At 34.4% G+C, this 142719-nt stretch overlaps 15 protein-coding genes, 1 non-coding gene and 1 pseudogene across 19 annotated transcripts in view; 6 read left to right on the plus strand and 11 right to left on the minus strand.

The window, feature by feature from the left end:
• Positions 1-2115: 2115 nt before the first annotated feature.
• On the minus strand, positions 2116-5523 carry LOC122603596 (F-box/kelch-repeat protein At3g18720-like). The gene is made up of 5 exons (XM_043776345.1): positions 4911-5523; positions 4371-4801; positions 2944-4262; positions 2593-2647; positions 2116-2450 (listed from the first exon to the last, which is right to left on the minus strand). The coding sequence occupies exons 2-3, from the start codon at positions 4475-4477 to the stop codon at positions 3083-3085; spliced, it is 1287 nt and encodes a 428-aa protein (XP_043632280.1). The 5' UTR covers positions 4478-4801; positions 4911-5523; the 3' UTR covers positions 2116-2450; positions 2593-2647; positions 2944-3082.
• A 745-nt stretch (positions 5524-6268) lies between these two features.
• On the minus strand, positions 6269-6340 carry TRNAE-UUC. The gene has a single exon. It is a non-coding gene; the product is annotated as a tRNA-Glu (tRNA).
• A 763-nt stretch (positions 6341-7103) lies between these two features.
• On the minus strand, positions 7104-11488 carry LOC122603595 (beta-glucosidase BoGH3B-like). The gene is made up of 9 exons (XM_043776344.1): positions 11226-11488; positions 10909-11113; positions 10510-10600; positions 10289-10434; positions 8629-8872; positions 8434-8538; positions 8168-8350; positions 7832-8033; positions 7104-7714 (listed from the first exon to the last, which is right to left on the minus strand). The coding sequence occupies exons 1-9, from the start codon at positions 11452-11454 to the stop codon at positions 7227-7229; spliced, it is 1893 nt and encodes a 630-aa protein (XP_043632279.1). The 5' UTR covers positions 11455-11488; the 3' UTR covers positions 7104-7226.
• Positions 11489-15306: 3818 nt separating this feature from the next.
• On the minus strand, positions 15307-21438 carry LOC122603603. Of its 2 annotated transcripts, none has more exons than XM_043776354.1 (11): positions 21285-21438; positions 20053-20526; positions 19549-19726; positions 19250-19475; positions 18766-18905; positions 18347-18636; positions 18052-18264; positions 17470-17952; positions 16383-17030; positions 15791-16306; positions 15307-15707 (listed from the first exon to the last, which is right to left on the minus strand). In XM_043776354.1, the coding sequence occupies exons 2-11, from the start codon at positions 20311-20313 to the stop codon at positions 15483-15485; spliced, it is 3180 nt and encodes a 1059-aa protein (XP_043632289.1). In that variant the 5' UTR covers positions 20314-20526; positions 21285-21438; the 3' UTR covers positions 15307-15482. The 2 variants fall into 2 exon arrangements, with proteins under 2 accessions (XP_043632289.1, XP_043632288.1); XM_043776353.1 differs by having other exon boundaries at positions 19250-19478.
• A 2669-nt stretch (positions 21439-24107) lies between these two features.
• On the minus strand, positions 24108-29236 carry LOC122603425 (binding partner of ACD11 1). The gene is made up of 8 exons (XM_043776122.1): positions 29096-29236; positions 28908-29011; positions 28741-28816; positions 26755-26826; positions 26613-26675; positions 25973-26310; positions 25567-25690; positions 24108-24428 (listed from the first exon to the last, which is right to left on the minus strand). The coding sequence occupies exons 1-8, from the start codon at positions 29099-29101 to the stop codon at positions 24408-24410; spliced, it is 804 nt and encodes a 267-aa protein (XP_043632057.1). The 5' UTR covers positions 29102-29236; the 3' UTR covers positions 24108-24407.
• A 7089-nt stretch (positions 29237-36325) lies between these two features.
• On the minus strand, positions 36326-41962 carry LOC122606330 (5-methyltetrahydropteroyltriglutamate--homocysteine methyltransferase). The gene is made up of 11 exons (XM_043779282.1): positions 41856-41962; positions 39256-39609; positions 39074-39161; positions 38861-38988; positions 38392-38783; positions 38133-38296; positions 37967-38047; positions 37700-37866; positions 37502-37607; positions 37158-37408; positions 36326-37058 (listed from the first exon to the last, which is right to left on the minus strand). Exons 2-11 carry the CDS (start codon positions 39603-39605, stop codon positions 36488-36490), a joined length of 2298 nt encoding a protein of 765 aa, XP_043635217.1. The 5' UTR covers positions 39606-39609; positions 41856-41962; the 3' UTR covers positions 36326-36487.
• A 6884-nt stretch (positions 41963-48846) lies between these two features.
• On the minus strand, positions 48847-50686 carry LOC122606262 (protein VAPYRIN-like). Its single transcript, XM_043779224.1, has one exon. It carries the CDS (start codon positions 50600-50602, stop codon positions 48998-49000), a length of 1605 nt encoding a protein of 534 aa, XP_043635159.1. The 5' UTR covers positions 50603-50686; the 3' UTR covers positions 48847-48997.
• Positions 50687-55208: 4522 nt separating this feature from the next.
• Positions 55209-60118, plus strand: LOC122603936 (protein RRP6-like 2). The gene is made up of 14 exons (XM_043776795.1): positions 55209-56086; positions 56632-56787; positions 56992-57150; positions 57221-57304; positions 57417-57496; positions 57575-57625; positions 57719-57827; positions 57897-57979; positions 58110-58155; positions 58245-58332; positions 58427-58596; positions 58775-58933; positions 59022-59123; positions 59239-60118. The coding sequence occupies exons 1-14, from the start codon at positions 55349-55351 to the stop codon at positions 59971-59973; spliced, it is 2760 nt and encodes a 919-aa protein (XP_043632730.1). The 5' UTR covers positions 55209-55348; the 3' UTR covers positions 59974-60118.
• An 841-nt stretch (positions 60119-60959) lies between these two features.
• On the plus strand, positions 60960-63034 carry LOC122605010 (membrin-11). Its single transcript, XM_043777872.1, has 4 exons — positions 60960-61216; positions 61663-61783; positions 61897-62046; positions 62672-63034. Exons 1-4 carry the CDS (start codon positions 60978-60980, stop codon positions 62831-62833), a joined length of 672 nt encoding a protein of 223 aa, XP_043633807.1. The 5' UTR covers positions 60960-60977; the 3' UTR covers positions 62834-63034.
• A 430-nt stretch (positions 63035-63464) lies between these two features.
• On the minus strand, positions 63465-67919 carry LOC122605502 (annotated as a pseudogene).
• Positions 67920-74667: 6748 nt separating this feature from the next.
• Positions 74668-80519, plus strand: LOC122602819. Of its 3 annotated transcripts, none has more exons than XM_043775418.1 (7): positions 74668-74846; positions 75422-75632; positions 77756-77848; positions 78079-78240; positions 78552-78643; positions 79270-79436; positions 79550-80519. In XM_043775418.1, exons 3-7 carry the CDS (start codon positions 77819-77821, stop codon positions 79558-79560), a joined length of 462 nt encoding a protein of 153 aa, XP_043631353.1. In that variant the 5' UTR covers positions 74668-74846; positions 75422-75632; positions 77756-77818; the 3' UTR covers positions 79561-80519. The 3 variants fall into 3 exon arrangements, with proteins under 3 accessions (XP_043631353.1, XP_043631354.1, XP_043631351.1); XM_043775419.1 differs by having other exon boundaries at positions 79270-79399; positions 79465-80519; XM_043775416.1 differs by having other exon boundaries at positions 79270-80519.
• A 5948-nt stretch (positions 80520-86467) lies between these two features.
• LOC122602818 (cationic amino acid transporter 2, vacuolar-like) lies at positions 86468-90975 on the plus strand. Its single transcript, XM_043775415.1, has 13 exons — positions 86468-86956; positions 87406-87607; positions 87691-87775; positions 87902-88042; positions 88140-88258; positions 88337-88606; positions 88811-88877; positions 89019-89177; positions 89322-89586; positions 89664-89772; positions 89892-90004; positions 90135-90210; positions 90482-90975. The coding sequence occupies exons 1-13, from the start codon at positions 86779-86781 to the stop codon at positions 90642-90644; spliced, it is 1947 nt and encodes a 648-aa protein (XP_043631350.1). The 5' UTR covers positions 86468-86778; the 3' UTR covers positions 90645-90975.
• A 2196-nt stretch (positions 90976-93171) lies between these two features.
• LOC122604049 (replication factor C subunit 3) lies at positions 93172-97197 on the minus strand. Its single transcript, XM_043776943.1, has 11 exons — positions 97015-97197; positions 96781-96891; positions 96617-96649; positions 96119-96287; positions 95602-95783; positions 95309-95445; positions 95128-95226; positions 94971-95040; positions 94813-94887; positions 94031-94076; positions 93172-93497 (listed from the first exon to the last, which is right to left on the minus strand). The coding sequence occupies exons 1-11, from the start codon at positions 97096-97098 to the stop codon at positions 93439-93441; spliced, it is 1065 nt and encodes a 354-aa protein (XP_043632878.1). The 5' UTR covers positions 97099-97197; the 3' UTR covers positions 93172-93438.
• Positions 97198-99286: 2089 nt separating this feature from the next.
• Positions 99287-109511, minus strand: LOC122603169 (polyribonucleotide nucleotidyltransferase 1, chloroplastic). The gene is made up of 25 exons (XM_043775802.1): positions 109164-109511; positions 107854-107922; positions 107572-107678; positions 107392-107434; positions 106564-106647; positions 106103-106167; positions 105849-106005; positions 105631-105687; positions 105412-105525; positions 105031-105294; positions 104725-104799; positions 104169-104282; positions 103792-103884; positions 103188-103366; positions 102880-103063; positions 102428-102475; positions 102242-102314; positions 102057-102130; positions 101863-101970; positions 101691-101785; positions 101430-101493; positions 101058-101111; positions 100944-100985; positions 100249-100640; positions 99287-99802 (listed from the first exon to the last, which is right to left on the minus strand). Exons 1-24 carry the CDS (start codon positions 109425-109427, stop codon positions 100332-100334), a joined length of 2736 nt encoding a protein of 911 aa, XP_043631737.1. The 5' UTR covers positions 109428-109511; the 3' UTR covers positions 99287-99802; positions 100249-100331.
• A 3204-nt stretch (positions 109512-112715) lies between these two features.
• Positions 112716-114547, plus strand: LOC122605744 (cation/calcium exchanger 1-like). The gene has a single exon (XM_043778700.1). The coding sequence runs from the start codon at positions 112767-112769 to the stop codon at positions 114414-114416; it is 1650 nt and encodes a 549-aa protein (XP_043634635.1). The 5' UTR covers positions 112716-112766; the 3' UTR covers positions 114417-114547.
• Positions 114548-137464: 22917 nt separating this feature from the next.
• Positions 137465-141706, plus strand: LOC122602803 (cation/H(+) antiporter 20). Its single transcript, XM_043775399.1, has 5 exons — positions 137465-137804; positions 138043-138565; positions 139548-140050; positions 140225-141127; positions 141201-141706. The coding sequence occupies exons 1-5, from the start codon at positions 137625-137627 to the stop codon at positions 141546-141548; spliced, it is 2457 nt and encodes an 818-aa protein (XP_043631334.1). The 5' UTR covers positions 137465-137624; the 3' UTR covers positions 141549-141706.
• Positions 141707-141899: 193 nt separating this feature from the next.
• The window catches only part of LOC122602804 (ADP-ribosylation factor GTPase-activating protein AGD7-like), a 3692-nt gene continuing 2872 nt past the window's right edge, over positions 141900-142719 (minus strand). Inside the window, exon 3 of the mRNA XM_043775400.1 lies at positions 141900-142632. Within this exon, the coding sequence (XP_043631335.1) occupies positions 142138-142632 (495 nt within the window). The 3' untranslated portion in view covers positions 141900-142137. The remainder of the gene's footprint in view (positions 142633-142719) is intronic.

Below are 142719 nucleotides of genomic sequence, written 5' to 3' on the forward strand. Positions count from 1 at the left end.
TTAGCATATAAATAAATAATATATAGTGCGTCAAATTTTTGAGTACTATCTTGGGTTGATAACTTATTGGTTCAGAACGAGTTGGGAAATAAAGTTTTTAGACTAGACGCTATGAATTCAACTCGACGGCCTAAAACCAAAATATTCGTGTTCTTAACATTTAGCTTGGTTCATGAGTTCGCCTATTGACGAAAATAAATTATTTTTGCTTGTTTCTAATTAAAGTATTTTCTTTTATCAAAAGCTTGTCGGTTCGCCTAGTGTACTTTTGTTAGTTTCTATGTTATGGTGAAGAAAAGAAATTCATTATCGTTGGTTTTGATTAATTTTGCTTGGTTACTTTTCATAACTGACTAAAGAGTTAGTTGGGTTCTACCTTGATTTAGTTATCTATATTGCATCCTTATATGTTGTAAATCAATTGAGTGTGGGGATAATATTTAGTGTAATCAAAGTCAAATCATATACTATTTAATTTACAGTATAGTTTAAGTATATTTGTACTATCTCGATTAAACGTGACATGAACCAAGTGTTCATTTTTGTTAATAGTTTTGAAGGAAAATTTTCCGGTTTCATCGATCTTGATTTGATAGCCTACCTTTTTTTAGTTTGGCACAAATATTTTTGGTACTTGCAAAAAAATAAACAGTTCGATAGTAATGAATTTCTAGACTTGAGGGTTTATCAACATCAAGCTAATAAAAAAGAAGAATAATTAAATCATAAAAACTTTGTTTGAGACGTCGGGAATTAGTTTTACAGATATCACCCTTTCATCGGGTTTGTTCAACATACTTCTCTCTTTTATTTTTTTTAAGAACGTCAGAATTGTATTAAATAAATCAAATGTCTAGCAAGATGCTAGAAGCCAAGCAGTACAAAAAACTAAAATCACAACTAGATTATTCTTGAGATTTTGACTATTAAGATTGCAAAATGAGTGGAAAAAACTCTCGCCAATTACATCAAGACACGAGAAAAACTGAAAAACTCCCACCAATGGAGGCCGAATCACTTTCACTCCGGGAAAATGGCGAGCCACTGGTTTTCACTCTCGAGATTTTACTGCTAGGCCAAATGATATACACACAAAAAAAAATTTTAAACGGCTTTATTAATAATTTTACTGTAAGTCTTCATAGAATCAGTATCATTACACATGAAATACATTCTTAATTTACATATTTGTAACTTGTACACAATTGTGTCACCATTCTTATTATCTCAATATCTCACAATGAAATTAAATTGACAGTCGCTACATATTTATGACCCGATAATTCGTAGATAAACTTATACAGTGTGTTAACTCATTTATAACAATAAGTTTTTCCAGAGTTCTATAACTTTGTCATTTCATTACTTTCCCTTATCCTATCTTATAAACTAATTTTCTATTTTCTTCCATGTATAAAACAGTGGCAATGACTTTACACAATTTTTAAACACACACGCCTACAATCGCACTTATTCAAATACATAAGATGTGTGGTACGTGACTACGTGGTGCTTAAACTATAGCATAACTGAAATTCCTCGCCTACTACTGGTACCTTTAGATGATCTAAATCTAAGTCAATAAACAAGAATCGAGCATTTGCACTAACATGTGAAAACAAAAATCAATTATTACGAACCCAGTTGAGATAACATTTGCTAAATCTCCCGATATTAGCAAGTAATTCACAAATTTCGAAAAAGAATTATAAAAAGAATTAAGAGCTTCGGTGAATTAATACAACAATGTATAAATTTTTCAGCATACGATATTGCTTTAGTAGTACGAGTATCGCTTCCTAAGTTCCTATGGGCTAAATATTATTGGCAAATGATATACCACAACTCCACAAGTAGTATACAATATCAATTTGTTCGTTCATACTAGTTATCAAGAGTGGTAAATATATCAAGAATTATAGTCGCAACTCCTAAGCATATCATCTGGCCAATTTGTAGAACTCTATAATATCTTAAATGTGATAGATTTGGACATAACTTTTTGAGTAATATACTTTGCAACGTATTCTTTTTTAATGAAAATAAGAAAAAATTTGTTTGTGGGTCAACCCAATGCAAACAACCCATGCTGAATTTACCCATTTTGCTGCTTTGTACTTTCTGACTTTCAAATCACTTTATTTGTTTCAGCCTTTGATGTCAAACAAGCGTACCATGACAAAGAAATCTTCATGAAGAACCACAAACAAATGAACAAAAGCATGAAAATATACATTTATCTACATGAAAAACCGACCTATTTACCAATATTCTCCTACTGGCAAGTGGTTCACCAGAAGGCAACTAGGCTAGCGTAAGCTACTTCAAAATTTCACTCTCAATGAGTCACTTTGTTACAAAAGTCCAGCTGAAGCAGACCTGCGTGTCTTGCCTTCTTCCATTGCAAGTATGAGACATGATAAAAGAACAGGACCGCACGACATTCAAACCTTTATAAAGATTATATCGCGAGCATCAGTCTCAATTCGCAAATACCCTTATTGGAACCACAAAGGTTGGGCTGATCATTTCTGAACCAGCTGCTAAAAAGGTATTCAAGACAGTATAAATATCATAACGATTATAACTTACATGGTAGATGGCAAACTGAATCAGGACCCACGAATCCAAAATGCCTAAGTTACAACTGTAGTAAGAGGTGAAAACAGAAATCAATTCAGAGCTGAGAATCATCAAACCAATACTCTCACATCACTTATGCAAAATAGGGTAAGAACTGACAAGTACCAAGTAAAAAAAAAACTACTCCTTAAAATCTTCCTTTACAAAGGATATATATAATACGAGTAATATATAATATATAACTGAAAGTTAATAAAAAAAGCAACAAGTTTTAAACACCCTATAATGTTGTTACAAACTACAAAGCATAGAAATAATATTAATAATGACATCAGCTAACTGTCTGAACTTTAAAGATACCTTATTGCACTTGGCCCCTTGGTCTGGACTCAGGGGATCTCTTTAAGAAATGAGAATGCAGAGACGACTTTGCCTAGTTAACTATTAGAATAAAATTGATCACATTATTGGGGGAGCCTTGTGCGTGCATCTGGAGCTCTTATTCCCCTTCTTTTGGGGGGTAGTGAAGAGACCAACTTGGTTCAATCCAAGTATGAGCAGAAAGATATGTAGTTGTGGCGACACCTCCGACATTTTCTTGGACGCTTTTGCCATTGAATGTATGAAACGTGCAAGTGTCAAGAGAATAAAACACTATCTTCTTGTTTTCGGAACTCAATTGCGCAAGGAAGATCTTGTTCTCCATTGCTGGTGTTTTGGCTTCAATGCATAGACATGTTGTATCACATATATAAATCATGTGCTTTCCTAAACCATTTACTTTCTCCCATTCTCCTGTCGAATCATTCAGCTTGAATACCTCCATGGGTTCTCCAAACCAACCCATAACAACTAGTAAGAGATGTTGGTCACGTTTCACCAAAAAATATTGTGCCGGAGATTTGCTACAACTTCTTGGGGCTTCGGTTTTAAGAATTTCCCAAGAGATATCTTTTTCACTGAAATCTTTGAAAACCATAAGTTCTCCCGTCTTGTACAAAGCATAAAGATCTGTTTCAAGGAATGTTAGAAAACGGATAGGACGTAATTGTGAATCAGTAACTAGATCAAACACATGACAAGTTGGTTCTCGGGCTACATAATGGATGATAATTTTTTTATTTGAAAATCCAACCACCATACAATCTGGAGAAGTAGGTGGGTCTGAGAAACAATAAGTTGATATATAATAATCAAACTCTGGAAGCTTGCGGAGATCATTTGTGAAGGGGTTAAAAAACACTGGGCATAAAGCACTAGTCTGAAAAAGCAACCAACCAAACCTAGAACTATATATAATTTCATCAGCAATCGATAACTGTGGACTTCTCATATAGTAGTTGTCACCCATCATTGGATCTGTGAAAGTAATAATGCCTTGAATTTGGTCTACAACCATCAACCAAGGTGAAACTAAAGAATAATCTTGTAATGCTGTTTGGTTGCGCCATGGTATAACAGGTGTTGCTTGATATAAATGTTTGCAGGTAGCACGAAAGTTCAAGTATTCCACGCCTACACAAAATATCATAATCCTCTCCAGAACATCAAATGGAAGATCAAGTAGGCGAGATTCACTATCATTTACCTCGTTGTCTGTCATTAAGAAACCCACTGTCTCATCCTTTTCTTGTTTGGAATCAACCATGAACTTGGCTTCTCTATGGTCATCATCTAACCTACACAAATTATGACTTTAAGAAACCTTTTTCCCGCAATAAAACACATATGATAGATAAATAAATAATACTATAAAAAAACAGAGAGAGAGATAGAAGAAACATCACCTACACTCCCACATGGACATGTGGCTTGTTGGCACCATCAAAGAAGGCACGAGAGATGGACTTATGGTTTTACTTTTAAGATGATACGAATAGATTACCCTGTCCATTTTGTCATGAATGTGCCCCAAACTCTGAAAGAATTGAAGGGTTGTAAAATTCCAAGTTATGACGGGAAAGATCTACAACAAATATGGCGTCTTTAAGGTCTTTCACTTCTTGCCACAAATCATGAGTAATACTCAAGTCTTTGCAGTATCTTATTACCCCTTCACGCAACTTTTTGAAATCAGAAATATCCCACTTTCTGAGACATTCCAACGCTTCCCAGTTTACACTAGTCATCTCTAATTTAAACAAATATACAACACCAGGTGTTTTGTCAGATTCCGTAGGAAAACCAACTATAATGTCGAACATCTCTTTACGAATTCCTGTCAGAAAAAAAAAACATTTGCGACAACGATGAGAAGGAGGAGTAGGGCCTGCCCCAAATGCTAGTAGTTGTATCACAACTTCTCTATCCTTGACTACAATTCTAACCTGTATGACCAATTTAGTAGTCCTGTTATCAGTACATAAAGCATATACTTGACCATTGCAACAAGTTAGACTATGTAGTTGAAGACCATTCCAGGTTATTCTTTTGAGCTGGTAAGCGTATGACATCTCGGTCCATCTTGGCTTCTTTCTTAGGCTTTTTATTCTTTTAGGAGATGGTTGACAAAAAACAAAAGTAGGCTTATTGGTTCTCGTAAACAGGATAACTGAATTTGGATCATCGGGAGGAGCAGACAAACAACATTCTGCAATAGAATCATAATCCTTGTCTTTGAGAATCCTAGAAGTGGATGATGGATTCCAAAGAGACCAGATATCGTTGTGCGGATGGTTGGAGAGAATGATCCAACCATGGAAACAGCCTCGGATACGTCTCCCGGACAACTCAGGGATTCGACACTGATACTTAAGGGATGGGTTGTGAAGGGTGGAGAAAAACTGGTGACTAAGGTCTTGGAGATTCTGAACCACAAACCATTGATATTTTTGAGATAAAGGAGGTAATTTATAACAAGTATCATCATTACAAACCTCCTCATCATGCTTATTTTGCTCCATAATCTAATATATTTTAAATTTTCATATAAATTAGATGAGGCAGCAACAGTATCTAGCCAAGCCATAATATAATGAAACTTAACCATCTATAGAAGAATTGATTTTATCAAACAAGCAGCTCAAAAAGACTAAAAATAAATGTCAAACAAGCAGCTCAAAATCTTTAAATTTTTAATAAACAAGCATCTAAAGAACACTGAACTAATTATCAAACAAGGATTTAAAAAAAGACTGAAGTTTAATCAAACACGCAGTGCAAAAAAACTGAAATTTTATTCAAGCAAGCAGCTCAAAAGACTGAATTTTCATCAAAGAAACATTTAATAAACACTGAATTTTCATCAAACAAGCATCTAAAAAGCACTCAACTTTTATCAAAATATAAATAATAAATTGAAAACATACTCGATCTTTATATCAAATAACAATTTAAAAGTTGATTATTTACCAGATAAATTACGAGATAAATAAATCAAAAAACTTAACAAAATTAATAAATTACTGTACAACTTTATAAGATAAATAAACAAAATAAAAACCACTAAAAGATTAAGGATTAATGATCGAACTCGTACATCAAATTACATCCCCAGTAGGAAAATTACTGTTACAGTTTTATTGATTTACTTACGAATAATAATTTATTAGATTTTTGACACGTGGGCAAGTTTTTGATAGTTGGGCCAAAACTTATCATGGCATTCGTAGGACTTGGGCCAAAATTTGTGATGGGCTATTTACGAGATTATCGACAATTGGTTAATAACAAAAAAAAAAAAAAGTTCCATTGCCGGGAATCGAACCCGGGTCTCCTGGGTGAAAGCCAGATATCCTAACCGCTGGACGACAATGGAAGGATGATTACATGAGCATTATCAGCTCATTAGACCTTAGTTTAGTTTTCATATCAAAAAATCTTGAATTTGTTTTGTTATAGTTAAGCTTACAGGTTTTTACCCTTCAGTTTTTGTCAACTATAATCAAACTTTTTATATAAATTAAGATTTAAGATTTCTATAATTTTTAATATGATAACTTAAAAGTTCTTTACAATTTATTTTTATTTATTCAGGTAATAAGTTATTCATTTTAAGTGTTTCATAAGACCATAAGCGATCATACCATAAAGTCACATCAACATCACATTACCATTACATAAAAATCTCATTTTAATCGAAATGGTCCAATCAATACTTAAGAATCAAACAAATACAATACCACCCATAGGCTCACAAACGAGTAGTCTAGAGTCTAGACGACCCAACCTCATCATGCACACATCAGAGTGGTTCACGATGTAATGATGGGAGGCGAGGCACCTATTTACGGAGTGAAACTTCACTCGAGGACTCGAGGTATATGCAGCATAAAACAGACTTTTGGGTAAAGGTTTTTCCCTTGAGCTTATATTTGCGGTTTATCAGATTTACATCTTATATGATGGCTTAAAGCCTGAAAGGCCTAGCGCCCAGGGTTTTGGTTATCTTCGCCCGTATTTTGTCATCGCAATAACATAATGGAGTAGCAGTAAAATTCCTTTTGGACTTGAACTTTGGATGATTACTGTCCACTGATATTGGATTTTCAACATATATAAAGTTTCTCAACAATATGGAAGGCTACTGAATCAATTACTTTATTCATATGACATTAGGACAAGATTTCTTGCAGAAAACTTGAATGTGATTCTGCCAAAAAAAGGCTCAAACTCCCGCACAAAAAAAATCACCCTAACTAGTTTCACAAATTCTTGGTAGGCTTAGTTGTGAGCCCAAACCCAAAGGGGTACAACGGGTCATAATGTGCATCCCCAACGTTCATTGGGAGTTGATCAACAGATTTGAACCAAGTACGGGCGAGCTTTCCTGTAAATGCATAGTCACCAAACAGAGCATCTGTGATACCTTGACCCTCGGTTCCTGGAAGCCAAGCAGCCACAAGAGCATCTATGGTGCTTACATATGGCTCCACCACTACGGGCCGGCCACTGATCAAGACAACCACACATTTTACTGAGCCGCAGACACTCTTTATGGTGCTTGGTCCCGGCTCTGCAATTGTCAGATTCATGCTGTCCCCAAATGTCTCAGCATAGGGGTGTTCTCCCACCACGACAATTGCATAGTCGAATTTGCTGGACTTGACAAACTCCCCACTCGGGTTCTCATTGTAGACAACTTGTGTTTTTGGGTCAACGGCCTTCTTTACAGCAGATAGGACTGTGGTGCCTGCAAGATCAAAAGGGTTTACTTCAAAATTGTGAAACAATCAAAGCGTTTAGTTCAAGATCTTGATAAAGATGTTAGAGATATAAAGAAGACTAATGTTGTGAATCATAATTTTACCATCAGTAATATCTCCTGAAAGCCCTTGCCACTCGAGTGTCCATCCACCACATTGATAACCAAGATTATCGGCATGGGACCCTGCCACTAGTATCTTTGACGCCTTTTTAGGAAGAGGTAACAGTGGCTTCTTTAAAGATTTGCCGTTTTTTAACAACACAAGTGTTTTTCTCACAGCTTCCCTAGCTAAATTTCTGTGCTCCTGTTCCCATTCAAATTCGTGAAACAGATAAAGATTACTTTATGTTTTTAATGTTCAAGATTTCTCATAGACACACGTGCGCGCAGACGCACGCACAGATTTATATATATACAGGAGAGTTATGACTCGGCTACCTGGCTTCCGAGGTACTTGGCCATGCTGTAATCAGACAATGGGTGTTCAAATAGACCCATAGTGAACTTGACCCTTAGAATCCTCTTAACTGCATCATCTACACGACTCATGGATATGAACTTGTTCTTGACTAGGTCAGTTAGACCATCTATAAACTCAGTGTAGTTGTATGGTACCATGAACTGCATACAACCAACATTTTAGGTTCTTGTAACTTGAATGTTTTTCTTATACTACAGTCAATAACACATAAAACAAAACAAACCATGTCAATTCCAGTATTCATCCCAGCGATGATTGAGTAAGTATAGTTAGCATGTTCAGGAGTAGTGATCCTGTCAATCCCTTGCCAATCCGATATAACGAACCCCTGAAGTGAAAATCAAAAAGAAAAAAGTCAATAAGTTGCTTGTTATGTCCAAGAAAACACTTGCTATAATTGGGGGAGTGGATATTTTACCTTGAACTTGAGCTTGTTTTTAAGGAAATCTGTGACAAGGAAACGGTTGGCGTGCATTTTAACCCCATTCCAGCTAGAATATGAGGTCATAATAGTAGCCACACCCTTGATGACGGCATCATAGTATGCTGGCATGTGTATCCTAAAAAAATCTTTGGCATCTATGATCGTGTTACCCTCGTTTGTGCCCAGATGAGTCCCACCATCTCCCAGGTAATGCTTGGCACATGCTGCTATCTTGTCTCTGTTTAAAAAGATGAACAAAACACAATTTAGTATCGCCTGAAGACCCAACTTCCAGACTCAGACCTTAGATAAAATGGTGTATTCAAACATTGCATAGATCAGCATCAAGCAAGCATGACTTCATTGCCGATGAGTAAATGTTTGAAACCAGACAATTTGTCTGTTTTATGAGTATTACTTTTGATGGGGTTGGATATTGTAAAACAAGTATTAAAGTAAAACAAATAAGACAAGGTCTTGAACTTTAGATCATGGTTAAATTGATGCACGAAGATTTGAGAATCAGTTGATGCACGATGATTTTCATGATGCACGGTGATTTTTGTGAAGAGAAACTTATTGTTTTATTTGTTTTTACTTTAATACAGATAAGACAAGGTCTTGAACTTTAGATCATGGTTAAATTGATGCACGAAGATTTGAGAATCAGTTGATGCACGATGATTTTCATGATGCACGGTGATTTTTGTGAAGAGAAACTTATTGTTTTATTTGTTTTTACTTTAATACTTGTTGTATTTTACCTAAAACCTATTATTAATATCTAGATTAATTAAAAAAATTGTGAAAGTGGAGCACATGGTCCATAGCAATAAGATATTGAGATATCCTTTGATGCAATATATGGACTGTTGACTAAAAAAAGTCAAACTTATCAATTAAGATAAGACTATGAGATCTATAGAGAAGAGGAATACAAAATGATATAGATCTACTTGTCAAATAATTTAATAAGACTTTTTGGAAAATAATTTAATAATCTCTTTGGCTCATAATCAAACAACCCAAAACACTCCTTAATATAAGAAAGTTAAGAAAACATGTAAAACACAACTAACTACTCGTATTAAGTCATTATTCCCACCGTGGTGGGGGAACATGCATCAAAAGCGGAGGTCATGGGATCAAATCCCACTCCATGTCCCTCTAATCATGGTGTTACATGATTTAGCACATCATGTTGGTTTTAGGACCGCTCGATAATCAGTTATCCATTAAACAAAATGCATTTTTGGGATGTAGACAATATTAGATAAACACGAAACAGGATGTGCTACTTGCTGTGACCACAATGTTGCTCATGTGTATGTTTTTCATACTTGTGGGCCAATTTACTTTTCCACCATGTGTATTATGGCTTCATTTCTCAAAATCTTATTGAAAAAAAAAAAAGGGAAAGGAACCAATAATGTAAACGGGACCAGACAATTAAATTATTAATCATTCACGACTGATACAACCTTTAGTTAGAAGATAGATCTAAATTCTAAGACTCCACATTGTACAATTTAAAGCCAAAACGTTGTTTAAGCTTAAAACTGTTACGGGGTTAGTAAGATTCATAATAAAGATTAAAAAATTGTTAAATAAAGATGTTGGGGAGACATTTGATTGAAAAGATCGATGAACTTACTGTCCGCCAACAAAAGGAACACCCTTTCTTGAACCAGCAGGGATGTCTCCTTGTAAACCTGGTATAATCTCGGTCATTAGCTTAACAATCTTGGGATCTTCACTATAACTCTCGTAGCAACGGCCCCATCTTGGATCTCTACAAACCTATTAAGAAAAAATTATAAGCAGCCATTTTTTACAATGGTGGTAAAATAATGAAGTAACATGTTTAATACTTACTGCAATACAAGGTGCAAAAGCATATTGTATGCCAGTAGCTCTAACTTCAAGGGCAGTTGCAGCTCCTATCTTCTTAGCCAGAACAGGGTCCCTGTTTACAAAATATCATCAATAAGACTACCGGCACGCATTTCAAGCTAGTGGGGTTAACAATTATATTCCAAGATGACAAGATCTATCTACTATCTTAATGTTCAAAATGCTACTTCATACTTGTACAGTACAAGCAACCCTTGTCTGCTGGGCTCTTAACTTCCTAAGGTGCAAAAGGCAGTTGAGATTTCAAGCATATTGTAAATATAGGTATGTATTGATTACTGGTACCTGCTCAGTAATCAATACACTATATATGTAGATATGGTACACATATGAGATAAAGTAAGTTGCTCTAGAGCTTACCTGGTAACTCCAAGACCAACATTGTGAGGAAAGATTGTAGCTTTGTAAACATTGTTATGACCATGGACAGCATCAATTCCATAAATCATCGGTATCCCCAATCGGGTCGATAAAGCTCCTTTTTGGTAATCATTAACCATGTCCACCCATGTCTTTACAGAAGCATGTTTGGCTGGAACACTTCCTCCTCCACTCAAAACACTCCCTGAAAAACGCACACAAGTTCAACAAATCAACAAAAAACCAAACACAACAATAAAGAACACAAAAGACTCTTTTTTTTTTCTTTTCAAAAGGCCAAAAGACTAAATCTTTACCAATAAAGTACTTCTTGATGACCTCATTGGATGCAACTTTGTGGTCAATTTGGGTCATTTGTCCAATCTTTTCTGCCAATGTCATCCTTTTCATCAAGTCTTTGATCCGAACACCCATAGGTTGTTTAGGATCTTTGTACTTAAAGTACTCTGCTTCAGCCATGGAAGCCAAGCAACACATTACCATTATCAACAAAACTGAAAATTTCTTCATGTTCTTGACCTGCATTGCAAATGGGAGTATGGTCTAACTTAAGTGACAATATATATACAGTATAAACAGAAGGTGGATTAGGTTATAAAGACAAACAGTTAGGTATAGATTTCATATTAGCATTTATTGATAATTAACTAAATGTAAGTCCAAAAATTGTCTCAAGATTGGGTCCCATCTTTTTAGCTAGTTTTACACTTCTAATTGAACACAGAGTGTTTATATAGTCACAAATTTGATAAAGACACTAATTTGTCAAACAAGTTTTAAATTTATATATAAAAAAAAAAAAGTTCAAGCTAACAGACAAAAGGAAGAAATTTAAGCTAAGAGACAAAAATAAAAGGTTTAAATCTTGAAGGTTGTAGGTACTAAAAATACAAAGAACACATATGCAAATTGCATTGCTAACAACAGATTACACACAATACAAACTTGTTTACAGAAATCAATATAAAAGTTCAAACACTTTACAAAGAAAAAAAGATTTTCAAGTGATCCCAGATTTGGAGAAACAGAATATACAAACACAAAAGTTATCATGTTAAAGATAAACATTAAATGAGACTAGATACAATGAGCAAGAAACAAGACACTACGAGAACATTTCTTAGTTCAAGTGGCTTTAACATAAATCTATACAAACTTTATAAAAAAAACACTTACAGGGGTGTCCAGATAGTGAGAAAGAGAAAGTGACTGTGGTGAAGTGTTCTCAAAGAAGAATGGGTATTTATAGAATTTTTTTAAGTTTTAATTTTGAAATGATTTTTTTTCTTCATTTTTTAATGTGTTTTTGGTGGATTAAAGATTAGAGATTGTTCTTTCTAATTTTCTATTGTGGGCTTGTGGCCCACCTCGATTACCAACATTTTAGTAGGTTCTATTTTTCCGTTTTTTGTCATCCTGCTTTTAAGATAAACACTGGGGATAAGAAAGATTAGCACTTTGAATTATGATGGCATCCGTCTTTTGTCCAGTCATCCAAGTTCGTTGTGACATATTGTTTTTTTGGAAATGATAAATTCTCTTAATATAATCGTTTAAAACTCTTTTTGCTCATTAGATTGAGACATGATAACTCAAATAGGACTATGGGAGATTCGTATTATGAGTGACCTTATTGCACGGTTCAGAAAATATTTGGGCAAAATCAATAGGTGAGATTAGGTTAGAGAATTAATTGATAACACTTATTATATTTTAAAGTTCTTAAGAGGATTATTAGACTACTGTATTAGAAGGATTACTCATTTTCCTTATTTTTTTATAACATATACCACAACCTTTTGGGTTATTATGCCTTATATCGCTAATGGATCATGTCTTCACACAATGAAATCATCTTTTTCATACGGTTTTGAAAAATCCATTATTGCTACAATACTTAAAGAGGTTCTTAAAATTATATAATCACTAGATCATTAATCTACTTTTCTTTTTATATATGGTTGCACCATAAATTTATTTTATTGATATATGTTTCTATATATTTTTCAAATTTGTACATAATTGATCCTTGTGTGACCTATTGAATCATTTAATCGAACACACAAACATATATCAACCATGTACAAAAGTTTGTAAGGATGTTTGGTGTAGTCATATTAGTGCCTAGTGATCAAATCTTTTTGTTTAATATAAAGGTTTTAGTGAAATTTTTTCTCTCACGAAATACCAAAACTTTTAACTAATTATATTCTTTCATTAATATTTCTTATAATATATATAAAAATAAAATATAGCTTGGTGGTTTTACATGTGATTTTCTAGTGACTCAAGTAAAAATGGTTAATTGTGGACATCTTAAATCTTGCATCCTATCCATGATCATCCATCATCCGGACAACATTTCACGTAAAATGGTCGATGAGTACACATCCATGATTCATCATAACATTTCACATGTGTCATGTTCCTGATTTGATATCAAGTCATGGGTTTACCTTTTCTTTCCATTTTGATCATTGGAAGCTTAGACATAATGTCAAATGAGATCTAAATATGGCTAATTTTATCACAAAATTGATTCGTTAGTGTGATAGTGTGATGCATAACTATGATGTCACAATATTAACCTCTAAAAATACAAACTTATTTTCAATAGCGTAAAACACATTATGATAGAACTTGTTATATTAGGTCGATATTTTCTCAAGTTGAAAATAACTTGAAGGGTCAAGTTAAAGCTATCAAGGGTTAAGATTAAAAGATCATATTTTAAACTTTAATCCTTGATTTTAATTCAAAGGTTAAAAATTCCAACTTGACTAGAAATTTAATAACTTAAGAAAATCTCATTCCGTTATATTGTCAATTTAGGATACAATTATTATTCGGATAGATTAGATATAATAACCTGTGCGAAAATGGAGCCATATAGATCATATTAACCATAGATAAATACAACTTTCCTTTTAAAAATTATATTAATCTCAAATCTCACAATTATCAAGGAAAGCTAATGATGATAAGTCGAATCTTAAGGAAAAGTACTAAAATAAGTCGAAAGCAAACTCAACGGGGAGATGCATCATTTGTTTTTTCTCTTAGATCTTGAGTTTGACCTTTAGAAGTGACAAGTTTATAAGTTTTTTTCATGAATCACCTGTAACGAATTATGGTCTACATCTTGTAGTCTAGAATACGTGTAGGGTTTCACCATTATACTGTGAGGTGTTCTCGGATGTCGAATACCAACTAACTTTAAAAAAATAATAATAAATAAATAAACAAGTCGAACAGCGTAAGGGAAAGAACATGGTACTTAGATTACCACCACCCCCCCCCCCCCCCCCCCCCCCCCGTCCAAAAAAAATTGTATAATTTATGACATGTCGGGATGTGTATTTTGAATCTCAACTTTAAACTTGAATGAACAAACTGATGCATGTAAATAATTAATTGTAACAAAAGCATTGATTAAAATATGAAGACAACTTTGACTATGGAACTTTATTATATCATAATTAAACTTGAATAATCTCGTGTGACCGTTGCAGGAAAATATCATTTACAGAAATCTAGATTGATAACGGCAACTAATAAGATTCAAAGTTTCACATTATGAATTAACAACTTGTATATTCAATTAAACTAAGCTACAAAAGACGAGAATTAACAACTACATTATTAGTTTTGCTAATATGTTGGAATATGTTGGAGCTTCAAATCTTTTTTTTTTATTCAACATCACGTAGGGCACTCTTTAACTTTTTGCACTTTGCATATATAATTATGCACTTCGTATGTAATATAACGACGCACACTCTCTAAATCGAAGACATCAACTTGTTTTAGGAATATGAATAGGTTTTCCTTGTTCAAAGCTATCAGCAGGTGAAGGTGGGTCTTTTTGATTATGTATGTGATCAAATCGTGTCCAGTTTTACCCGAAAAGGCAAGTCTTTTTTTACCAAAATTTGCTGTTTACTTTGTATAAAAATTGAATATGGCCACCTCACAAACCGGACAGGCCGCCAGAAACTACTAGCCAACGCCATGAATCATCATAAGTCACCACTATTGTTACATACAAGGCTAGGTCATACATTCACATAGGAAAGTGATATATCTACAATTAATTTTAGTCATTCACAACAATACATGCATTGTACAGTTACACTGTGTTGCAAAATATATACGATTGTTGTAGATGACTAATGAGTGATGTAGATGTATCACTCCCCATTCACATATGACGAATTCTATGAAAGAAACATCAACAGTGATCAAAATATGTACATCACATGCATAAGGTGAAAAGCTTTCTTTCCTACAGATACAATTAAAAAATAAGAAAAATGTCAATGTGAGTGTGAGTGTGGTATTTACATCCTCAAAGTTATATACCCAAAGACAAAGAGAGAGCTTCAAAGAGACAAGAGTCTAAGGGAGCTTTATTGACAGATTGAATGTAAATCAAAGTTCCTACTTATAGAAGGTCGATATTAATGTACAATAGAGTATCTACAGTTGATTTACATAAACAAAACTAGAAAATGACCCATGCAGTTAAACTAAAAGTGTACCTGCTGAACCTTCTAAAACTGGTTCTTAACAACCTTAACATTGCTATAAAATCGCTTGAGATCCTTCATGGCCTTCTCCTCAATCTGAATTGACCGTATAGAAGACGGGGCTTCAACCTCTGGCTTGAACCAGCGATTCAAACCAGCTGAATCTGATGGTGAACCCTGACCACTTGTCACAGAGAACCCAGTGGTTCTTGTTTTAGGGCTGTGCGATAACGTCTGTTGTTTCTTCTCCTGAATATGCAAATTATATTCAGCAACTAGCAAGAATAAAGATCGAGATTTGTAAAACTTTTAAGAAGCAGAAATCATATCACCTGTTGCAACTGAATGCTTTTAAGAGATGGGCGATTACTAAGAGGTGGGGTCCCTGAAGGAATCCAAGGAGGGGTGCTTCTTTCGGCATCATGCACCTGGGGGGAGAGACCCGGACCCATGGGAATTGGGTTTGACGTCAAAAATGAACTAAATGAAACTTTTCCACCAGTTTTAACTTCCTTTTTAGCAATGGGCTTATTTTCCACAGATTTTTCCTGCTCGTCCTGTATCTCACGAAGAGAAGTAAGTCCCGTGGGTGCTTTCGAAACTTTGGTGCCACCCCATGCAGGGCCTTCACTTTTGGGTGTGACTGGAGGAGTAGTGACGATTTTAGGGGCATCATCAAGAGCCCCACTTAAAAACATAGAAAGCCCACCCTTCCTGTTCTTTTTCTTGGATGATGCGGGCGACGATAAACTCTTACTTTTCATGCATGAAAGATCTTTCTTGTAGTTATCGGGCGACACCTTGACAACTAGACCGTCTATTTTACCCTTGTCATCTATATCCCTTTCCTGTACATAATCACATTAGTTAAGCATGGACATATGTGTTTTCAATATGTTCATGATTCTAGTTTCTTAAAATTACCTTCTGGTCAACTTGGGAAAGTTCAGAAGTAGGGAAACCTTTTACTGTATTTAATCTGTCATCTGGCTTATAGTTACCATTCACCTCTTCCCCTTGCGCCGCTTTTCTTCTGCTCTTCTTCTTCTTCTGTTTCTTGGTAACCTCGTCCTTCTGGGCAGCAGGAGATGTTGACTTTGACCCAATTGTCTCAACAGGAACCCCAAGCTCAATGAGTGAGTTCTCCAACACTGGCCTGGTTTGAAGCTTTGAAATCTGTTGGCTATCAAGATGATAACCCTTAGATCGTTTTTCCTCTAATATCTCAATCTGTTGCAACTTTTTCCTCAAAGCACGCACTTGTTTGCCAATTTCTTGATATGCGGGATCACTTGGTTGTAAAAAGCTATCAAATCTTTGGTTTCTTTCTTCCACCTTCTCACCATTGTTGTCCTCACGAGTCCTGAAAAACTCATTGTCACTATCATCCTCTTCACTATTAATGACAGCAGGAAAAGTGGCTGTTGGGGTCGGAAGCCGACGATGGCTCCATGTTTCAGATGATTTTGAATCCAATAATTTCTCGAGGCTCACTAAAAGATCCAGTGAAGTGCCAGCAATTGCATGTGCCGAAACCGTAAAAATGTAGTCAAGATTACGTATCACAATTTCCTGCAATAAAATTAGATACACAAGACTACAAGAGTAAGAATGAAATTATAACTGGATAATAGTAGAGGTGGCAAGATGGGCATATTGTAATACTGTATAACAGGTCGAATGGGTAACAAATTCACAACCCAAAACAGGCGTGTCACGCGGAACACTTTTGACTGAAAAATTTACTTTATGAATATGTAGTATGTTACATAGCATTACAAAATCGTAGTCTTTCAATGATAATATAATTGCTCGAGTATAATACAATACGCATTAAGAAAATAACATAATCCTTTTGGCTAATTTTTGATTTTATAAATCATATGTTTGACCTGTTGGAGATTAAACGTTAACCAAAATGACCAATCGCAGTAGATCGGTCAAAACTACCACCTCCAGATAAACAATCAAACACATACCGGTAAAGGTCTAATTGAGTACATCACATTACCTCACAATGCTTCTTCAAATCATGTGCCTCAAGTGAGTCTGCAATTTCAAGAAGTTGCAAAGCACTTCTTGGCTCCACCAAATGTTCCGCTGCAACTTTCTCACAAAGACTTTTCAAAGTTGGTGTTTGCTTGCCTTCAGTGTCAACCTTTTGTGTCATGTCATCAATCTCAATATCATCATAAGCAAAATCTTCATCCAACTCGCTTAAATCATCACTTGATTTAGGCTTCGAGCACTGAGGGCCATCAGAATTCACAAGACAATATGAAGGATGATGGAGCGAACTAATTACCAATAGATGCGTCTCTCCAACTGAAACTGAAGTCGCTCGTTTGATACCATTTAATCGAGTTACGATTGGTGGTTCATCTTTTCTGTTCTTTCCATCCCAATAATAAACATCGCCAGAATCTGTAACTCCAGCCGTCCAGTACTTTCCGGCAGATACACTAACCATGTTTTTCCCACAAAGTGTATGTAACTGCATTGAAGAAACAAATTGATACACTTCAGAACTTAAATGAATAAGATTGACATGGCAATGATGATGAAAAGATGAAGATTGCCATGGTAGATGGACCTGTTGACAGCACAGATTGGGATCAGAGGACACCCAATAGAACAAAGCACCGTCATGGGTAAGAGCCATGCTGTGTACCGTCCCTGCAGCAATCGATACCACATGCAGTCTTTCAGAGCGATGGAACTTTAAGGGAGTGCTTCCACTTTTCTTTATAAGTCTAGCAACAACTACACGCCTCGGAGTTACAAGTCGGTGACCCCAAGTAAACACCTGCAAAACCATTGAGAATTAGCATAACAATTCGAACAATTTCTATCTTTTAAGTAACTCCACTTAGATATCTGGAAGCTACCTCTCCGTCAGCTCCTAAAACAATGGTATGATACTTGGCTGCTGATACGAGAACTAATTTTTTTCCTTTCAAGTATTCAACAAGCCTTGGGGTATAATTTGAACCCGAATTGGAAGTTCCATAACCAAGTTGACCTTCTTTATTGCAGCCCCAAGTAAAAACCTCACCTGAATCAGACACTACCGCTGTGTGCTTGTTTGCAGCAGCAACAGCAACTATTTTTGACTTCAGCGAGCTAACCCTCCGTGGTGTTGCCTGGGTATCAACGGATGTATAACCAAGTTGACCCTCTGCAAATTGTAAGAAAAAATATATCAATATTAGTAATTACTATTTGTTGGAAACCGCCAGTTTTACACTCTTGTCTTCATAAGAAATTGAGAGAATATCAGTATAATCCTTTAAACAATAATAATTACCCCGGTTTGAACCCCAGGTGAAGACTTCGCCACCCTCTGTGGCTGCAACCGTATGATGTTTAGCTGCTGCAATTGCCTTAACACGGCGAGACCCTAACCCTGATGTTACGTGTCTGGGAGTTATAACTGCTGCCTGACCACTGAGAATAGAAAAGGGAAACGACATTAATGATTCTGCTAGTTCACATGATTCCCGCCTCCATTCTATGTTTGTTTGATCCCCCATTCTAATTTAACTAGATGGAACCAACAATCACATGATCATTTACCCTGTCTACAAAATATCAAAATATAATTAAATGGCACTTTATTTCTATGTAGCCAACATAGGAAGTGTTTGGCTTTGGGAAGCCCGATTTTAAAAATGATTATATGATAGAAAATCAGTTCTAGCAAACAGTGTCAAACAAAAAATGCTTATTCACATCGCAAGTTATCTAATCGTTCCATATAACTTATATCACCACATAACATTATATTGCACCTGTGGATGTCGAAATCAGGATGCCCAAGGCGACCGCCCCGTCCAAATCCCCAAGTGTAAACTTCACCATGATCACTAACCGCCACACTATGAAACTTGGCGGAAGAAATCAACTTGATGAAAGATCCATTGAGTGAATCAACCTTGCAAGGCAACTTCTGTATGTGAGCATTCCCCGTCCCTAGTTGATAATTAACACCACTTCCCCAACTATACAACTCCGTCACTACTGAACAAATATAATAAGATATTCAGCCCATTATATCGATGGAGATTACAAGGCATGCTTGTTAGAGTACCTGAACCATCTCCCTTGCCATTAGCCCATAGCACAGGCCCAGATAGGAGATCCACAGGTGTCCGTGACTTAGAGTCCTCTATTGCAACAGAAGCATCATTTTTAAGAAGAATACCAGCCACAGCCAAATGACCGAAATGCAAAGCCCGGTGAAGGCTACTCCATCCAGATTCCCCATCCTGAAAATAATATACAAAAATTTTTCACCCACCAATCAACTAGCGAAAACTTCAATCAGGGTAATATTCAACGTTGTTAGCGGGCAGCTCGTTTTCTGAGCACCAAGTCAGAATAAAGAGTCGATATGGTAAAACCTACTGACAATCTACCACTTCATCATTATGACTGGATAACCAGTTGAGATTACCTTAAATCAAAAACTGGTTTTTGCATAGGAAAAATGGAAACTTTAAGGGTTTTGCGGAGCATTTGCAAAAGACAAAAAACTGCATAAATATTAAAAGTACGGTAGTCAAAATATCGAATTATCAGAAGACAAACGCACCCTAGCATTAGGATCTGCACCAGCTGCTAGCAATCGTTTAATTATTGGTATGTGATTTCTCCATACGGCGATATGGAGAGGTGTAAGCCCGAAAGTATTTCTTGAATTAATATTTCCTCCATTTTTCTTCAATAGCACCAAGGCCGAATTTACATCAGTCATAGACCCCCCTTGCACCGCCACCCATAGATCTTTCGAGGACCGACCTGTGTACTTACGGAGATTTTGCTTTTGATTGTGAAGAAATGTCATTTGCTCCATACTACTTTTACTTCGACTAATACTATACTTGCTAAACAGCTCTAACTAGGATGCTACAAAATATTAGAAATATAAATTATCAGAGCTGCAAAACGCTATGTAACCGTCACAACGCCATTTTAACTATAAATGCAGACCGACAAAAGAAGTTCACAAACTCCCCATCACATATTCTGATAACGTCACTAGACAACGGCCTGCATGACGTATCACCTGCCGGTAGAATAAATGATCAGATATGAAACTATATATGCTTTAATAATACAAAAAAAAAAAACATCTAACAACCAACTTTCAAGGACAGGGAGTATGATGGATGGTCGATTCACCTAACATCTAAGTGTTGGGATATCAAAATCGAATTAATGAGATACATCAACTACAACAAATCATTTGGTTGGTTGTAAGCATCACCAACATTAAATACATACTAGTACAATGCAGCAGCTACACACATAAATATATACATAGTTTTGATCTCTAAGTTGATAACTCCAATGAACTTCTAGTCACAGCAAATCACAATTGACCCATTGATTAAGCAATCAACTAATAATCGAGAATTCAGATCAAAAATGCAGCTTTGCTGATGATTTAACAAACTAGTTCTTATAAATAGATGTAATTAAAACGTTATAGCAGAAAATACATTGAAATTATATGATCTCTAATGTACAATGTCTATATCAAGCTTTGATTGTTGATATACATATACATACATAATAATTAGCATATATCTAGATAAAAAGGATAAAGAATCGAACTTTATTACAAAAAAAATGACACCAACATAAAGAAAAGAATCCATTCTTATCCAAAGACCCAACAGATTTTCATATTATAAAGAAAAAAGCAAAACCATGAAGCAAAAACTAAAAAAGATTGGAAATTTAATATAAAGATCGTAACTTGATAAGAAAAACCTGATCCTGAATGCAAACCCTAATCACCAAAAAGGATAACGTGCTTACCTTATAAACCAAGGTCAGAAAAATCAAAACCCAACCCCATAAATGCAAATAAACACACACAGTTTTTGTATCTGTAGATATATATTGTGTATTGAATGTGTTTGGCTTTTATGGGGAAATTGGTTGATTAATAAGGAAGGAATGAAGGGAGGAGATATTGGGATCAGATGGAAGAATATGCTGCCTAAAAATGCAGAGAGAAGGAGAGAAGGGTAAATATGTAATTTCACATCAATTTGTTGAATAGACGGGAAAATAACAAGAGATTGGAAAATGAGGGCTACTCCATGAACGGTGGAGTGGGTGGGTCTGAGATGAGATCTGAGATGTGTGGCCACGTAACCAAACCTATATTGCGTGACTTGACACGTGTCTCTCGTGGTCCTAATCCTTTTTCATCGACTTCTACTCTTTTTAACCAAATGGAAAGTACCAATATATAATGTAAGGGAAGTGATCACCAGATTAAAAATTATATTGTGTTTTAAATTCATTTGTTGACTCTTGGTACATAAACACAAATAAATAGAGTATTTTTTCAAACTAATATAATAAACTTATTTACCAAACTAGTATAATTTTAAAAATATTTACCGAATTAGTATAATTTTTAAAATCATTAATTGTTGAAGTCCATTTCTTTTCTTCTGATTGCAACAAATTATTTCCATTAGCCAACTCGGAATATAACTTATAATTAACACAAATTTTCAGCCATTGATATTTCTGTTTCTCATCAACATAAGTACATAACTCTTTAAAGCTTGTGAAAGTTAACTTTGATTTAAAACCTCACCAGGTGTATGATGTGGTTTTGCTCTTCCAAATATCACCTTAAGATTCTCCAGTAGAGCATATAAAATTTGTTTAGCATATCATCTTTCACTCACCTTCGATCTCAACCCTTCATTTGTTTAGTATTCAGGCCTCACGTTGCAACTCAAGAATCTTCTTAGCCTCAACACATAACTCATGTCTCATGTTCGATACCATTTGGTTCAGTACCGGTAAATCGAATATGAATACTGACTTTTTAAAAGCATATAATACTGTAAAATATACATATTTTATGGAATAATCAAACTTATGGAAGTTAACTGAGTGAATGAGTGATATACAAAGTTAGCTACAAGTTTCTATTCGTATAACTTTGACAAATTTATAAGATGCTTTAATTTTGCGTTTAGAAATCATGTCACATTTATAGTTCACATTCTTTCCATATCAATGCATAAATATGCTGCTTAACTTGAACTATCATAAATCTTTAACAAAATATCATAATATACATTTGTATATGACTATATTCACAGTAATTGATTATATATTGTAAACCACTCCCGCTTCAAGATTCTTTTCGGTTGTTTCTATACAGTGCAACTAGAAACGATAATTCAACCCAATTCCATGTTTTTGTTTTCATTTTCACCGTTGGCAAATTTTGTTTCCTCAAGTTTTCCATATATACTATCGAAGGTATGTTTGTTCTTGGCCACTTATAGATCAGGGATGCAAAGAAAAGTCAACAATTAACTTTTGTCGTTGATTATACTAATTTGGTAAATATTTTTGTAAAGTATACTAATTTTATAAATAAAATTTTCCATTATACTAGTTTGGAAAAAAACTCCAAATAAATGAACCAATAAAACAGTTTTGTGTGCAATTATATGTTGTTAACTACGGAGTAAGTAAGTAACTCCCAATGACGTCTTCTATGGGTTTTGGGTCCCAATACCGTTTTCGACTGTGTAGGGGGAGGTTGATATATAAACAGCCTTACCCCTACCAAAGGTAGAGAGACTGCTTCCAGGTTCTACCATAGGTAGAAAAGGACCTCCAGCCTTACTGGGCATGAGGATCAAACCCATGACCTCTATTTCCAGAGGCATGAGCTCCAACTACTGATCCAACCCAATTGGTTTTGTTGTTAACTACGGAGTAATTTATTTATTAAGTTAAATAAATGAACATAATCAATGTCTCATTTAATTCATTTATGGTCCATTTAACACTTTAGGTTAAAGTTGGAAAGAATATTTATACGCTTATTTGAGAAAGAAAGTATTTGCTCATGTCTCTCATAATAGTTGTTCTCTTCTCATATGTTTGGTATTGAAGTTCTTATGAACACTTTTTTTACTTTGGATAGAGACAAGATTATTTACATTTTACTTTCTCCATTTTGGATAGCAACAAGATTATGTACATTTTACTTTCTCCATCCCCGCTTATGCAAAAGTTGGGTACGATTATTGGAGGTAGTGGTGGTGGTTAAAGTCAAAAAGAAAACTAAATGGATTGCTGTCGATAGTTGGTTAATAAAAACTAGTGAAAATCTTAGAACAGGTGCAAAAATAATAATGCGTATAATAATGCCTTTTATATTATAAAACAATGATATTTGTCAATGAGCTTCGTAATGATCTTACTAAGCACTGCTATAAGTGTATAACGTACATTTCAAAGTTTATATCAACAAGAAACTAATGCCAGGATGGAGGGAGAAATAAAAACTCTATTAAAATAGAAACTTGTTTGTATGAATTCGTTAGTGTTCAGACTTCAGAGACATTAAAGTTCAATGTAATTTATACAGTGTTAGTTCTGTTATGTAAAACACAAATCTCAGAGAAAAGGCTCTCCCATGAACATGCTACTACTAGAATGACTTGTAAATTGCAATATAAAAGTAGATATTAAAGAGTTTCAAATCTCATCCCTGTTGGCTATAGGATTCGTAAGTGAGAGTCAGGTAACCCTTCTACAATGACTTGCATATTGTGTACTTCTAAAATAGTATATACTAGACAGAAAGAAAACTTGCATAAATAGTTACATAACTTTTTAATGGAACTTCACATCATTACTTATCTCTTCGTAGTTGCACACTTGGAAATTAACATGAATACACAAGAATATATGGCAACAATTAACTAATAAAATGAATAACACAAAACTGCCCTTTAACACACTAAAAACATGTACTAGACACAAGAATTCCACACACCAAGCTTACAAATCTGAAATATCTAATAACTGATCTCCATAATCATCATTCTGATGATGGAGAAACCAATATGATCATCGATCAAAAGAATGCAGCTGTCTATAAACTCTGCTTTATGCAGCAATTGGTGAATCCTGCAAAACAAAATTTATTTGTTAGTTTAGTTGGGATAAAGGTAAAATGAAGTTAAGCATACAAGTCATAGACTACATATATGGTTCTTTCAGTGTAGCTAGAGTTACCAAAACGATTGAAATGTAATCATAGTTAATGAACTAAAGAACCAGCATAACAGTTACGCGTCAAACTTTTCCAAAAGTACTGCTGATGTGATACTTATGCAAACCATTCTATTAATTTACATGAGAACACTATTGAAATTGTATAATGCATAAGCATATGACGTTTTCAATACAATATGCACATAGTATTATCAGATTTATTATCAGCTTGTACATAGACTCACATTTGCACACAACATTGGGTTTTGGCTTACTTCTATTACTTGCAGTTATTTCATTTGACTTTTCTTATATGTTTTATTTATTTATTGCTTTTACTTATTCTTTAAGTAAAATGTTTTGAAGTAGTGATTACTTAAGCCATTTCAGTAGTATGGTAATATAAGCGAGGTGACTGCCACATTCGTATTTATGAAAAGGTCTGACTTTCAACAATCAATGGTTGACCTTAACCTGTCTTAAGGAACGCTTGCAAAAAATTTCAATTATGCCAACCAAATTGGAAAACGTCAAAGGAGGTCATCTAATTTCCAGATTGGTGTCATTTATACCATAATATACCACGAATGAAGAAGGCATCCTTGATTACAAAAAGTATGCTGATGAAAACCCTTAAAAGAAAAGAGCTTGTATGGTTCGAGCAAAATATAACTTTGAGTTGAAAAACAGGGGGAGGTGGTTTCCTAGTCAACCTCGGGAGACGGGGACTGGTTTTTATTTTCTATTTTTATTTTTTGTAGGGGTGGGGAAGGCTACATAGGGAGGGGGCACACGAGAGGAAGAGGCATCATGTATTAAATTTGATTTTTCAAGCTGATAACTACACATTAATAACAAAATTTAATAAAACTTGCATATATACCCATGAACTTTGTAGGATTATTCATCTAAATTATAAAATTAAGACTTGATCTAAATTGAAATGAATGCTATATATAGGCACTTCCCTAGATGGTATTATCAGGCACTCGCATTTCTATTACAATGGCGTCAGATTCTACTAATCAATTCAGTAAGAAAATGTATATACCTTTGCCGTTAAATTTGAGACTGCCAAGTTCCATTTTTGTCTAGTTTTTGTTCCTGCAACCTGCCCAGCCTTTGTCACTTTACCAAAAGCTCCATTCAGCCAAGCTGCTCCAGCGGTAACATACCTAATCACAACCAAGACAAACAATACGAAAGGTACATTAATAATTCATATATGGTTAATAATCACATAGTTTAAGATTAATAATCAGCATTAACTATAATGGTGTCAATAGTCAAACACCCAGAGATCAACATCACCAACTATTAGTAATGATAACCATCAGCAAGTAGTAAATTTAAGCTATAACTTATTGAAAAAGAAAATATTGAAATTTTATGGAACATTTAGATAGGAACATGAAAGGAGTAAATGAGAAAGTATACGAACATGAAGAAAACCAAACCTGCTTGATTTGACGGCTGATCCTGTGTCATTTAGTTTCCTCTCAGCAGCCAATATTGCAGCCATTGTTTTGTCCGACACTTGAAGTTTTTGATCAACAGACTTAACTTTCTCATTTACCACAGAGACTCCAACATTAAATTTCTCTGTAAGCCTAACTCTCTTGTCCAGAGAATTCACCCTGGCAGATGCATTGGCTCTCAGTTGATGCTTTTCATCAAATGCTTTAGCTTTATTTACAGCATCTTGCCTAAATGCTGAACCTTTTGCAAGAACACTTTTAGCAACGTCTTGAGCTTTACTTATGTATACTCTTCCACGAGGAGAAGTAGTGTTGGCCTGTTTAACGGGTAGAGAGTTTAATACCACTTATCAACTCTATATAATTTTATTTAACTTATAATTGAGAGAACGAGTAGGTATCATTCATTTGTGGCAACTTGTTCAAAAAAAATTAGCATTTGTTATTACAAAGTAAGAATGGTCGCCAGTTGTATTCATGGATGCATGCATGCATGCATATATTATGATAGCATAACCTATTCACCGTGGAATATAAATTATTTTAAATGTAGAAAGAAAACTAAATCATAAACGCATTCTAAATTAATAGTTGACTGGAGTCGTATGTAAGCTAATACCTCGGCATGTGAGGAAGGGCTTTCTGAAGCCATTCTCATCGCATTATCTACTTCACAAACTTCCTGAAAAAAGTGATATTGCAAAATAAGTTCCAAACCCAAAGAAAAGCAAGTAGATTCATAAGCCCAGTAATAATTATACCTGACACTCGGGCTTTGGCACATAATTTTCCACAGAAGTAATGCTAACAATCTGATCCACAATAGTTGCTCCCTATAACATATACATAAAGTATAAGACTTTCAAATTTCATGAGATAGAATGTCATACCATCTGCTTTACAATGACAATGGACTAGTATAACACTCCGATGTTCAAATTAAGTACTCCTAATTAACCTCTGCTCTATACGCTCTTACAAATATTCCAAAAAATATTGTAGCATAGCCAATCCAGTATGTTATTTCCAATTTTTTATCATTCTTAGAGACTAAATTGTCATGATACATATGTTCAGTCACCATACGGGGGAAAGTTGTAGGTCTAATATTTATAATACTAATTGTATTGGAGTTGCTAATAAAGTAAAACCTTTTGCATAATAAAGTCAATATATGTTAGTAGCCTTCTTATATTAAACTAGCAATTATGGCCCCTTTGCTTTTGGATGATGAAGATAACCCATACCTTTATACATGTTGCAAAACTAGGAAAGCAAAACAACCATAAATACACCAAACAAAACAATAGTAACAATATAAAATCATAAATTTGTTAGTTGTGATGAAGTTAGATTATTACAATTGGAGCATTCTTAAGTTGGACAACTGCTGATATTATATATTTAGTCAAAAATCCTAGACTCAAAAACCAGAGAGATATACATGTCCATTTTGCACTCTACACTGATACAAAGACAAACAGAGCTGTACATCTGACCGGCAAACACACAAGTTAGGACAATATAAATTCTAGAAAACTAAGAAGTGGACACGGTAAAAGAATACAGACTGAAATTAAAATAAAACCGAACAGCCCTTGGGTAATGGAAATCCAACTGCCTAAAGTTAGATAAACATTAAAAGCATGGACATGAAGTGCTCAAACTAATCAAAAGCCAACTAGTTAGTGGTTATGTGGACCCAAGATTTATATAAACAATAACAATTACGTAATTACTGATCATCTTGTAGTTTTATCCGGCATAAAGACAAATGCAACGTTAATCGGCAAAAAAACATTGCCAATAAAATATTTTAAATTATTGACTCTAGTTTAATAGTTTTGGAATTTTGCTGATGTAATACAAGGATATGATCTCAAAGTGATAGAGTCTCCGGATGACAAAGTGGAATGAATACGCAGCTACTTTTTTTGTGGTCATACTTTGTTGACTAAAGTAGTTGCAAAATTGACATGTTGAAAATTCTAATTTTGAAAGAAACCGCAATAAAACTTTTCATATTCTTTTTTTAAAATATTAACATGTATAACCAACCATATAATTCCAATACATAAGTCATCAAAACATCTCAATATCTAAAGGTATAAAACAATAATCTTAATCCAAATTTTACCCCGTGACCAAACAAAAAGTCCAAGTATCATCGAAGCAGATTCTTGCAACACTGCTAACAGATTTACCCCTGACAATATTAGAATTGACATCACAGCTTCTCATGTAACCTAAAACCGAAATGGCGTTTTACGTCTTTACTAACATCAGAATCTTCTAAGGTTATAAAGCTTAAAGCCGGATTCTAAAGGAAATACTACCGAGTAGATAAACATAATTGAATTATTCTTTTTATGGAATAAAATATACTCCCTTAGTCCCTTCTATCCTGCATTAGCTGTCCAACTTTTACTTTCACAAACAACAAAGAAAAAAAAAATCTATTTTATTGTCAAATTGTTATTAATACAAAACAACTATTGTTAGAAAAAACCTTCAATACTTACAGCTAATACTTTAAACAAACAAAACAATTTCAAAAACCCAAAAAATCAGTAATAATATTTACTTAAACATTAAATTAATCAAATTTTAGCTAGTAGTACAACAGGAAGTATTGAAAAAAAAATATATCCAGATATTTAACAGCTTGGTTTATCAATATTATAACAATAATATCTACTTCAAACTATAGATTAAAAATAAAAAAATAAAATGAGAGAAATAATTACCGATAGCAATAATGCAATTTCAAGAGCTCTGGGATCTTTAAAAGTAACAAACGCAGTTTTATTTTGTTGTGAATCACTGTATCCACAAAAAAACAACCATCAGAATCAGTATATAACATGTATCTATATCTATATATATAACTTGAAATAAAATTGAAGTAACGAACCGGCAGATCTGAACGCTTTCAATTTCACCGGAAAAGGAGAAAAACTCGTGGATTTCTCTCTCGGTAGCTAGATCTGATAGATGACCTACCTGTACTGTTCTTGTCTGTCAATCAATCCACAAATCAATTCAACATATACATATATATGAATCAGTGTGTGTAAAAACTGAAAACAAGTTCAAACTTACCTGCATTATACTTTACTTTGTGTGCCCAAAAAAGTGTATGTAATTCCAGGTGTTGAGAGAGAGAAATTAACAGATAAGCAGCTTGTGAATATATGCTGATGATAAATGGAAATATTTTTTGGGTTTATATATATATTCCAGCCAGTTTGTTAAAATAAATAGGAGTATAGGGTTACTTTGATAACCAAGCATTCAAGGCACAAAGATTCTTTGCTGATGTGTTGCTTTCTTTGCTTCCATTTTGTATTTCTGGTCCCTTTTCTTTTCCTTACCTTACGGTATACTCCTTAAGTTTAAATCAGTTTTAATCGCTTAAGTATAATAAAAATAATGAACATGTGGTGTTGATTGGATTTTTTTTTCTTTTATTTAGATTGATTGATTGATTATTGAGAAAAATAAGTTTTTGATTTAATAATATGTTAAGATATTGACGTGGCTTATTAAAATTTTATTTTCCTATAAATATTTAAACATAAAACCTCTTGCTATTGCTTAAATCATGGCTTAACATATAGTGCCAAATACATAATAAGCATATACATATAATAACATTAAATCTCAATCATTCTTTTTTTTTCTCTCTCCTTAAATCTCAATTATTCAATTTTCTATCTCTCATCTATAAATCATTTTATTCCTCTAATTAATTTAAACATCTCTGGTAAAGATGTTTAAATTAATGAATAAAGAATAAAGATATTTTGTGTAGTTCAAAACTTCAAATCATCTTTTTTTTTAAAAACAAAATGTTTTATAAGATAATATTATATATTATTATTAGCGTGGGGTGTATTTTACCAAGGCTTGAATGAAATAAAATGGATGACTAGCGATGTCTCATATATCAGTTCCTTTCATTTATTCTCACCTTTTTTATTCTTCCTCGCCTTTTTTCCACCTTCACTAAAATATCTCACCACCTTAAGTCCTTAACCACTATTTCCCATTCAAATAAAGACAAAAAAAATAACAAATAGTAAAAAAAAAGGACAAAAAGAAAGAAAGAGAAGCCTGTGAGGAACTCGGGCACCACCCTCCCCAATTCCGTTTCCACCATTAGATACCTATAGGGTGGAATGGTGTGCAACACGGTGATTGACCAGTATGCCTTTGTTCCGGGATACACCGTTCATCCTTAATTATATTATATTAATATATTATGTCATATATATCAAAACCGAATATTAAATCTGAAATCTATGTACAAAAAAGTCGTCAAAGACAAAGAAAATAAATACTCATAGACTATGAGAGGATCATGACATAATTATAGTCTTTCACGATTTTACATGACTAAACTTTTATACTAGTATAATTTTAAAAAAAATAACAATTTCGAGTTAGCAAAATCAGTTTAACACCATCCTCAACCCCAATGTGTTCTTCAGTATTAAAGCTCTTTCGCATCGGGCCTTGGTGTTCCAACGTTGGACCGCTGTCACAAAAGAAATGATCGGTTTTGAAGATCTTTTTATTGGGCAAGCACGCGTTTAAATAAATGTAGTTAACCAATCTTAACTTGTTTCGTGTCTTGTTCTTATAGTCTTTCCATGTGTCATTTACATAACTTGGTAATAAAGATGAGTTGCAGTTGACGAACATGGAACTGTCTAAGTGTCTAAAATGCAAGACAAAATGGAATGGATCAAGTAATCTACTACTAGCCATACAAAAAAAAAAACAGTAATCTACTACTAATGTGCTGGAATATATGCATGAAAGACTAAAGGGCGCGTTTGATTCACAGAAAGTTTTTGGAAGGAATGAATTCTTTTGAAGGAATTGGAATTAGAATCGGAAGGAATGGAATTTGACGGGATGTTTTTGATTTTTTGATAATTCAAGTGACGAAAGGAATGAAATTCATCCCTCCATCCCCAAGGAATGGAGATTCCATCAAATGATGGAATGTTTACATTCCTACGGAATGAGATTCATTATTCTTTGAACAACCAAACGCACTAAGGAATGGAATTCAATTCCAATTTTATCAAATTCTGTGAAACAAACGCAGCCTAACCCTCTCATGAACAAAAAGTTTTACAAGAAAGAAAGACGACCCTTATATTTTGTCTAACTTGGATTTTATGATGTGAAAAATACATACTTTTATATGGTTGTATTGTAAACATTATATACAACCCTCATATACAACGGACCGCAAAAGGCTGCTTCGAAAAAAACAAACATATATATTTTGAAAATGTGGCCATTAACCCTCATTTGCACAATACAACACATCAGGCTTGTGTTTTTTTCGGATATACAAGATATTAAAGGTTTACTTTAGCGTTAAAAAATAAGAATGAAATGTAATCAAAAAGTATATGACTGTTGAAAATAGAAAGTGATTATCTCTTAAACCTTAATAGAGTGGCGGCCCTGAGAATTTTAACATCCCGGCCGAACAAAGAAAATTATGCCCCTAACTTTAACCAAATTCAAATATATAAATAACTTTTTTTATAAACGATAATTAGCATTATAATAGAAAATTATATATGCATAATAAGATCATAATTTTAGAATTACATACCATAATAGTTACTTATTTACCCGATGATCCATGAAGCTCTCCTAGCATTCTTCATATTAAATAGGTTAATTAGTTCTTTACAATTTATGTTCTCTATGTTTTTGTTATCAATAACTATCATGGCCAATCCACTAAGTCTTTCTTGAGACATTGTTGATCGAAAATAAGATTTCAATAACTTTTAACACATCTTTTAACATATTATACATAAAAATTTTAAAAATTTATGTCCCTTTAAAATTTATGCCCCGGCCGAGAATCGAGTTTGCACACCTTCTAGACCTCCCCTGCCTTAATGTATAATGACGTGACAGTTTAAAAAACGAAACATGGTCTAATACAAAAAAGAAAAAAGAAAACTCAATACTTTTGTAAGAAAAATGATAAAGTTTCTTAAAAATTAGTCAAAAAATCTTTATAAAACTATAAGAAGGTGACATGTGGTATCCACTAATTCTCTTTTTTAATTTTGCCTTTTGATTTTTCATGTCTTTCATCCAATAATTAAGAAGATTGTTAGGCTATTACTCTATTAGTTTAGGATAATTTATGTTTCCTTTTTGTAAATAGCTTTTTGATCATTGACAACACTTAAATACTATAGTCTTGCTAAGTTTTGGTAACTCATTTGATAACATTAGATTAAGGAAACAATAATCGAAACCTCAAAAATGTTTAATAAATTTTGTTGATAAATCCATTCCAAGACATAAAAACAACTTTGAAGAGGGGGAAAAATCTGATTGGTCGCTCCTGAAAAGATTTTTTTATAATCTAAACGTAAGGAATTGAGAAAATGTTATTCAAAGGGAAAAATCTTCCTATACTACTAAAGAAGGAAACTTAGTGACATAAGAAAGTCCTAATTGTCAAGCAACGACACTAATCCGTACTAATCTGTGACATAGGTGATGATGAAATTAGTGTGTATTTGATGGTGTTAAAAGTCTATGCATAGATTTGTTGAAAGAGTTAAGTGGTGATTCTATATATTACCTTGCAAAGTTTTTTTCCATAAGATTTTCAATTCAATTCTTTATATGAATCATCACTTACAATTTATGTGTAATATATTGCTTTTGATCCACTCATGGGCAGCGATGAGATACATGTGAAACGAGGAAAAGATGAGGTGAAGATAGAAGGCGTATAGATAAATACCGAAAGGTATGGAAAGTTTTTATTACACGAGATTAAATTTCTGCGTTATACATATGTTGCTTCTTTTTTTTTTGGTCACTAATCGATAAACTCGTCATAAAATATAACATAGCGGATGTAAAGAATACTTACAGAAGCTAAATAGCTAATATGTTCATGCACATTTATGCACCCCCCCCCCCCCCCAAGCCCCCCGCCCGCGCGGCTTTCTGATCATCTTTTATTTATTTATGTATACGGAATTTTTTTTAGATATGAACTTGTTGACTGAGGAAACCATAGATGGAAGAGGCAGAGACATGAATCAGATAATGAAGGTGTATGTGATTATATCTTTTTGTAATATAATTGGAAGACGTGGGAGTTTTGATTTCAATCTTAGTTCTTAAAGGTTTTGAAGATTTTCATAGGTTTGATAACATAATAAGCTTTAAATAATTTTCCATATGGTTTTTATTTCAGGCAGATGAATTAAAGAGGATGATTTTAAAGGCTTCAAGGAAATAGAGCATCTTGAGAAATGAAGGTGATGATTGAAAGGTATACCTTATTCGAGCTATATAGTGGTGTCATCACTTATGTTTTAGAAATAGATTTTTGAATTAGTATATAAAGGCTACTGTGAATTCTATTGTAATAATAAAAGTTGTTATACTACCATGTAATTACACGTTTCAAGTTTTAGTAACCCGTCTTCTTAGTCGATTACACCGACATTGCTGTGTTTGTGACTTTTTGCATTTGCATAGTATTTACATTGTTAGATTGTATGTGTTCATTTAACTTGAGTTTGTCTCACTTTATGGAATGGCAGATGCAATGAGTTTGGATTGAGAAATACGAAGTAAGCAAGTACTTGTCATTTAGGCCTGTTGATGAGAGATCATGCCTTACCTTTTTAGCAGTGCGGAACAAAGGCTAAGAATGTCTTCATTTCTTCATTGGCATCTCATGATGTAAGAAACCTATACTATACTTATAACCAAGTTGAGACAATAGGATTTGGTATCATGTTTATTACTGGTATATTTTGTACCCTAATGACCACAAATAAGTAAGTTGTGCTACAAAAGGTTAAAATCATGACATTAAATTCTTATATGCTTTAAAATTATAAATCCAACTTTGACTTTAGAAGTCAAATTGGAAATAAAGTGTGGAAAATGTGAAAGTTGTGATATTGAAAGCTTTGCACCCTAAGGATTCACCACAAATTTTTCAAGAGGTAGTTCGTCACTGCTACGTAAATCTTTTGCCTGCCAATTTTGTATGTTACATATATCACGGAACACTAACATCAATATGACTATTGTTTTCATTTCTACCAGGTTTGTTACTTTAACTCGATCAATTCTGCAAGTGTTCTTTTCTACAAGGTTTGTTATATATACTATATTTATTTTGTGTATGTGTGTATATATGTAAAAGGACAAAAGACATATATTTTTTATGTACACTTGCAAGCTTAAATGGTTAGGGAGAAGCATGAATGATTGTTAAAATGTAATTTTATGTTCATACTTTCAAATCTAAAATGATGGAATTTCAAAATGTAATGTATGGAATTCCAAGATTTGGTATTGGCAAACAAAGTGTGGGTTTTAGCCTGGTCCATAATCATTTGCTATATGATATCAATAAATTGGTAACTAATTTTTAGATATTTGGAGTAATTTAAGCTATATTAGTTCTGAATAAATGGTGTAAAGCATTTGGCAGAGGAGCTAGGGGCTATGAAGTTGGGGTTAAAACTACTTCAAGAAAGAGCAATCTTCTTGAAGCTTTTATGGTTCCCATTTTCAACCTAATGCCGAGTAGAGGATATCAAGAGCTTGCAATACGCCCCTCTTCTTCACCAGGTACCCGTTACACTTCAATGAATAATCTATATGATTATTAGGCGGTGTTTGGATCTGCCTTTTTAGTTTTGGAAATGATTATCTGCAGCAACTTTTAATATTTGGATAAACAAACAACGCTATTGATTATATTTATATTTAGAGGTTGAATGATTAGTTTTCTTTGGGTGAAACAACACAATTTATTTAATGATAAACTTAGAGGGTAAATTGCATTAGTTGATAGTGTACGGTAGGCAGGTGTCCTTTCTAAGTAATGAACTTTGTATCCAACATCAAAGTGCATGAAGGTTTTAGGTAGCTGAATTATTTATTTATGTTTATCATGATGGTAAGGTTATTGTCAAATGCACACAAATTTTGGATGATTACATTGATTGGTGTGTTAAGATTTATATATTAGATAAAGATAAAACCCTTCCAGATGGTCAACAACGATGATTGCTCTTTTAGCTTTAAAAATGGTACATTTGATCATAAAGTGATAAAATTTGGTCCTGAATCTGAATGTATCATTTGTATTTTATAAAAGTGACATGATGCACAAGTTGGGTAACAAGTCCAGGTTTAAACATTTTTTATTTACATCCTTTGCAGGAGAAATGGTCACATTTTTGGTACATGTTTAGTTCAGCAATCCAAAGATATGGAGGCAACCAGCAAAAAAGATGACGGAGGTAGCTGCAATGGAGGAGGGTTGCCTTGCGTGTTAACAAGGAACAAGACAAGAAAGCTAAATTAGCTTGGATTTGGGTCAGCTTAGAGTTGAATCAAGGTCTTAGGTCAGATTGAATTCGGGTCAGCTTGAATTTGGGTTAGCTTATCGTTGAATCAACTTGGATTTGGTTAAAACTGAAAGTATGAGATAATGCCTTTCCATTGTGCTTAATTTTAGTCGATCTGATTGGGATGATTGTACATTTTCACTTTTGAACTCATCTTTTGCTTACCTCTTCTACATTCCTACAATGATCCACTTTTGATACGAGTACATAATAAGCACATAACTTGCCAGTTAATTGTGTCATGTTATTCCAATTAAATTGAGGTATTGCATAAAGATTAATCTGGTTACAAAAACAAATATACTTTACTCAAATTTTAATTCTTTCGCCTTATCAAATATATCGAATAACAGATTTGTTTAACAGGCCCGCGTTTTACGCGGGATTTAAATCTAGTAATCTAGTAATACCAGTATAATGAGATTTAACTAAGCTTCATTCATATCTTCTCTTTCCACATCATTACAAGTTTACAACTGGCCACGTTTTGACTAGGAAAAAGTGTGTTTCATACTACACCCTTGTAGTTTATTACATGTTAAAATACACCCCTTTGTTCATGTTTGTTCCTATTTATACCTTATACTCCGTATTTAGTTTTGTAGATATGAGTATATGACTGGTTAAACGGTCGTTAGAACATAATAGAAATAAGTACTGAAAAATGCTACGAAAGACGCTGTATCCGATTGTTTCTTTGCCGCAATTGACCAAGGATATGACCTTTTTGCTAACTGTGTTTATGGTTGCCTGGTTTGTTAACACAGATATGATATCCTGGCTTTTGAATATATAGGTCATAGGATTACAAACAAGTTTATATATACCATTCAGGAAGTATTTGACCTTGCATCAATCAGAAACAACTCAATTTTTCTACACGTTGTACCCTGAATTTATACTTTTAAATTCCATTGAATTTCTAGTACATAGTAATGACATAACAGGAACAACAAAACTCAAAATAACATAACATCAATCATCAATCATAGTTATTGAATATCAATTAATGTATACCATAGACTCGATCCCTCTTAAAAAATCATCCTCACTTAGCACTGGCAAGCTCGGCACGAAGCTTCTTGGCGGCTGTAACCATGTTCTGTAGGGCTGGCTTGACCTCACCATACTTACGGGTCTTCAGCCCACAGTCGGGGTTCACCCACAAAATGTTGGTCTCCAACACTGCAAGCATCTTGTTAACTCTGTCATGAATCTCTTCCATGGATGGGATTCTTGGAGAGTGGATGTCATACACACCGGGACCAATTCCTGCACCGTACTTGACTCCCTCACGGAACACTGAAAGAAGCTTCTCGTCAGATCGTGAGTTCTCAATCGTGATCACATCAGCATCCATGTTGATGATGGAGTGAATGATGTCATTGAAGTTTGAGTAGCACATATGGGTGTGGATCTGGGTGGTGTCAGCAACGCCCACGTTAGTGATTCTGAAAGAGTGGACAGCCCAGTCCAAGTAGAAAGCATGCTCGGCTTTCCTGAGTGGCAATCCTTCTCTCAAAGCAGCCTCATCAATTTGGATCACTGTGATTCCAGCCTTCTCAAGGTCCTCAACTTCATCCTTAATAGCCAAAGCAATCTGGTAGCAAGTTTCAAATCTGAAAAGAAACAAACAAGAATCTCATGTTTAGCAACCTTCTTTATGGAATGATTACACGGATTTTTTGGTTTTTTGGAGGTTTGCGACATAATAATACCTGGGCTGGTCATTACGGACAAAGGACCAGTTGAGAATGGTGACTGGGCCGGTAAGCATACCCTTCATTGGGCGCTTAGTCATTTCCTGAGCCATGGAGGACCAGAAGACGGTCATGGCCTTGGGTCGGCTGACATCACCATAGATGATTGGTGGCTTGACACAACGAGATCCATATGATTGCACCCATCCATTGGCGGTGAAGGCAAAACCAGATAATTGTTCACCAAAGTACTCAACCATATCGTTTCTCTGAAACATTAGATGCATTTCAGACATCAACCAAATGATACTAATTAAGGTGAAGGGAAAGCATAATATATTTAAATTTTAATATAAATATACCTCTGGCTCTCCGTGGACGAGCACATCAATGTCAAGTTCTTCCTGGAGCTGGACAACTTTAAAGATCTCCTCTTTAATGGCCTTAACATACTCTTCCTCAGATATCCTATAGTAAACACGGTTTTGGTGAGAACATGTTATTAAAACCATCTAATTATGACATCGTCAAGCGGTATAACAGTTCTTTGAATTACTCACTTCTTAGCCTTGTACTCACGGCGAACTCTCCTGAGCTCGATGGTTTGTGGGAAAGAACCAATAGTGGTGGTGGGGAGGATTGGAAGGTTGAGTTTCTTCTGTTGGGCATCAAGTCTGGCGCTAACATTGGTGGCACGACGGTGGTCAGAACCCCTCAAAGCAGCAGCCTGGAAATGAAAATAAATCAATTGAGAATTTATTTAACTTTAGAATATACTGCAGCTATATGATCTCTAATATATGAAGGGGAAAAGAATCTGCACTTACAGCCTTCTGAACGGCTTCATTTGTCACTCTTGGAGAGGACTTCCTTGAAGCCTGAGCAGCAGCATTAGCTGAGAAGTATGCCTGAAAAGAAAGCAGAAAGTTCGTCACACCCTAATGAATTTATTGAATAATGGATTTCAAAGCAAACACAAGCCAAAAGAAATACCTCATCTTTGTGGCCAGCAAGAGCCTTGGCCAATGCATTGACTTCAACGACCTTTTGGGCAGCAAATGCGAGCCATGATTTGATTTCATCATCCAACTTGGTCTCATTAACAAGATCAACAGCAGTGTGGAGGAGTGAGCAAGAAGTGGAAACAACAAGCTTATCTGCATATGCAAATGCCATGTTTTATGTTAGAATATAAAGGCATTTAACCTTATCACTAAAAAGAAATTTAGATTAGAAGGGAAAAAAAAAAAACCTTTTCCCACAACAGCCTCAAGAGACTCTAGAAGGGTGAGAGATCCAGCAAGATCGTTAGCCCAAATGTTCCTTCCATCAACAACTCCAGCGAAGAGGTATTTGCCTGATGGGAAGCTGCTTTTGATCAAGTCAAGAGTCTTTTCACCACGGACCAAATCAAAAGTGAAACCAGTAACTCCAGGCAAGGAAGTGAGGGTTTTGAATGCTTCAGCTGGAACGTCGGCAAAGTAGGTTGCAACAATAACATCAAGACCAGAGCAAGCTGATTGTAATTCAGAGTAGGCCTTGGTGAAAGCTTCCAATTGGTAGGCCTCAAGATCCTTCACAAGGGTAGCCTCATCAAATTGGATGCATGTAGCACCAGCTGCCTTCAACTCAGCAATGACTTCCCTGTAGAAGCAATTCTAATTTTAATGAAACTATTCAACTTTATCATTAATGATGGAAACTGAGAAAAACAGGCGTACTTGTAGATCGGAAGGATTTTATCAAGAAGGGATAGAAGATCGAAGGTCTTCTCAACACCTTTAGCAGGTTTTGATAGCAATAAGTAGCTGACGGGTCCAACAAAAACTGGAACAGTGTCAACTCCAAGCTGCAAAACGGTGATTTACATAAACAACAAGTTTACTAAATCGTATTAAAGAAAAATTCTAAAAGAAAATGTCAATAGCACATACAGCCTTCGCCTCCTTGTATTCAGTCACGGCCTTGTGAGAAGCGTACGAGAATTTCACTTCAGGGCCCAACTCTGGGACGATGAAATGGCTGTGATGAAAAAACATCAACAATTCTCCATTAGTATTACAATCGAAACATAATGCAAAGCTTCAAAAAGATAGAGCAGGGGGATGTAACTTACTAGTTGGTGTCGAACCACTTAGTCATTTCCATAGCAGGGACAGAGGCATTTCCTCTGGCCATTGAGAAGTAAGTGTCGAAACCAATCTCACCACCGTTCCAGTTGTACCTTGAAGGGACGGCACCAAGCATGGCAGTGGTGTCAAGAACCTGGTCATAGTACGAAAAGGTGTTGCTTGGGATGTACTTGATGCCAGCATCAGACATCTGTTTCCAGATGGATGACCTAAGATCAGCAGACACCTTCTGCAAATCCTCAGCAGTGCTTTTACCATCCCAGAAAGATTCAAGAGCAAATTTCAACTCTCTCTTGGGTCCCATACGGGGATAACCAACAATGTGAGATGCCATTGTCCTGTTCCACCACAAGTAAAAGAATTTAGCAAATATACGTATATAACCAGATAGCCAACTATCTAAATTCCAAAGCACCATCACACTAACTGAAAATAACTGTTATCGAAATTGATCCTCTAAATGGAGTATATACAAAGCAAGCATGCTATGGTAACTACATCCTAAGATGTACTATGCTCCAAATTTGATCATACTACAAATGCATTCTACACACATAAATAATCTAGGTGACTAGGTGGAGCCAATTATATGATGTTGAACCTATTTTTTACTCTTTAATGCACTGAAATAAGTGCATTTGGCATAGAAAAGTAAGGACATCAGTTGCATCAAAGCGTAAAAGTAGGAGCCTCACTCTTTCTACCCTTTCTACTAAAACCTCACCGTATAATATACAAGCTGATATCCACATAACTCTTTATCTACTTAAGGTTGTCGGGATGTGCAATTTGAAAATTATTACATGATATTAAATAATCAGAACAAAATTATCAACTGCTATAAAACAGGTTGTTAAATATAAGGAAACTTTACATATATCCCCAACTTTAATTGCATATTTGCATATATCACCAAAGCATGCTTCAAGAGTATTGTATTAGTGCACTAAAACTTGCACTTCAGGGAAAAATGTACTCATACAACTTAGGTTGGGGATAAATGAAATCCTCCCTTAGATATAGCGTTTGGATCTAGTTTCAGTTTGAAGTCATAATCAGTTGTTTCAGTATTAGACAAATAATGACTATTTAGGTGAAGAACAGGTAAAATACTAAAATGACCAAAAAATGACATTATTGTTAGAAAATAAGAAACGTCTTGTAAAATGGAAGTGAAATGCCACCAAATTAAGTTAAAAATAAAGGTACACAGTAACACAGATAGTATTATTATTTTACACTTATATAAGTAAGTCTGTTGCTATGCAGGAAACTGATTGACCACTAAGTAATCAAATAACCAGAAGCAGAATTCAGTTTATATAAACATTATATACTGATTTGGGTCAGTTTAAAAGACAAATAATCCAACACCACCATGGTGTATGATTTACCTAGTAGTACTAATAAAGTAATAAGTAATAAACAATATCGATACTGCCTCAGCAATGCAGTAAATCACATTAACTTTTACACCAAAAGACCATGCCAAAGGTTTTTGAAGATAAAAAACTTGGGTGAACACCTATGCTGATGTTCTAACCAGAAAAAAACAATTTACATGTACAAAAAAGTGAAAAACTACTGTACAAGTGTATTGTTATGGGCAATCCCATGATCTATGACATCTCACATTATAACTTCAAGATATATTTTATGAAACTCATGCCAATGGTTATCTCGTTCTTGCATGTGCTTCAACTAATTGAGAATAATAGTGTTCTATCCTTGAAATATTAATATATGAAGGGAAAACTTAAAACCACAGATAATGTCAAATTTCCAATTGCTATTGAAGAACTGTAATGTAAGAACAATAAAAGATACTTTATATCACTGCTTTCCAAATTAAACTACCATTTTAAGCAAAAATAAGACATGTACAATCAACGGGCTTTTGCCCAGAACTCTTCATGGTGACCCGTCAACCAAGAGGTTGTGGGTTCTAGTTCCGTGGTGGACAAATTGTATATATGTGGATGTATTTAGTCGTATATAGGCATAAAAAACATGAGATTCATCATTTCACACCTAATAAATAAATGTATCTTCGGGGACGGAAGAAGGCTACAAGTTGATGGCTTTATGGCAAAGCAAAATCTCAATGACCGAACCAAACTCATTTAACTACATAAAAATGAAGAAGAAAAACGAAGAGCCAATAATAGATCAATAGCTCCCAAAAGTTCCAAAACCCTTATAAACCATATCCTATCCTTTTAGCATTAGCATACATTATTCATATAAGAGAAAAAAAAAAAGTATCCATGTACCGACAAAAGCCACCATCCAATTACCAGATCATGTGATCTTCTTAATACTATCACATTTTTACACACATATCATAAAAATATCTATTCAGGCCTACATTGCATATACAATATATGTATAACATATTCAAATCTATATCGATAATGAGAGATGTAATCAGATCATGAGCAATTATATGGAGATCTAACTAAAAGAGATTACTTAGCATTTTCAAAATTCAGTTTAGTTTCGAATATAAAACCCCTGATTAGTCCAAATTGAAGTGAATACATCATACATATACACATTATATGTATGATGATCAACTGCGTACCTGTAAAATGGAGTGAAGGAAAATCAAACAGAGTCTCGCCGGAGACTGTAGGGATTGGTGAGCAAGGGGAGAGAAAGAAGAATGAGTTTGTTGACACAAATCAGAGTGAACGGAGAATGAGTGTTATTTATAGAGGGGATTTTGATAAGGGGTTGGTGAGGGTGATTGGGTGGGTGAGCTGGTTGTTGGTTAGATTAGATCTATCTCTTTTCACCTTCCCTTTTTAACCAATCCCCGGTTAATATTGATTTTTTTTAATTTATTTTTTTAAGTAATATTGTTTTTTCTTTAACATTTTCTTTAAATTACTCATGAATATTTATTAGAATTATATATTACTAGTTAATCAATTCAGGTTAACTAATAAACGCTTTACAAATAAACCGAATGATACCCGGGTAGCTTTAAAATATGTTGTCATATTAAAAAGTATAATAGCAGCGTTAAATAAGTTGAATAGTTGTGATAAGTTATTATGTAAAAAACGAAACTAAACGGAAACAATAGTTGTGTAGTTGTGGATACACATTAAAACACATTCGGTTGACAAAAACAAAAAGAAAAAAAAGGTTATATGAAAAAGAGCAACATAGCTTTCGGCTTATTATAACGAAAAAATAAAGTGATTAAAATCTTACATAATAATATGGACATTTAGTAAAAATCTATATTAATGATACATATTTAGGAAAAAAGATATTTTGAAATTTAAATAAAAAAAATATGATGATGTCATAATTAAATTAAAAGAATGTATGATAATACAATTTTTAAAAATTCTTATGTCATCATAATCTTTTTTTTATTAATATAATAGATATATTAAGAACATCCATAATAAAAATGTTTATAAAAGCTTGTTACTACAACAAAAAAGCTTTTGGAAAAGCTTTTAATCTATTTGAATGTAAGAATTTTAAGCAATGACTTATAAATCTATAAGTTTTTTAAGGAGACAAAAACTCTCTTTCCTCTTGATTATATTATTAAACAATGTTTCAAAGACTTTTTATAAGGTTTTGCTATTGGAAATAAAAGTTTACGAAAACCTTTTTTTAAATTAAGTCTTTGAAAAAAAGCTTTTGAAAAACTTCACTGAGGATGCTCTAATAGACCCCGTCCTTGAGAGATCCTCGACATGGCAATTCAACAGTTTAAAGAAATCCGTCTCACTCAGATAATTCGAGAGAAAAACTCATCCAAACTCACCATATATAAAAATTAAATATATGCATATGGTCATCCTCAAATATATCTTCAGGTGAAACAAGTCTCTTTACTACTAGACACTAGTTAGTCTCTTTACTATCACACCCGGTTCCCACTTGTAATATTCATCATCATCCCCATCCCCGTTAGGGGATTAGATTACATCTTTGTCTCTGTTGAGAAATTAGATTACATCCCAATATCCATCCTCATTTGGTATCGGGCATTCCCATCAAGTAATAGTAATATTCTTTTCAATAAACATAAAATCATTTAAATAAAAGATAAATAAGAGAATATGTAATTCGATTTTTTCTTTAAATATATAAACCAATTTATATGTTAAGTAATTGATAAACAAGTGTAACACATAAAAAGTTTGTAGCAAAAAGTTCTACACGGTTTCTAATAAACAGAAAAACCTTAAAAATGATTTTGATAACATATATATAGTTTTTTCAAGTTTAAATATAAGAATCGAGGATGTATGGTTTTTCACCCGTTCTCAACTCCATTGAGAAATAAAATTACATCTCCATCCTTGATCAACTTGTGGAATTCCTTGTCAAATACAGTAGAATTCAGGGGAACTCAATTGGTTTTATGGTTTTAAAACTTTTTATGAAATAAAAATGAAATGATATTAGACACAAATTGTACTCCCTTCTCCGTAATTAATGCTAGAGTAAATTACCGCATAACTGTATTCTCCAATGAATCCTTGTTGAGCATTTGTCCAAATACACTGCGTAGTCAAAAAGTAAAAATATAATAAGATCATGTGTAACTTTTTTTTTATACCAATGTTAGTTTTAATATGTAACTTAACATAAGATTTTTTCTTAACATTTACATTGAACATTTTTTCTTTGTAATTATATTGCCTTTTAGTTTTGTGAAGTGATATATCTCTATCACTTTTTAACCATCTACAACAAGTGTATATGTTTTACAGCACAATGTACACCTGTACAATACATGTTTTGTTGTAGATGGCTAAAAGTGGTTGTATATAGTTTTAAACTATCACTTCATTATTTATATAAAACATAAAAAAACACATTTATTATATATATATACACTATGTCTTTTACCCCGCGCGATACGCGTATTATTATAAGTTATTGCTCGATTAGTGTCGATTTAAAATATTTTGTTAACATACTGAAGGTCGACTAAGCATATATACCAAAAAATAAAAACGTCCATGCGATAATAGGTAATGAAAATTGATAAACTTGAAATGAAAACTAAAAAAAAGTACTACATATCAATATCAAAACTTTTATAAAACTTGTTGGCCGTGCTGTAGAAATAATTTTATTAGAAGAAAGGATGATCAATGAACCTTTTATTATGTCATAGTATCTCAAATCATAAAAACACCATTTGTTATGATTTAAATCTTTTGTGACATTGGAACCTTAAAGTCAGTGTAATCCCGAATGATCGTCCTAATCAATTAAGAAAAGAAAAAAATAACAACATATTATGAAACATTTAAAAACTAACAAATTAAATCACATAATAACTTGCATAGTGATGAAGAGGAGGAAGATTAATAAAAGTAATGGGAAACCATTTAAGAACTTTTTATTTATCAATTTGCATATAAGGATAGTGTCGATCATAAACTTTGATTTGGAATGAGGTGAATATATAAAACTAAACAATATATTATATCAAAACTAATGTCTTTTTTTAGGAAAAAACCAATTTCATTAATTTTAAAAATTTAATGTCACGTACATAATAAAATATTTACTAAAATTTCTAAATATGTTTAAGATTTGATTTCATTATTATAATATGTTTGGGTATATATATTGTCAAATAAATATAGAGATGACACATAGGATGATCCTATGTGACAATGTTTAAGAATAGCTTTGAATTAGGGAGGATGACTTAAAAGGCTAGGATTCTTACTGTTTTAATATATATATATATATATATATATATAAGAGAAATGAAATCATTACATTAAATTTTAAAGCTTTATAAACCAATCAAACATTTAAAATAAAACAAAACTAAAAAAATCTACTAACATCATCTTCAACAATGGAGAAAGTAACACAATACACAACATAGTAAAAACACACATACATAAAAAGGAATATGAGACTGTTATGCATTTAAGTTGGGTAAAAAATCTCTTACATGCCATTTTTTAAAACATAAAAAACATAGGAGCCGAAACATTTATTCAAAATATTAAAAAGTTAGTATGTGAGAGGTATTTCACCCAAGTTTAATGCATAACAGTTTCATACTCACTTTTCCCATCTATATATGTCAATTTTCATTGTTGTTATCTTTAAATTCCAATTTTTGACAATTTAATAGAAACAAATAACTAATATTCAAGCTGAAAACCATTAGATTTTATATCAAAGTGTAATCATTCTTTCATTGCAAATGCTTTATAAGGTTACTTTATAAGACTTTGCTATAAATATGTCAAATATTCAAATCAAATCTCAATTTCAAATGTTGGTATAAAAGACAGGGTTCTTTGCTGATGTGACTAATTTATATCCATTACCCACATTATTATTGGTCATTTTATTATGTGTTTTAAGTCATTTTCGTATGCATTTGGCGCGTTTATGGTGTTTGTTAGTGTTTTCAGGCTCTAAATAGGTTACGCGTTCGATTGGTGCATTTTTGGAAGACTTATTGGCCCATAAGTGATTTATAACATCGAGAATTGATTCGAGTAGAAGAGACGGCGAGATTAAGCAAGTTCGAAATCGAAAGATGGTTGTTCTACACAAGTATATGACTGCGCCGCAGTGGGGATGTACCTAGTCCACTGCGCCGCAACCATAATCCACGGAATGTTATTGAACTAACCCCACTGTGGCGCAGTGGGGATGGCGATGAAGAGACTGCGCCGCAGTCAAGGAAGCAAGAAACCAAGACGTGGAAACAAGTTGCGCCGCAGTGGTGGCCTTCACAAGCCACTGCGCCACAGTCACCCTAAAGTCGAAGTCAAAGGCCCTCACTGCGCTGCAGTGAGGGGATGCACATCTCACTGCGCCGCAGTGGGTGCACGGGATCGGAAGGGTTTTGGACGAATTTTGCATCAGATTTTGAGAGGTATAAATAAGAAACATAACCCTAATTCCCAACTTATCAAAATTCTTTGTAGGAGTTGTTCTACAAGGGTTCTTCAATCTCCAATCAAGATAATTTCTTAGGCGGATTCGTTGAAGATTCACGAGCACCCATCTAGATCGTATCTACTTATTGTCTTGCAATTTATTTTTCATCAAACAATTGGTACATCATGTTTCTCTTCTATTTTAATTATTATTGTGGATTGATCATGAGTGGCTAAACGTTTAATCATCCACCTTGATGAAACGAGACGGATAATGTGATTGCAATATTTTTAATTCAAAAGAGTTTATTTAATTATCGTTGTTCTGTGATCTTAATGATTTTAATTTTTTTTATTAATTTTTTTTGATATTGGTTGCATATAATTCTTCGTTGGTGGTACCAGTTGAATGTGTATGTGATTTTAAAACGGTTACTTGTCTATGAGTAATTATCACTAGTTCATGGTATGATAGTGAATATCATTTTAAGAAAAGATTAATTTTGTCAACGTGATTGATATCGGTTGGTGGTACCACGTTATTGTCGCATAGGTTCAATTGATAATTCGATAGTCAATAAAATTAATTGTTGGAAGAGTTGTCTTTGTTTTAGTGGTACCGGCTTGGGTAATTTAACTAGCAATTAGGTGATTCGGTATTTTGTTCACGGTTGGTGGTACCACGTGAGCTCCTTAATCTTGTCACGATTATCTTTAAACTCTAGAAAACTTGTTCTTAATTAAATGCAATCACATTTGAAGTCGTGGGAAGTCAAGGTGGATAACTTTTAATTATATCGTCTGAATTTCTTTTCAAATTTATGCAATTATTTTGCAAACCAATTTTACTTTAATTGTCAAGAGGATTTTCAAAGCAACACTCGTTTTCCAAACCATTTCATAAAGCAACTAGGCATTTCCAATCCCTGAGAACGAACTCGGACTTATCTCTTAACTATATTACAAACGACCGGGTCCACTGCCCGTGAGTGCGTAGTAGTGGGTTTTTAGGTAGTTCTAGTTTTATAAATTTAAAGCTCGATTTTGCACATCATTTGCCTAAATCTCGTCTTTGGTGACAGTGTCGGAACTATGTGATGACCAAGGGTACTTATATTGAATTGATGAATGATCTATCGAGTTGAAATGATTATGCAATCAGGCTTTTATATAAACCTATTGATAATAATAATCTTTTGATAGCTGAAATGATATAAAATGGTGAGTTTTGTTTGTTTCGAGAAAAATAAATAAATCAGACTAGTTATCTATGGATCAAATGTTGGTTGAATAATCTATAGTAATTATTTTTATAAAAATTATTAAGAGTTTCGATTTAGGTAGTTATATCAAAATAATTACGTCATGGCTCTCTTTTCTTTGTTACGATTGAGGTGATTAACTTTCTATATATTATCACAAAAACCACATATAACATCTTAACATAAAGTTTGTGTTTTTCTTTTCAAACCAAGTACTTTATTAAAAAAAAGAAAAGATTTATATGCATAAAAAAAATTGTATTTTTTATAACAAAAATTAGGGCTGGATTTTGTTATGAAAAATAAAATTTTTTTTATGTAGGTTAATAATATTATAAAAATCCTAAAAATAAAAATAATGTTATTACATTGTGGGGATTGGTGGTGGGGAAGGAGTTGGTGAGGGTAATGAGGTTCCTTGATGATACCACTTGTTTGCACGATGGGGACCCTCTTTCGTATCTATATCATTACTTTTAAGGTGTGTCTCTATGATTCTACATAGGTGGTAATATCGTGTATTTATGTACAAAAATGCCTATTTGGACCGCTTCAAGATTAATTTTGCATTTGTCTCATAACACATGGTATGATATCGGTAAATTTCATTTAGTTTTCATGGTTGTATTTATTACCCATGTATAAGAATTTGCATTAGCAATTACTGATTTATTCCGTAGTATTTTATTGTAATGTGTAATATAATACTGTAATAAAAATAAGATTCAGTTAAGGATTGAAATTAATGAAAGTACACATTACACAATATGTCGGTGACTTGTGTCGGCGACAACCGACGAGCACAGGCCCCAGCTCACGTGACCCACCCCATTTTGACAACAACAAGTGACTTGTTACCACATAAGACCATGTTCAATGGTACACACTGAAATCTCTAATGATACATACTGAATATATTTGGGCCGGGCTAATATGGGTAAAAATTTCAGTTGGGCCGGGCTAATATGACAAATTGACAATGAACACAATATATGATTCTGTCATTCTGTGTAACAAAGCTATTACGGAATGATTAATTTTTGTTTTCTGCATTAAGTTTAGTCGTGCATGATGTGCAAGGTCATGGCTTTTTTCATTTAAAAATTGATCTTTGGTTAAAAAGCTTGCTATTTTGTGGTATATATGTCATTGGTCATATCTTATATGCCAGTTTTCACTTTCCAGGTCTATCAGAATATGTATGTACTAACAAAATAAAGGAGACAATTTGTTAATGCTTCTATAATATAAGGGCAGTTTTACACATAAATATTTAATCTAGTGGTTAACAAATAAGCGTCCTTTCCAAACAAGTACGAGTAACATAATGTGTAATACATGTTGTAAAATTAATACAGCCTTCATGGAATCATGGAGGTTTCAGGTCCAAAAAATGCTACAAACGCAGATTAAGAATCTTACTTACAAAATTACAATATATAGTACTAAAGCATGAAATTTTGGGACTAATATACTAGAATGAACAGTTTATGAATTTCTGCTACCTTGCTATTAAAACAACAAACTCATCAATCATCATCAAAAAGCCAAATGTGTGTTAATTAAATGGCTACCAATGCTGCAGTAGATTGATCGAAAAGTGATTTTGCTCGAGTGCCTTTCTTCTTCATTGAGACCATTTCCTTGTCTGATTTTCCAACACTTCTACTTGTAAATGATAGTGTGGGTTTGTTGACATGTGTGAGTTCATCCTTACTGGCCCCTCCTTGAATAAGCACTCTTTTGATTCCTGAGTAGTTTAATGACTCTGCGATTTGTATAGGCGTAGCACCCTTGTTGGTTCTTGCGTCTATGTCAGCGCCCTTTTTGACCAACAATTCGATCACATCTACATGTCCAGATTCAACTGCACAGTGAAGGGCTGTGTAACCATCTTCATCTCTTGCATTGATTTCAATTCCCTTCTCAATCAAAAACCTGACCACTTCCACTCGGCCCTTAAATGAAGCCCGGTGCAAAATGGTCCATCCATGTTGGTCTTGTCCGTTGACAAAGGCTCCACTTTCAAGAATTCTACTGATGGTTCTCATTTCACCTTTTCTTGCAGCTATACATAGTTTGTCACCGAGCCCAAGTGCATCAAAAAGCTTGGCGTGTCCTTGCTCTGCCGCCACCTCATATGCCGTCTTCTTGGAGTGGTTTCGGATTTCTTTATATGCCCCCTTTTGCAAAAGAAGTTTGACCATGTAGTCATCTCCAAGAGCTGCAGCTATATGGAGTGGAGTGTCACCATCTCCATAGTTACGGATATCAGATCGTGCACCGCTAGCTAATAGCAACCGCAAGCAGTCACGTTTCCTCTCCTCCACCGCCAGGTGTAAAGCAGTGTTCCCATCTTTTGTAAGCATGTTCACATCAACACCTTTTAGTAAAAGAAGCCTCAGAACATCCATATGGCCTCCTCCAGCAGCTAGGTGGATTGGGCCCCATGTGGATGACTCTGACCTCTCAGTACTAGCTCTATGAGCTAGTAAGAGCTCCACAATCAACCCTTCACCCGAGGCTACTGCAGCCTCGAGTGGGGTTGAGCCTAACCTGTTACGAGCCTCTATATCTGGTTCAAACTCAAGCAGTAGTTGAACCAGATCAGCTCGACTTTGACTAATAGCCAAGTGGAGCAACGTTTGACCTTCCTCATCGATAGAGTCAACCGCTCTCCAACTTGGATCACTTTTTTCTAGTACATCTCTTATTTCATCCATGGATCCATCATTCACAAGACTAGCCATCACCACGGACCCAACAAACATAACCCTTATACCACTATCAACAAACACTTGTTTCTTCCTTGCAGTAAACCAATCACTAGGAACCGAATCATGAGTAGATGAAGGGTTCTTAACAGCTGCACCAGGAACCACCACACTATGTAACAAGAAAGAATCATCACAATAAGGCAATGAATTCGGGAGACTCGAATTCTGATTGAATTCATAAGTTATCTCAACAGTCAAAGTGGTCAAAGGGGATATAATCCCGGATTGTGGTCTTATTGTATATCTAGCCTTGTTCACTGGTTGTAGCCTGAAAGCCACAGGCATAGTGTACATAACATTTCTTAAAGTTAGCTCACCATAACACTTTTGACCATTTTCGACCCGAATGACAACAACATTAGATGGCTCTAAACTGATGAGCCTGTCCATGATCACTTGTTTTCTCTTTTTCTGTTGGTTTGGTTTTATGATCTTAACATGACTAGAGTTTAGGCAGTAAGGAACAAGGTTGGAATGAGGTATAAATAGATGGAAAAATAATAATAGACAGCCGGCTATATTACAAAGATTTTTGCCAATTGGTGGTGTCAAAAACAATGGTGACTTAGTCTATTTTAAATGTCTAAAATTTGTACAACTTCAATGACAACACAGTTGGTAGTTTGTACCAGTTCTTCTATGTCACTTTCGTGCTATGTTTTTGCCTTGAAGACATACAAACACTACATTGGATTTAAAAACCACATTTGGCAACATTGTGCCGTAACTTTGCAGTTGTAGATACTTTTTGTAACAATACATAATTTCGTCAAAAACATAATGTGACTATGTGAGATATACACGGTCATATATTTATCCCACTTGACTATTTTTTTTATATAATTATATAGAAACAGAGATCGTTTTGTTCATAATTATTTAGTTTTTAAAAAATTGTGTACTTTTATCTATATAAAATTTATAAATTACTTTGTGGGAATTATGTAATTAGAGAAATAAACACGTACCGTCTAATATGTCTAACTAAAACTGCAATATTAGTCTTTTATTGAAACTTGTAAGGCCAATGTACGGAGTATTATATAGTCCTGTTATTAAAGCCCGGTATATAAATACTTAAATGTTAGTTAGTGACGTTTTTTGTTCACTAATAAAATCGGAGTTAGTGTGGTATGATTGTAAGACAATTGTCTAATGTAGTGTCATATCATATTCCAGTAGCATCCAGATACATAAGTCTAAAACTATTTGTAGGCCTGTAGCTAGCTTGTTGAGTATCAATATAAGTATGTGTACAACACACTATATATACACCTTATAGGCAAGAGTCATGAATGATGAAACATATTACGTATCAAATATGGTTGTTAATTAAGTTATAATTGCAAAAAGAGTATATCAAATTTAGGAAATTCTGTCACATGTACGTATTTTGTTGTGGGTTATATTAATGGTTGACGAATATTCTTTGCAGAAACACTTGACAATTCATATATTGGTTGAAGTTGTTAAAACGTCATTGTTGTGATGACAATGCTAATAAACAAGATGTCTTCCTCCAACAAAGAAAACAAAGGAATATAGAAATGTCAAATTTGAGCTCTTCTATTAATTCCCTCACAACTTACATAAAAAAGTCGTTTTAGACTTTTAGTAATTATCTCTCGTATGCTATAATCAGATACCAAGCATATCATATCTTTCATATATATTTCCTTAACAATTCTCATAGATAATGAAAGAGAGATACGTGTAATATCTTCTCAGGAGGTGTTTGGTTTAAATAGGGTAATGAAAATGGGAAACATAATGAGAATGTTAAGGATGATGGCAATGGTCATCTCCGTGCCTAGCAATCCACCAATAACACACCTCCATATCATTTTTTATGCCTAAGTCATGTTTAACCATGTCTAACCCATGACAACTATGTCTCACCATCCCTTTTTACTATTTTTCTCCAATCATATCCACTCTCTCTTTTATCCCTCCTTAAATCATTAAATCTCTCTCTCTCTCTCTCTCTCTCTCTCTCTCTCTCTCTCTCTCTCCCCCTCTCTCTCCCTCTCCCATGCATAAGCGGCAATTCATGCCTGATTCTCTCATACCTAGCTCATGCCTTGACGTTGGCAACAGTGTTTGCTGCTAGGCATGGACATGCCGCTCCCCCTGCCATGGTCCTAAGTAATGTAATTATCAAAGTATTCCTATATATTAATACTACTTGGTTCGTAATATTAGGTATTAGGTTGTATGTATTTGTACATATATATACAATATATTATCTGTAAACATGTATTTACACCTATATTTATATTATCTTATAAAGTATTTTTTTTTTAAATCTTAAAAAATGATTTGAATTACCTAAATTATCTCACTTCTTTAATTATTAATTTAAACATCTCTACCTAATATACCTGTAATATCCTTAAATCTCAATCACTCATTTTTCTCTATCTGCTCAAATCTCAATCACTCATTTTTTTTTATCTCCCCTCTATAAATCATTTTATTACTCTAACTCATTCAAAATCTTTTATCTCAAAAACCGTATATCAATAAATTATAAAAAAAAGTGTAGGTGTTCTTAAAATTCCATGCTCTTTCATTTGAGATGTTATTCGATATACTTTCGACAAATTTTTAAATCGTAGGGCAGAGCCCGTACGGCTAATGCATTTGACTATCACACTCTATGACCTATCACCTCCACCGTCTCACCGTCGTAACACGTGGGTACTATCCCTCGTACAATATAATATTTGTAAATATTTATGTATGTATATTTTATATAAATATATAACTACATATACTGAAAAATAATATGCATGTACATAAATAACAAAAGATTTGTTCAGTCGATTAGTATCATTTTTACAACAATATTACATGTAATATGTACTGGAAATATTATTTACGAGTTATCAATGAGTAAATTAATGACAAATCACACATTCACACCTAGTAATGTTAACTCGTCATTCGTTGGATGACAAACCCATTATAAGTGGATAATGGACCATCAGGAACGTTGTATCACATATTCTTCACCAAACATAATGCATTAGTATAAATTTTTGTCTTCGACACTAATCATATACTAACGTGTATGAGCTAAGGCTATCTTCAATGGGGTGCTTTTGGGTGTTTTTGGATATCCTTTATCTTTAAAGCTGGTCTAAAACTAAATTTTTTTTTATTGATGCCCTTACATAAGGGCACACCCTTACTTGTACTTACTTAATATATTTTTGTTTTTAGTTAGAGGTAAAAAGGATATGTAAGGATGTTTATATGGTTGGAGATACAATCATAGGATTTGTGAAGGATCTATAAGGATGTATAAGGATTTGTAAGGATATGATGTGACAGTTTTTTTTTTAAAGGTGACCTTCGATTGAAATTTCGTGTCGCGATTTGACATCGAGAGGTCTAGTATACGTTGTTTTAACCGGGTCCGCGCTAAATAGCTCACTCGAAGTAGAAATGCCCTCTCAGACAACCTGGGTATACCCAAGTCAAGTCCTCATAGAATGACTACTTATATCTCAAAGATGGTGGAATGGAGTTTCGAACCTGAGACTTATAGTTCAGCAGAAGAACTTCAAACCATTACACTAACTCATCATTGATATATGATGTGGCAACTTATAAAGTTATAATTCTAGTACAATATTGAAAGTAAATAGCGAGGAAGAGATGCAACCCATTTTGAATGCTATTGCCATATATAGCCTAAAACTATAAAGCAATTATTATACATCTAGACAGAGGACATATATTTGGCAACACATTTTTTTTTTTTGAAAAATATTTGGCAACACATTTTGAAGGCAACAAACTTTGGATCTCGTTTTGTTTTTGTAGGGGGTGTATATTCACCCTTCTTTTATGTGTTTTTATACATGTATTTATATTTATATTTATATACGATGAAAATAATTTGAGAAGTCAAATTAGAAAACAAGGTTTGGTTGTGATTAAATGGGTGGATACCATAATTGGATCAACATGACTAACACTTATTATTATTATTATAAGAATCGAGTTTAGATTGATTTTTGTAACTAGCAATGTTAGATAAGTGGTTAATATTATTGTTTTTTGAAGACAGAGGTCAAATGTTCTATCATGTCTTATACGGTTTGATGTCCTTTTCAATTTTAGATGCACCTGAAAACAGTCTATCTGTACGATTATGGTAAGGATAAGGTTGCTTATATCTTAAACTTTCACATACACCGTCAAGGCAAAACACAAATTTATTTCTCAATTTTTGAAAATCTATATCACTCCGTACTAACTTTTTTCAATTATCTTTAAGGTAATGCTAATGAAAGCCTTTTGGGCTCTAGATAACAATTCTAATTGTGTTAACTTTAGTTAATTATATATTATATATATATAATTAACTAAAATTAACATATATAATTAACTAAAGTTAACATAATTAGAATTGTTATCTAGAACCTAAAAGGCTTCCATTAGCATTACCCTTATCTTTATACTAATAACCAGTGTTTTAAATACCGGTACGTACCGGCCGGTATTACCTGGAATATCGGATATTGGGTGGTACCCCGGTACAACTATCCTGGTATTTTGTCCGATATTTTTGCTATTCAATACCGGCTGGTATTTCCGGTATTTTCCGGTATTAAAATTATTTTTTGATATTTTAATGTTATATTTTGTTATTTGTAAACTTTAAAACTAATTTTTTTTTTATGAAATACCTATTTGGTATTATTTTTGAGTGGATTGTACTTGTATTTTGACTATTTTCGTTAAATTGTAACTAGTTTTATAGGATTTATATAAAAATAAAAATATAAAAATTAAATTACCGTGCCGGTACGTACTGCCCGGTATAACGGTAATACCGGTACTGGGTACCCGACTGGTATGGCCAAAATACCGGTATTTACGAAGTAAAATAATTAAGAGAAAACATTTTGCAAAAGCTGCCAAATTTTACTTGTTATTCCAAGCCCTAGAAAGTTAAATTTGGTACAAAACGCACGTTCTTCACTTCCCTCAAACAAACAAACAACAACAAAAAAATCCCTAAACCCTAAAATCGCCTAACATTCTTCCCCCGAAAACCCCTATTTTTCTTTCAATGCCCTAAAATCAAAACCCATTTTCCAATTTTAAACATCTGATTCAAAAATGGATCCACCCCTTTTCAAAGAAGACCAAACCCACAAGACCCTATTAAAATCAGAAACTGATAAGCAAATTTCATCATTAAAAAACCCAGCTTTACCTTCTGCAATATCAAAGCTTTCTGGGTCTTCAAGAGGTATTCCATGCAATAAAGATTTTCATTTCTACTTTAACTTTCCAGAATTCAAAGACCCAGTTGAAGAAATGGCCCAAAATTCACAATCTTTACTTGAAACAATTGGGTCATCTGCAGAAAAAATATGGACTAATAAGAATATGAAGTTTCCTAATATTAATGATGAAATTGATGATGAAGCTTATGATTGGTTAGTTAATCTGAATGATGATTTGTTTGAAAGATTTGATACTTCTGTTGATGAGTTTAAAATGATTAGGGATAAAGAAGAGGAAAGTGGTGTTAGGGTTATGAATTTAGTCGATAAAAATGACGACGGGTTTCAGTTAGTTCAAGGAAAGAAAAAGAAAGATTTGTTGGTTAAGAATAGTAATGCAGTTAATACGAGTAGTAGCGGTGTGGGTTCGGGTAATTTGTCATCAGTGAAAGTTGCTAGTAGAGATGGTAATGCAATGGGGACCCCAAAGCCAAAAGTTCCGTTTCATATTGCATCGATAAGGCGACCACAAGATGAGTATAAGATACTGGTTAATAATTCTAATCAACCGTTTGAACATGTTTGGTTGGAGAAAAGTGAGGATGGGTCCAAAGTTATACACCCGTTGGTGAGTTATAATTACAGTTTTGTTATTTTGTCGTTTTAGTTTGCCTCATTTTAGTTTTAGATCAAAACACATTTTGCACTTTATTGTTTTTATTATGTGGGTCTGGTTGATTTAGATTAAGAAATGAAGATGTTATCTTGTGCCCCCAATTATAGTTTGATTCTAGATTTTGAAGTATTCCACTTAGGAAAGAATAATAGTAACATGTAATAAATTTATAATGCGTGATTATCTTTTATTTGTTTACAGAAAGTGTCGGGCCTTATTTGTATTTGATATTGTTTAAGAAAATTATAATGGTTTTCAATCGGATGGCTGAAACTCATTAAACTCGTGTCTGTTTGACCTGTTATGTGTTTACTGATGTAGAAGCGCAAATGAGCTTTTTTGTTCTTGAGCTTATTATTCTAGAAGTTTTTTAGGGCTGTCATTATTAGTCATTTCAGAAATTCATTTTCCTAATACTACATTACTACTGATATTATGTGAGATTTGAATATTGCTATCGTGGGTCCTATTCACAATTTACTTTTATCTATCTGTAGGAGAAACTTTCGGTCATGAATTTCATTGATAAGACAGTAAGTGATGTAGAGCCTGTCAAACCTGCTCCAGTTGAAAGTACATCATTCAAGCATGTAAAAGATTTAAAAGATTTGAAGGAGCTAGCTGCTAAATTGCACGACGCCAGTGAATTTGCGGTAAATTTTTTCTATTAGCTTTCGTTTATTGATCTGCAATGCTCTAAAGCCAAGATTTCTTTTTTGTATCAAATTTGATGTATGAAATGCTATGAGGGTTGAAAAGATTAAAATTCACCTAAAATACCCCTAAAAATGACAAAATACATAGTTTTTATATCCAATTTATAATGTCAGTTAATATTATCATTTGGTGTCTTGTAGGTTGATTTAGAACACAATCAGTATCGGTCTTATCAAGGGTTGACCTGCTTAATGCAAATATCTACAAGAACAGAAGATTTTATAGTAGACACATTGAAATTGCGGGTTCAAATCGGTCCATATCTGCGAGATGTTTTCAAAGATCCTACCAAAAGAAAGGTAATATAATGTTTATGATGCATAGGTTTTAGCAAATTCTGAACTACTATGTAACACTGCAATCTACCAGGTTATGCATGGAGCAGATCGGGATATTATATGGCTGCAACGTGACTTTGGCATATATGTTTGCAACATGTTTGACACTGGACAGGTTATTTTTTTTTTAAATCTTGGTGTTAATGTATGAGTCAGATAAAATAACCTCTTGTAGATATCTTTTCTTGTGGTTGGCTTTATTTGAGTGTGAATTTCATATCGTGCAGGCCTCGAAGGTGTTAAAATTGGAGAGAAATTCTCTAGAGTACCTATTGCGGTACTTTTGTGAGGTTGCTGCAAATAAAGAGTACGTCTCTCATGTCCACTTATACACTGACCATATCTCGTAAGTATTCACTTAATATTAAAATCTCGCATTTTGCAGATACCAAAATGCAGACTGGCGGTTGCGGCCACTGACTGATGAAATGCTGAGGTAGTGGTTGATAATACATAATCACCTATGCCATTCTTTTTTACACGGTTTTCTTTCTTGTTTATGTGTGCATACTGTTACTGTTTTAAATAGATATGCCAGAGAAGATACACATTATCTTTTGTACATATACGATCTTATGAAAAGAAGGTTGCTTTCATCATCAACAGATCCAGAATGCCCTGAAGCACCACTTGTGGAGGTAAGATTCAGTTTGGCAGTATATATGAAAATTTCTCAGTTCCTTGTCATGTAACTTTGTTGGTTTCAGGTATACCAACGCAGTGCTGATATATGTATGCAGCTCTACCAGAAAGATATTATATCTGAGAACTCGTATCTAAGCATATATGGGTAGCTACTTGTTATGCTTTCAATTTTTAATTGTTGATTGTAATACATTATTAATGTACATGTTAACGCTATGTCACATCTTTGATTCTTTGAAATCGTTTTGATTCATACTTTGGCTCATTACAATTAGGCTTCATGCCGCTGATCTCAGTGCTCAGCAACTTGCCATTGTTGCAGTAAGTCATTGCCTTGTAATCTTTCATGTTACGACCTTAGTATGGGGTACAATAAATACCATTCTCAGTTTTTTTTTAATGAAATGCAGGGACTTTGTGAGTGGAGGGATGTTATTGCCCGTACTGAAGATGAAAGTACTGGTTTTATATTACCAAACAAATTTCTTATTGAAATTGGTGAGTCAATAGTTTACTTGTTCTTTCGTCTCCTTTAATCACAAGACTGTTCTTTTTACTGCTATGATTAACTTTTATATGCATCTTTGTAAAGCAAAGCAAATGCCAGTGACATCTGCAAAATTGCGTCACTTGTTGAAGTCGAGGTACCCGTATATTGAACGCAACCTCGGTGCTGTAATTGGCATTATAAGGCATTCCATGCAAAATGCAACTGCATTTGAATCTGTGGCCAAGAAACTGAAGGAAGAGTACATTGAAATGGTGATGCCTCTTGAACTTTTGAATTTTGTTCTTAAAGTTTGTAAACGCTGTTAGCAGTCTTTCAAATATTCGATCTTTTGAGAATCCGTTTTACAACACATGAAAATTGAGCGAAAATTTGAGATCAAGATGTAAGGTTTATCTAAAATGTTAAATTGTTTGATTTGTAATTGTGCAGATGGCTGCAAGAAATGCTAAACATGCGAATGGCGAAGAAGCATCAGAAGTTGCTGGAAGTGAAAGTATCAGTAATACTGCAGAAGAAGACACTTTCGACAAAGAAGTTGGAAACTTTATTGCTGGAGCAAACCAAAACAATAAATTTGATGGCTCTTCAGTATGTGATTGACTCTTTATTCTTTCTCTTTGTCTATAGTCGCAATAGATTTTTAGTAAAGTGATGTTTTTTTCTTCTATATATGCAGACTCCCAGAGTAAGCATTCAAGTACAGAAAAAGCCAAGTGGTGCCTTTGGAGCCATGTTTGGAAATCCATCAGGGAAAAGGAAGTTCAATCCTGAATCAAAGGTGAAGAGTTGAAGCATAATAGTATATTGAAATTTGTAGTAATCTGAAGGGTATTTAAAAAAGCCGGTTTCGTTAGATCTATCTATGTTGATATGCTTCATTTGGATTGTTACAGGCAACAGAGGTGATTAAGGTTGAACAGATCAAGTCTTCTGTGGCTCTCCCATTTCACTCTTTCACTGGTAGAACGGAGCCTTCACATCATGTTGTGAACAAACCTGATAAACCTCAAGAAAATCCGGTTTTGCCGTCAGGCACGACGTCTGAACCAGAAGCGGACATTATTTTGCTGGAATCTGATTCTGATGTTGAGGGCGCTAAACCTGAAGGTGCTGCTACTGACGAGGACACTAAGTTAGAAGGTGCTACCAGTGATGAGGATGCTAAGCCAGAGGGTGCTGCCAATGATGAGGCCAGTGAGCAGAAAATGGAAGATGAAAACAATGTGATATTGTTGGATTCTGAATCTGCGTCTGATGAAGAAAATGATGGAGAAGAAGGGCCAATGTCATTGTCAGACCTTTCTTCGAGCTTTCAAAAGTGTGTTCAGACTGCTGATGAGAAGAAAAATTCAAACCAGGGAGTCGAGGGTGGTTCAGGACTAGTAAAGGTGACACCATTTGATTATGCAGCGGCTAGGAAAGAAGTGAGGTTCGGGGAAGATGGTTCAGACGAGTCTGCTGGGGAAGATGGCAACGATAATGCGATCAAGGTTAGGCGTGAAAAAAAGAAGTCGGCTGCTACTGGTGGCCGGAAGGATGCCGCTGGCGAAAGGAGTGGAGATTTCCAGTTGGGTAAACGACGTCAAGCATTTCCAGCAACCGGTAACCGGAGTTCAACTTTCCGGTGAAGGTTGCAAGGGCAGATTCTCATGTTGTCTAGTTTTTAGGTAGAAACCATCTGTGAACTTTCACCAAAGAAAACTTGATGGGGAAAAGGAAAACCAAATATTCAAAATCATTCAAATTAAGTTTTGGTGGGATTACTGTGTTTAATCATGGTATTTTCAATTACTTGACTTAATTTTGTGCACATGCATGCGTATCCAAAACCATCAGTAAATGAGTAAGTCGTCTGGCTGGGTTTAGGGTCAGTTGGTGCGTAAATTAATCCATTGGGATTTGGGACGTTATTTCGTACACGAAATTTTTGTGTTATTTACATATTCCTATTATTAAGTTAAAGAAAACATTTTAAAAATTTTCGAAGGTTAATCTTTTTAATTGGTCAATGAAAAGTTTAATTTAAAATCTGTATGATTTATTATATCATATATTTAAGTGCAGACTTTCTAATTTAATAAATTTCAGTAATTTCTAGTATGATATGTATGGATATATAATATAAGAATGAAATAGAAATATCCAACTTCTAAAATTGAACTTGGGAGAGTAGGAATTAAACAAACAACCAGCCTTTTGGAACTATGTGCAATGTGTACTCTATGTAGAGCTTACTCGCTTATACAGTTGTAAGACTTGTACGAGCAACTTATGCGAGTTAAGTCAAAACAAAGTGCAAACGGGGCATCTCGCTGAATGATTCGACTTTGTTCCAAATTTGTACGAGTTGATACCAGCCACGTTGTGTGTCGCAATAGTTTGTAATAAAGAAAATCAAATTTTTGAGTTGAGTAAAAACGAGTCTAGCAACTATTGAGTTTACGCCACTTTTATTGGCCTCTACCTAATTTCTTTAAAAACTTGATTACTTAATCACACTGATAAGTCATTTCCAAAACATAAGGATATATTAGACAAATCATAAAAAGAAAAGGTCGAAAGTGTAACATTTAAAAATCTTCTTTCGGTTTTCTCCCTTCCTTATAATCCAAATAAAGTTGGGCATTCAAGTATGGCTGTCGAAGGAGGAGGAGGATCAACTCTGTCGGAGCTGTATCAGAGATCACGGCGGTTACTTTTGAAAACCAGAGATGATTTGGAGAGACTCGAGCGGTTATCCGCTTCCGTCGATTCGCCGGAGCTATCCGTTTCCGTCCGCCGAGATATTTCTCATATTCAAACCGTATGTGCCGAGATGGACGGACTTTGGCGATCCGTTGCTTCTAAGTCTCAGCGAGATCTCTGGAAGAGGTATGATTCTATGATCTCCGATTTAATATTTAGTTAACGTTTTGATTTAATCTATCGAATTTTATAATCTAATTTCAACTTATTAGGTATTACTGTAGCTTAATTATCCAAAATTATCCTTAATTAAGTACTAAAATTATTGATCTCGCAGCCCTAGGTTACTGAAATTATGAATTTAGATGTCTGGATGTAGAGAAATTATAGATTACTTGTAAACTAAATGTATAGAATTATAATAAACTGATTTTACTAAGTTATCATTAACCAAGTGTGTTGATCCTTATAGCTAGATTGCGGAACATTAATTAAGAGATCTCAAATGAAAATTTACACTGTAATGAGAACGATGCTTCACGAGAGTTATTAGAAGTAGGAATTTAGAGGAATATGACTGGAAATTTGGTACTTGAGAAACATTGATGATATGATGGAATGAAACTTTGCAGAAAAGTGGAGCAAGTAGCTGAAGAGGCTGATTCGTTGAGAGAAAGTTTGGATCGGTATATGCAGAGGCAGCAGAAAAGGATGCAAGAAGCACAAGAGAGGGCAGAATTGCTTGGAAGAGCTGTATGTCAATTGTTTTTATATGTTTAAGTTATTATGTTTGGAGTAATACATTGGTTTCATATATTGTAAGTCAGTTCTGATTGCTTCTTTGCGTTGTTTTCATTTTGGTAAAGAATGGCGAATCATCTCATGTTTTGCGGATATTTGATGAGGAAGCACAAGCTATGCAGTCTGCTCGAAACTCGTCTCGAATGTTGGAAGAGACGTTTGGAACTGCAACAGCTATTCTCGCTAAATACTCTGAACAAAGGGAGCGGTTAAAGGTTTGTCTAGTTTAAAATCATACGTTTTTACACTTATGAAACATATAGCTACATATGAATACTATCTGTTTCCTCAAGTCAGCATCAGTTATGTATAAATGCAACTGCAGTTTATATGAGATGCGTTTATGAAAAAAACACTGACTTCCAATTTAGGAAAACACAGCAGTTAAGCCTTCCTGATATCGAACATCTTGAATATCTATGAGCTTAGACATCTAGCATTGGTGTTGAAGATGTGAAGTTTATGTGTTCTCTTTTTATTTATAATCTCATTTGAACTTGCTTATCCTTGATCTACATAATAGGACCTATTATGTTTCGAGAGGAAACCTTTTGATGTTGAAATGTTGTCTCAAATACAATGTAAAGCAGATATTTTGTTATCTACCTGATGCATTCCATATGCCAACTGTTTCTTTAAACCCTAGATTACCGAAAAGTGAGTCTCTTATTATCCATTGGGTATGATTTAATAATATTTTGAGCACTCAAACTTATAATTAGGAGGCATCGTAAGGTTTGTATTATATGAGAATTTTCAGTTAGACGTAAATGAAGTTCTATTGATCTTTTCAATTTTGGATTTGGTTTGTGCACATGACGAACGCTTCACTCTCTGTAGGGAGCTCAACGAAAAGCATTGGATGTGCTCAACACTTTGGGCCTGTCGAATTCTGTGTTGAGGCTTGTTGAGAGGCGGAATAGAGTTGATCAATGGATTAAGTATGCAGGCATGATCCTTACAATCATCATAGTAATTGCTTTCATGAGGTGGACTAGGTGATCTCTTTCTTATTCACTGGAAATAGTCTCTTGTAATTTCTCTTTTATACAGATAAGGATTTTTGGATAAGAGAAATTTTTGTAGGAGTTTGTATTCTTAACGATCTTCTTGTGGAACTGTGTTAGCATATCGTGTTCAGTTAATTGTTAACTAATACCTCTAGCCACTTATATGAATGACTACCATATAATCTTGTTGATCTATTTCGTTGTTTAATATATTCCATTTATATGTCCATCTTACATCAATGTAGTCTATTACGTAAGTCATAACTCATTACTTTCATTATGTCATCAATGTTTGAGTTCTAAACTTCTAATTGAACTTTACGTCATAAGCTTGTCTTTTTTCTGGGTTCACTAGCGATCATATAGAGTATACATAAAGGAGGATTTAGCATTATTCATAGAAAATTAATCTCGAACTTTGGAAAATATCTTTTGAGCGAATTTTTTTCAACTAAACATGTTGATACAAGTTTATCTTTTTTCAACAGATATAATAAGCTTCTATAAAGAAGCAATCCCAAATACTATATCAAACAATGCAAAAACGCATGTAGATTACACGACTACTTGTCTATACGCATATAAATACCATCTTCTGATATATACATTTCAATACAATGAAATTACTAGAAAATTTTCATCATTGAATTTAGCTTTTCAATCCGTGAGTATATGAAACACAGTTACACGACCACTAAGCCTCATCTACAATATGTATAACAAAAGGGAAAACTTGCCACATAACTCAAAATGACCAGATGCAAAGTAGCATATAATCTTGAGCTTGTAAAAACTTGGACCTAAATGACCAACTATAATGTATACTAGTTATATCAAGTAGAAAGCCCCAAGGTTGCCATATTTTGTGAGCCCATACCATATAGTCAAAAGAATCCTCCTATGGCAACTTTCTGAAAATTAATCATGAGTATAATCAAAGACCTGGAAGTCATCGTATACGAGTTCATTATTATCTGAATAATGAAGCATGAAATAACAAATGCCACAAAGATAGCACGGATTCTCTGGGCCCCACTTGTCACCCACGGTCACTTTTCTTGCTCTAAATATCTTACAGCACGAGCACTTTTGGAAACGCAGTTTTGACTGGAACATAATCAAAGGATAAGCAGCTTGATTCTGTACATCCTCCGGATGGATTAATCTCATGTCTCGAATCACCATCACATGCTTGCAATCACCCTATGTCACCAATAAACATAGAATCAGCTAGTCAAATTTCAGATTCGCTGATCAATTAGCTAGCTGGCAGAATGAGCAAGTTGGATGGTTGAGTAATGGGTGAAAATGGGTTCTTTCGTACAGGTCACAGGCTTCTTGTACAGAAAAAAAAAGAAAAAAAGAAAAAAAAGAGTAAAAGTAGGACTACCTGATGACAGTAAAGATAGCCTGCTCCAAGTCCGAAACTTAAGTCACAAAAACGTGTTGCCTGCATTGCATGACTTGTAAGTTGAGGCAATTTTGGTCTACTTCCACTGCCTAGAATTTTCACTTGCTTCTGCCGCAGTTTCCCTGATACAATGCATTCCCACTTTTCAAGAGCATTCTCATTAGATACTCTCAGCCAATCAAGAATTGGTTTACTGTAGTCTATAGCATGGGCATCCCTTAAATCATTGTAAAATATATCCTACATAGAGATAATATTCGATACATGGGTGAGGAAAGACGGAAAATAGCATATTTTAAAAACACAGCAAGAGATTCAGTAAAGTACTTCTATGAGGAAATATCCAGATGAATCATCCTTTGTGGCTAACTTCATGATTTGATCCGTTAAACAATAGATTTTATCTCTGAGTTCAGTTGATAATTGTTGTCCAAGAACGACGATTTCTTGAGTCTACAATGAAAAGATTTGGATAAAAAATAGCTGTCAAATAAGTTACTAAATTTGTATGAAGTATACAACAACAACAACAACAACAACAACAACAACAACAACAACAACAACAACAACAACAACAACAACAACTGTACCCAATCCCTGAGCGGGGTATGGGGGAGGTGAGCTGTAGACAGTCTTACCTCTACCCAAAGATAGAGAGACTACTTCCCATAAGGACCTCCGGCCAAGAAGTATATATCAACAAAAATTTGTATGTAGTATATATCAACAAAATATAGTTGTAAGAAAGTAGGAAAAAGGAAATTTTGGATTCCAAGAGGTAGTTACCTTAACCCATGTTCCTTGTCTGTTAATATGATAAACTTCTACACATAGAAGAATCTCACTACCATGTAGCGGTATGTAGTCACGAGTACTAGATGATTTCACCTGCTAATAGAATAAAGATGTTACCTATAAAGTTTTCAAGTTATTACCTCCAAGTCGGTAACTTTACAGGCAACGACATATGTAATTCATGACAACATATAATAAACAACTTGATAATAATCGACCATACATAAAATGCAAATGTATAAGATTGAGAAGTATGCCAACCTGGGTCGAATAACTTGTATAATTGAAGGATGACATATGTTCTTTCTTCTCCGGGAGAGTCGAGCATGAAATGGGCCTAGAAGCACTACTGGTCAAATTAACATTAAATCATAAACTAGGCGTTAATTTCCGGAATCATCCAGCCAAAAACCAAATAAGCACAGCAATTTCTTTTAGTATAAAGTCTGAGAGCACATACCTAAAAGAATGTAATCTTGCAGCTGTTTTATCTTCTTCTTGTTTCTCTTTGATTATAGCAATCTTCTCCACCTCTAACATATAATCTTCCTGAAAATTCATAGCAAATAACATAACAATCACTGACATGATTTTTTGTAGAATATATGGACTCATCAAAACATATGACAACTCTCACATGGCATTGATCTCTCATGACCATCAAACTGAAGATACTGTATAACAAATAATATGAAGTAAATAGACGCCTTACTTCATGGGTTGTATCCTTCTTTGTGACTTTCTTTCTTCTCTTTGATATCTGACCATTCATCTTCCTGTTTTTAGTGGTTCCCTTAGATTTCTTGGGAAAATCATTTGAAGGTACATAATCCTCATCTAGTCCTGACTTTCCCAAGCATTTGAGACTGGCATCAGTGACTTCGCTGTCATTTGTGGTCCTGAAATTATAGAATAAAAATATAATATTATCGATGCCGACTTCCTTTCCTTCGAGGCGTAGGGAAGAAAAAAATAATGCAGAAAACCAGTTGGTAAGGAGCATGTGGTTGAATTTCGTTTACGTGTAACAAAACTTGTAAAGTGGTTTACCAACAGCTTGTAGAAGAGAAGCAAATGTCAGAGAGTTGATTAACATTTATAGTTAAGATGGAGAAATCACTTTTGTATTTGAGAAAACAATAGATATGTATATGTAATATAGATATGCGTTTATACCTCTAATGGTCCACATGGGCAAAATCAACAAGTTAATTTAAGAAATGGTCGAATTGGTTGAAAGTCAGGTGTATTTTTAATGCATGTAAATGTAATGGTTATAACCTAGTAATTATCTTCATTGAAGAAACAAAGATAAGTATTAAAGTAAACATAAATATTGAGTTCCTATGAAAGGCTATAAAGACAACTTCCTTACCCATTTGAACACTCTTCTGATGATGGTGATGGATCTCTTGTCACATCAGCACCCTGCAAGAAATCAATGTCATAGGCAGCTTTGACAAAGAGTTTTAGCAGTATACCTTGAGTGATGCTTGGAACGCCATATCAACCAACTCCTCCTCACTTAAAATTTTAAGTTCATCAACCCTGTGAAAGGCATCAGTACGGGTACAAGGAGGGTCAAATACACTGTAGATATTACTTGTATCAGACTTTATACAAAAGCAGATAAGTGATGATTAATAAACAGATCAATATGGCTCAAAGAAAGATGAACCTATAAACCTACAGAAATGAACTTGATAAACCCTAAATAACCTTGATGCACGCTTTATGAAAATGAATTTATTTAATAAATTGAGTTGATGCATCATAGGGAAGACCTAATGGTGACAAATGCACACGATAGCAAAAGAATTAGGCTGATCTCCAGATGAACACAAAAAATTATACAGTAAGAAAGAAACCTCACAAAGAAAATTAAGCACATATCCGGATTATGAGGTTTCATTCAACTATCCTCAATCTCCTACAAGTTATGAGAGTTCACATATGTTTAGAGATGGAATGTTCCTTCTGACATAAAGGGTATGGTAAGCAAAAGTGAATAATGTAAAGGAACCAACCAGCAAACTGTATTCAATTTCAAGTAACTCAAGGAAACAATGAAAATAATGCGACTTACGAAATCTCATGATGTTCTTCAGTTAATTCCAGGCACAACTCCTTTCTGAGATCCTGCATTAACCAATAAAGTCTGGTCAAATACCAAACAAGTTCCAAAAAAAAAAAACAGATCAATCACCACAAATATGGCGAAAATGGTCATAATGTTAAACTGGCATTTGTTTAGTGTCATAGAGGTACCAGTGATTTTTCTAAACAGCATTTAACTTTCAATTTGTGACAAATCACAGGAGTATTAGATACACGTCTTTTTTTAGCATTAGATTATAAAAAGAACACTCCCTCCGCCCTAAAATAAGCGTTATCTTGCTACTAAACAATGCAATGCGATGATTTAGCAACTTCTGAAACCGTATTTTTATTTGCTTTTACGTATAGGAATGTTTAAAGTAAATTCCGACACCTACATAAGCAGGAAAACTTAAATTATAGAGTATAATAAAATAATAAGAATAATGAATGAATGGTTAACCTTGAGTTCATCCTCCACACGTGACCGGAAATTAGAAACACTACCACTAGTACTAAGTGGACCAACCATGTCTGACACGGGCCACCACGAGGTATCGAAACATAGACGTCTGCATATGAATCTTCCATTATTGCTTTAATTCCTCCCAATTACCAGGAAACGTTTGTTTTTACGGTATATAAGATAGTTATTAAATCTGTTGTTGTGTTAGTAATTTCGTCGAACACCTTTAATGCAACCCGATATAAACCCCACCAAAATTCTATTTGTTGACGACATTATTTTGTTTTATAGATAGATACATAGATGGAATATACTAAACTAGCCAACCGACTTACTCAATTACATTATCGATTGAAGGTACTGCATGTTTAGAAAGAATATAAAAAGAAGGAGGATTGTCTATATATGTGATTTTTTTTTAGAAGGATTTTTATTGGGATTGTTATTTATGTACAAACATCAGTTATTATTATCATGAGTACATACAACATGGAAAAACGTTGCTAATTTTATGCATGAAAACAAAGCTGCTTATCCCTCTTATAATCAATTTACATTGAAGAAGTTAATTTGAATTTTATGTCCGGAAGTATCTCATCTCATGGATATATATTAACAAACCCATTTTCCTAATAAAATGCACAAAATATCTCTCTGATTACTTATATAGTTATATACTCGTATATGTTTGAGATTAACATCAGAATGTTTAAAACAAAAAAATCAAAAAACAAACATGAAGAAGAAGAAATCAAAGAGAAGAAACATGAAGAAGAAGAAATCAAAATTATCATCAAAATTATTCAAAGAAGAAGAAATCGTCGTCATGGTCGATAGAATCAGTAACTTACCGGATTCCATCCTTGAGTTAATTCTTTCGCGTCTTCCAACAACAGAACAGGTTATTCAAACCAGCGTCCGATCCCCTATACAACATGAGGATAAATTTACAGAGTTTGTGTCTTGGGCTTTAGCACCAAACAAATTTACAGACTGTAATTTGGAGAGTTTTCATTTAAATTATTCACCTGATTGTTTTAACTTCATGTCACGGTTTATTAATGGGTGGCTTGACACCGCTATCATGCGCAATGTTAAGTTCATTGACTTAACGTTTCACCTTTAACAAAGGTGACGGCTCTCTTGTGTGGTTGCCCCGTAGTCTGATAACTTACAAGTCGTTGAAGGCATTAAGGTTGGATTTGTGTGGACTATATCTACGTTTGCCTGATCATTGTGCATGGTTTGCAGCCCTCAGGGTACTCGAGTTGAAAAGTGTTTCCAATTTACAGTTTTTTTTTAATTCTACAGTTTCTAAGGAGCTGTCCATTACTCGAGGATTTAGGTTTAGTAGATTCCATGGTTGCAGTGACTTCTCTTATGATTTCAATCTCGACAATCAAGACTTTGAGAATTCGTTACTTGCTCAATGTAAGTGCTGTTAAGGTTTCTTGCCCGAAACTTGAGTTTTTGGAGTATGAAGGTTATCATAGTTCTTTGTCTATTGAATATTGCTGCGGTTCCTTGAAGAAAGCTGTGATTGTTTTTAAAGACAAGCCGCACAACCTGACTTCATCTGATTTAGACAGCATCATACTACTACCTACCTTGGAGAAAGAGAAATACTTGTACAACACGCTGTTTGTTGAAAAATCAAACGCGGAATCTTTGTCGCTCAACCTTCCTGCCATTCAGGTAGAGAGCTACTTGTACAACATTCCCAGTCTGTAAAATTCTGTCTTTTTGAATTCAGTGATACCAATCTACAAATTCTTCCAAATCCAATTGGTCTGTTTAACCGACCTTACTTAATCGTGCATTTTATGTGAGTAAACATGAGTAGAAAAAAATCTTATTCAAACAAAAACATAACTTAAGTATACCTTGATTTTTTAAACAAACATAGCTTAAGTATCTTAAAAATAGAAATTAATTTTTTTATACCATTTTCTCTTGATGAAAGTATCTGACGAGCGGCCAATTGCTTAAAATACAACTTACTAGAGTTTTGCTGAATGCAATATCTTACATAAAAAATTTGTAGTTTAGTCTTAATGCATCCTTGCGAATCATTGATATATAAAGTATATCCTTCCATTTATGCTTACCCTGTTGATATATCTAATTGGTGGTCAATATAGTTTCTTTAATCATTGGTATTTCCGTTAGCACCTAAGGGCATATGAAAGGGTTGAACTGCATGTTTTGATTTGTGTTACGCTGCAGATTTCTAAACATTTGGTTTTCGAAAAAATCCATATGTTTTATTATAATTTAGGGAAAAAAGTTTGCAGCCAGTACGTAGTTATCTCAAAACTTTACTTGCTCTAATTTTGACAGTGCCCTGGTGCTTCATGGAATACCCATCGATATCTCCCTGCACTTCTTCGCAATGTAAAGACATTGGAGATAACGATAACTATTGATGCCTTCAACATGGATATACTCATCCAGAATCTCATATGTTCTTCCAATCTGGAGTCCCTTCATATGATCATTCAAAAGGTAGTCTTCCTGAAAATCGTAATTCTTATAGCGGCTTCACGGCCCACTTTCACACTGTACTTGGTGTACTTGTATATTTTATCCTTAGCATACACATGTTAAGATACACTCTACCAAGTGTGTAAAAGAAAGAGACTTGCAGATACAAAAATTCTTCTAAACAAAGTTCTATTCATTGAACTGTAGGTAGTAAAAATGTGTAGAGCGGGTAACTAACGGGGTTTGGGCAAGAATGCTTAGATTTCTCAGATGGGTCAAAATGGGTTCAGTCGAGTTTGCCTGTATGCACTCTTTTTTTAAGCACAGTAATTGGGAACTTTTAAACATCTGAGTTATAATTATTCATCTTTTGGGAACAGAATTTATTGGTTGCATATGGGTGCCTTTCAAATTTGAATTTTGCAATATGCGTACCTCATCGTTTCCTTCATTTTTAATTCAACTCTAAATGCATGTTATAATCCGCTTGACCCACCCATTTTGTCACCTATAATCTTTTAGTATGTAACTATGAGATAGGCACAAAACTAGACATTGCGTTGTTAACTGGAGTCTATAAAAATGACTAAACCTAATTTTTGGATTAAAACTAGCCTCAATACTTTGAGGCCTTGGGACTTTATGTTCATAATGATGTCATGCTTGCCTTTGGTACTCCGGAGAAACAAATCTTAATCGAACGTATATTTGCTCAATGGTTACTTGGGAATTGGGATCCTTGCGTCCATTTTAAATGTTCTTTTACATAAATATATGGAGTAATACTTTAGCTCAGATTTATTGTTAATAAAGATCAGAAGCCACATTGACCGGTTTTTTACTTAAGTATTTTGATTTTGGTACCTCAAGATGAACATCTTATCTTTCTAACTTCTTTTTTTTATAACGATACAGGAATTCCTTAAAGCTGGCAAATTCTGGGATTTTGATGTAGCTAAAACGAGGATGATCTTGCGTCTTCGTCTAAAACGGGTCAAGTTTTTGGATTTCATTGGAGAAAAACAGAGGCTAGATATAGCCCTTTCATTACTGGAGCATGGGGATGCATTGGAGGAAATGGTTTTTAGTTGGCGGGACTTCAAATACACTAAAAAAACAAGAGAGGCGATGCATAAAGTGTCAACTTCTTACAAAGCTTCTTCAACTGTCAAAATTATCAATCTTCTCAACTAATGACCCCGCAAGATTTCTTTTAAAGAGCTAGCTAGTAGTCATACTTTTCTTGTGAGGTTTTGTAACTGAATTTCTTGGCCTCAAATGTGTTTGCTTTTTCGGCTTTGATTTTGCAATACCCAAGGTTTATGCTTGCATAACCATAAAACCAACCGAGAGAAGTGACAATGTTGCAGAAATGAAATGGAGTTATTGTTCTTGGTTTGGTATCATGTTCGAGTAACAGAAAGGAAAAAAAAATTAAACCTAGGCTTTTTCTTGTTTTCAAAAACTCCTGGTTCTAGTTTGATTAAACTTTGTTTCTACTGATGTAATAGAGTATATTAATAAGCAAACAAGATGTTTCAGAAGTTTTACAAGTACTCGTACAAGATTAAGATCATAACTGACGTCAAATCTAGCCACCAACATTTAGCTGAAACACATTCATTAATGTACAATCCATGTTGAATGGTAAAGCCTTCATACGGCACAGGCGTACTGAGTTGTAAAATGCAAAAAATGGGGTGGTGGTGGATAGGATGAGTGAAATGGTTGATCATATCATCCAGCTGATTCTTTCACGTATTTCAAGTAATGTAGAAGTTGTTCGAACAGGCATCTTCTCGAAACGATGGACTTATTTGTGGTCTATACTTCCTTCAATAGACATTGATTGTAATCGATCGAGTAGGTTAGACACCCATTAAAGATTTTGATAAGAAAATATATATTCAAAATGTTTGTGTTTTGGGTCTTACAAAGGCATTTACATGGTTTGGAGAGTTTTCGTTTATGTTGTTATGACTACATTAATATGTCTACCGTCAGAAAGTGATCACCAGGCCTTAAGAATGCATGTCGTTGATCGAGTTTTAGGCCGAGTCCGGCTGACTCGACTCCTGAACCCAAAGTCGGATCAACCGATTTTCACAACCTTGATGATAATGATACACTCATACACACGTTCATTTGACCATCAACCAAAATACATACTTGCTAACTACCTTTAAGCAGTGTTACTAAATACTAATATACTAATACTAATACTAATACTAATAATCTATATATCTTGATCCGATCAAATTTAATGTGTTATCTCTCATGATGTATTTTTTTATTCTTCTATTAATTATTTTACGAGTTATTTTTGTGTTTAGTTCTATGTTAAAATGAACTAATATGATATTTTTTTAAGTTCAAAATATAACATATGTTATGTAATTTATTTAAATACTCTCTTAGGTGTGATCGTGTACGTGACCCAACAACACATCGGCATTACGTTTGCTTTATAAAAAAACTAGCAAAATGCCCGCGCGATGCTACGAGGTAAGATGATGAGGGTGATAGTCATAGAGTGTGATAGGTCATAGGTGGTGATAGGTCATAGGAGGTGATAAGTCATAGAGTGTGATAGGAAAATGTCTTAGCCAAACGAGCTCCGCCGTCAGATTTTAAAATTTGTCGAAATTATATTGAATGACATCTCTAATGAAAGAGCATGAAATTTTAAAAACACCTATATAATTTTTATAATTCATCGATGTATGGTTTTTGAGATAAAATATTTTGAACGAATTAGAAAAGTAAATGCTTTATAAAGTAGTAGGGATATTCAAAATTATGAGGAAAAGAAAGTAAAAATTAAAATTAAAATTTATGTTATACAAAATATTTTCTAAATGTAAAAAGAATGTAAAAATGTCAATAAGATTGATGATCCATTAGCACCTTACCTGCGCAATCCAACGGTTTTTATGGCGGCTATGGTGTGGGGTTGGGGGCGGCTGTTATTGGTAGTGGCTGTGTTAGTGATGTTAGATAATGATAGATGTAAAAGTAATTGACGTAAATGGTTAATGTGGATATTGTAAAAGGAAAAAAAGATTGAGAGTGTTATATACTTGTTAAAAGTATTTTAGTTATTTTTCCATGTAACTTTTAACATGAGAGAGTTATATTCGTTATTATAGCACGTTACCCGCACAATGCGGCGGTAGTCGTGGCGGCGACGATGTGGTGGTAGATGCGACTATTTGTGGTAGATGAGACGTCGATTGATATAGATTATTAATGGGGATATTTTAAAAAATAAAGGATTGATAGTATAACTTAATCATTAATGTTAAGGGGTAGTGTAAGTAAAAATATTTTAGTGTTAAGTAAAAATATTACATATCTTAAGGGTGGTAGATGAAAATATTACATGGAAGGACATTTTAGACATTTCCCCCATATAACTTCCAACATGGGGGCATTTTCTTTAATAAGTAGTATAGATATAGTATAGATTAATAAAGTCTTTAACATAGAGTGAATTATTAAAGTTGTAGTTGATAAATCTCTTATATAAATAAAATAAGATTCTTATGACATCATTATTTTTTAAATAATGTTTACTTGTCACTATTACACTTATTTAAATCAAGTTTATCTTTTTTATCTTTTTGATTTATGACATCATTATATTTAAAGTTTAAATTATTTTCTAACTGATTTATAATTTATGTCTTTTTCTAACGTAAGCCCAATGTAAATTAAAATGTAATTATTTAATTTATTTTTTTCAGATTTTTTTTTGTTTAATTTACTTATGATACTAAACTTTCCTTCTTTAAGTTTATTTTATTTTTATTTTTTATTTATGATGTCATTTTTTATAGAAAAAAAAAATTAAGTTCTTATGTTCTTTAGAAAACTCTAACAATTTATACATGGTCCTTTAAATTTTCATCATTTAAATAATTTAATCATGATAGATTTTTAAATTATCTATATATTATGCAAGTTAATAAGCTAATTATATCTATACTCATTTATAAATATTATCACACCCTTCATTTTTAGAGATAGTTACATACGGAATTACTAAAGTACCCTTAATAAACACCCATGATGGAAAAGGTTTTTATGAAAAACCAAATTTGCCCTTAATGAATTAATTTATGCTCTAAATCTTTATTTTAATAATCAACACTTTAAGTCTTTATCTTCTAAAAAAATTTCACTATCATAATTACATAAACCTACACCACTTGACACCGCCACCACCACCAATAGTACCATCACCGACACCACTAGACCGTCTTCCCCACCACCGTCGTCGCATTGCTCAGGTACCATGCTCTTATATTCGAAATTTAAGGTATACTATTTCGAGATTATGAGTATGGTTGAACTATCTCATAGTTCTTAGAAATCGACGTAATTTGATATTACAAAACTTTTATTAATAAGCCCGGGTTGAACCCGGGTTATTAGCTAGTAAATAAATAAAATAAAATGTAAAAGGTCTAAAAAAACAAACAAAAATAAAAGGCAAAATAAATAGTTAAAAAAACTAAGCTTAATAGAGAAGCAACGCGCCGTCGTACGCGGCGGGCATGCATACCCTATAAGTACATGTAAGTAGATTCCGATAACCCCACCAGCACTAATTAATAATGGCTGCTGCTTCCACCTCTAATAATATTATTTCCACATTTTTTCTCTTGTGTATCGTCTATGCTTTCCTTTGGACTTCACTCTGTTTCCATCCCGCCATTCAACATCACCCTTCTTTCCCTCCATTTATAGGTACCCCTCACCCACATCATAATCTTAATATACATATACGTATCTGTATCTATATTATTTTGATTTTGATGTGTGTTGTTGTTGTTGTTGATTGATCGTTGATACAATTTTTTTTTATTAGTAATTAGTAGTAGCTGATTATATATATAGTTTGACACTTTAACTTTTGAAATATCAGTATTTTACTTGCATGTTTAATAGGGTTTTATCTAGGTGCTTTTTTTTTGTTTTGTTTTCCAATCATTATTTTTCGGTTCCGTTGGTGATGAGTGATGACATGCTTGTTGTACGTATCTGTCGCGGCTTAGGATCAAAACGAATTAAATGAGATGCCTTAAAACGACATGGCGTATATCTTGATGGCAATGGGCGGGGTGATTTGCTATTTAGTTACAATAAAAAGTTATAACCAACAATCACATTTTTATGTCACCTGGCTTGTTTTAAATTATAGACTTGAGACCGAAATTGGTTAATTAGATGCCAATAAATCAATCTGAAAAAATGGTGCTTTCTTTAGTAGAGAGAATGAAAGATTGGAGATACTGAACTATTTTTTGAATTTGTGACCACAGGAATAGACGAGCAAAATCCAGTTATATATTTGACTCCAACACAGATTTACCAAGGATCCAAAGATGTTCTTTCTTGTGGACGTGTTCTTGTATCTGGTGTATCTCGATTAAAGCTGCAACATTATGCTAACGTGTATAATGGGTTCCTTTTTACTATGCCAGTTCTGTAGTTATAGCAGTTTTAGCTGTTGTTCTCGTGCTTCTCTATCAGGTACACATTTCTCTTCCACCTACATGATATTTGGGAAACTATTTGTCTTGAAAAAACTTGTCATTCATCGTAGTGATTAGAGGACACCTCTGATCGTTCACCTCTAATGTGACACGTTCCCTCCCAGTTTGATCAACGAGCATCCATCACAGAATTCCCTCAGTATCAATGAGAACGAGCCCCAACTCCAGAGTCTGTTCATCTACTTCGTCCTTTTAGTAACTGAGAACTAAGCATGATAGCCATCCCTTTCCACCTACCTTCCACGTCTGATTTGATGGAATTTTCTTTCAAAATGCTGCATCCTGTCGAATGGCGGGTCCATCGTCTATCCCCAAGGTAAGACCCCGAATGCTGAAGTGATGGGAAAGCTCAAGTAATCCCTAGAGAACTGAGAAGTCAGATTAGCTCTCTAAAATGAGTAGAAAAGTCTAGCTTACCATTGAGTTAGCAGCTACCGGTCAGTGATCTCAGTTCACCCAGGTTCATTCGCAATGGGACAACTCACCCAGCCATGATTCATGACAGAAGAGATCGAGCACAAAATGGAGTTTCCCTCTTGGGTGAGGCTCACGTCCGGAAAGAATCTTTTTCAAGACTTTATCTCCTATGTTGGTACTAAACAGAATAGGTATTAGTTTGATAATGGTTGGAGCAGCAAACTCGGATTCGGCAAGAATCTCATTTTTTGGTAGTACGAAGAGGGAATTGGCCCAAAAATTGGATAGGGGTCAAGACGCGGGCGCCGGCGGCCGACTCAAGTGCCCCCCGAACCGCGCGAAATGGTCGCATTAAAAAGAAATCAAATGGATAAATACTCAATTCTCTGAGTTCTTTTCCCTAATCTAATTGAACTTTAGGGACCAAAGGCTTGTTCAAATTCATTTCAACGCTTATGCGTGCAAAATTTCCCCTTGTCTTTCTGGCTGACCTAAAAAGTCGTATTCCTGCCATGCCTATTATCCAGTGCTAGAAGCTTCGCCAGAAGCAAGCAAGACGAGGTCGCTCTGCTTCGTAGACAAGGCTTGTTCCGTACTTTACTTACGAGCTCGTGTAGTACTCGCCCCTATCTCTTCTCTAAAGGGGCGCACACTCGCTGTCTACTAAATGAGCTCACGAAGCGATCTGGGAGCGAAGCCTTAAATTGAGTTGCTTCCCCCCTTTTCTTTTCCCTCACCCTACCCTTTCATTTCCGCTTAAGCTTCAAAGCCTTTCTGACTCGGCCTGGCCCGGTCGCCCTACGCGACTGGCGCTTCAAAAGGCGAAACTCTCGTCGTAGTTTGGCGACCTAAGGGGCGGAGTCCCCACGTCCGCTTTTCTCTGCCCGAAACCCAAGAAGTTGGCTTTGCCAACACAACATTAGGGCCGTCCCTTCATTCTATACTGACCCCGTCCCGGGCTGGCTTTTTGGGAAGCCAATATGGTGAATCCGTCGGGTGGGGAAATAATCCCTTCCAATTCAGGTTCCGGGGGACCATCACACTCGAACTCCTGGACGGTTTTCAATGTCACGTCTTTGGCTCTCTGGTTTCTAGGAATTTATTTTGTAACTATGTTATCTTATTTTGTTGAGCAGGCAAGGAAATTATTGCCCGTTGGTAGGAGAAATACCTTTTATCTTTGTATATTGTCTTCATTAGGAAGTGTTTTCTCCCTTACAGTTTGCCTGCTTTTGCTTTTTAGTTTTTATAACACACATTTTTTTCGAGATATAATTCTATAATGGTGGCTTTTAAAAATTACTCGCAAATGATGTATAATTCCAACTATACTGATTCTTTTCCAGACACACTTTAATTGTTTTGCTTATAAAAGTAGATAGCACGTCAACGTTTGTGTTAGACTTACGATGTGCAGTTTCTTAATTGCTTATGTAAAATGTCATATTTACCTATTGGTACACGTGTAGTCGTTAAAATTACTCAAACAACTGATTCACTACTAAATCTGGAAATCGGTGGAAAAAAAAAACTTTTCATCCCGGCATTGGAACCTTTGACTTCTTTGTGCAACTTTGGGTATTTATAACAATTATTACTTGTAATTTCTATGGATCTTTCAATCACAAATATTGTGTTATATATATTATATGCATTTGTAACTTGTCTTGTATAATTTGTCAGATTGGAGCATGATCTTTTGTATTACGCAACCTCTCTGAATGTCTGGATTTCGTTCTCTTAAACATGGGGATAAGTCCAGAAGTTCGCAACTTGGTAAGTCCTTCCTTTTTCACATTATTGGTTACTTTTGTGGTGCAAAAATCTGGTTTTTACAGTTAAGCTGCATCATTTATTTTGTGCTAACACATCTTATGATAAGTTTATATCAACAAAGTAATACAGCGAACTTGGATAGTGAGTAAAAGTTGGTCAATTGATTTGCTCCCTATGACCTATATTATCCATGAGAAATTGACTATGTATATTATATTTCAATCTTGCAGGTTTATCATTTTGTTGTGCTTGGAATCATCCTCTTGGGAGCTGCTCTTGGATATTGGCTGGTTCGAAGATATGCTATTTCAGAAGATGATGAAGTTAATGTTGGTGTAGCACAATTTGTCAAATGGTCCATGCTTGTTGTAGCAGTCACATGCATTTTCCTGGTAGGTTTTATGTGCATTAATTACTTATATCCAAAGATGGTAATGCATAGGTTAGCTCATTTAAGCTCGCTTAGTTATTCATCTAATGGAAATTAAAGATCACAAATTCATAATAATTAATAAATTAACACTTTTATTATAGAATTTCTTTTAGTATGGATGAGCTTATATATATATTGTCTTTTTTCTTTTAGTGTTCGGCTGCTTGTTTAGAGCTCCAACTATATACTCGTATTTTATTACACTTTGTGCTGTATTTTTTTCCTTTTAACCTATGCACCAACTTTCTAATGTTTCCATCTCTTTTCCAGAGTACCAAGGACAACCTTCTGGCAATGGTGGCAGTGGGGTCTTGTTTGGCAATATATTATGTGATCTCTTACATGAAATGGCGCCACCATCAGTAAGTCCCACACTGCTCTCTTTCTTCTTAAATTGATTCAAGTGATAACATTGTATCACGATAATCTGATTTGGGTACTTTCATATTCAAAAATACGTTTCCTTAAAGTTTCTATTTTGAGGGTATTGTTTATCAGTGAACTTGTGAATGTTTTCGTATGTGGAGAGATGAAGATGGGTTCCATAAGATGAAAACGATAAATCAAATTTGCCTTGTGTTAAAGAAGAAAAAGTAGGTCCCCCAAATTATAGTAACTTGTTATGGTTCAAATACTGGCTTTGCGGAGTTGAGATTGCATATGGTTGCAATCTGAGTTGATTCGAATTCAAATTCAAATATGACTCGAACTCATCTCGAAATTTTTATGCTAAGCTTGACGAGCCTTCATGATGTAACTTGTCAGCTCGAGCAGCTCGATAATGCTATATCATAGCTCAAACTCGAGTGTAAATGCTTGAATATAATATGAAAAATCATTTCCTTAATTATAAGTATTACAAATACAAGTAAAAAGTAGATTATTGTCCATTGAGTGGAACGTTGAGGTTTTAGAGCATACTGGTATGGTACAATCCAGAGTTTTATGTCATTACAAATATATCGCTTACTATGATGATTACATGCAGGGATCTATCATATATTGGAATGCATAATCTTCGGGCTAGGAGTAAACAGACAAGCCCAAAGCAGGGACATGCTGAATTCCTTAGCAAGTCAAAAATGAATAGCCCTTTGAGAAGTCCTTATAGTCGACTGGTAAATTCTTTCAGATGGTTCAACTCCCCTGTTAAAGGTACATATCCTTACGTTCTGTAATATAGGTGCATGCTATACAAAAAGTAGTACATTTGAACACACTCTTTAATTGAGATGGCACTATCGACCTATATGGCGGTATACTTGTAGATGACTCATGACTTGCTTCAAGAGTTCAAGGTATGTTTTGTCACTACTGGTCAAATGTGCAAATTCAAAGTAAACGGCTCAAATGGATCGACAGTTGCCCAAAGTGTTTTCTTGATGCGTAAAACCTCCTATATAATCTTGTTGATAAATTTTTATCACGAAATTATATATCTTTTGTAATCATATGACATGCCACCATACTTGGAAAAAGGTTAGACTCAAGTGTTACAGGTCAGTCCGACTTGCACCGAAGTTAGCACATGTTTTGGCCCGTTACCCAACATCTCCAACCAATTCATTTTGCTATCTCTACTTAGTCATTTTTTCTTATGTTAGTATTTGAAGGCATGTTCTCCCCATCAACCAATACAGGGTCAGTTGGAAGGCGATGCGATGTTTACTCTACATTTCACAAGACTCCAAACAGGAAGAAGTTTTCAGAGGAAGAATGGGAGGAATTCACCGAAGAGTCAACCAGACAAGCAGTTACTGAACTGGCATCTTCTTCTGAATTCTCTGATTGGCTCATCAATAATGCCAATAGAATCAAACTCGTTCCAGAAGGTAGTTCAGATGACGATCTAGATGGAAGTAGTTCAGATTCTACAGAGAGTACATTGAACAAAGAAATAACAGGCTAGGGTTTCTCAACTGGTAGACATACAAGTGAAGTAAATGCGTAAACTAGGAGTTAACTATGTCGATGACATTAGAATACAAATATCACAGAGTTAATGGTTTTTCTTGCCCCAATTCACTAGCAAAAATATGATCAATATCATTAGTGACCGATTTTAATAGTATATTTGTATAGTTTCTAGTCAATTTTGTAGGCCTTGTTCTAAGCTATCATGTTTTTGTTTCTTTCATGGACTACCTTTCATGCAAATATATTTTGTGTAAAATGGTAAAAAGATAGATTACCATTTTATTTTACAGTGGATTGATAACTTGATACTGAATTTGATTATCTTTCTGCCTTTGAGAATTTATTTCGACTTTACAGGGTCAAATTTAGTGCCTTTTAAGATTCAAAATTTGCTAGATTTTTATATATATATTTTATGTTGTTAATTGTTGAAACCCGTAAACAAAAACAAGCCTTGTTTCATGGATAATTAAAAAGTCAAACTTTGACATTGTCAGAAGCAACTATTTTGATTAGTTGTTTAGATGCATCAACAAGGAACCGTTAGCCCTTGTATCAAAGTTGATCACATTTTGGAATTCATGGCTGTCTTTGACCATGAAGGCACTCCAATACAAAGTTGACCAAATATAAGCGTCTTTGTAACATTAAAGTAATATTCAAAATAGACATTACAGTAACATTATGAATCTCTTATAAAGCTAAAACTTCAATGGTGTATAAAATATAAATTGCCTACATGACGTAAAATGAGTTGTCTAAACTGTAACTATATTGTTAATAAAACAATATGTCAGTTAATACACTATGATCAGAACTCTAGAAGCAAATAATTTTGATAATTGATATAGAGAACGACTTGGTTAAGGGTGACATGGGCCGGCTATACCGCCTCTGATATAGTGGCAGATCCAGTTTTTTTTCCACTAAGGTCATTTCAGAAAATTTTCTCACAAAGAACGCCAAACATTAACGGTAACATATACTTGAATGGATTGTCAAAAGAAAATGAAAACATTTTGTCATACAATGATATCCAATATTAGTTTGTAAAAGATATTGGGAAATCTTTAAAGCATTTCATCTTCTATACTTACACAGTTAATATTAGGTCACCTAATATACTATGATCAGAACTCTAGAGGCAAATAATTTTGATAATTGATATAGAGAACGACTTGGTTAAGGGTGACATAGGCCGGCTACACCGTCTCTGATATAGTGACGGATCCAGTGTTTTTTTTCACTAGGGTCATTTCAGAAAATTTTCTCACAAAACGCCAAACATTAACGGTGACATATACTTGAATGGATTGTCAAAAGAAAATGAAAACATTTTGTCATACAATGATATCCAATATTAGTTTGTAAAAGATATTGGATGAAATCTTTAAAACATTTCATCTTCTATAGTTACACAGTTAGACTCTCATATATGACACATATGTAGAAATTCGATAGTTATTGGGTTAATTTGAGGATAGGATTGGGACCATCCTGATTCTAAGGTGGTTCTGCTTATGCTCCGTTGGTCACTAGTGCTATATGTAGAGTCTCTAACTTTATATTTGAATATTAAAAAGATTATAAATTTATTGTTATCTATTACAAGTTAGTGAACTTATCTCATTGATAATTGTTAAATCAAAGGATATAAAGTAATTATTTAATTCTTAAAATTTTAAATTACAAAAGCATAACCAAATATTATATATTAGTATTAGTATCAACATTAATATGGATAATTACTTGAAAGTTCAAATTAAACTGATGAGATAAGGAATATACATTTATTATATGTATATTAATCCAATGACCAAAATAGCATAAACACACAAATCTAAACATTTTTCTAATGACGAATGATAGTATATAGAAAGTTAAGTTTGGAAAGCAACTCATACCCGTCGATGTTGATGTTGGCAAGCAAAGACAAACCAACCTAGACATTTTAATATTAATAAACATCATTTTTCAGAAAAATAAGCTTAATTGGCTTACTATATTATGTCAAATAGAAATATGTTTTAATGAAAAGTTAAGAACAAAAAGATTGTCATTTGGTCTTTATAAGATTTACTTTAAAATATCTTGTGTTCGATCTTGAGAGATGCCAGGTATGGTTGTTTTCTTTCCAAATTGAATATTAATTTGTAACGGTTCATGATCAATATAGTACGTGTAAAACTTCATTATTATACGGTGAGATTTCTCTGATGTTTTGTCCCGACTTGAATGTTTGAATGTCTGAATTTATAATTTCTTTTCATACATTGATTTTGAAGCAACCAATCATCGCTATTATTTATCGATGCGTTTACATGCATATAGAAGTAAAAAGATTATCCGACTTAAAATATAAACAAAGGCAGTATAACGTAAACACTTTTCTTTTCCATCATTTTCTAGAACTTATTGGATTTGATGGAAACTTTGAAGTTGCCATATAATTGACAAACTTTGACAATAGGCCAATAGCTCATATAATGGAGGTTGGCCACAAAACATATACTGGTATACTGTATACATACATGGCGTCAATTACATATATCTTTTTAGTTTTTAAATAGAAAGCATCCACCGTCACTCTATATAAATGTTACCCATAATCTCAAAACAAACATAAAATCATCATTGAAAATGAACCATCATCATTTATCAGAACATAAACTTCATATATTATATATATATATATATATAAATGCACTTAAACATAAATCGCTATTATATTATAAATATTATAGGTGAAATATTTTATGACATAAAAATTTTTACGAGAGAATACGATAAAAATTCAATGTGATTCTCGGGACAAAGTGGTCTTTTCTTGTAAAAATTAACTTTTACAGTCTTTAAGGCTGTCAGTATTAATTAATTTGATTGATATATAAAGTACTATTTTTTATACATGTAATAAGTTGTTAATGAGAACCCTTATGACTTTCATTATCATTTTCTTTATTTATATGTTAAAGCATACTATGTATACACTTAAATAACGGAAATTTATGATTAAAGAATAAGCTTTCTTTAGGTGCTAGATTTTGTAAGAACCACTTAATATTATACTCGTATCTTAGATTGATGACGACGCAAGGATAGGAGAAAGCGTGTCCTAGACCAAGATTCCGGCCCCACTTTCTTTTGTCTTGTGTTGGACCATTATCTATTTCAAAACTCCAGATTCTGACCCTGTAGTTTTCCAAGTTTCCATTTTGGCCTTATTTATTTTTATTTACTACGGAGTAAAAAGGTAAAATTAAAAAAAAAAAAGAAAACTACACGTAGATAAAAATATATGAAAATTTTAATGAATGTATATCATAGGTATAATGGGTACAAAAGGATACATAGAATTTAAGGTCATCTTTTTAAAAGGGATGGACTTGAAAGTAAGCTATTTTAATATTATCTATATAAAAAAAACATATCATAATTTAAAATTTTTGATATCAAAGATCAGAAGCTTTACGCGAAAATTTTCATTGGATCTCGGCTAAATGGAATATGCAAATAATACAATTTGTGGACGATTTATATGATGACAATTGCACATGTAGTAGTCATTTTATATTAACGATAATAATAGTTATTATAATGACATAGAAAAAAATAAGAGGTGAGAGAAGAAGTGTCAAACCATTAGACCTATGATAACGAAACACTGGAAAGTACAAGGCATATGAGTTGCATTTACCAACAATGGAGTTAATAGGGGCCAAAATTTGGTCGGGTTCAAAACACATAGACAAAAATCATAATTGATCAAAATAGTGGGCAGGGTTATGCAATCGTCCTAATACTACTCTAGTGGTTAGTCATGGGGAGCAAAACGTAGCTAATGTTTGAGTCATATAAGTGAACTTGGATGAGAAATTGAGAACGATCTACAATTACCGATGTCTATAACAAAATGGTTAAAACCTTATGATGATACACATATAGATAAATAGGGTTTTACAAAATAATTATGAAAGTTCACACTAAAAAGTGTGAATTTTTAGTTGTACATACCTTTTAATGTAAAAAAAATTTAGTTATATATATTTTTATACACATAAAAGCTAGTGTGATAAAAATTTTAATTTGTTTACGCTAACTAAAATTGTGAACAAATAAAATATTTTTTGTAGTATTAAATACTCGTACAATATAGACTGTACAAATCATTTTTTTTTGATAAAAACATTAAATCAAATGGTATAATTATCACTTCCCATATAGATATGTTGTTTATATATTACAATATTGATACAATGGTAGTACAAAATCTAATGGATCAAAAGTTGTACATAAAGAAATAAAACCACACAAAGTATAATCGTCACTATCCTCCTTCAATCAATCAATTACCGCATCGATTTGTATGTTTTCCTTTAGTCACATCATTAGTTAAACGTATATGACTAGTAATACTCGTAATATTTGACACATGATAACATAAAAATATCAAATGTCACCAAACAAATCTTAAAAAAAAAAATTAAAAAAAAATAACTGCTTAGTGCCGCTTCCCGCGAGTTTTGAGCCCCAATATCTCGACGGTGTATGGGGAGATTAAGATGTAGACAGACCTTACCTCTACCTAAGTATAGATGCTGCTTCCAGTTTCTACCTAAATGGTAGAAAATGCCCTCCAACCTTTGCATGGGATGAGGATCGAACCCATGATCTCTGTCTCCAGAGACAAGGGTGTTTACCACTGATCCAGTCATGCTGCTTTAAGCAAATCTTAAAACAAGCACATCATAATTTTTTTTATTATATACCACAAGGTTCAAAATCAAAAGCAAACTATGAATTACGAAGAACACTACCGTATACGAGTAATTACAAATCAATAGGAATATTTTATCCATATGACCAATTTCTATAAACACTCACCTAAGTTGTAACTTCCAGAACCATAGGTGCCAAATTGAAAACTGTTATGTTACCACATAATAATTGTAGGTGTGAAACGAACATTAAAGTGCGTAAATAATCAGCTCACTTACACATATTATACAAGGTAATGAGAAGGGAAACACGCCAAGATAACGAAACTGCATATACATTTATAGAAGTATATACGTAAATAACTAAATATGAATGAAGATTTTTTAAAGTCGAATACAATTTACTAAAAGTTTAGAAATCATAATTGTTTTAATTTTTTAACTTTACTAATAAAGTTTTCTTAAATTTTAAAGAATTTATATAGTGTAATTGTGTATAGGTTATGATAAAAATGTATTATTATTACGAGCAATAGTACAGGCGTAATGTGGCGGTGAGATGGTGAGGGTGATAGGTCATAGGAGGTGATAAGTTATCGAGTGTAATAGCCAAATGCTTTAGCCGTACGAGCTCCGTACTCGTATTTAAAATTCGTCAAAAGTATATCGAATGACATCTCTAATGAAAGAACATTAAATTTTAAGAACATCCATACAATTTTTATAATTTATCGATATACGGTTTTTGAGATAAAAATGATTTTGAATAAATTAGAAGCATTAAATGATTTATGGATGAGAAAAAAAAAATGAGTGGTTGAGATTTGAGGAGAGAGAAAAATATGAGTGGTTGAGATTTAAGAGTATTATAGGTATATTAGGTAGAGATGTTTAAATTAGTGAATAAAAAATAAGGATAATTTAGCTAGTTCAAATTATCTTTTGATATTTGAAAAAAAGACAAAATGTTTTATAAAATAGTATGGAAGTATAGATTATTATTATTATTATTATTTTATTGTAGACGGGTAAATGACTAAAGAAATAGCACATTTTATTATGATTATTCACGTGAAATCCTTTAATAGCAACCAAAAACTTTTTCATTCCAAGGCATTGTTGAAGTAATCTTGTAGAGTATTAGATTTTTTTCTTCCCATCATATATATATATTCATATTGTTCTAAAATTTTTTTAGAATGTATTAAGTTAACATCAAGATAGCCTAGTGATTAAATGTTTTTTCTTTTTGAAAATTTTTTCAATTTGAAATTTTGTCTAAGTGAATAAATAGGATGAAATTGACCGAAAAGTATTTTGATTGAGCAACATATATGATATATCCCAATGGATAAAAAAACTTATCATCATTTTTGGATAAGAAAACACATGATTTAGATATGGGCTCTACCCGATTAAAACAATGTAAGCCAGATCATTTCTTACGAGTAAATGACATACCGCATGCATTTAAAAAAAAAAAAGGATTGAGAAATTCGGACCGCCCAAATGGGGCCGACCCATCCAATAAAAACAGAGATACGAAAACAGAGCAATAAAAGCAACCAACCAGACAAACGCATAACACATCGCACTTTGATCAAACACACAACTCCCCAAGAATCGGTTGATAATTACGTATTTGGGATCTTGAGAATCTGCCAGCCAATCCTATCCCATGCCAGGGACAAGGATTGAATCTTTCTTGAATCTATAAACACACAAACATCTATATCTATACATATAATATAACAATAGATCTCCTGTTTGTCGTCCATTTCTTTTGCTGGCAGATTCTTTGACCCAAAACATATAAAAAAAAAGCCCAGATTTTGTTGGAGCCAATTGTTGGTATTTGATTGATGGGTTATGTTGTGGAATCAAAACAGGGGAATGGAAATGGGGATGGTGGAATAATGAAATCAGGGTTTAGAAGTTTGGTAAGAAGGAAAAGAGTTGATTCTATACATTCTAAGTCTTCAGATTCAGGGCATCATCAATTGGCTAAAGAGTTATCTGTGCTTCATCTTATTGCCATAGGTATATTATATGTATGTCCCAGATATGTATGCATACTAAAACTTCAAACACAGAATTTACTATTTGCTTGATTTTTTTTTTTTTTTTTTGTAAAAAGTTTTGAACTTTCTTCGTTTTGTTGGTTAAAATCGGATATATCTTGATTTGTTTGACTTAATCAGCCTCAAATGTCACTATTACTCTTACTGTTACAATTATTATTGTGATTAATGATGTGTTTGGTATTTACTATTTATGGTAATATATAACTTCTGGATAAGGATGGTGACCTCATCAAGAAAAGATTAAAATTTTGGTCTTTTCTTTGATTCTGATTGTATTCTATGATTATAGCATGGTTTCTTTTCATTAAAAGCAACTAGAGAATTTTTTTTTTGTTAGTTAGTCTTGAGTGATGATGTCTGGGTTATGGAACATTGATCTGACATTCGGGTTATGGAACGAATCAGGTGTTGGCTCAACTATAGGAGCTGGTGTTTACATTCTTGTGGGTACGGTTGCTCGAGAGCATTCTGGTCCTGCTCTGGCCTTTTCTTTCCTAATAGCTGGAATAGCAGCTGCTCTTTCTGCCTTTTGCTATGCTGAGTTGGCAAGTCGCTGCCCTTCAGCCGGAAGTGCCTATCATTATTCTTACATATGTGTTGGTGAAGGGTAGGTTCGTTTCTTTGAAGTCTTAATACATTTATACTTTCGACTTTAATTCTTTTTGGATGCTAATGTATACCATTTTTTAGTCTTGCTTGGATAATCGGATGGGCTCTAATTCTGGAATATACAATTGGTGGATCCGCCGTCGCTCGTGGCATTTCCCCAAATCTGGTGCATGCATCTTACATTATATGTAGCTCATGTGTTTGCCAATATTGATGTTGAAAATAATGTGCAAGGAGTCTAATTTCTCCACTTGATTAACATACTGAAACTGAATATTGTTATTTTCTTCAGGCATTGCTTTTTGGAGGCCCAGATAGTCTTCCAGCTTTTCTGTCTCGACATACTATTCCTGGGCTTGGTATTGTGGTTGACCCGTGTGCAGCCATTTTAGTGTTTATTGTTACCGGGCTATTATGTGTGGGAATCAAGGAGGTACTCATCAACTCATCATAGTGTTATATTCATTTATTCTTTTTCTTTGAAAGTCATGCTGGAACTGTTTCTAAATTTTGATTGTTTTATGGGACAGAGTACTTTTGTACAATCAGTTGTCACAGTTGCAAACATATGTGCCATGATTTTTGTGATTACAGCTGGTGGATATCTCGCTTTCAAAAGCGGATGGACTGGCTATAAACTTTCTGAAGGGTAATAGGAGTTACCTTTTAACCCTTACGTACTCATCATAGACGTCATTTTCTTTATTAGTTATTTGTTGTGTGATAGATACTTCCCATTTGGAGTAGATGGGATGCTTGCTGGGGCTTCCACAGTCTTTTTTTCATACATAGGGTTTGATTCAGTTGCCAGTACGGCAGAAGAAGTAAAGAATCCTCAAAGGGATTTGCCTTTGGGTATTGGAGCTGCACTATCCATTTGCTGCATGTTATACATGTTGGTTTCTGCTGTCATCGTTGGTCTAGTACCTTATTATGCAATGGATCCCGACACCCCTATCTCTTCCGCATTTGCTAGTAATGGTATCCAATGGGCGGCGTAAGTAATTCTCTTTCACCTAAATATATTTTGTGTCTTATTTAAAGTTATACTAGTTGTTTAAAAACAAAACTTCAAGTAATGTTAATAATGGTAATAGTTATTTCTAAAGGCTGAGAAACATTTGAGTATTGTTTTAGAGACATGTCATTAGATTATGTTTTTTCCCCATCGGTTATAGAACAATCTTCTGTTACTTCACAGGTATATTGTAACTATTGGAGCTGTAACTGCACTCTGCTCAACATTGATGGGTTCACTTTTGCCTCAGGTGAAGATTTTTCTAAATTATGAATTACTAGTTAAATATCTAAACTCTAAACATAGAATTTTATATTCCTCGTCACTCATAACTAATATATTAGGCAATACATTTTTGTTTCCGTACTCACTGAGATTTTCTGTCTTGAAGCCACGAATCCTGATGGCAATGGCTAGAGATGGTTTGCTCCCATCATTTTTTTCAGAAGTAAATAAACGCACCCAAGTTCCTGTTAAGAGCACAATTCTGACTGGTGTGATTGCTGCAACCCTGGCATTTGCCATGGATGTCGAGCAGTTGGCAGGGATGGTACGTGGCTTCTTTTTGACGAGACACTTTTATGTCTTCTGTCATTCCCATAACTAGAAGAAATATTACACAATGAACAACAAACCCAATTGGGTTGGTAAGTGGTGCACACTCAGCTACAATAGTTTTTTCTTTGTATTGCAGGTCAGTGTGGGTACGCTTCTTGCATTCACCATGGTTGCAATTTCAGTGCTGATACTTCGGTATGTCCCTCCGGATGAGGTCCCACTTCCATCTTCACTTCAAGCAGCAATAGATTCGGTTTCTTTGCGTTATTCTAATACTATTACTACCGAAGAAATTGATGTTGAGATCAGCAAGGGACAAACTGGCGTTTCTGGGGAGAAAAACAAACTTTTAGGAGAGGCATCAGCCGAATATCCTCTAATTGCTAAAGTAGCAGCTCAAGGTTTGTAGTCCAGCTTCCATAGATTTCGTGCACATGATCTCCAACTAGAAAATATTAAAGTTCTGTGTTATATGCAGCCATATTTAATGAGAAACATAGAAGAAACATAGCAGGGTGGACTATAATGCTTACTTGTGCTGGAGCACTAATTCTTACATATTCAGCCTCAAATCTTGGTATTCCTAGGTTGGTTGCTTTCCTGTTTCTATGCCATGCGATCTAAATTTGGAGACTGGTTTCAGTTTGTCATGGTGAAGACATATGATGTTTATTGATTATGTTGCTTGTGTTCCTTTTATGAACAGTTATTTTCGGTTGACACTATGTGGAATTGGTGGCGTTCTTCTACTGTTTGGTCTAGGTGTGCTTAGCATTATAGAGCAGGATGATGCGAGACATAACTTTGGGCATGCAGGCGGTAATATTTCTGTTCTGAATCTTTTTTAAATTTGATCTGATAATTTACCTTGAGTTTTATTCCTGGAAAAGTTGACTTTTAAGGAAAGGTCAAACACTGAGAATTAAGAGAAAGTATTTGTTATTTTCAGGTTTCATATGCCCGTTTGTTCCTCTCCTACCTATCCTTTCTATCCTCATCAATACTTATTTGCTGCTAAACCTTGGGTGAGTGTTTTTATCGAGTATCAGGATATATCATCCTACCGAGTCAAGTTTACTTTGTAGTCTGCACGTTTGACTTTTAAAATCAAATACTTGGCTAGGCATGATTATCTGATTCATATTATGCAATACCACATAGTTACTTTAAAAACCTGTATTCAAACCATCCATAAGTCTGCTTAGAGAAAAGAACGGGTCAGTATGTTAATGAATAATGACAACATAACAAATATCGATCTTCGTTTCATGATGAATTTTGTGTGGAAAACCTTAGGGCGGATACATGGATGCGAGTATCAGTATGGCTGCTGATAGGAGTGTTTGTATATGTGATCTATGGGCGTCACCACAGCTCACTACAACATGCAGTTTATGTGCCTGCATCTCATGTGGATGAAATTTACCAGAGCAGTGCGGAATCATTGCCTTCTCAGTAGACCAGAGTCAGAATATAAGATCAAACTTAGATTGTTTGTTGCGCATTCACATTGGTACCTTGTTCTATACGCTACTTGTATGATATGTGCCGCAGTTAATGATGAAAAGTCATGCTCATCTGATGTAAATATATGTACGTATATACATAATATCTGTACCTATTATAATTAGGCTGTGGAATTTCTGGTCGGGAATTCCAGAATGAAATGTATAATCTTGCTTTTCAATGTTTCCGAGATGTCTGTTTATCGAATTATTGATTTTGTTTAAATTATCATTGGAAGTTACTAAATGAATTGTATCAATGAAATGTATTATCTTGCCAATCAACATATTATTATTAATTTATTTTTTTTTAATTTTGTATTTGTAGTGGTTTTTATGGTTGATTTTGTTACAAAAGCGTTGTAACAGAGTAGAAAGGTAAACAAATTACAGTTTTTTGGAAATCCCGTCATTATTTGCATGGCTTAGTAATTTTTGGTTACGATTTCTTACCATGAAATCAACCAAATAATAAAAATTATTGCCCAAGAAAATCTTTAGGAAAAAATTAAACAGATAGTAGAGAACGTATTCTTCAAGAAATTTTTGGTTATAAAAAGATTAGAATCTTGAAAATTAGTTTCAATCATCGGAGAATAATAATAGTAATAGTAATTAATGGATTTTGGTTCTTTAATGTCGAAGCTGGCCGGAGTTACAATATATGTACTGTATCGTAGCTTGGTCCCGTCTAGTACACCTGTTTACTATGATGTCTTCATCTTACGAACTTTGACACAAGATAATGAAGGTTTATTAGGTTCGAAGTAATGATCTTTAATGTAATTTCGGTGGACTTTGTTTCTCTGTTAACATTTTATAATAATAAATCTGGGTTAACATTATGTTATATTACCCATTGTAATGTAATGTAGTGTTGATTGCCAATGCTTGCCAAGTATTTATTAATTTATATTACGATTTGTGGAGTAGTATTGTTTCTAATTAGTGACTTTTGAATTCTGAACTTGGATATTACTCGTATGTTGTCTTTTGAGTTGTACTATGTAGTACAATGTAGCAGTTTGCCTTGCTTCAAGCTATTCTTTGTGAGCATATGACAAATTGACAATGTAATCCCTACTAATGTCGTTACAAATTCGGATGTTTGTACAATGTATATAGATATGTGGAACACACACACTGAACACCAATGATACAAGAGGTTTATATTGCTCACGGTGAAACATTAACTTGAACTGTTAAATTCCACCATGAATTATAGCTTGCTTAATATATACAAACCGTACAAAAGCCCACAGCATCAAGGAGCAGATCGTTAAAAGATTATGGAAAGTTGAATTGTACATGATGCAAATGATTCGACTTCGATTTCTTTAATTTGTACAATCCAGTTGGGCTATTATAACATGTGGATGATTACACCTTTGTTGAAGTTGTATTGGGCTATATAGTATGTAGCTATACTTTCATAAATTTGTTTGTTAGTATTAGCTGGTTCAACATATACGTGGCATGTCACATATTTGAGCTACACATATATGAGCTAATATGATACCCAGTCATATTAGTTGTTAAGAACTCTATCTTTTGTAGTTATATATATACTTATATATATAAGTCATCGCGGTAACCTTTACCCAAAACTTACTTGAGAAAAGATGTCGATAATAGTTGCAAATGTACACGATCATAACTTGCTAATTCCCAGGTAGTCATTGATCACGTTTACTCTAAATATTATTGTTGGATGTAAGTTCATATATATTTTGTCTCATGACTCTCATCTATATATATGTTCCTTTACCTTGCTTAGTTTTACTTGCAAAGTCGAAGGGTCAACTCGTTATATTAAGAGAGGACACAAAGGCTTGAGTGTACTAAAATAGATTTGTTGGCCACATTGGCCGGAGCTCGTGACATGGAATTGAAACATTAGATGTGTAGTTAACATTTGTTCTTACAGATTTAACTCAAGCATAAGAAAGTAATACTTTATGCTTTAATACTACACCAACACTTCTTTGTTTATATTTTAGATCTATGGGTGATGTTCATGATCCTGCAACAAAGGAAGCAAATCTAATACCCGAGCAGGCACCTATGCCGGCCCATACAAGGTTAGTTTTGAAACACCCAGCATGTTTGTAGAAAAGCAGATGGAACCCTCGAGTAAACGAAATATAGTGAAAGGAATTGGTAGAAAAACACCATTTTACAAGTGTGAAGCACAAAAGAATTATATAAGAAACACAACGCACCACTTCAACATACTCCGGCAGAGATAAGCAAAACCAGTATCAAAAGAATCCCAAAACGAAACATCTCCAGATTCATGCTTTCATATTCACAAATTTATACATGTTGAGAATTAGACCTTTTTAACACGATTTAAGTTTATCACATACAACCTACCTTTTCGTTCCAAGTTTAGTAACATTCAAAAATTTTGCTAGGATGCAACATTTTACTTGGAAATGGCTCGTTGGTCATTGCAACATATCGCTTGACACCATACCGTGAAGATAAAACTTGCCTTCCAATTAACAATACCCAAAGAAATCACTTTTTTGGGTTCAAAGGGGTTGAAGTTTGACACATGAAAGCTGCAATAACTTGAAATAGACATAACGACAGATGGGTTCTTACAAGGGCTCCAAAGTCCTATTCCTCAACCCCAAAAATGATTCAAGTAGAAAACAATACAAACGGTTAACTAACGGGAGGATGGGGGTGATAAAGACCTTAACAAGACAATTGAAACTCAAACATGTTTGCTTGCTGGCTTCAGCCGAACGTTGCTATTATGAAGCTTTTGTAAATGCTCATGAACTTGGCGACAAATGCTGACAATGAAAATCCATAGAGATATTATCAGCTTTCTTAAAATATGTTGGTGAACAGATGGTCACACATTGTAGATGTAAGTCTGTAACCACCGTATTTAAATGAGGATAGAGCTTAAAACAAGTGATATAAATGCTAAATATAAAAGGTCAGGTGTTCACATCCTACGTTCTAAAAAATCAACAAATATCCAGATTAACACAAAATGAACATCAACCATGGCAATATAGAAACAAGAAACTGTTATGATTTCTGCATGTTGAATGCAGAGTACTTTTTGTTCTTACTATTGATGGTGCATCTTGAAATTGTACAGTTTATTACCTTATGTCCTTATGTATTGTTTCTTTCTGAAGGTATTGTTAGCACAAACTAATTGTTTGTTGAAAAGGAAACTTAGAAAAACTTAATACTGAGGAAAGACAAAAGATAGATGCTTGATCGGTGCATAAATCAGACTAATGCAATCATATGGTTAATTGCCATTGCTGTAACATTATACAAAAATTCAAAGAGAGTGCATTAAAGGTACCTTCAATGTGGAAAATGGCTTTCTGTCCAAGACGCATCCTATGTTCCTGAGAGAACATCAACTCATTAAGAGACAAAAATTGAGAAATTTACTCCTGTTCCACTACAATAAAATGTCCATATATAGTTCAAAGAGATCATAAAATAGGCTGAAGTACATTTCATAGTTTAATCACCAATTTAATTCATAGTACCACCAATCTGATAACATACATGTCATGATCTTATCTTTCTTTTGGATTTCTAATCGGTATAGGAAAGCTAATATCTCATGGCCTTTATGGGTCATAATACTTATCGAACCATTTTATGAATAAAATAATAGCTATTCCAAATAAAACATGTCATGATCTTAGAGGTAACCAAGCAAAAGGGATAGTTTTGGTGGAAAACAACATGGGCTGAGCTAGTATGCACATCTAAGAAAATTGCACAAGGATCCAGCATGGGCTTTGTGTAATTTCCCTAAGCCCTAGATATAAATATAAGTAGTATTTTATGTCCAAGCAGCCTCTTCCCATCTCTCCTATCGCATATATCCTTCATTTCAAAACTTTTGCACTTGTTTGTTTTGGCTGGTTAACATTTTCATTTTGTAGGTCCTTTTTCCTAGAAGTGAATAAATAAGACGCTGATATCCGAAAAAAGGGGAATGGAAAAAGATTACAAATATATGATATTTTGGCTATGATTGACAGATATAAAAGTCTTTGAGTGATTCATCATATAATCATAGCAAAAAGTGGTGTAAGAGTAATTGACAAGACATTAGAATGAACTTACATAATATGCAGCCCAATGACAAACCTCTAGCTTCACTTCATCATCTAGTTTTTTCAGCAATTCAGAAAGCAACCTCTGAATCAACAAAAAGCTCGGCCTCAATTATAGCACATTATTAAGAATTCAAGAAGAGTAATTCTGTGAGAAAAGAATATAACCTTCAATATAACTTCAGGAGGAATACAATTGACAAGTAATTCATACAACTTTCCTCGAACCTGGAACAACCTATATCAAAAGATATTCATGACAATAAGTAAACAGATGCATTTAATACCAGCAATAAACCATAATCATGAAGTTACGAGATACAACTTTTTGGGGCTCTGCTCTTTCATAATGTCAGATGCTATCTCAGATACATATTCCTCCCAGTCCATTGGGGGAATCACTTGATTATTGGTAAAAGGGTACCTATGAAAGAAAAACTGATGTAAATATTGCTTTCAATAACAGCATAACAAGTCATGAGATAAATTGCAACATTGATCTTAACTGTTGTACACGACAAGTCTCGAATGACAAAATTGCTCTCCTTAAACTCCGACCTGATTTTTCAGCTATTCGAGCAGCAAATCCAGGAGGGAGTTGTAATCCCTCTTTCTTGCCAATAAACTCCAGAACTTTAACAATCTGAAACAAGTACACACATGTTAGATAAGCTGCAAATCAAACTGAACCATCAAGCTCTGTTATTTAATTCAAGCTAAACAGTGATCGACTTGAATGGTTCAATTTAGTAAACTAACAACAGCAGGGACTTATACTTAAAAGAGCTGCAACACTGACCTGGTCTTCTTTTGGTGCATTTATTCTGACATTGAGACAACGAGAGCGCACTGCTTCAGTTACCTTTGATGAACTGTCACAGCATAGAATCAAACGACATGAGGCGCTGTACTTCTCCATTGTTCTCCTCAAAGAGTGTTGTGCTTCTCTTGAAAGTTTATCAACCTCATTGAGCACCAATACTGATACACCATACATGAAATGGTAAATAATGTGGTGATCATAATTCTGACAAGATTATGTTTATCACAAGTGCTTATGATTAACTGTAGGAAAGAAGTTTTGTATAGTTTGCACTAAAAACTCCTAGCGTGCATGTCGAAATGGCCTCATTAGAACAACTTTATTAGCCAAGCAGACGAAATCATACCTCCCCAATACCCCGCTTATGCTTGGATTGGGTACATTTGTTATTGTACTAGTCAGATAAGAGTTAAACGTCACTCTCTATCCCACATAATACACATGTATAGCAGAGAATGATTGAAGTATGAATAAATAATCGCTGCAAGCAAACCTTTGAAACCCTTTTTTCCTTTAGCGTCAATTGGTCTATTCTTTGCCATCTCTTTGATAATCTCTTGAACAATGTACCGATCCTGGAACCCCGCGTCACTAGGGTTTAACTCCACATGGTGAGTACTCGATAGTGTAGTGAGTTCCAATTCAATAGTCCTACTTCCAGCCTGCAAAAAAAACCAAATCAAAAAACATACAATACAATAGATATAAACTTATATTATAATATACACCCTATATACAGGCAGATTAGATTTTAACCCTGGAGGCTAAACCCCATACTTCACAAGATTTAAAATTGTATCAAAGTTTTCATACCGAAAAAAGTTAGCAACTTTATGTGTTAATTTGACAATCAAAATTTCTCAACAAAATACCAAATTCAGTACAAAAAAGAAACTGAACATATTTATCACAAATTAATATTGGATATGAAATATTAAACAATATACAATATAATAATAATAATAATTGATAGATATAAAGATGTACTTACATCAACTTTCCAGTTTTTATTCTCCACTTTAACCTGCAAATTAATCAAATTCAAACATAAAGAAAACAATTTTCCATCATTAAATTAAGGCAATAAACTATCCTAAAACTGAAAAACAAAAATTATTAATTTTGAAATAAAAAAAAAAAAAGTAAAAAGAAAACCTTTTCAGCGCTAGCCCCAAACATCTGTCTAAGAAGGGCCATGATTAGGGTTTTCTTGCCGGAACCAGGTGGGCCATAGAACAATAAATGCGGGCAATCTTGCTCAGTCACCTAATCATCGATATCAATCAACACATACATACATATAATAATAATAAGAATGATTATTGTCAAATAAAAAGCCCTAATTTTGTAAAAAAAATAATTGAAAAATGAGTTGATAAAAAAGAGTACCAATTTTTTGAGATTGAGAGCAATATCTTGGTGAACGATAACCTTGTCTAGGGTTTTTGGTCTGTACTTGTCTACCCACAGCATCTTTCTGAGATCAACCAAAGCGTGTGTTTAGTGTGCGTCTCAGACTGTGGTGAGATTGTGAAGAAGTGGCGGGAAAGGATCCGAGGAAAGGATAGAAATGGGGCGGGTTTTGGAGCCAGTTTTATCTATTAGGCCCTAATAAATGGGCCACTTGCTAAAATACTACTGTATCATATATCATACTTTGGAAGTTTGGATTAAAATTGGGGCGGTCTTGCTCCAAAATAAAGTAAATTTTATAGAAAAGGATAATCAACCTAACAAAGTAACTAAAATTTCTTGTCACATGTGAGATTTGCAGAGAAAATGAGTGAATCAGTAGATGTTTTAGATTGATTAACTGGTTGATTTGTTAAGTTAATTTATTATTATTTTAATTTTATTTTCTTCTTGAATTTATTTTTTTAATTATATTAAGTGTCATTTATTCATTATCATGTTGTTAGGTCTATTATTAAATTAATTTATTATTTTTTGAAACTTAGATGGTTGTAACATATGTAAATATGCAAGTTACACAATAATAATTAGTTTAATACTTCAAGAATTCAATATTTTTTTTTTGTTTCCAAAAAATTTTATTCATTGAAAACTGTAATACAATATTTGAATCTTAAGTTCATGATGGACATTCCCCATCATTTATATTCATGTCATCTATACAAGCCTACACTAAACAAGAATCTATACTAACCCATCTATCTATCGATATACTATTCCTATCTTCAAATAAGCAATTCAATACAATAATACCAATTTGACCCAAAGTTACAAAATGATACCTCCACCTGGGCACCTTACTTCTCTTTTGCTATCACTTGCATTTCCATATTATGCATTCCTTCCATAACAGCATTTATCTTGCACAATAATCTGCATACACTCATTCTAACTAGTAATTGTGAAAACGTGTTTCAGCACGTTCCCGGATCGATTAACACGAGATCTAACAATCATAGATGTGCAGAATCCGTCTATGATCGTCTTTAGGGTTAATTAATGATTATCATGATAAACACACACGAAGATAATAAGAACAGGAGATAAACACAAAAATACTATCATTAATCATATGATTACAAGATGAATCCGTATGAACAACATCTACAATGATTACGGATTACAATCATTGAGACGAATCGTGATAGTTTGGGCGGTATCTCGAGGTATAAATCTCTACCTCGAGAACCTAGTGAATGACTTTATGTTGCAACTAAATCATCAACCTAAATTCGTGACCTAAGACTTATATTTATAGGTTGTACAAACAGACTGGGCTGTCAAATTCGTACAAACGGGCTGGGCCTTACTAACTTAATAGTTCTTACGAACTTAAACTTCGTAAGCATAATTGTACGAATTTCTCAGCCTTTTAGAATTATTGCATCGGACAACAAATTGTGCACTTTATGTGCTCTAACAGTAATCAGCATCAACTTTGCATTTCCCATCTGGTCTTTAATTCTATATAAGCCTTGCATTCTTTAAACTTCAAGCTAAGTATCGTCCACTTTATTCCCTCAATAATATGATCTTTGAGTTTTTCCTTTGGCATATCAATATGACTGAATGTCCTGTTGTTTCTTTCCTTCCATACCCAATAGACTACAATAGCCAAAACAATTCTTTGTACAATATTCCAAACTGTTTTAGGAGATTCATGAATCCAATACTTAGCTTGTAAAGTTATTTACTTATAGTTGGATCTTTTCTCGATAAACAAACTTTACGTGTTAAGATCTTACAGACAAATTAATTTCATATACGTTATGCAGCAAACTACATCTAACAATGCTCTTATATAGAAGATTATTTATAAAAAATTTACCACCCGACCCTTTCAATCCATTAATATACATGCTTACTATGGTTTGCACCTAATCTTGGTGCAGCCAACAGCACTTCATAATTACTTTTTGTTTATTTAGTGAAACAGATTTTTTAAGCCTCAAACTACTAACTGGTAATAAAACCCATACTACAACATTCAACTTATACTTCTAATCAATCCCCTTATAAAATCTCAATTACACTTTTTTCAACCCGCATCTCTCAACTTTGTTGGCATCACCAACTTACAGTACAGCTCAACCCACGCTGCATTTAGTTAATTTTTAGAAAAAATTTCCACACTTGCAATCGTCAAAAGTGAAAACATATTACTACCCTTCTAATTTGGATTCAAGTATGAAGTATCATATGTCTAGCCTGAAACATTTGCATAAAGCTTCAAATGCTCTGTCTGTCCCACTTGCTGTACAAAGCCACTAGTTTCCATGTTTTTTAGTCAAATGCACATTAACAACGCAGCAACGCTAAGCCATTTGATTTAATTTAATATAGCAGCAAATACCCTTAAGACATACTAAATGAACCCAAAACTTGGTTCTATATTACACAGCCTATAACATTCCAGGACAAAATTATGTTGGAGTTGCTGAAAACTACAACTGCGGACTCAATTTCATCCTCATTTGAAAGATTCGTGATGCAGTATCAGCTGGTTTATAACTACAATATACCGAAGGCCCTGGCCTCCCACCAAGTTCCTCAGAAGATCAATAAATGCATGACTGTGTAGAATAACGGGAACTCCCAACCATTTAAATCAACGTAATAATGAAGTACTTCAAGTTAGTGTGGCAGTCTCAGTGCTTACTTTATAAATGCTGTTTCCAATTAGCGATGAGACAAATTGCAGCTCCTGACATAAAAAATAAGAGTTAAAACCAGTTAGCTGCATGGTAGTTATGATATATAATACCTTTTTCATTTCTAATTAAATGAACTACACAGTTTGATTACAAAAGAAGTTATAACGTTTCCAATATTTTCAAAATGGGTACATGAAATACACAACCATCGGAAATCTTGTTTTATGTTTGATCTTTGATGTAATTTTCTATTTACATGAGGAGTTCAACAAGAATGAGAACTAGAGATGAAGGCAACACAAGCCAACTTGTGAGAGCTCATGATTTTGACTTTTCAAAAATCATTTAATACTGAGCTAAGCCAAGCTTCCTCGTAAACTAACAAATACCAGTACTGATTAGACTCAACAGTTTGGCAAGCCATAATGAGCAGCACATATACAAGCTAACTGAGCCATTCAATTAAAAAACTTCCTTATCAGCTGATGGTTCATACCTATATCCTTCTCGAACAAGCCATCACCGCCATAGCTTTCATGTCCAAACATATCAAATTGGTTTTCTACCCTCATGCTATCATTATCCAACTTGAGCCTCTCCATTAACTAGTGCACTTCCACTGTCACTGGATGCAACATCCAATTCACTGCTACTCGTTTTTGGCTCATTTTTGCGGGGCCCAACATACCTCTTGGAAAATGTAACTTCAGAGCTCTTATCCTTTGGCATGCTTGAACTTCTTCTAAGCTTACTTTTATCGGCATATTTTTGTGGGGCTCCACTATCCTTCGTCTCACCAGCTGTACTCTGATTTTCATTTGGTTTATCAGTGCCCTGATCTGGAAGGAGTGCTTTTCGGCTTAGACGAAGTTGACCTTTTTCATTGATCTGTAAAATATACATAAAAAAATTCTGAATAAATGCTCCAAAAAAAAAAAAAAGACGATAACAGGGTCGTGTTTAATGTACTACTTCCTCATTCAAAAGAAATTGTAACACTTTCCTTTGAAATGTAGAAAAAAGTTGCATTGTTTCCTTTTAAGGAAGACCCTAATATAACAAGCACCTAGCTACACATAAAGATTCTTTAGTGTACTTTTATTGAAAGATAATTATTTTGACAAAATAGTCGACCCAAATTGGTAGGTTACCCTATCTTCTTTAAACACACACAAGGAGAAAAATCCATACCTCTATGAGCTTGACGTCAACCTGGTCTCCAACCTTGAAAGCCTGTTACAAATTAAATTATACTTATTGCACCAACACAGCAAACTGTAAAACATACAAGGTAATAATCCTTACATCGTCGGGTTTTGACAGCCAATCTGGACTCAACTCGCTAATATGACAAAGTCCCTGAAATGGAGTTAAACTTTGTTTTAATTCTTACATAATGCTAAGCTTTCACAGGAAAAATATGTCATAACTAATCACATAAACTGAGAATCATAGGAAGTAATAAACAAAACCATGGAGCTTTGTTAAAACAATTCACTTTCTAAATCTGAAAAACCCAGATGATTACATGAAGGAAATATATGCACTTTCTAAATCTGAAAAACCCAGATGATTACATGAAGGAAATATTGGACTGGGATATAAATTTATAGCATGACATGCAAAAATGCCAATGATCACAAGGTCATGATTAATATTTGCGGATAGAGATTATACCTCTCGGCCTGGTACTATCTCAACGAAAGCTCCATAGGGAACAATAGATGTGATTTTGCAATTCCTGATAGCATATAAAAACAAAACAAACAAAAATCAAGCAAAGAGCCAATTCAGAACTGATGAATAGCGAGACCCAATTACAAGAATCACAACCCAGTTGAAGATCATATTGCCCAAGGTAAGACTAATCCACATTTTAACTGAATTAAGTTCATTCATGTTGATAGAAGCATTTCTTTCACATGAAAAGAAAGATACCTATACACGTCACCAATAACTGGGACCATTGTCAAGTTACTAATGATAGCTTTCGTCTTTTCTAGGCTTGCCCAATCTCTTGCAGTTATTTTGACCTGAAATAGTCAATAAGATACGTGAGCCTGTAAGAACAGCAGCAAAAGCATCAGAAAGAATAAGTTGTTCAACGTACTATTCCATTATCTTGTGTGTCGATAGAGTCCACGCCAGTCTCTTCAATGATACTCTTGACTTTTTTACCCCCGGAGCCAATAATAAGGTTCACTTTCTCAGGCTTAACCTACAACAATTGTAAGAAACACTGCAATCAATATGCACATTCCATCACTTGTCAGACGACTAACAGGCTAAGAGATGACCACTAACTTTCATAACAAGAATGAGTGGAGCATGCTTAGAAAGCTTCTTTGACGGGGGAGGTGAGCATTTCAGCATCTCAGCTGAAAACATAATAATGTGTCATCCAGACTGATTAGACAGGATGAAATTTGTATGGAAAACAAAGAATACATATTACTATTTGTTGATATTGTGTTTGATTTTTTTTTTACCAAGAATACGTTTACGTCCTTCCTTTGCTTGCATTAATGCTTGCTTCATTGTTGACAAAGTAATTCCAGTAACCTATAAATATTGTAAAGAAGGCACATTGCTCAGATACAAAACCACCAATAACAGCCATATATGTAGACAGCCAAGAAACACACACACACGCACACACAGATTAACATGCCAACCTTTATATCCATTTGAAATGCGGTTACTCCATCTTCATTCCCAGCAACCTGCATATTAAAAGTCGGTAATTTCAACACCCCTCCTTTAGAGCTCTAGTACTGCACCTCTTACAGATTCATACCATATGCCCAACAATTTGCATAACTTATGAGGTAGGTCCCACAACATGAGTATAAATTACTCCTTTCATCCCATAAAAATTGCAACCACCACATTCGAGCATTAGGATACTATTGTCCAATTTGATTAAAGTTGCCATTAACTTTTTTATGTTTTGTTAGTAAAACCATTTTTCCAAACACACCATCTCTTGATGTGTGGACAATGAAAACTTATAAACCATATTTTTTAGACGGGCCCAAGTAGCTTCTTAAAATACATGATTGAAATTTTTATGGGAGACGATTTATAATTTCAGCCTTGAGGCTATGCTCCAATCAAGTGAAAAGACCTTAAAATCCATATCTCCAGAAGCATCCTCAGAGCCAGTGATGTCGGATAAGATAAGTGGGGTTCCATCTCCCCCAAATTCCTCTGTGTCCACAACCAAGCCCATTGCTATACCCGCAATAGAGCTCTTTAATGGTACTCCAGCATCTTGCAGTGCTAGGCATCCCCCACAAACTGATGCCATACTATCATATCATCATACAAAACAATACGAACAAATGTCAAAAATGTCCTGAAAATAATTGTCAAGAGTCACAAAATAACAAATGAAGAAATTCATTAAACAATACACCTAATAAGCTTTCACACCTTGATGATCCATTACTTTCTGTAATGGTACTCTCCACACGTATAGTATAAGGAAAATCTTCTTCTGAAGGCAACACAGGTTCGAGGGCTCTTTCAGCCAGAGTACCATGACCAATTTCTCTTCTACTAGGTGCTCCAATTCGCCCAACTTCCCCAACACAAGATGGTGGAAATGAATACTGCATCATGAACAAAATACATCTAATTAGCAAGTAACTTGAAAATTGACACTAGAAAGTCTACAAAAGGTTCTTGAACATTTGTCACAGTAGATTCAGTACTCCCAATGGTCACTTTTTCTTCTTTTAATTCTGAACATTATAAGTATTTGGACCTTCAAACATTAAGATTTCTTGATAACAAAATACAAACACCCTCTTGAATCAATTGTCAATTATTTGCAACTCAACTTATCTCAGAACTTGGGTATCTATCCACTTGTTTGATGTTGCCATTAGACACATGGTGAGTGGATACATAAATGGACCATGTACAAAAAAATTTAGAAAGATTAGGGAGATTTAGCTAATAACACAGTTTAACTACTGAGTACTATAGAACTTGCAAATTAAGATTCAGCGAAGAGCCTAAAAAACAGTCACACCTGAAGATAGAACCTTTTCACATCTTCTACACCTGCCAGGATGTCTATTCTTTGTGCCATTTGTTTGTCCCCAAGGGTAACCACTGCCAATGACTGTAACGAAAAAAGATAAAAATAAATAAACTAAGAGAAACAAAGGAGAAAAATCTGCAAGCTTAAACAATCATCGTAGTTTTATAAATGTAAAAGCAACAGAATTAAATAATCATTGTCTTATTCTGAATCATCTAATGTAAATCTCAGATAGCAAAAGTCACCGATATCTATTAGTAATGTTCGAAAGACAACTCCCGTAAATAACCAAAGTATGCATACAACATACCTCATACGTGATACGCGGAAATTTTGTAAACTTCAGCAATAAAAACAGCACAAACCTGAGTTTCCCCACGGGTAAAAAGAGCACTTCCATGTGCTCTAGGTAGTAACCCACATTCTGAGTCAATGACACGTATCTCCTCAGAAGTTCTGCCATCACTTCTTTTTCCTCCCTTAAATGAAAATACAAACATAAGATGATGATCGATATGCTAAAATGTACAAGAATCCAATTGTATTTCTAACCAAGCTAATGGAATCTAGTTATAGCAAGTAATCCACTCATAAAGTTTTTCCTATATCTTGTAGAAGAACATTATCGACTCGGAACGCACTGCTAGATAACATTTGTAAACCTCAAGAATTCCATAAGGTTGCTATCCTTGTAAGTAATCAGAAAACTTCCTTGTTCTATTAGAACATGATATTGAACAGATCAGATAAAACCCCAAGAAATGGAACTGCTTAGTTGCATTTTAGCAGAGGAACCAAAACTTTTAAATGTGGAAAGAAAAAAAATCCGTACACACATTATTCACATCAAAAATAAAAACATCCTATCCATGTTCCAGGTCTACCTCTTAACAAACTAACAGTGAGTGAGTGTATGCGTACCTCCACGATGCGTTTTCGCAGGTATTTGGATGTAACACTTTTGAAAACCAACTTCACATCTACCTCAGAGTAAAACTACACGGGAACGAAAACAATCATCAATTAACTTTCCCTGCCACTCGTACTTCATATATCTAAAAACCATCATTCAGGTGATAAACTAGTAAAATGAAAGGTGAAGTCTTTAATCAAAGATATGTATTAATATAAAAGGGAGATGTACACAAAAATGTATATATCCTTTAGAGATCATCTTTCTGATGTTAGCCTAACCAGAAATGTAAATGATTAAGAGGGGAATGATACCATGGGAACTGGTTTCTTATAAACTGGCTTAATATGAACATCACCCTCATCAAATTCACCATCAACCACAAATTCCTCTTCCTCATCTTCATCCTCCAACATGTCTGGAGTTATTTCATTACCAACAGAAGTTTCACTTTTGCTTACATAACCCTCCTCAGTAAGTATACTAAGAACTTTTTCCTCTAACAATGAAAGGGCTTTTCTTCTTGGTACTTTGCTTTTGAGTTGTAGCACTTTGACCAACTCATCACCTGCAATTTCCTGCATTGTATTTATCTATAAGCGGGACAGCAACATGATAAAGAAAATGACTTTTATGGGGTGATTATTTGAATAGAAAGCACCACAAGTACTGATAAGGATGAAAGGGACACATACTTCAACATGTTTATACAGCTCAGGTGGAGGTAACTTAATTGAATCAAGCATTTTGGGTTTCCCACACTTCTTTACCAAATTGTCCACCTCTTTGCAGATAGCTCGCACAGCATCCTGATAAGAATAAAGTTGCGATCATACACATGGATATTATGTAATCACTGACTTATTTCCGTGTAAATTGTAGATATATGTAGACCAGCACAACTAAATAACAACCTGTCCAACTTCTATCGCTTGAATCAACTTCTCTTCAGGAAGAAAGTCACAGTAACCCTACAATACAATATCCAGAAACATAAAATGCTAGTGTCAAAATGAGTAGCTGCCAACTGGCTATCTGCTTCAAACATCTGAAATTAGAGGACACTAAAATTATGACTAGCCTTGTACCCATGCAAATGTGTAAACGGAAAATATTGAATAACAATAAGAACCTCTATCATTAATATCCCTCTTTCTGATCCCGCCATCAATAAGTCCAGTTTTGAATCTTCCATCTCCAAGGTTGTTGGATTCACAATAAACTTATCACCAATCAAACCAATTCGAACTCCTGCTATAGTGTTTGTATTTGGCACTTCTGAGAGGGCTCTGTTGGAACATAATGTGACATTGACTATAATTAGGTAGCTGAATTTAAAATAACTAAAGATGCCATTTAAGAGTGAAATTTGTTGCTAAATCTTACACCGCAATTCCAGCTGCAGTAACAGCTAGAGAATCTGGGGGGTGCAGGCCATCATAACTCAAAACCTGCAAAGCGTCACTATAAAAATTATTTATTTATTTATTTATTTATTTTTGGCTGTTATAGCATATAAGGAAAATTACATGTTTATATTTGGTTTTCCAAATATAATTGTCCCATCATTTTCAATTTTCACTTTATTTATCTATATATTCAAAGAAAAGGGTAAAAGCTTCACGACTTCAATACATAAAGCCAGTCAACCAACCAATTTAAAAGAAGATTTGAATAAGCATATAACCATTCTATTAAACTTTATATATTAATCTTAGCATCCAGCTACAAGTCTTGGGAACAGAATAAGCCACCTCAGTGGCATAAAAATGAGAACAAAATATATAATCAATGCAACAAGAAAAAGGTCTATGTAAAATGCTACTCTAATATTGGAAAGTACATACCCAAGATAGTATCTGAGTTTCATGATAGAAGCCCTTTAGCATGGTTGGCCTCAATGGCCTGTCAATTAGTCTACATATAAGTACCTGCGTTACCATAACTTATATCATTTTGAACTACAAGAATAAATAAATGAGAATGATACTGTATGTATGTACCTAAGGTAATTTAATGAGAGTGACTATAAGGTAGAATAGTAGGATACCAGGATATATGATGAATTAAACCTACATACCCTTGAGCTTTAGCTCATTGGTATATCATATGTGTGATGACCCATCAACTTAAAGGTTGTGGGTTCAAGTCCTATGGCAAACACTTTGTATATATTTGTGGAATTTATGTGGATTTATTTAGTTGCTTTTCAAAGAAAAAAAAAAGGTAAACCTACAAACCATTTCGGGAATTTACTGTCTATGATCAGTATCATTTAAAAGAAAATTCCAAGAAATTCCTTTAAAAATAAGTAATAGAATTAGATGAAAGAAACTAATCAATCACCTGGTTGTTGGAGACATTCCATGTGTGGTTTTTTTTTTTCAATGGCAAACCGTACAAAACATAAAATCAACTTTACTGTTTATAGCTTCCAAAGTAAGCCTTTTCATATTGTGTTGGTTAGTTACCTTTTGAAGTGGGTTTGGATATAGAGGTTCTGCTAATATTCGCTTAGGTCAGTTTGGTTCAAGTTGGTTTGGTGTTTAGCATTGTCTAGCTCCTTGCTAGTTTTTTTTAAATGAAATTCTATTGCCTTTCTCATTTAAGAAACAAAGTAAAACTTTTTCAAGCACCATAATGTGTCCATTCTATAATCTTAGTGAAGGATATACCTCATGGTCCTTCGTCCTTCCCTCCCGCTTAAAAAATCCTCCACTGGAAAAGAAACTTAAAATTAGAAAAAAACAAAACATTTGCATGCAAGTTAATAAGTAATAGTAGTAGTTTTGTGAATTTCTTTTGCCATGTGATAATGTGAAAAAAAGTAAAAGAAGCTAAATCATGATACTTGCCTGGTTCTACCAGCAGCTGAAAAACGCTCTTGATAATTTACAGACATAGGGAAAAAGTCAGAAGGCTCGCTTGGAACATCAGACATACAAACAGACGTGTAGATGATCTGCATATTTAGATATGATATTATAACAATTTGCACAACTCAAATAAATGCGAAATTCTGCATAATTAAAAAAGAAGTGATTGAATGATACAAAAACCCTAAACTGGCATTGTTTCTGCAATCCCCAAACACGGTTAAGAAGCAAACATAAAAGTATTTTTCCCCCGAAACTTACCGTTTCTCCATCTCTTACAATAACAGATCCACTAGCTTGTCTTCCTATTTGACCAGTCTCAACTGTTATCTGCAAAAGTAAAAATAAAAGTAAAAACGAGAGCAATAAGGATACCAGAAATTTGGAAGCAATAGATCCTTTGCTGTCAGCATTCATTTATTGTTGGTAAAGAGCATGGTTTTATTTATACTGAACTAGTAATGCACATTCAGTTGTGTTCCAGTCTATGTAAGATACTGCTATTGTACGCACTAGTAAATTTTCACAAGTGTTCTGGTTTATGCAAGGTATTCTCTTTTTGTACACATTGGTGACTGAAGTTGTAAAATGTTAAACTTGTTCCACCTTGATAATTGGAAAGCCTTTAGAATTCTGAAGCCAGGAAGACTTTAACAAATTCAATGACTAAAGTAGACAAATACCAAAAAAGAAGGGGGGCATTGCATAACCTAAAAAACTATATGAAGGAATTACAGACCCAAAGTGTATGTTACCGTTACTTATCCCCTATAAAAATGAAGAAAAAAAAGTTGATAAGCGATTAAAGTATTAAAAAAAACAAGAAACAAAAGCATTGTTGGAAGATTTGAACAAACAGGAGAAGAAATCAATGACCAAAAACAATGAGTTGTGTAATCAGTTAATCACTTTCAAAAGTAATTGTCTGACTTATACTTGTTTGTGTATTATCACGGTATCAATTTCAGGAGTGACAGACAATCAAGAATCTAGTGCAAGAGTCTCTCTACCTAGTATTTGTGTATTCATATACACGAAAACCCATTTACAACTGCCCGAAATGGTTTGCAAGAAGTTACAAAGCACTAGTAAGTCAGCATTGCTAACTCACTTATCAGCTGGTATGGTAGTAGGTAACAATTATACCAACATCAGCGAAAGTCGGTTTGGAATTGCACTAGTAACACTATACTAGTTGATTTCCATATTCAGTTAGAATGCAAAGGTCGGTTAAGATTTTACAGGTCGTTGCGGATTTCAACTTAAAATCCCTCAGCTTTACTAACAAACATGAGTAATTTGGCTCTTCCAGAAATAATAGATAGCCAAAGTTTATTGAGACTTTTTTTAAGCTTCGATTTTTTCGTTGTCATCGAAATATATACAACTTCAAGTCTCTGTAATACTACTAATATAACTATATATTACTTACAGCGAGTGTAGTCAGCATGTATATATTGTTGTTATTAAAGTAAAAAAAAAACATTTTACTTTAATTATCCATACTAAACAAAACAGAATTAAAAATAAATGGAGAAATTAAGTAACAACTGAAAGTGCGGCAGACTTACGTATCTATCTCCAACGGGAATTTTAACGGTATGACGGTTAGGAAAAGAAGGAGATGACGTGGCAGAATCTGATTCGCGAATTAGGGCGCGTACATTGAAGCGAATTGAGTTATTTAATTTATTATTGTTGTTGTTATTGCTTCTAGTGATAGCTGATGTGAGGAAATTAGAGGAGACAGAAGTTGATTTATTGTGTCTATTATTGTGAAACGTTGAGTGTGGTAATGGTCGTCCTCCATGGAAGCTACTGCTAATCGCTAGCATTTCGTTACTTATAATTTACCAGTTTGTGTGTGTGTGTGTGACACGATGGTGATATTTGGAGAAGGAAATGGAGGGGACTCCTTATCCGTTGTTGCTGCTGCTGCTGCTGTATCGTTTCTCTCTTGGGCCTTATGGTTGTGGGTTGATAACTTTGGGCTTTTGGATGAGTTGGTCACTTGGTTGATTTGCTAATTGTAGTCAAAATCTATCCTAAAATGTTTTTCTAAAGAAACTAGAATCTAATGTAATTGGAAATTTGAAAGAATAAACACTTGAAAGTTTTGTAATTGGTTGATATAATTCATATAATTATGCAAAAAAAATTTGAATTTGAATTATGACAAATGATAAATTTATCCTTTACTAATCATTTTGTTTGTTCATATTTATCTTTGTCCATTGATGTTCATTTGTGCTTTTTTTTGTGTGTTTATATATGTTTATTTAGCATTTACACAAACAAAAACGAACAATCTTGTCTGCTTAACAAATAAATACGAATACATGTTTTACAAATGTTTATTTATCTTTACTCCCTAATAAAGTAAAAGACCCATTTTCATTTTTAGTAATTTTTGTTTTTTAATTATTAGAATTGCCCTTGACATTTTATATTATGTATACTCTTTTATAAAAGTTATTCATCCCCCAACAAATAGATTGTTACTCAAATGTTACATACAAAGGTACTGAATTGCCCCTAATAAAGACCAATTATGGAAAGAGTTTTATAAATTATCAAAATTACCCTTAATGAATTAATTTACACTCGAAACCATTGTTTTAATAATTAACACTTCAAGCCCTTATCTTTTTTTAAAATTCCACTATCTCCTAATTTACATCAACCTACACCACTTAATACTAATAATACAATCACCGACACCACTAAACCGTTGTCCCTGTCATCGCCGCCACATTGCACGGATATCATGCTCGTTCAAAGTTAAACAAACGAACACCAAACAAGTCATGTTTGCGTTTTGTTTGGTGTTCTTTTGGTTCATTTACGTCCCCGGTTCCATGTATTTTATCAGAGACTTACTCGTACAAATTTTATTTTATTTTATATTTTTTTCTAGATTTATAATTGGAACAATTTGTTTACGAGACCATACCTTTATTATAAAACATTCACAACCATAACTTGGCATGAAGAAAAAACGAAGTTAGAAATTATATTTCGTTAATTGACTTAATTCTATTATATTAGTTATTTACAAATGGTCGTAACCATTATGATTTGATCTTTGACTACTTTTACGATTAGTAAAACAGTAAAATAAGGTACAGGGTAACACCACCAGGTCAACGGTCAACCCCACCAGACTATTAGCGGCGACGTCGCCACAAATAGTCGGTCCCCCGACACCTGCAACATTGACTGACAAAAGCACGTTTACGAGTTCCCGCGTCAGAGGTATTAGCGGTGACATCGCCCCTAATAGTGGGGCCCCCTCTGACAATTCACACTTAGGAAGTCTCGGGAATCGTTATTCGCCATGGATAGGAATAAGAATATGGCAGCCCTTTTTGAAATAATTCGTTATTGGCCAGAGTATGTCAGCCCACCATTTAGGATGCCCATCTTGATTCTACAGTATAAATTGTATATTTCGTAGCGGTCGTTTTCATTCGCATAACTTTTAGTTTTCATACGCATAACTTTCGTTTTCAGTCGTTTTCATTCACAAATTTTGTTTTCAAAGCCATATTCCAATTATATTTAGCACAGGTATATTGACGTATACATATATATATATATATATATATATATATATATTATGAATATAAATATAGATATTATACATATGTGTATATTATGAATAGTTAATGAACTAGATGTTTACTTGAATTGTTTCAGATTGATAGTTTTGAGGATATTTGGGCAGACCCAGAAAACGTACGTATTGAAGTGCCGGATAATGTGTTTGAGCAACTTGATTCAGACGGTGAATTTGAATGCGAAGTTGGGGACTTAGAAACCGATGAGGTGTTTGGTTCCATTGAATAATTGACGGAGTGGGCTCAAAGAACAACAATGGAGTTGGGTTATGTTCTAGTCATATGGCGGACGAACAAAAACTCAAAAAAGGTGGTCAGAAAAGTGACACTTATATGTCACCACGGTGGAGCGCGCGATACAAGGTTAATTGGGCCACCCAAATGGTCCACCAAGATAGGTTGTCCCTTCACTTTAATAGGCCACCCTGGGCGTGATGATGGTTGGAGAGTAACTGTCAAGGACTGGAGACACAATCATGATCCAACTACCGATCTGCAAGGGAATGTGTACGCGAGACGGATGACGGATGAAGAAAAGGAATATGTGGGGAACCAATCAGATCGCGGTTTGTACCCATGTCAGATCCTGGTAAACCTCAAATAGTGGGTCCATGGCACGTGAAATGGTCGCGTTGAATCTCTGCAGTCTGTCAGTTGGGACCCACTATTTGCGGCGACGTCGCCGCAAATAGTGGGTGGTGGGGTACCCTGTTTGACCTGGTCGTGTTACGCGCTTCGTAAAATAATTGTAAACGTGACAACAGTAGTACTTTTAATGAATGATTCCTTCAGGATTAAATTGTCGTTCATGCAACGTACAAATTACTTTCCATTCATGGTAAAGAAAATAGCTATGTTTAATGAGAAAAGGGACAAAAGATGAAGCTTCGTTGAAGTTTCTCATCGATCAACAATAATATTTGCCAAACACACACATTAATATCGTGTTGTTTAACCACGTTTTCTTATTTCGTTTTTATTTTCCTTTCGAAAAGCACAAAGCTTGATAATCGTCTATTCGTCGATCTATTAGTGACCATGAATCCATCCTGTTGGTCATTATTTTATCAGTATCACAATATTATCTTTTTCTGTCATTATGATAACGAATGAACAATTTTTAACAAATGTTTTTGTCTTTACGTACTTTCGCCGAGCGCTTCTAGTTTGTAAAATGTGCATGCATCATATCCGGTGCACTCATTTGTCACATTCGTTTTGACATTACCCAATTATCACACACCTTCTAAAATCTATAAAATTGTGATAATTAATGATGGCTGTCACAATTAAAATTAAATTGATATTTTAATTAAATATCATTTCATGAACTTTCTAATAATAAATTGTAAATTTTAATACGTTGTCATCAATAACATAATATCAAGCAAAAGTATAAACAACTTAATGATATGTTTGACGTCTACATATATTTTTTTGGAGACATTATCTTTCAAAACAGCAAATATCTATGACAACTTGTTTTTTGGTTTTGTCCCAACATTGCATATAACTTGAAATCCATCCTCTCCTACAAATACCTTCAAATACCACATGTACGTACCTTTCTATATGGCGATTATGCCTTTCAACCCAACTCTCACCATCTTATTCATCATCTCCTTCATCGTCACATCATCCGCAGACCCGATAACCACAGCCTGCACAGACGTACGTAGCCACGACACGTCTCGTTCCAAATGTATATACATAAAAACACACTCTGACTGCCACCCAAAAGGCTACATAAACTACCTTCAAATCTTCTATTGCACATTATCAAGGTTTCCTAACCTTGGTTTCATTCTTCTTCTCCTATGGCTTGTGATACTTTTCTATGTGTTAAGCAACACTGCATCCGAATACTTTTGTCCTGCGGTTGAACACTTGTCTAAAATTATAAACCTCTCCCCTGCTCTTGCAGGAACCACTTTGCTTCCCTTAGGAAACGGCTCACCTGATGTTTTCGCTAGTATTATCTCTTTCACTGCCTCTAGTGACGGTGGAGATATCGGGATTAATAGTATCCTTGGTGGGGCGATATTTGTTACAACTGTTGTTGTTGGAGTTCTTAGCTTGTTACTCTCTTACCGACGAAAATATGTTGAAGTTGATAAAGCAAACTTCGTTAGAGACGTTGTTTTTCTTCTATTCGCTCTCTCAAGTCTACTCGTAGTCATTATAATCGGGAAGATTACTTTATGGGCGTCATTGCTTTTCACTTCTACTTACATTATTTACATTTGTTTAGTTTCTTATATGCATTTTATTAGCATAAAGAACAAGAGGGTGACCTCGAATACAGCTTGTGGACAAAGCGGACAATATCATGATCTCAGACTACCATTACTCATAAGCTCTCCGCATAAAGATAAAGATGTGTCTAACAAAAAGAAGGTTGTTATGTTGATTTTGAATGTTATGGGGTTGCCATTTTATTTACCTAGAAGGCTCACAATACCATTGGTAACAAAAGAAAAATGGTCCAAGCCATTTGGAGTGATTTCAGTGGGATTGGCTCCAATTATGTTGGCTCTTATTTTCACCACACAACAAGGTAAAATGGGTTCAAAAAGTAGCTTGTTCATATGTGGTATGTCATTGGTAATTGGAATTGCTTTAGGGACTTGTACACTTGTTAGGACAAGTAGTACCATGGCACCACAAAAGTGTTTGATTATTTGGTATGCAAGTGGGTTCCTAATGAGTGTTACATGGACATACATCACTGCTGAGGAATTGGTCTCTTTGTTGCAATCACTTGGGACTATTATTGGTATAAAACCTTCAATTTTAGGGCTTACTGTTCTAGCTTGGGGTAACTCACTTGGTGACTTGACAGCCAATGTCGCTATGGCAATACATGATGGGCCCGATGGGGCTCAAATTGCTATAGCGGGCTGTTTTGCTGGGCCCGTGTTTAATATCTATATGGGATTGGGATTTTCGTTTGTTATTGCATCTTGGTTGGATTATCCGGCACCATATATGGTTCCGGTTAACCCTTACTTGTGTGAGACCGTGGGTTTTTTGATTGTTGGTTTGTTATGGGCTCTTGTTGTACTGCCCAAACGGCAAATGCGACTTGATCAAACACTCGGAGGTGGGCTTTTGGCCATTTACTTATGCTTCTTGTTTATTAAGATTGCTAGAGCTGTTGGACTGATTGATTTTTCTACATCCAACTCGTTAGAAGTTGTATAAGTAGTAATCATGTTGATATTTTAGTTAGGCAACAATATTGGCTACCACTATTATGCTTTAATGAGTATATATTCTTCTATTTAACGATTTCTAAGCAAGCATACATAAATGGCCTATATATAAACTTCAAACACTGATGTTTTGTGTATATATCTTTCTTTGGGTAGACTTCCTTGGATGATCTTAAGTGTTGAACATATTTACGCTAATTAGCACGATTCCAATACTTGATCAAACATCTAATCAGTTTATCTTCTCGCATCATGCCTTAACAATCGTCTATCACCATTAATTACACGAAGATACAACACCTATTCGATCAATATGAACATATATATATGTCCTACTCTTTTGTCCATTCTTTATCTATCCACGAAACATGATAAGAATAAAATGACGATAACACATTAGAATCATATAATGTCGCTTTACATATATTGACTACTCTGTCCCAATCACCATCTTGCCATCAAAAGTAACAAGTTGAACCTTAATACATCCATCACTAACCTTAAGTATTCGGCTATTTTAGTCAATAATTATGTTTATGTGGATCCTATTATGCGTGACAAGAAAGTGGTTCAATCAAAATGTTTGATTTCAAATTGTACACCTTAATTGATTTAGCCATTCCTTTGGCTAAAAATCAACCTCTCTTTTGTCACTCATATGTAGTTGTAATGTTGTATCATAAAAAAATGACAAGTATTTTGCCATGCGCCAACAATTTGCTGAGAAGATGTTGATAGTCGATAAGAAGAGTATTTTTGGTTTTGGATGCATACATTATATTCCATGAGTTAGGCATACGTACCCATCTCATTCCCTTCAGATCATGTACTAAAAATAAAATTTGGTATGTGCTTTTTTATCCTTTTCTTGTGTTTAGTGATTTAAATAAAAATTGTGTAGGCGATTGAAGAATTTGTCCAGGGATGGCCGGCGGGAATATGGGAAAGGATACGTTTTTAAAAACACACCAATTCCAAAACAGGATAATGTTAACAATTTCTTTGAAGGTTATTCACTTATACAAATTTCCTTTTTCTTTTCTTTCGGTTAAGGCTACATCGAATTGTTGAATTCTAAGAATTAATCTTAACAACTCATATCTAGACAACCTAAAAAAATAAATAAAATTAGGTGCGAACGTTCTACTCTCACGGACCGTTTTGGTACCCAAGCTCATATTGCATAAAACTCTTGTCAGGTGACTTACCATTCTCATACATGGTTGTGGTATACTCGTAGTTTCTCTACTTGCATTTGGCAAGATTTAAACCTGTGATTTGCACCCTTTATCAGTGGGCCCATGTGGTCATATGACAACTAACATTACCAATAAAATTACTTTCAATTCATTTATTAGTTGCCAATGGATTGGCCGCTCATTGGTGAGGTTTTAGACCTTCAAGAAATCCACTAGGGTTCGAATCTCGCTTTCTACAGTTGTATTAGTGGATTATTTGAAGTGGTTTCTCGAGATTCATGCGTTTCATCCCAAGCATGCGTGGTTTGAGCGGTATGCTCGATCCGCATACCGCTTAATTAGATGTCACTGTGGTATCTCAAATGGTAACCGCTAAATATTAATTACTAACCCGTTGTTAAAAAAAAGTCATATATTAGTTTCATATATTCCCTTATCAATCTTTACTCTATTTATTACTCATCATCTCTCTCTCATCTTCCAAGGAACATTATCCCATGTGCACCACTTAAATACACACAAGGCTCACACGCAATAACAAATTATTACTGTTGTCGTTGCCGTCGCTATATACAGGTAACTTTTCAGTCCTATATTTCTATTAATATCTCTCTGCTTACAACATTATATATATATACTAAAAAGTAACTTTCCTTTGTGAGAGGAAAGTTACTATAGCTAAGAGTACAAGTGGTCCAACACAAGGTACAACCACCCCAAAGCATACATAAAACAAAAACAATTAATAGCTTTAACGATTGTTAAGTATACTCATAAAAGATACAACAAATCAGGTCCTTTTTTTATAGTCTGTCAACTTTCATATTTAAATTACAACTCCTTAAACATTAGGTACAACCCATCTAAAGCAAATATATTGCAAAAAAAGTGTTTTTCTTTGTTATTTTTACCACATAACTTTTACTTTTTAAACTTTCGTCACGGAAACGTTGTTTCTTACTTTTCTCCGTTTTATTTTTTGCCACATAACTTTTGAGTTTTTAAATTTTATCACGAAAGCTTTGTTTTAAAGTTTTTGTTCTTTTGTTTTGTTTTTTTAACTTTATCAACCAAAGTTTCATTTTCTTTGGTTTTTAACGTATAACCGGTTTTCTTAACTTTTGCTACAAAACTTTTAATTTTTTTTGTATTTTTTTACTGTAACTTTCATTTTTTAAAGTCTCGCTCCGAAAGTTTTCTTTTTGTTCTTCATTTTACCGCACAGATTTTGGTTTTAAACTTTTGTTACCAAAGTTTCATTTTCTTTACTTTTTATTACAACTTTTATTTTCTTAACTTTTGGCACAAATATTTAGTTTTCAGCTTAATGATTTTTAACTTTTATCACGAGATTTTTTTTTTCTCCCAGAGCACCGCCTGGTTAATTTTGTTTTTCGGCTTAATGTTTTTGTAACTTTTATCACCAAAGTTATATTTTTCTCCCGGGGCAACGTGCGGGTAGAAATACTAGTTTTACTTAAATATTAAGATTTGAGAAGACAATATATTCTTCAAAAATCAACTAAAATATCACTTTATACAATCAATAAAATTTTATACATAAATGATGATAATAATATTTGGTGAATTCTAACAAAATAAAACTAGCATACTAAAATCTATATATATCTAAAAGTTCTATCAAGCAAGTGGAAAAATTGACGTATTATTGACGATTTATCGATTTGTACTTAATAGATGTAATTATGTTCCTTTAAAATATTTAATCATATATAAATGATGAAGAATTAATTCCTCTTATCAAGTAAATTCTATTATTTTCAGGTGAGAATAGATATTTTTCATTTATTTATTTTTAATTTTCATGTAATTTTCTTTTATGCATTCGGTAGTCTGTGGCATGAAAAAATAATGATGGGTTGGTTCATTGATTTAACTCACGTTGATTCATATTCTCATCATTAATGAGAATTCTTAAAGACATAAACTACATTCAAGAAACATCGGTTACAGATGATGTATATAAAAATATACAACACAATTTGGGCTTCGTTAGTTTGTGCTCTGTATAAAAGGTGTTCTTTTCTTCCTGATAGATTTTACGTTTCTTCTTTGTGGTTGGGTTCACATGGCAGGCCTTAAGCTTCGAGCCATCCCTGTCGGCAATCTGGTGTGCTTCTGAGCGAGCTTCAGAAAGGGTTTGAAGGGCCTGTGACGGTCATGGTCTGTCGAAAATGGGACGTCATAAATAATAATCGAGCGTACATGAGTACCGACTTTATTGTCGCTGATGAACAGGTATGTTAATGGTGTGTTTACTGTGTCAATTGCTGTTATATTTGCTAAGTTTTGTCTTTTTGGATGCATCTTATTGTGCAGGCAAATATGATGTAGTGTACCGCAAAGCATAATACGTCGTTCAAATTCGTTGAGCGGATGGATGAGGGTTGTCTATACACACTGGCTGGGTTTAACGTTGTGCTTAACAGGAAAGACTTTCGCATCTTGGCAGACGATGTATACATGATTGAATTGGACGGGAATACGACGATAAGAAAGACTACTGGTGACGTCACAAGATTTGTGCGGTATGCTTTTCAGTTGTGCCCATTTGAAAAGCTTGTGCCAACAAATAACATATATTTGGTTGGTATGGTTCTTATCTCTGCCTATTTTATTATGGTAATGACATATAGCATATATTTGGTTCGTCTTTCGGCATTGACGGTGGACGTGCTCCTAATAGTATATGTCATATGTATGCCCGTCAGGCCTTTGGATCTGAATTTGTTGTATATATTGGAACCGTTTATCGTTTCTGCCTTTGATTTACCTGTCCTTAAGGCGCAGTTGTTTATGCCTGTTCCCATCGACTGTACATATACATACGTAGAAATTTAAGACTTTGTTTGATGTTATCGTATTTTATGTGTTTACGATTGTGACCCCCGTCTTCTGCTGAACGCCAATTTGCAGACGTTATGGGTTATGTCTTGTACGCTGGTGGGCCTATAACAAAGTCTACGGGCGCGCAAACTGTTGAGTTTCTTCTGACCAACGAAGAGTATGTCACCTTACCATTATTTCCCCGCTTATCTCTATTCTGTTTTTTGTCCCGTTCTGGCCCGGTCATCTCTATCTTGCATTTGCTCAGTATGTACAACTTGCTGATGTTCGTTTATGACTATTTGTAGTGGCCTGCAAGTCCCTATCACATTATGGGGTCTGACTGGAGAGACTTTTCTCAAAAAAAAAGGAACGAAATCGGGCGCCTATGTATGCATGCTCACTGCCATGAATCCAAAAAAATATGGTGGTGAGTTTCTAGCACGTGTTGTATTTGTGTACGTATTTGCTGTTTGTTGGTCTAATATTGGCGGTCTAATCTGCAGGTGAGCTAGGGTTATCAAGCACCTCATCGACTCAAATTCTTGATGATGCTAAGTTGCCACCTTTACAAATGTTCAAGACTGCCCTTGGGTTGTGCTTTTGCTTCTTTACTACATATTTTCGAACAAAGTTGTTTGTTTTAAGCGTGAAAAAACTCACTTTTGCCTTGCAGTGAGGAGGATCTCAACGCAAGGCGAACGGCCCCTGTTGAAACTGTCCCAAGTGTTGCCACTCTTGCTTCACTTTTGAAATGGGGGCGTGATAATATGGGCGGGAGGGAAAAGGGTACTGGGGTAATGTCATGTGAACACTTACTGTTGCTCTTTATTAGTTAAAATTCATACATATTACTGAATGGTTCACTTTTGACTTTATCTATGTAGGGTGTGGTTTTCAAAAATGTGTTGGAAATTGTGAACGTGCGAACTAGGACAGGTTGGTACCTAATAACTTGCACAAGCGGCCGTTGTCGAAAAGGACTTACCAGGACTTTGGACGGGTTCTGGTGCAAAGGCTGTAAATCCAGTGTGCTATATCCTCAAATCCGGTATGTATTATTTCCACGTGATTTCCGAAATACATATTATGTTGCTTATTGTGGTCATTGTTTGGCAGGTACAAGCTTCATTTGGATGTAAGGGATGAAACATCGTCAGTTGTTGTGACCCTGTTTGATGAACTGGCAGAGCAACTGATACAGAGGACTGCAAAATCATTAATGGAAGAAGAGCGACAGGTTGTGTGTGTTTTAGTACAAGTTATATTGTGATCATATATTTCTAACTCCCAAATTGAATGTCTTTCTTTTCAGGATGAGTCAATTGACGATGTGCTCCCACCTGTTTTACGTGGCCTTCTTGGCACGAGGCATGTTTTTGAGATTAAGGGACATACATATTTCCATGCGGGTGAGTACGAAGGCTTTAATTGTACCGGGGTTACATTGGCTACTGCCAACAATCCTCCTGTAGTCGGTGTTGGTAATCAGCGTACTGGTGGTAACCCAACAAAGGGGACATCATCCAGTATGGTTACCCCACCTGTCCCGGTACAGACTCCATCTAAAAAGAAGGATCCGATGAGGCGTAGATTGCGTAAATTGTTAGTAACTTAATCTCTATCTGTACACATACAATTTGGTGCTGCATATTTCCTTCTGGTTCATACTTTATACCTGTTTTGTTCAGGGTCCTTCCAAATGATGCGCTTGACACTGATGACGGGGATTGTTCATATCCCACCGCAGATCCCGAACCTGTTAGGGGGAAAGGAAAGTATGTGAGCCATGTTCCTTTATCTGGTTTCTGTTTTTTTAATGTATGGATTCGTTGTTATCTCCACTACTTGTTGATTATTCATTTCCATATTGAAACCCACACTCAGAATGGCTGTCGATCCTTTGGCAAGCTTGGTCACTGATCATGGTAAGAATGAATTTAAGGAATTGGTTGCTGACGGTTTCCACCCTGGTAAACATGATGGCCACATATCAAAAAAATCAAGGTATACTACCCATCACATTATTGGATTTTGGTGTCGATTTATGCCCATTTTTCCTTGTGTAATATGTGAAACATGTTCGCCGTGCCTCATTGTTTGTGGTTATTTTGTTCAGGGTCATCGGTGAAGAGGTGTCCGATGCTATAGTCGACAATGGTTCAGACCCCACAAACAGCTCTGCCCTTGGGTATGTGTATAGTTATCATTTGATCGGTTGCTGTCTTCACCTGTGTTTTTGGTTCCATGTTATGTTGTCTCCCTTATGCGCAGGGTGACTTTACAGGCTTCAACAAATTTTGGTATTGATGATGGCAACAGTGAGTGTGTTGATTTGGCTGACGATGATTTTGACCTTGTGCAAAATGGCGGCAATGGTTCGGATAGGTCAAGGTTTGTGCAGCCCTGCAATGATAACCTACGTAATCAAATCCCCCTTATTTTCTAATTGTGATGTGTGCTTTGTGCAGGGTCATTGTGTCTAGCCCGGAGACAGAAAGTGTGACATCTCTTGATGCTGATGAAGGAGTCTGAAGTGTTGGTGGTTACTCCATCATCGGCTCCCAAATCACTCTGTTGCTTTTGTTTCTGCTGCATGGTTTTGTTTTCTTTTATTACCGGAATATGTCTCTGTCTTTCGTTGGTTTGTTTGGGTCAGTGTGTGGTCTTTCGATACTGGATTTCATTTGGGTATGGTTCTGCCTTGCTTGTTTCTGAATGTTTCCCTATTGCTATCGAATAATAGTCTCCCGTTTAATAATCCGGTAGCTTATAGTTTTGAATTATGTCTCAATTGTTTACATGCTTTAAGTATTATTCTTATGGTTCTTGACTCTAAATAATGTTACATCAGTCTACCACCTCTCATATGAAACCCAATTTTCGTAACAATCTTATACTGAACCCGTATGCATCATCCCTATTTCTTCGCTCTTGCATTGATGTAAATAACATCTCTGTCTGATTCGTAGTTCGTCGCATTATTTTTTGAAACGTTGTATACATAAATTAAGATCTGGATTACTTTGGCTGTATTAGTACTAATAACCTTATGGTGATTTTTATATGAATTTCTACACTATAGTCACAGAAATTGTTGATAAAATGGGACGCCAAAGCCTATGACAAGAACTTTAAAATCTCATTTAAACGCTTTTTAGGTTTAGTATAATCTCTTGGGGACTTTAGATGTTCGAGTTTGTATATTCAGTAAGCACCTGTCAATGGGTCAATCAAAACTGTGTCATACCTCACTAAACTCATTATAAGCAAGACTATGCCATACCTCACTAACCTTATATTGTTCCAGTTTTAGGCTAAAATTATGCACTTTAGTAACTTGAAAAACTTGAATGTACATAACTATAACGATTAAAAAAAAAACGCTAACAGAGGATCTTAGTCATAACCTGAGTACATCTTTGAACATCGTTACAGGCATCAACTTACCATCATGATCAACAACGTGAGTACACGGTTAGGTCCATAAGTCCAACTCACCGGCAGTGTAGGATGAGAACGTTTTCACAACAAACCATGAACACGTCCACATATACAACGCCATGGTGTCTAATACTTTCAAGACAACATTTTAAAAAATAATATACCATTCACATTTTCTAAATTTATTATAATATCAAACTCTTAACTTGCTATGTTAGTTATATCCATTCACATTCTGCATTCACATTCTTTACATTTATTGTAATATGAAACTCTTCCCTTGCTATGGTTGTCACTATATATATATTTATTAACAAGAGTAATCAAGAGTTAGCATGTTGACCCACTTGACAAAATCATGTAATGATTATCCTAAATAAATAAACAAGCCTGTCTATCCATCTTCATAACAATATCATATGAAAATGGGTTTTTAATTACAAAGATGCATATGGTTACTTAAATACCTCATTTATTCATAGATTTGTAGCTTTTTTCGTTTTCCTCTTCTGCATAACTACCTAACCAATATGAAGTGATATAAACAGAATATATATCAAACAAAAAACCACAACTTCTAACATAAGTGATTGTCATACCATGCAACTCTTTGTCTGAAGATCTAAGAATGCATCGGCAATGCCCAGGTATGCAATATTTGAATATTGATATACATAAACATACTTACATCATAAAAACATTTGAAAAATAATCAGTCTGTCTTGATATGCTGTTTGGTTAATTTTGTTTTTTTGAAGAGGTATGTTTTGTTTCCTGCCAAGATGCTCCTTCTTTTTCAAACATGCTAAAGGAACTGGTTGCGCCACACTTTGGTACACGTATGATGAAAGATGGTACCCTTCAACGTTTTTCTGTGCTGAAATTGAACAATTCTACTTAATATATATATATATATATATATGAAAACTATAAATTTCATTTTTATCAAACTATATATAGTAGTATCAGACAAATCATCAAGGTCCAAATAAAATAATAAATAATTGTAAGTTGTTTGTCGCGACACTCTTCGCACAGACGTAAGGCTACGGTACTTTGATAAGTTTTGCAAGGTTGTACTTGCACTCCCGATATATCATTTCCGTTAAGATCAATACCAAAGTTTTAAGATCAATACCCAAAGTGTAAGTGATCTGAAATTTAAACAAATAAATTGATCTTGAGCTTTTTGAGGTCGAGTTTGACCTATTATTTTGTGAATTCGGGTTAATCTCGAATGCAAAACTACTACTCCGTTGGTTTTTGCAAGCTGAGTTAAATTGCTAAAATCTAGCTTGACTCATTCAAATTTTCATTTACATAGTATGGTTTAAGTAATCCACTTAAACTTCACATATCAAACTTACCTAACAATTTTAGTTAAAATGAATTTCTAAATCTTGAAATAACATTTTTTTCGAACCGAATGTGACTCATTGACTCTACATAGTTTGATTGGGGTAACTACTTAGTTTAAATGTTTTCTTTACATGCTAAAGATGTTTAACTTATAATATTTAATAAATGCAAAATGATAAATCTTACTAACCAATCCTCCTGAAAATCCTCCTAATATATCCACTTGTTAACACATGGAATCCACTAATTCTCTTTCCTAATTTCACCCCTTGATTTTCCACATGTCATAATTCTATTAATTAAGAGGATTTTTAGGCTAATAATTTAGAAAGATTGATCATTACCCTTAATCAATACATACAAATGACTGTGCAACAAGGCCAAGTTTTTACATAATAAAAACTAGGGTAATGATCTATAACAACCTATCTTTTCATTTGCTTTTTTTTCCTACATATTATCTTTTTATGTTTCAATTATTCAACTTTTAAAAAAAAAAAATTTACCAAAAAGGCAGAGTTTATATATATTCACATGGTCCTTGCAAATTGAAAAGCGACCAAAAGTATACCAATATCTAAACTCAAAACTTTATCTATTTTTACTATGTAGCTTAGATTTCGAAAAGAATGATAGAATGTTGTATTGACCATTTATGAAATGTTATACTTAAGCTTGTAAATTTGTGATAGTGATGTGGAGATTCTTACAACCCAGTCCCAGTGTATAATGTTAGATAAATTCAAGTTCAAAACATTTTAAGAACCCAAATTGAATCGAATTTTCCACGTACTCTACATTATGACAAGTTACAATCAGCCGTACAATATTTTACTGTAGTGTGCTTCGAAATTTGAGTTATACAATGAGTCAATGACTAAAAAAGTAAAAATATATGTTTTAAATGTTTTTCATTAACTGAAACATAAACAAAAAATGGTTAAAAGTTATGATTACTGTATAGAATTTTAACTGAGACTATTTTTTCCAACTACGTGACAAAAAAAATACATTAATCTGTTGTACGGTCACCCTCACCCCAATCCGTGGAGATTTATACATATGAAGGTTTATCCAAATCGGCGCTAGGCTCATATCTGTCGGCGAGATCAAGGATTAGGCCCAGCGTGGTGACCACTGCCACCGCTGTTCCCCTTCACCGTTGTAGTGGTAACCGCTGTTCCCCTAAGCCGTTGTTTCTATCACAACAACAGGATTATATCTACCTACAGGTTATATGTATTTCCATCTGCTATGAGACCTTATACTTGCCCACCGGCATTATATATATCGCATATATCATGACATACATACTATGGTTTGTAATATCTGAATATTTGAAGATGTTCGAAAGATAAATAAATTTATTAAGTGACAGTTTGAAAAGCACACCAGGTGTTTGATTAAATGTTTGATATACTTTTAGAGGTAGGTAACATGTTATGCTAATTAAGTAATTATAAACTTTATATGCAACTTAATGAAAGATTTGCTAAAATCAACAGGGGTTTGATAAAATGGCTAAGTCTATCTCCAATGGGGTGCCCTTGAGTGCCCTTAGGTGCCCTTGGATATCCTTTGTCGTTGAAGCTTGTCCAAAACTAATGATTTTTTGAAGGATGCCCTTACCTAAGGGCATGCCCTTACTTGTCCTTACATAATATATTTTTGTTTTTAGTAAAGGTAAAAGGATATGTAAGGATGTTTGTATGATTGGAGATAAAATTATAAGATTTGAAGAATTTGTAAGGATGTATAAGGATTTGTAATGATATATAAGGATTTGTAAGGATATGATGTGGCAGCTCAAGGACGCCTACGGGCGTCCTTAGCATTGGAGATAGCCTAAGAAGCGTATCGCTTATTGCATAGCGTTAAAGCCTATTCAGGTTTTTCAAGGTGTCCGGATGAGAGCGTTTGAGAAAGACCTTATTTGCTATTTGGGAGAGAATAAGTTTAAGACCCCTCTTGTAATAAGTAATCTGTTATATTTGAACAGAACCAGAAGCAACTTGATTTTTACAAAAATGAAATGATTACATTAGCATTACCATTATAAACGGTAGATTGATAGAAACCGTCTGATCCCATGTACCGAATTGATACCCACATAACCCCTAGCAGGGATAGTGTCAAAGTAATTCAACCACTTACATTTAATTTTGCCTCTGGCAAGATTCGAACCCAGGTTGCTCTTAAAAAGTGGCAGCTGGTGGCCAACTTTTCTACGAAGAGTTGGTTTTAGCATTACCATCATGTCATCAACTTAATGGTAATTAGTTAGAACTAACAATTACACAAGGCTTTTCAACACCATTTTTCTTCTACTTCGATGTTGAATACACAGTGAAAAGTAAAGAATTATATGCAACTCTTGTAGCAGGCCACCAGTAGGTTATACCAGACAATACCTAATCGTAAATTTGACTATTTAAATGCAGCTATTATCAATGGAAAGTTATCTCAGAGTAACTTCATGATATCTAACTAAGCAAAGATTCATGGTGTGCTATGTAAATAGTCATGGTGTTCTATATGAATTGGAATAACCATGAGAACTTTTAGATTATAACTTGATGTTATGTGAATATATAGTTCTCACATGAACCTTACCCTATATACTCGTATCTCCTTAGAAGCAATAGATGTTACTTTTATCTGGTGGGACAGGGGTCGTTGACAAACATCGTGGTCATCTTAACAAAGGGGAAATGAGCAAGGGCCAAGGGAGATAAGAAATGGATGTGATACAGTGGTTTCCAAATCTCAATTAAATGAAGATGCAAAATTTATAATGTACCAGAGAAAGGTATTAATTTCTTGTAGCCCATGAAGGAAGTTTTTCCTTCAGTAATACCAAATTATGTATGATACCTAGATGGTGGTGAAGCATAGACTCTGTCAAAAGTTGTCATCCTTACCTGAGGGAGCGGCCTCCTTATAACCTTATTTAAACCATAGATGGATGGACCAAGTTGCTGCTATACCTCTCCTTAACCAAAAGCTACATGTATCAACGTCAAAAACCTTCTTTAGTTCTATTCAGTTTGAATACAAAATCGCAGGTACACAAGATGATGAAGTCAAATATCATTGATGCACATGGAGGACTACTTGGCACAGTGGCGGCACATGGTAGCTGAGGTGGAAGCAGTTTTTGACTTGGTGATAAGAGTTATTAGTGTAGCTAGTTTTTTATGCAAGTTTGTTAGTTATTTTGTTAGTGGTAGTGCTGGGCTCATATGCCTATTTATTTGTAAGGTGTTTGTTTAATTTTAATCAATGCTATTCGATGAAAATGCGAAGACGCTCGTTTGATGTGTTAGACGTATGTTGTCTTAGTCCCACTAAAAGGCTACATAAAACAGAAGCATCTAAATGGCAGCAGGCCTTATTAGATGGGCTGTTGTGCAGCCAGGCCTTAATTAAATTATAGGTCGCTTATTAGGTTACTTGGAGAATAAGGTTTAGGATTTAAACCCTAATTGTGTAGCCTATATATACTCAGCTCTTGTACATGTAATGATGATCACTCAATAAAATACCCTAGTTGCCCCGTGGATTAGTTCACACACATCGTGTGAGATACCACGTAATATCCTGTGTCCCTTTTTTAATTTCCAGCATCTTTACTGTTCTTATTCTATTTTGTGTGTGTCAAACCTAACAACTGGTATCAGAGCTAGGTCACACTTACAGAAAACATCCACCACAGCCGCCAGAAACAGCAGCCAAACACACCTTTGCTGTGTTTTTTCATTGTCTTTCTGATCTGGTCATTTTAAAGCTTTTGAGATGACAGACAACGGAAAAATTAAGATTGAAAAGTTTGATGGGCAAGATTTTGGTTGGTGGAAGATGCAGATAGAGGATTTGTTATGTCAGAAAGATCTACTCCCAGTTCTAGAAGATGAGAATCCCGAAGGTACTAAAGAAGAAGACTGGAAAGCCATGGATAGAAAGGCGTTATCAGTCACCAGGTTTGCTCTTTCTAAGAATGTTGCTTTTAACATAGTGAAAGAGACCACTGCAAAGGGGCTGATGACAACTTTATCAAATATGTATGAGAAACCTTTAGCTTCAAACAAGGTATTCTTGATTAGGCAATTGGTGAATACTCGTATGGGAGAAGGTGTATCTGGTCTCACTCATATCAATGATTTTAATGCTGTTATATCCCGGTTACAATCTGTTGACATTGAATTTGATGATGAGGTACAAGTTTTGCTTCTTTTATCTTCGTTACCGGATAGTTGGTCAGGATGCGTCACCGCCATTAGTGGTTCATCTAGGAGCACTGCTCTCACGTTTGATGGAATTCGTGACTCTATTCTAGGTGAAGACATTAGAAGAAAAAGTACAGGGGAATCATCTAGTGCTCTGCTTAACACCGAGGGAAAACATGAGAGAAGAGGTAGAAACAGAGAGAAAGGGAACAGTCGGGGGAGGTCGAAATCCAAGAAAAGGGGAAATTTAAAGCCGAGAAATGATATTACTTGTTGGAATTGCAAGGAGAAAGGGCATTTCAGCAGCCAATGTCCGATACCACATGGTGATAAAAGCAAGAAAGAAATGAACATTGCCATTGCTTCAGATGATTCTGATGATGCTTTGGTCTTATGTGTAGAGGATACAACTGAGTCTTGGATTATGGACTCTGGTGCATCATTACATGCGACTTCCAGCACTAAGAATATGAAGAATCTCAGGATAGGTGACTTTGGCAAGGTAAAACTTGCAAATAATCACACTTTACAGATTACTGGGATGGGGGTCATTGATCTGAAAATTTCTTTAGGCACGATTTGGACATTGAAAAATGTCAGAGTTATCCCTAAGCTAAGGAGGAAATTGATTTCTATTGGGCAGTTAGATAATGAGGGTTATGCGTTACGTTCGGGGGTGGACAGTGGAAAGTCGTCAAGGGTAACATGGTAATTGCCAAGGGAAAGAAAAGGGGTACTTTGTATATGGTTGAGGTTCCTGCAGATAGTGCAAATGCAGTTACAGATGAGTCGAGTATGTCAAGGTTGTGGCATCAACGACTAGGCCATATGAGTGATAAAGGGATGAAAATGCTTGTTTCCAGAGGAAAACTTCCAGAGTTGAAGAAAGTCGAGTCCGGGTTTTGTGAACCATGTGTTTTTGGTAAAAAGAAAAGGGTATCTTTCACAAAAATAGGGCAGACTCCGAAAGCTCAGAAACTAGAGCTTATTCATACAGATGTGTATGGACCAACTTCAACACCTTCTTGGGGAGGATCACACTACTATGTCACTTTCATCGATGATTCAACACGAAAGGTTTGGGTTTATTTTCTTAAGCATAAATCCGATGTTTTTTCTATATTTAAGAAATGGAAAACCGCCGTTGAACTTGAAACTGATTTAAAGGTTAAATGTGTGAAATCGGATAACGGAGGAGAATATGCCAGCCAGGACTTTTTGATTATTGTGCTGAATATGGAATTTGAATGATAAAGATTGTACCGGGTACACCTCAGCAAAATGGGGTTGCTGAGAGAATGAACAGGACTTTGAACGAAAGAGCAAGAAGCATGAGAATCAATGCAGTTCTTCCGAAAAAGTTCTGGGCAGAAGCAGTAAAAACTGTTGCCTATTTGATCAACCTGGGATTATCAGCACCGTTAGGTTTCAAAATACCGCAAGAAGAATGGAAAGGGAAGGCAGTCAGTTATGAGCATCTAAATTTTTTTAGGTGTAGTGCATATGATATCATTAAAGATCGTGACAAGCTGGATGCAAAAGCAAAGAAATATATTTTCATCGGTTATGGTTCAGATAGCATGGGCTACCGGCTTTGGGATTCTGAAAGCAGAAAGGTGGTCAGGAGTAAGCATGCTACTTTTAATGAGGCTGAATTGTATAAAGATAGAAGTAATTCAAACTCCGAGGTTCAGAAACAATAGGTTGAAGATTGAGACAAAGAAGAAGATACCCGAACCAGAAACTGATACAAATGTCGACATAGTACCAGAATTTGAAAATGGTGACGATGGTGACGATGCTGAGTCAGTGGGAGCTCAGATTCTGAAGAACAACAATCTGACCAGACTCCTAAAAATTGGGTTAGGAGATCCACCAGAGCTACAAAGCCTATACAGAGATTCAGCCCTTCGATGAATTACCTTCTTTTGATAGAAAATGGCGAACCAGAAAGTTATTCTGAGGCAATTAAGTTAAAAGATTCAGTCAAGTGGAAATCCGCAGCAAAGGATGAGATGAGCTCTTTAATGAAGAACAAGACATGGTTTCTTACTAAGCTTCCGCAAGGCAAAAGGGATCTACAGAGTAAATGGGTCTTCAGAATCAAGGAGGAACATGATGGATCAAAACGGTACAAAGCAAGATTAGTTGTTAAGGGTTTTCAGCAGAAAAGGGGAGTTGATTATGACGCAATCTTCTCCCCGGTGGTGAAAATGGTGACTATCAGGTTAGTACTAAGTATCGTAGCAGCAGAAAATCTATATTTAGAGCAGCTAGATGTGAAAACAGCATTCCTTCATGGTGATCTTGATGAAGATATTTACATGGAACAACCCGAAGGTTTTCAGGTTGTTGGAAAAGAAGATTCAGTCTGCAAATTAAATAAAAGCTTGTACGGTTTGAAGCAAGCTCCAAGACAGTGGTACATGAAGTTTGATAGCTTTATGGAGAAGTCTGGATACAAGAGATGTGAGATGGATCATTGTTGCTATTTGAAGAAGTTCAGCAACTCTTATATTATCTTGCTTCTATATGTGGATGATATGTTAATTGCAGGCGGAGATATGAATCTGATAAGCAAGTTAAAGAAACAAATGTCCGAGGTATTCGAAATGAAAGACTTGGGTCCAGCCAAACAGATACTTGGGATGAGCATTGCTAGAAACAAGAAGGTTGGTTCATTGGCACTATCCCAAGAGAAATACATTGGGAAAGTGCTAGACAGATTCAAGATGAACAACGAAAAGACGAAGCCTAGAAATACTCCATTGGGAAGTCACTTAAAGCTTACTAAAGATCAATGTCCTAAATCTGAAGAAGAAAGAACAGAAATGGCTAATATTCCTTACGCATCAGCAGTCGGTAGTCTCATGTATGCCATGGTCTGTACTCGACCAGATATTGCTTATGCAGTAGGAGTGATTAGTCGGTTTATGTCGGATCCGGGAAGAGAACATTGGGAAGCAGTCAAGTGGGTACTCAGATACTTGAAGGGTACACAATCTATGGGTTTATGTTTCAGAAAAGGGGATGCTATCCTTAAAGGATATAGTGATGCTGATTTGGGTGGTTGTAAAGGGACATTTAAAAGTACTACGGGGTATGTCTTTACAGTAGGAGGAACAGCAGTTAGTTGGATGTCTAGACTTCAGAAAAGTGTGGCTCTATCGATGACCGAGGCTGAGTATATGGCCATTGCAGAAGCGAGCAAAGAACTAGTTTGGTTGAAGACTTTTCTTGAAGAATTAGGTAAACAACAATCTGCCTATACACTGTTTTGTGACAACGAAAGTGCTGTAAAACTTGCTAAAAATCCAGTCTATCATGGAAAGACCAAACACATTGGAATGCGGTATCATTTTGTCAGAGGATTAATCAGTGATGGCACTATCACTTTGATGAATATTTCTGGTGCAAAGAATCCTGCAGACATGTTTACTAAACCAGTGGTGTTTGAGAAGTTGAAGCTATGCATAGCTTCAGCTGGCCTTCAGGAATAAGTAGAGAAGGCAAGGTAACTAGGGAGCATTGAAGAAGAGTATGGTTCTTATTACAGATGTACAGAAGAGATTGAAGATAGATGGTGCAGTTCGAGGTCTGAAGACACCAAGTGGGAGATTGTTAGGCGTATGTTGTCTTAGGCCCACTAAAAGGATACATAAAACAGAAGCATCTAAATGGCAACAAGCCTTATTAGATGGGCTGCTGTGCAACCAGGCCTTAATTAAATTATAGGTCGCTTATTAGGTTACTTGGAGAACAAGGTTTAGGGTTTAAACCCTAATTGTGTAGCCTATATATACTCAGCTCTTGTACATGTAATGATGATCACTCAATAAAATACCCTAGTTGCCCCGTGGATTAGTTCACACACATCGTGTGAGATGCCACGTAATATCTAGTGTCCCTTTTTTAATTTCCAGCATCTTTACTGTTCTTATTCTGTTTTGTGTGTGTCAAACCTAACATGATGATCACAATATTTTGTTGCATGGAACTATACCTCTGCAATCAAAGACTTTATGCAATTTTTGGATATTCACGATGACCTGGCTCTAGAATGGATTGTCCGCGAGATCTTATCAATTACTCGCTATGTAATGTTACTCGTTGTACCAGTGATAGATACATATACATTCATTACTTTAAAATGACCAACCGATAATTGCAGGATTTATTTTGCCGCTTTATAACTTCACTTGTATTTTTTGGCAGCATAATCTTCCAAATGTACAGATTTGACTGAATTTGGATGCTGCAAGTCTCTACTGCTTTCGTTTGTATGAAAATCTTCATATTTAAAGTGTCATATCTTAGCATTATATGGGCTGTTTAATTCAGTGGTAGAAGTAGGATTCAAAATTAGATTCCTCAATCAATTCAAGGTTATATCTTACCCATCATTCTTTTATTCATCGTAATTTCAGCAGCATTGACTTTGGTTGACAAAGATTTATATGTTTTTCATTATCAAATGGTGTTATAGACATAATTTTTTTCTATTTGTCTAAAATACAACATGTTTGCATCTGTTCTGCAGCGAATTTGGCCATAGACTCTTAAGTTAGCTGCTACATATAGACTTGTTTTTTGTTGTTCCATTATAATGGCGTGGTTCGGTTTTTCCAGTTTCGTTTTCACAATCACAGATTTGTGATATCACATCCACGAATCTTCTCTGGTCAACGCTTCCAACCTTTCATTACCGTTGACTTTTTCCATCAAACGTTAGTTGTCAATTTTGACTAACATGCATGTCTTGGATAGAAATAGGATAACAACCTAAGAGATGGGGGTGGCATATAGAGTCTGAAATGAGTTGGGATATGATAAAGCAAAGTGAAATCATGTGAGAGTTTGACATGTGTGTACATTATCATTTGAATGGTTGGCTCATTTTCACCTTTCTCTCACGAGCTTCTTGCCCTCTTTATCTTCCATAGTCACACACAAACAGTTGATTAATGCTTAAGCACCTCAGGGTTCATGTGCATATACCTAGGCTTCTTCTACAAGTATGATTTCTAATGTTATTGCTTTCGGATATATAATTTCATTTCTATTAATCAATGGGGATAATATCCGTACATTACCCAAGTTCGGTCGCCTGACAAACTACTCATAGTGTATATTTATCACTAAAAGTAGACAAAATAGCCACATATAAACACACACACACAAAAAAAAAAAAATTTAATTAAAAAAAAAAAATAGGAATAGCTTTTATTGATATGATCTTAAAAAAGTTACATCAGTTCATATTTTGTAGGTTTCAGATTTAGACAAAATAGACACACACAAAAAATAAAAAATAAATTTTTTTTACCGTTAGTTCATATTCCTTTTGTTATGTAATCAAACTAAATGTTTTTTAACCCAATTAAATGTCGTGTTTTCGGACGGTTTAGTTGAGGGTTTTTCTTTTCTACTAGGTATTGAAGGTGAGAAAACTCTATAATGCGGACCCGGTTAAGACAATGTAAGCTAAATCCTCTGTTGCGAGCAGATGATCCACATCTTTCAAAAATAAAAAATAATATATATATATATAACACTCCAGTGAGAACAGTCTTAAAATAAGAACAGTGAGAACACTTAAAAAACATCATTTTGATGCATTAAAAGTCCATAAAACTAACATAGTACTTAACTAATTATCATTATTTAAGTGTATAACAACACATTGGTCTGTCAAAATCAAGAAAATCATGTTTTTTGTTTTGTGCATCCATCTTGGATGCATATTCTTCAAAATAATGCATCCACCAAAAAACATGATTTTTTCGATTTTGACGGATCAATGTGTTGTTAAACACTTAAATAATGATAATTAGTTAAGCACTATGTTAGTTTTATGGACTTTTAATGCATCAAAATGATATTTTTTAAGTGTTCTCACCGTTATTTTAAAACTGTTCTTATTTGATTGTTCTCATATATATATATATATATATATATATATATATATATATATATATATATATATATATAGTTTATCTCAATGCTACCAATTACGCCTTTGGACTTCGCAAGAAACTATAACATGTCAAATTATTAACATTTCAAGTTTTCAACTCTCGTAAATACTAATGTATCGATATAAATACTACTACTATTAAATCTTTATGTCAATTTGGGTTTAAGCCCAAAAAAAGATGCTTATTAAGTATTGACAATTAACTCTTTTTTTTATATATATAAAAGTGCCTACTTTGCGATGACACTATGTTGACTTATTAGCTATACTTACTATGAAAGCGACCTTCGAATTATCTTTCTAATAAACATAAGAAAATCGGATCAATGATCATCATCAACTTCCTCATAATCAAATTAAGTAACATCTTTTATCGTCACTTTATGATTGAGGGAGCCATCACGAAAGAAAAGACTTCACCATATAATACCATTTAATTATATTACTCATGCTTTTATAAAGTTAAACCATATATAACTCATAGTCTGATAATACTTAGTATATATTTTTATATCGTAAAACTACATCATTAAAGCTTTAATTTGTTTTTTTCCTGAGTATAATACTACTTTGCAGTAATCGGGGGCACGTTTAGAACACTCACGTCAACCCGTAATAGTTATTGCTCGAAATGCATCATCTTAAAAGAAAAAATAAATTACGTACATCATTAAGCCAAACACATGATGTTGTAATGTAATGCAACCAATCTAAGTAACCAAGTCAAGTATAGACCACGTAAAGTGAATTCATTACTAATCATTTTGTGCCACCTCCATTAGATTTAATTAATGTGGTTTATATTCAATATTAAAATTATATATTATATACCTCTATTAAGAGGATTGAACTGATGAACAATAAAGTAAGCTGGCAGGTAGTTACGTAGCTGCATGCTAGCTTGCTTATTTTTTTTTAAATGTATATATTTAATATTTAATATGTTAAATTTTTTTAACGATTTATCATATTGTTTTTATTCGTCTATCTTTATTTTGATTTGGTTCCTTCATATTCTTTTTATAATTGTTTTATTTACTATGTTTTTCAAATTCTTTTAAAAAATAAATTTATGTATTTAATATGACAAAATTTTAAGCATGGTTATTTTATTGCTTTTTTTATGGGGTTTTTTTTCATTTCAATTTTTACGTCTCACCCCGTATTACATTTCGGATTTTACCACATCGTCACCCTTTTTGGTTTTTCTTGCGCAACTGCCTGTCACTTTGTTGTTTTTTTTTTTAATTAAATAAAAACATATGTGTTTAGTATGCAAACTTTTAAATGGGTTTATCATATTTATGTATGTTTGGTATAATAAATGTAGACATATATATTTATATTCTTTATTATGTTTTTAGTTGTCTGTCAACCTCATTGTTTTAAATACCGGTATTTTGGTCGTGCCGGTCGGGTACCTGGTACCGGTATTACCGGCTTCAATTTATCGAAAATAGTCAACATACAAGTACAATCCACTCAAAAATAATATCAAATAGGTATTTGTATTTCATAACAAAGTATAAATTTTAAAGTTTACAAATAACAAAACATAACATTAAAGTATCAAAAAAATAATTTTAAAAACAAATTAAAAAAAAAATCAAAATACCGTTATTACCATTCCGGTAATACCAAAAAATACCAGAAATACCGGAAATACTGGCCGGTATTGAGTAGTGAAAATATCAGACAAAATACCGGGATAGTTGTACCGGGGTACCACCCGGCATCCAGTATTCCGGGTAATACCGGCCGGTACGTACCGATATTTAAAACACTGGTCAACCTGCTTGGTCTTTTTGTTTTATATCGTAAACATTTGAACATAATCGTACACCTAAATACGATAGTTGAAGCCCGCAATGCGGGCTTATAAACCCACTAGTTAATAATAATCTGGCGCTTGAGTTTCCACTTTCCAATAACTTTTTTACGTACGAATCTTTTCACTGTAATTTATCTTCTGACTAGAAATTTTACAGCAATCAACTAGAGCGATTCATATGTGAAATGCATGGATTATTGTCAAATACATAATGTACAACAACAAAAGAATATATATTCCTTCCGTTCCATTTTAAATTTTGTATTTGAGTAAAGGTACGTGTTTTTTGCTAACTAAATTAAGGTATTTGTTTTTATATCTCAAAAAGGAATTTCAACACGTCTGTTTCACATTTCAGTATTTATTTAGCATGCTCTCTATTGTTTTCTAGTTCAATCAATCAGCCGAAAATAACATCGTAATCTGTGATATAGATTAATCTTTCGACTCAATGAATAACATTACAATCTTTCGGCTATATTCCTCCTTTTTTATTCTGGATTTTCTTGTTATTGTTGATACCAAAGTCTAAGGATAAATTACATTCTGTCATGATTAAGTTTTGTCACGAAGTTTTTTTATGTCATACTTAGAGAAAATGATAAGTATATTGGTAATATATACAAAAGGGTATGACAGATAAATTAAAGTTTTGTCATGAAGTTTTATTTTATTTTAGTTGTCATTGTTAGAGAAAATGACAAGTATATATTTTGGCAATATTCATAAAAGGTATGAAAGTTGATGCTGGGAAAATGACCAAAACCGGTGGTCTTAAATTTTGTTTTTATATATATAACAAAAACCAAGTTTGTCAAGTATTAGTAGACACCCTTTAAACAAATTTTACGCTTACACGTACGTAATTTGTTTTACTAAAAAATTAAGGATTAGAATGCAATTCTTATTATTATTTTTTTCATTTGATGATGAAGGAGTATGTTTCCATTAGAAAGTTACCGACAGAAAAAAAAACTATACAAATTTTTTTATATGATTTCGTTAAATAAATAAGAGCTTCAAATACAAATATTTTACATCTCTTGTGTTTTGGAGAATGAGATGTCGTCTGTTTCACAATTGTTACTTTCTCAGATAGCTAATAATTTGGAAGTCCCACGTTGATAATTAAGTGGATATATAGCTCAGTAATGAATTCATCTGTATGGTAACTAGAGTTATTAGTTAGATTTGTAAGCTATAAAAGCGATTAGTTAGAACGTTGGATTTTTTTTAAGATGTTTGATATGGTATCTAACGCTGTATTGTTTAGTTAACTTAAGAGAGGAAAGGAGAAGAGAAGGAAAAAAAGTTTTCCTTCCCAATCACCTCAAAAATGAGAGGAAAACTTTTTAAACACAAAATAACTACACTCCCCCTTCTAATCCTTTTCACTCCTTCCCTTTCCACACTTCAAAAAATCTAAAGAATGTATTTTATAATTTTTCCCTCTTTTCTCCTTTCCTTTCCACCTCTAAATAAACTAAACAATACAGTAAAAGTGTGAAATGACAATGCAAAATAATAATAGTTTCAATTAAAAATTATGAATGAGTATGAGACATCTACGTACATGCATAAAAAGAAATGATTAATACTTTTAATTAAATAGCTTAAAAGTCATCTTAACCATAAGAGAATTCTTAACCATAAGAGAATGATAAGTGAGTAAATCAAGGAGTAAGATTATAATAGAGAATTATCGGTTTATAATTTTAGAATAATTTTTAAACTAATTTTTACAGGATATATTATTATTTTTTTTAAAAAAAACTAAAAAACTCTTATCCATGTAAAGTTCCTGAAAAACTACTTTAAACAATTTTTATTTCAAAAGCTTTTTCACCAAAATAAAAATTCATGCTATTTCCATCCATACACGGCTCTTTTAAGTTAAAAGAAAAATAAAATTCTCATACCGCAGAACCGATTGTTAAAGGGTCGATTGTGAATAGATTATTCAATTTTCTAAATTGTGAGAATACAATCAAACCCATTTGTCCATTAGATTCGGCTAGTTTATTTCTTCAACAGATCGAATCACCACCAAAATTTTATTTTATATTTTATATATTAGAAAAGTATAATATTTGGGATATTCTGAAAACGAGGGTAAGAACTTGTTGATATATATACTCGTGAGATACTCGTAGAAGATATATAGATTGTCCACAGTCCCCCACATGCTATATACGCGTGTGCGTATGTGTGTGTGTGTTAAGTTTCTATAAATATATATACTGTATAAAATAACAAAAACACACTCCAAAATTCAACCCCCCGCCTCAACTGCATTCATTCATAATTGAGAGAGATGACGGTGAATATTACATCGATAAAAACAGCATCAGATGGTGTTTGGCAAGGTGACAACCCTTTTGACTATGCATTTCCTTTGTTAATTGTCCAAACTGCCCTTGTCCTCGCCGTTAGCCGCTCTCTTGCCTTCCTTCTCAAGCCTCTCCGTCAGCCCAAAGTCATTGCTGAGATCGTCGTATGTTCCCTTTTAAAACGTTTTCTTTTTAACGTACGTGCCTCTGGTTTGCACTTATACAAACCAGAGGAGCGCACACGCAATTAGATAGTACCACTCAGTACTATTTATTTGTTTTAATTAGTATACTTATTGGAAACTGCTTATCTGTTTATTTTATAAACAAGCTAGTCAAAGAATGTTAATGACAATTAAAACTGCCAGATTCTAGATAAATTGTTATTTTTTGTTGAATTAGGGTGGAATTCTATTGGGACCATCGGCATTAGGCAGGAATCAAAACTACATGCACAAGATATTTCCCCGTTGGAGCACTCCAATTCTGGAGTCAGTTGCAAGCATTGGCCTACTTTTTTTCCTCTTTTTAGTCGGGCTAGAGCTCGACTTGAGCTCCATTCGTAGGAGTGGGAAACGGGCATTTGCAATAGCAGCAGCAGGGATCTCGCTCCCTTTCATACTCGGAATTGGAGTCGCATTTGTTTTAAGAAAAACTATTGAAGGAGCCGATAAAGTTGGGTATGCTCAATATCTTGTGTTCATGGGAGTGGCTTTGTCCATTACTGCCTTTCCGGTGTTGGCACGTATTCTGGCTGAACTGAAACTGTTAACCACTAGAGTGGGTGAGACTGCAATGGCTGCAGCTGCGTTTAATGATATCGTGGCGTGGATATTGCTTGCCCTAGCTGTTGCACTTGCCGGAAATGGAGAAGAAGGCGGCCCGCATAAAAGCCCGTTGATCTCTGTTTGGGTTCTTCTTTCAGGTTTAATTTTTCTTAATTTTCATTTTACTGGACTTTTTGTTTTATGTAGATCACAAGATCTTTGTTAGTTTGTTGCATATAATCACAAGAAAGTGGAACTTTTTTAGCGGCTAGCAACGTGTCCTATTATGACTTTTTAGACGTGCTATTGACGAAATACAAGTTATTCAACAAATTAGTTAGTAATTTTCATATTGAACCCAAGATAAAATCATCATCTGTGATATGGTAACATCAGATAGTTCCTTCTAAAGTAAGTTACAAGTCGCTTTTTTAGCATCACCAATCTTATCTCATTGAACTAGTATAATAAAAAGTGAGTAACACCCTATGCAGTTTTCCATGGGTTATGGGTCTTAATACTTAGACCGTGTATGGGAGGTTGTGATGTAGACAACCTTACTTCTAATTAAGATAAAGAGGCTTCTTCCATATTCTACCAAAGGTAGGAAAGGACCTCAGCCCTGCCAAACGTGAGGATCAAACCTGGTTGGTTTATTATCTCACTGAATGAACTATATATATGTGTATTATACTATTATAATCGGACTCATTCTACCAACATTTGTATGTTATAGGTTTGGCTTGTAGTTCGACTTTGCTTAATGTTTTAGATGTATCGATAAGTCTGAATGTCTGATTATAGATTGACAAATATACAGTTTGATAACCTAGTGGTTATCTCTATATCAGAGATTAACATCTGAAGTTTGATTGTCACATAAATTTACTACAGTTACAAATTTTCATAGACACATACCGATCAAATCAACTTATTAGTCTTTTTGTTTTCGCTATTTTTTAATTTGATCATCTCACATATAGCATCTGTGTGCAGCTATTCCTAAGACAGAGTTGTATATTCATATGAATTGATTAACACTCCCTTTCTCATTCTGATTTTAAAAAAGTTGCAGTAAAATGGTTTCATCATGTGATTAATGATGTAATAATTTTTTTTGTTTTTACTAAATTTTTTCAGGATGTGCGTTTGTTATCTTCATGATGGTTGTGATCAAGCCAGCCATGAACTGGGTGGCTCACAGGTGCTCACCTGAACACGACACCGTAGATGAGGCCTACATTTGCTTAACACTAGCCACGGTTATGGTCTCCGGCTTCATTACTGATCTCATTGGCATACACTCCATTTTCGGAGCTTTTATCTTTGGGCTAACCATCCCTAAGGGAGATTTTGCCGAGAAACTAATAGAAAGGATCGAAGATTTTGTTTCCGGGTTGCTTCTCCCGTTATATTTTGCTTCTAGTGGATTGAAAACTGACGTTACAAAAATCAGCGGAGGAAAGGCATGGGGACTACTAGCATTGGTGATCACCGCCGCATGTAGTGGGAAGATATTGGGGACATTCGTGGTGGCCGTGTTGTGTATGATGCCCATTAGGGAATCAATTACACTAGGATTGTTGATGAACACAAAGGGATTGGTAGAACTCATTGTTCTAAACATTGGCAAGGAAAAAAAGGTTTGGTTTCCTTTATTTCAACCCCATGTAAGATATTATGGTTAATATGGATCATATTTTTAAGCCTATAGGTGACCAAATAAATTACATTGCCTAAAACAGAACAAAAGTATTTGAACGTTAGCCCTCTTCAGTTTGTCAGAACTGATTGAGTGAACCTCACCATTTTTGCAGGTTCTTAATGATGAGGTTTTCGCTATATTAGTCCTCATGGCACTTTTCACCACTTTCATCACAACCCCGGCTGTCATGGCTGTCTACAAACCTGCTCGTAATAGAAGTGGTAAAGGCTCCACCTCCGGGAAGAAATCTGGTCTACGAGTCTTAGCATGTGTCCATGGCCCGGGAAACATATCTTCATTGATCAACTTGATAGAATCAACGCGGTCTGTGAACAAGACGCAGCTCAAGCTCTACATACTGCACCTGGTGGAGCTCACTGAGCGTAGCTCGTCGATAGTAATGGTTCAAAGGTTCAGGAAAAATGGTCTTCCTTTTGTCAACCGGTTCAACTACCGGGTCCGTGCATTTCATGAGAGAGTTGCGGTAGCATTCCGAGCTTATGGCCAGATGGGCCAGGTTGTAGTTCGGACCACCACTGCCATCTCAGCATTGACAACAATGCATGAGGATATCTGTCATGTTGCAAAAGAGAAGAGAGTACCAATGATCATACTTCCATTCCACAAAAGATGGATAAAAACGGACGGTCCAGATGTGGTTGAGAATGTAGGCCATGGCTGGAGAGGGGTGAATCAGCGGGTCCTGATGAATGCTGAATGCTCGGTGGCTATATTAGTCGACCGGGGTCTTGGTGATGAGTCCCAACAAACCCTTGGACCTGCTGCCACTATCGTACAAAAGGTGTGTGTAATGTTTTTTGGTGGCCCTGATGATCGAGAGTGTTTGGAATTGGCTGGAAGAATGGTGGAGCATCCGGCAGTCAATGTGACCATCTTGAGATTTGTAGAGGAGAATAACGAGCAACACAATGGTGTTGGGCTGAAGCCGGCTCCTAGTAAAGGCAGAGAGAAGTATACATTCTCAACAGCAATTATCCATCCAGATATAGAGAAGGTACGTGTTGTCACTAAATCAAATATATAGACAAATAAGAATTAGATTGAAGGGCAAATATTTAAAATTACAGGAACGCGATGAGAAAGCAATCGATGATTTCCAAAGGAAGTGGGAAGGGATGGTGGAATACAAAGAAGACAAGGTGTCCAACATCACTGAGAGCATATTGACGATGGGAAAGAGTGGTGAATACCAACTCATTGTTGTAGGCAAAGCACGGGTCCCTACTTCTACAGTTGCTAGGTTAGCCGACAGACAGCCTGAGCATGCAGAACTTGGGCCAGTTGGAGACCTCTTAGCATCTTCAAACAATGGCGTTGTGTCTTCTGTACTTGTGATTCAACAACATGATAAGGTTGAATCAGAAGAAGTTACAGTTTCTCTGGCAAATAATGAGGAGATGGCAAATGAGGTATAGATCGGTATCAATTGAGTTTCATGCGACCAGAAAAATAAACGTGGGTAGTACATATAAGGAACAAAAATTGGAAAAGAAAGAAGTAATGTGTTAATGTTATTATTATGTTTTGAACTTGTCTATTATTTCTATATTTGATCTCATTCTTCAACAACAAATTACTGCTAACATAGTATCGACAAAAATTTGACGAATTATAATTTTATGATCATGTGTAATATCCATGATAATTGAGCTAATATGTCACCTTCAGTTGCAAAACCCCTTTTGATGATAAAATTTTCTATATATTTCAACAATGACAAATCAACTTCAATCACTTGTGGACTCTGCTAAATACAAGCAACCAAATGACGAAATTCCAACAGAAATTCTTACTAATGAATGGTTTTATCCAAATACATGACTGTAATCATAAAACAAAAGATCAAACGATATAGGATTAGTTCTCTTTTAGTTGGAAAATGTACCAACCTGACCTGTTCATAATTGTACATATATCAACTTCATTTCTCCCCACTTCCACCCAACATATCTCAACCCCTTGCTCAACAATACAATGTAATACAAAATAATATATCGGCTGACCTTAATGAAAGCCTGCACCGGACCAGCTTCCATCTGATTTCCCAGTATGAGTAGCAGTTTTACCATTAGCCGGGGTCTGATAAAATCCATCATCATCATCGTCTTTATCATCATCCCAACCTGCCCAACTATCACCATTCTGAGACGCAGTTCCTGCATCAGATGTATGCTTTCTATGCCCATCATTATCCCAATCATCCCAAGCACCAGCAGACGTCGTCGTATTCCTTCCTGATGAGCTGGCTGAAATGCCATTCCCACCATTAGAATTCCAACCTTTTGATTCCTGATAAAATCCATTTCCTTGGGTTTCATTTCTTGACCAGTCATCACTCTTCCAGGAGGGGCTTTCTTTGGTGTATTCTTCAACCTTCTGTGAAGCCATTGCCATGACACCTCTCATGATTCCCCATGTCATTTGTCCAATTTCAGTTGTCTTTGCAGTCACAACATTGACGGTTTCATTCACCTTGGTATCATAACCTCCGTCTCTCACCTGTTTACAAAAAATGTGTTTACGGTACAGTTTTCAATATAGCAATATTCTCGTGTTGTGCAGTATAGGAAATATATGTAAAAACAA

Source organism: Erigeron canadensis, chromosome 6 (genome assembly GCF_010389155.1).
Source record: "Erigeron canadensis isolate Cc75 chromosome 6, C_canadensis_v1, whole genome shotgun sequence".
Lineage (NCBI taxonomy): Eukaryota > Viridiplantae > Streptophyta > Magnoliopsida > Asterales > Asteraceae > Erigeron > Erigeron canadensis.

Excerpts from the sequence above, each read along its gene's own strand:
- LOC122603596 (XM_043776345.1), bottom strand. The coding sequence starts at position 4,477 with ATGGACAGGGTAATCTATTCGTATCATCTTAAAAGTAAAACCATAAGT. Across the intron at positions 4,263-4,370 it reads ATGTCCATGTGGGAGTGTAG|GTTAGATGATGACCATAGAG; the intron begins GTGATGTTTCTT and ends TAATTTGTGTAG.
- LOC122603595 (XM_043776344.1), bottom strand. The coding sequence starts at position 11,454 with ATGCAGGTCAAGAACATGAAGAAATTTTCAGTTTTGTTGATAATGGTA. Across the intron at positions 8,034-8,167 it reads CCAAGTACCTCGGAAGCCAG|GAGCACAGAAATTTAGCTAG; the intron begins GTAGCCGAGTCA and ends GAATGGGAACAG. Across the intron at positions 7,715-7,831 it reads TTCAGGAGATATTACTGATG|GCACCACAGTCCTATCTGCT; the intron begins GTAAAATTATGA and ends TTGATCTTGCAG.
- LOC122603603 (XM_043776353.1), bottom strand. The coding sequence starts at position 20,313 with ATGGAGCAAATGACATTTCTTCACAATCAAAAGCAAAATCTCCGTAAG. Across the intron at positions 19,727-20,052 it reads GTGCAGATCCTAATGCTAGG|GATGGGGAATCTGGATGGAG; the intron begins GTGCGTTTGTCT and ends TATTATTTTCAG. Across the intron at positions 18,637-18,765 it reads CACCTGGGGTTCAAACCGGG|AGGGTCAACTTGGTTATACA; the intron begins GTAATTATTATT and ends TACAATTTGCAG.
- LOC122603425 (XM_043776122.1), bottom strand. Across the intron at positions 26,676-26,754 it reads TGCCAAAGCCCGAGTGTCAG|GAAGTTTGTGAAGTAGATAA; the intron begins GTATAATTATTA and ends CACTTTTTTCAG. Across the intron at positions 26,311-26,612 it reads GCCCTTCCTCACATGCCGAG|GCCAACACTACTTCTCCTCG; the intron begins GTATTAGCTTAC and ends CCCGTTAAACAG.
- LOC122606330 (XM_043779282.1), bottom strand. The coding sequence starts at position 39,605 with ATGGCATCTCACATTGTTGGTTATCCCCGTATGGGACCCAAGAGAGAG. Across the intron at positions 39,162-39,255 it reads AAGTGGTTCGACACCAACTA|CCATTTCATCGTCCCAGAGT; the intron begins GTAAGTTACATC and ends TTTTCATCACAG. Across the intron at positions 38,989-39,073 it reads AATACAAGGAGGCGAAGGCT|CTTGGAGTTGACACTGTTCC; the intron begins GTATGTGCTATT and ends ACCGTTTTGCAG.
- LOC122606262 (XM_043779224.1), bottom strand. The coding sequence starts at position 50,602 with ATGGACAGGCTCATCAGTTTAGAGCCATCTAATGTTGTTGTCATTCGG.
- LOC122603936 (XM_043776795.1), top strand. The coding sequence starts at position 55,349 with ATGGATCCACCCCTTTTCAAAGAAGACCAAACCCACAAGACCCTATTA. Across the intron at positions 57,151-57,220 it reads AAGATCCTACCAAAAGAAAG|GTTATGCATGGAGCAGATCG; the intron begins GTAATATAATGT and ends GCAATCTACCAG. Across the intron at positions 57,305-57,416 it reads ACATGTTTGACACTGGACAG|GCCTCGAAGGTGTTAAAATT; the intron begins GTTATTTTTTTT and ends CATATCGTGCAG.
- LOC122605010 (XM_043777872.1), top strand. The coding sequence starts at position 60,978 with ATGGCTGTCGAAGGAGGAGGAGGATCAACTCTGTCGGAGCTGTATCAG. Across the intron at positions 61,217-61,662 it reads CAGCGAGATCTCTGGAAGAG|AAAAGTGGAGCAAGTAGCTG; the intron begins GTATGATTCTAT and ends GAAACTTTGCAG. Across the intron at positions 61,784-61,896 it reads CAGAATTGCTTGGAAGAGCT|AATGGCGAATCATCTCATGT; the intron begins GTATGTCAATTG and ends ATTTTGGTAAAG.
- LOC122602819 (XM_043775416.1), top strand. The coding sequence starts at position 77,819 with ATGGGGATAAGTCCAGAAGTTCGCAACTTG. Across the intron at positions 77,849-78,078 it reads GTCCAGAAGTTCGCAACTTG|GTTTATCATTTTGTTGTGCT; the intron begins GTAAGTCCTTCC and ends TCAATCTTGCAG. Across the intron at positions 78,644-79,269 it reads ATGAAATGGCGCCACCATCA|GGATCTATCATATATTGGAA; the intron begins GTAAGTCCCACA and ends GATTACATGCAG.
- LOC122602818 (XM_043775415.1), top strand. The coding sequence starts at position 86,779 with ATGGGTTATGTTGTGGAATCAAAACAGGGGAATGGAAATGGGGATGGT. Across the intron at positions 87,608-87,690 it reads TACATATGTGTTGGTGAAGG|TCTTGCTTGGATAATCGGAT; the intron begins GTAGGTTCGTTT and ends ACCATTTTTTAG. Across the intron at positions 88,878-89,018 it reads TGGGTTCACTTTTGCCTCAG|CCACGAATCCTGATGGCAAT; the intron begins GTGAAGATTTTT and ends TCTGTCTTGAAG.
- LOC122604049 (XM_043776943.1), bottom strand. The coding sequence starts at position 97,098 with ATGCTGTGGGTAGACAAGTACAGACCAAAAACCCTAGACAAGGTTATC. Across the intron at positions 95,784-96,118 it reads AGGAAAAAAGGGTTTCAAAG|TATTGGTGCTCAATGAGGTT; the intron begins GTTTGCTTGCAG and ends ATGGTGTATCAG. Across the intron at positions 93,498-94,030 it reads AGCCATTTTCCACATTGAAG|CATTTGTCGCCAAGTTCATG; the intron begins GTACCTTTAATG and ends TTTCATTGTCAG.
- LOC122603169 (XM_043775802.1), bottom strand. The coding sequence starts at position 109,427 with ATGCTAGCGATTAGCAGTAGCTTCCATGGAGGACGACCATTACCACAC. Across the intron at positions 106,168-106,563 it reads AAACTCAGATACTATCTTGG|GTTTTGAGTTATGATGGCCT; the intron begins GTATGTACTTTC and ends GACGCTTTGCAG. Across the intron at positions 105,295-105,411 it reads AGCTGTATAAACATGTTGAA|GAAATTGCAGGTGATGAGTT; the intron begins GTATGTGTCCCT and ends AATACAATGCAG.
- LOC122605744 (XM_043778700.1), top strand. The coding sequence starts at position 112,767 with ATGTACGTACCTTTCTATATGGCGATTATGCCTTTCAACCCAACTCTC.
- LOC122602803 (XM_043775399.1), top strand. The coding sequence starts at position 137,625 with ATGACGGTGAATATTACATCGATAAAAACAGCATCAGATGGTGTTTGG. Across the intron at positions 140,051-140,224 it reads ACATTGGCAAGGAAAAAAAG|GTTCTTAATGATGAGGTTTT; the intron begins GTTTGGTTTCCT and ends CCATTTTTGCAG. Across the intron at positions 141,128-141,200 it reads TCCATCCAGATATAGAGAAG|GAACGCGATGAGAAAGCAAT; the intron begins GTACGTGTTGTC and ends TTAAAATTACAG.